The sequence below is a fragment of the Amphiura filiformis genome, chromosome 5 (genome assembly GCF_039555335.1).
Source record: "Amphiura filiformis chromosome 5, Afil_fr2py, whole genome shotgun sequence".
NCBI classification, from domain to species: domain Eukaryota; kingdom Metazoa; phylum Echinodermata; class Ophiuroidea; order Amphilepidida; family Amphiuridae; genus Amphiura; species Amphiura filiformis.
Genome location: NC_092632.1, coordinates 63,890,091 through 64,034,269, shown reverse-complemented (window position 1 = coordinate 64,034,269; position 144,179 = coordinate 63,890,091). Strand labels below are relative to the sequence as shown.

General features: G+C 37.2%; 2 protein-coding genes across 4 annotated transcripts; one reads left to right on the top strand and one right to left on the bottom strand.

Moving 5' to 3' along the window:
• Window positions 1-58,537: 58,537 nt before the first annotated feature.
• On the bottom strand, window positions 58,538-121,443 carry LOC140153521 (uncharacterized). 3 transcript variants are annotated; one of them, XM_072176295.1, is made up of 14 exons: window positions 121,388-121,443; window positions 117,886-117,966; window positions 113,792-113,929; window positions 108,322-108,339; window positions 104,351-104,599; window positions 103,195-103,365; window positions 101,863-102,006; window positions 100,589-100,735; window positions 92,374-92,547; window positions 72,018-72,098; window positions 70,003-70,236; window positions 68,660-68,877; window positions 63,583-63,641; window positions 58,538-60,631 (listed from the first exon to the last, which is right to left on the bottom strand). In XM_072176295.1, the coding sequence occupies exons 2-14, from the start codon at window positions 117,907-117,909 to the stop codon at window positions 59,670-59,672; spliced, it is 2,619 nt and encodes an 872-aa protein (XP_072032396.1). In that variant the 5' UTR covers window positions 117,910-117,966; window positions 121,388-121,443; the 3' UTR covers window positions 58,538-59,669. The 3 variants fall into 3 exon arrangements, with proteins under 3 accessions (XP_072032396.1, XP_072032397.1, XP_072032399.1); XM_072176296.1 differs by lacking the exon at window positions 108,322-108,339; XM_072176298.1 differs by lacking the exons at window positions 108,322-108,339; window positions 113,792-113,929.
• Window positions 121,444-121,650: 207 nt separating this feature from the next.
• LOC140153519 (vitamin D3 receptor-like) lies at window positions 121,651-143,712 on the top strand. The gene is made up of 6 exons (XM_072176293.1): window positions 121,651-121,758; window positions 132,209-132,333; window positions 135,428-135,722; window positions 137,690-138,039; window positions 140,140-140,851; window positions 142,786-143,712. Exons 3-6 carry the CDS (start codon window positions 135,428-135,430, stop codon window positions 143,028-143,030), a joined length of 1,602 nt encoding a protein of 533 aa, XP_072032394.1. The 5' UTR covers window positions 121,651-121,758; window positions 132,209-132,333; the 3' UTR covers window positions 143,031-143,712.
• Window positions 143,713-144,179: the final 467 nt, after the last annotated feature.

The following is a 144,179-nucleotide window of genomic DNA, read 5'->3' as shown; positions in this document are numbered from 1 at the left end:
AGATTCAACCTGAATCTTACTCTGAGGGTGGGTGAGTTTCAAATGGAGCTGCTAATGTGTTAATTCCATTTGAAATTCATACTCCCCCTGTGGAAGATATTTCCAAGATCTTCCACAGGGGTAGTGTGGATTTTAAATGGAATAACCCATTTTGCCTCATTTACTAGTAAATTGAAGTGTACATCTGCCATGTCTGTGTACCAAGAAGGTTAAGTGTACAAAGCATCTAAGTAATGGCTGTATGTATCACTAATTATGCTAAAAGCACTTGACTGATTAGGTGATAGTTCTCAACTCAAAGGAAAATTTACCATTCTTGGCATGTACAGTGTGTCGCTAAGGGACTTGCCATTACAGAGAACATGACCATGTTCACAAAATGATTACCTACATGTACTGAATATGTGATAATTCATCACGATTTTGGATTACATGTTTTACATGCTAACTTTTTTTAGGGAGTAAACAACACCAATTTTTGAGCTGATATTGAAATGAAGTGCTGAATATTCAAGACTTATTGAATCCAATACTGGGCATGTTTGTACTTCATTTCAAATATAGACATGAAATTCCGACATTTTTATCCGATCATTGAAAATATTCAACAACATGTCATGTACATTGAGAGCAACAGTTTCCAATTAAACTATGCAATTCAATCCAACAGAGGATTATATGTGTCTCCTTGCAAAAGTGGCTGTTCCAGTTGAAATATATACACCCCATATGAAAAATATGACCTTAATCTTCCACACAGGGGGTGTGGATTTAAAATAGGGTTACCCAATTGGGTGACTCCATTTGAAATTCACACTCCTTATGTGGATGATTAAGATTATTTCTTCCACAGGGGGTGTATGGATTTCAACTGGAATAACCCATTTTGGAGCAGACGACACTGAATGGGTAACTCCATTTGAAATTCACACTCCCTGTGCGGATGATTAAGATTATGTCTTCCATAGGGGGTGTATGGATTTCAACTGCAATAGCCTACTGTGCCACAAACCCGAAATCTATAAGAAAGTAAGTAAAACCTTACTAGATGCCAAGAAATAGATTGATTATGTGGAACTATAGCTGATAGGCTTGGTTAAATTACCTTTATATATAGAAGACATTGTCTGTTGACATTGAGGCCTTATGACTAATAAATGACACCCAAAAAACTTTTTTCTCTTATGTTGGTTTGAATTGGAGGTTTTCTTAATCTAGATTTGCTTTTAAAAGATGTCACTGAAACGTTTCCTCTTTACATAATTTAGTTAAGAATTCTTCTTGTCAGTTTGGAGACAGTATTAACAGCTCATTAGGTCACCAGAGACTTCACTATGGCCCACAAGAGCCTCATCTCAATAACCTCAATTACATAATCATAGTGCAAAATTTGAGCTCAAGTTGCAGGATATGAGTTTTTGTACCCAAATCTTCAAAGGTCATTCAATGAATGTACAAATGTATTGGGTTTAAGAACTGTTACCCTGATAGATGAGCATGCTGTGGATCCTAGTGCTTGCAACTGACTTTGAATTCTTGTTTTCGCCAACCTCTCGCCTCTTCTCTACCTGTCAAATAACGCAATCCATCAAAAATTGAGAGAATTAGTCCTAATACTCCGTAGTTGCATATTTGCAACATGCTGAACAGCTCAGTAGGGCACTGGTTGCTTCAAAACGTCCGACAGTATCGGATGCTACCAATAATAGCAACAGAGTGCAAATAAGATCCTACTTTTGAATTACCTCTTTCCTCTCGCTCTTTCCCTCTCCAGTTTTTTAAAAAGATTAAACTACACAATGTGTGTGGTTTTAGGAAATACGAGACGAACATGTCTCATCGAATGTGTTTGTAATAATAGACTTTCTGTCTCGTCAATCTTGAACAGGATTTTGCCACCTTCGTGTGGTGATATATATACTACTTTGCGTTATATTTGGCAACAAATCCATGACGCGCTATACTGATGTGGACATCGAATATCATGCACATGTTATGCCTTTAAGACTTTACCATTGAAAGATTCTATCATGATGAGTTTATAGCAAACAAGATCCAATTTCTAGAGTGAAATTAGTAAATGGTCTCATGTGCAATACACAACCCCTAATAATGATAGCTGATCTTGTCTATCAGAGAATTAGGAGGGTTTCCGTAAGTTGAGACCAAAGCTATGCAGTGTTTTTTTTAGCAAGGAATTATTTTTAGAGTCTTGTTGGAGGTTTAAGAAATTCCTGGACTAGGTAAGATCGGTGCTATTCAGGCTAGTAGCCAGGATATATTTCTCTAGGGATATGTGTGATAATTTATATAGGAATGCCAAAAGTGGACCTACTTTAACATGTGGACATTTAGGTATGTTATTAAGTTTTCTCAATTTGGACCTTTTAAGGTATCTATTAGCAGATATAGGCTATTGGCACACCCTGCGGGCTATGGACCCAGCTCTATTTTTGTTTTAGAAAAAAAGACAGCTTATGTGAGATTATCAGAATCAGGGGTATGTAGATCCAAGATATTGACCAGTGTTAGCACCATCGACTTGTAGTGATTCTAAGCTTTATGAGGATTTGAACCCCTGACTTTATAATAGTTGCCCTGGATCTGACTGATACTGGATCAAATATGTTTAAAGATATCTTCTTATAATTAACATGATATAGTGCCCTTTTGATTTTCAAGTAAATCAACATAAAATAGCTGTAGGTATGTGAAATACCAATTAATTTAATAGAGCGAAACTAATTAGATACTTTGTATGGATTTTTTCCATTTTTACAAATGAATGTCCATTTCACCCTGATATACATACCAATTTAGTGCTTTATTACCAGTACTTAAGATGAAGCAGAAAGAAAGAAGAACAGCATAAAATGACGCAGTAACAAAATTGAGTCAAACAGATAAGCTTTGATGCTTGTTAGAACAGCTAAGAACTGTATTTATATATCCTAATGCTGGTTGGTAGACTGCAACACAAACTCGCTCATGTAAGTGATAAAACCGATGCACGTATACCAGTAATTTTGTTTGGTTTTATCAAGAAATAAAATATGTATCCCATATATTTTATGCCGCAGATGGAGTGGTGGTAATGAATTATTCATACATTTTTAATGGAAAAGAGAAATGATTTCTCTTCAGAAATGACATTGTTTCAGGTATCAAGATACAACAAATGGGTTTTTCTGATAATAGCATACCTTATGTGTCTATGAAAGAACATTGGTGTAATGAGAAACCTATCATGGGAGAAGTCTTTGATGGATTAGGAGGAAAAGGATCTATGGTGATTGGTTTTTATACACTAATGACGGCCTAATTGAGACTAGGGTTTTTTCGCACACCTGAGTGGAAGAGGGTTCCTGGCCCCAAATCCTCTTTCACAAAATCATCCCATTGTTACAATTTTGCTATACTTGCAAGTCACATGTGTGATGTGATTAAGGGGGCTGTCATTTTCTTCGGAAGGGGGGGGCCAAATATACTGGGGGTCATAAATTTTTGGAAAGAAAAATAGGGGGTCATACAATTTTTTTTGACGACCAAAATGTATGGAGTCAGTCACAAGATGACCACAGATAGTGTGTTTATTTTATTCAAAAAGATTGATTTCAATACAATTTTAGCCTGTTTAAGGGGTAAGGTGTATCAGTGTTGGGGAAATAGCCAATGGGGGGTCGCAATTTTATTGATGCTGACTTTTTGTAAATTTGGAACCCCCCTTCCAAAGAAAATACCAGCCCCCTAAAATGATTCAGAATCTTAGTAGCATTGATTTTCAAATATGGTTAAACAAAATGTATATTTCTGTGTATTATTTTGTCAACAATGTGAAAATTGGCATATCTCAGGAACTATTAGTCAATTTTTTGATGAGATTTCCAGCATATTAAAACTGGCAACATAATTTATATACACATGGAAGACAGGACCTTAAGCTCTCACACAGGGGGTGTAGATTTTAAATGGAGTCACCCATTCTGGTAATCCCATTTGAAATTCACACTCCCTGTGTGGAAGGTTTAGGTCATATCTACCATAGATGGTATGTGAATAGCCCAAATCACTCTCCTGATATCTCATATATCAGCATATTAAAACCTGCAACATAATTTATATACACACAGAAGACAGGACCTTAAGCTCTCACACAGGGGGTGTAGATTTTAAATGGAGTCACCCATTCTGGTAATCCCATTTGAAATTCACACTCCCTGTGTGGAAGATTTAAGTCATATCTACCATAGATGGTATGTGAACCTCAACTGGAATAGCCCAAATCACTCTCCTGACATCTCTCATTTTAACTTCCTTGGGAGAGTGATGCGTATTTACCGGCAATTTTTAAAACTCAAAACTCTGGTGCATTTTGTAATATAAGACAAGGTAAACACATTTGTTCCAGCATTACAAACAAGGTAATCTAATTTACCTTTGTGCTGATTCCGCATTACATACCATTGGAGTCAAATAACATATAAGTATTTTTAGATGATGAAAACAAATATTACAAACTGTGTCTTGTGCAGAAATTTAGTTTTATTGTTATTGATTTTAAGCATAAAAATATCTATAAATAAGTGTTGACTTGAATGCAATCAATAGTCAACTTTTGCCATTACTAACACTAAAAATGTAATAAAATTTTGTTTTCATATTTTGTCATTTTAATAACAGTAAAACATTTGATTTGGTTACTATGGTATATTGCCAGGAATATGTGCGTAGGTAAAGTTTAATTTCATGCATAATTATGAAGCTGTCTTTGATCATTAGTGTATAATAAATCAAGAAATGTATAGCTTTAATTAAAGGTACCAAAAAATTAATTTCAATAAATAATCCCAAATGGTGTAGCATCATGATGCATTTTATGTTCAATTATGTGTCGTCTGCAATGTATCGTCTGCTACGAAGCAGCATTACAATAATGCGTATACCAGGTGATGCCTATAATACAATATGTCAACCGTGGTACACCTATTTTGATCATTTTAATGGCAAAACCATGAGTGTTACGCCATATATATTATGTATTACATCCCTCACACTCCATAGCTGCCAGTACATGTACATTCAATAACAAAACAAATTGTAGCCACGGTTTTTTCTTGACAAGCTGATTCTGTGCACGTTACCATGGTAACACCTTTACTAATGGCTCTTTCTTTGCTCTTGGTATAGCCTTTGGTGGCATCTGCCTGCCGTGGATGAAGAAAAAAATTGTCTACGTTTGATCAACTTGTTATGTATGCCGATTGTTACGTTATTTCACAGTCGGACTTGAAATGAACAATGATACATATTATGCATTGTCATTGTTTCAATACGTATATTTTGTATTATTAACTGATAATGAAAGTATTACAATGTTTAGTGCAATGAATTTGTTATTATATTAATATTATGATGTTATTATTACATTATTGTTATGTGCCTTTCAACAAATTTTAAATGGTATAAATAATATTCGTATATTGTAAATATGTCTTTGTATATAAAGACTCGCACAAAATACACACCCCACCCATACCTTAACAAACAGACACAATTACACACATATACATATCAAAGTGCATTTTTCTGTTTTGTTATACATTGGTCAATTCTTTTTAAAATCCACACTCCCTGTGTGGCAGATTTTGGAAATATCATACACAGGGGGAGTATGAGTTTTGAATAGAATAAACAATTGAAATACTTACTCCAGTTGTGATAGGTAAAATCATAATACAGGGGGAGTATGGGTTTCAAAATGATTAACCCTGACCAATTACAGTTGAAAAACATACTCCCCCTGTGGAACATATTTCCAAAATCTTCCACAGGGTGGTTGTGGATTTTAATAGAATGTGCCCATTGTGTATAGTGAAGGTCTTTATTTATACCTGAATAAAAACGAAGAAGCATCCGCCTTCATATCTCCCAATCTGACTTTTAATGCCAATTCAAGCATAAAGATTCATATCATACAAACCTTGGAAGTATGTTTAATTTGGCTTCTATACTCATCTAAAAACAGGAATAAAGGTGATATTAATCATATAAGCAGATGTCAAACCATGTACCAGACAAATTAAACTAGTTCTCGATAGTAATGGTTCAAATAAATATTTCACCGGATGATTGGTCCAAGACAATATGAGTTTCAAATACTACTAAGGCCAAAAAAAAGGTTTGTCTCAAAGCCCGCGCACACATTTGTAAAATCGCGCGATTTGAAAAAAAACAATGCAGAAGTTTTTTTTATTTCAAAAATAAAAATAAAAATCTTATTTTTTTCCGGAAAACATCGGCAAAAAGCAGATTTTTTTCTCAAAATACCATAAAAATACCAAGTCAGGAATAAAAAAAAAATCGCATTTCACATTTGTTTTCAAACCACTTGTGAGCTTTGAGACAAACCTTTTTTTTGCCTAATCAATGATTCTACAGAATGTTAGACAACTTTAAAATATTATCAAATATTATATTTTATTTTTGTACGTGCAAACTATGTTTTCGCCTTTCCCTTCATACTGTATAACGATATATATATATATATTATAGCAATGGGCAGCATAGCAAGAATTTAATTAAATGACACAATATAATATCACACATGTGGTGTACTGTACATTTAATATGAAGCAAAATCCAGTTTAATTTAGTTTTTGCAATTTAATTTATTCTATTTGTCTAGGTTAATAGATCACATGGATTCAATTTGTATTGTTTTAGTAAAATATGAAACTTTTTGCAAGTTATGCATATTTTATTTATTTTATGGAATGTTGTGTTACTGCATTGGCTTTTTAATCACTGGCAAGCCATGACATAAAGTCACAAACCATTTTTTCTTCAACTATAGAAGCGTTCTTCATTTGAGATGTAATATTTAAGAGCCTGTATCAAAAAGTGTATTTAGAATTTAATTACTAAACCCATCAGTATTGGAATTGGATTTCATTTTTCTTAAATCCATATTAGTCATTGATTTCACATTAATAGCAGAACGTTATTTGTATATTTATTACAGTATTTTGTCACCTTTGTTTCCGATAAATAAAATAATGATGGTCAATAATAATGGTCAATACGGTCAAGGCTTCAGGCCTTTTAGTAAGACTATATTGAGTAAGTGCTGTTGGTTGGAAAGCTGGGTACATAGGAAGAATTCAGATATAAATTGGGATACTGGGTAAAGTGGTAATTTGTGTGTGTGCAATTTTTGCGCTTTGGTTATTTTGAAGTATTTGGCTTGTTTTTAAATTTGCAGTTTTGAGTTGTCTTACATAGACCTATTTATAAAAGAACATAATTATGCACACATTTATTTTTAAGGTCTGTGTTGAGCGCTAAAAGCACACAAATTAATGTTCCACAAAAATTTCTCCACTTTTGCAGTATATGTCATGTGCTGCCTTGTATGGCATGTGCTGCCTTGTGTATTTTTGATTAGGTTTTAATAAAAAGAAATACCTTTAGGCAAATTGGAATGGCTCATAAGTTTCCACTTGGGCTCCTAAAAGTAAGGATGAAGTCGCTTTTCATTATTCATTATACATATTGCACTGGTCCAAGGTGTTGTATTGGCTTCAATATACAGGGACGTGCCACAAACATTGATAAGATTTTCAGCCTTTTGGTATAATGACCCCTTTTGTCAAAATTTGGGGGAAAATTTGTAAAAACTAAGACAATTTTGGTTAAATTTGGCCAAAAATTTTGACTTTTGGTATATCGATGGGTCCAAATTTCGTGAAAAAAATTGGTATATTGATGGGTCCACTTTCAAATTTTCAGCGGCACACCACACTGACAAACCCATGTTCATTTAAAAAGAAGTCAGCACATTAATACATGTAAGAAAAAGAATTATTAATTGTAATATTGCAGATAAAAACAATCAAAGCAAACCTCTGGATGGGCTTAGCTTTTCATCTGAACACTTCATGTAAGTATCATGAACAGTGGCAGCACTACGGGGCAAGGGGGCATTACCCCCAATATTTTTCTTGCCCCCCCCCCCTCCTTAGCCTTAAAAACCTGAAATTATAAAAATTTCAACTTTTTTCGGCAATTTTATGTACAATTTGTTGATTTTGCCCCACCCTGTAATTCACTTTCCCCCACCCATGCCCCTCCCCCCCCACCCAAAAAAAAAATCCTGGTGCCACCACTGATCATGAAGCTGGTAGCTACAGGAATGTTGACAGGTATTCATTTTGTGGTTTTTTTTCTATAAATTTAACATATTTATGGTAAAATTTTAGTTTCAAGCTATTTGGGCTTTAAGTTCAATTTCAAAATTTTTCTTTTTTTAAATGAAAGTTCATTCATATGAAGTTGTTTTATGTAGTTTTTAATTAATACATTAAACATTACTTTGGTCTAAATTATCAAAAATTATTTCAATCATTGTGTTTCTGTGCCTCTGTCATGGTTCTTTCATAATGCTTTGAGAATCACATTCTGCAACTTGTTAGAAGTATGCATATCTTTACCATTTTATTAAGTTGATGCTTGTCCAGCAAGTCCATCTATTAACAATTTCATCAAATTGCAGAAACAGGTTTGTAAGACACTTTTAAAAAGGTACACAATGTCACTGAAATGGGTATTCTAGTTGAAATCCACACACCCTATGGAAGACACGACCTTAATCTTCCACAGAATGTGAATTTCAAATGGGGTTATCTGAATGGATTACTCTATTTTGAAATCTATGAGATTAAGGTCATGCCTTCCATAAGGGGTATGGATTTCAACTGGAATAGCCCAACATACAGAAAGCACATGAAAGACATTTTGTGAAAAATATATCTTTCCAAATTACCCTTAAAATAACAAGAATTGTTCTTATATCAACCTTGACACTCTACATCTGCGTCATAGAAAAGTCAATAAGAAGTCAAATGTTTTGTAGCATTTTCAAAGAAATTGTATGGATAAGTATATCTAATATACTCATACTTCCTATGATGAAGGTAAGAGGGTGTGGCTTTTTAAAATGTCTATATGCAAGTAATGTATGAGCAGATTGTGCAGGTGGGAGCTTTATGTGTCTTATACCTAATGCTCTGCATGCTAGGGTTCAACATAAAAAGTTGAGACTTTCTCAAAATATCAAAAGCTATCTCAAGAATCACTGAACCAATACCAGGCTTGTTTGTACTCATTTTGATGCATTTTTCATGCTGATTTCAAATATGGTCATGAAAATGTACAATTTTGAAATTTTTGAATTTTTAAAAATTTTGTTGAAACTTGTCGTCTGCAGTCGACACCCGTGTGGAGAGAGTTAATAGGACATTGACAGATTGTCTTCAAGATTATTCGTCAATGATGTTTTAACTTGATATCTGGGCTATATGGAGGACATGCTTTTCTCATCAGCCTCTTTGCTTTATTCAGCTTAAAGAATGAAATAGTAGGTAGTTATAATAGATGTCTTCTCTATATCTCGCAAGGGCATACTTTGGTGAGGTTTCCAAAGGGGACAAAATGGTGGACCTGCTATAGGGCAAAGTGTGTGTGAAGCTTGCATAATATTATACACATTTTGCCTTTTATTCAATTTAAAGTTTGGTATATATGTCTAAAAGGTTTCTGCAGGATACATGGGTGTTGGAAAGACCGGTTGTCTTCCCCTCTCCCCAAAAATCACCAAAGGCCAAAATGGTCTACTTTGCAAAGTGGGAGTGGGAAAAAGACAGGTTTTTTATGCTTTTTTGGTCAAAAAAGGTCAAAATTTGCCAATTTGCAAGAGTAGCAAGCAAAAACAATTTTGTTCTTTATACTTTCTTGGTCAAAAAAGTCCAAAATATTTGGGAAAGGTCCAAAAAAAGTCCACTTTTTAAATATCAGCCCTCACCCACCTCCCTCTCCCCTCAAATTTAAATCCTGGCTATGCCCCTGACAGGATATGTGTAATTTTGTCATGATATTTAGCACTGGATGGATGGTGCAAGTGGCAGCCCAGCCCTACTGTACATCTATTCAAATTACATGCTGAATTATGTGCAATTTGGTTGGGTAATGCATGAAAGGCATTCATTTTTGCTATATGTCGTCTTAATGATATGCATTGAATAACAAAATGATTATGCTTTAATAAAGCACAGGTTCATGTATAACTAGGTTATGTTATATCAGCAACATCAATCAAATGGCATTGGGCTATTCCATTTAAAATCCACACTACCCCTGTGGAAGATTTTGGAAATATCTTCCGCAAGGGGAGTATGAATTTCTGATGGAATTAACACATAAGCAGCTCCATTTGAAACTCACCCTCCATCTCAGAGGGTGTATGAAATTCAAATGGAGCTGCCTAATGTGCTCATTCCATTTGAAATTCATACTCCCCCTGTGCGGCAGATATTTCAAAAATCTTCCACAGGGGGAGTGTGGATTTTAAATGGAATCGCCCATTTGTTACTATCTATGCTTGAGACCTATCAAATAATTTTATGCTTGGTACTCAATTTAATCACCTCGCAGGATTAAAAACAGACTTTTCCTGTAATGAAATCCAAAATGCACTAATATTTTTCTTTAATAAATAATATTCTTTAGTTATTTATGTTCTAGCCTGCAGTAATGGATTTTTTGATGATTGTAAGCCTTGGATCCAAATTCACAAAGACTAAAATATGTCATTACATGTAATTTGTTATTTTTTTTATTGAATTTGAAGACATTAATGGTGGAAAGATAGTTGTACATGCATTGTTGGTCTTTATGAACTTTGACCCGGGCTATTTAAATCCCATTATTACAATATTTTGTTTGTACCATTTTCTCCTTGAGTCACAATAAAAGTTTAAATATTTATAAGAATTATTTCTAAAGTGAATTGTGTATTTCTTACTTTAAAAGGGTGTTCCTAATTAAAAATAAACTGTTATACCAAGAAGCCAATTTCATGCACATAAGTTAAAGATCCTACTTGTTTTTATATGTACATTAGCACCAATCCGGTTTGAAATGTGGTGGTGGGACAATCGGCCCGAAATGGCTGAAAAGAACAAAAAAAAAGGATCATTTTGCCAAAAGGTGGGGGAGGGGGATACATCCCCCGGGATTGACACCCATGATACTGTACCATCTCTGGAGTCTATAATATCTTGTATGATAAATCCTTCAATGGATCAACAAATTTATTTTGTTTTGATAGGGTGTCAAAAAGCTATCAAAATCCATGCTTGTACCATTGATTATTAAAATCACAGTGAACATTATGAAAAGGGTTTCACAAATTTGGTGTTTTCAAAATTCTTCAAAAGTTTTCAGAAACCAATGTCACATTTATCATCTGTGGCAGTCAGGGTGGGGGGCAAGGGGCAACTCCCCACACCTCAATGAGAGGCCTTCTCCCTTACCCCCTGGTGAATGCCGTCCACACTGATATTTAAGATTTTGAGGCTTTTTTTTTGTACTTTTTAGTCCATTTATTTAAAGATGCTTTGCCCCTCTGATAAAGTCCTGGCTAGACTACTGATCTTTGGGACCTTTAAAGGAGCTAATTACTATGTATACCATATTATGAGCATGTATACAAAGCAAGTCAGAATGTCAAGAACTTCCAGAGAGAATTAACTTCATACATAAAATACTTCCAAGGTGTGCATTAACTAGACCTGAGATTAATAGAAAGCTGGGGCTGCAAAAGGTCACTTTAATAAGAAACATGCAAAGAGCAGTCTTGGGAAGCAATCTTTAAACCCAATGGCCCTTTAGGGAGAGATGAGACACGTCTTGCAAATATATAGGTTCTTCTGTATTTGATCTGGTCATGGAGTTCCAAGTAATGTCAATAGTGTGGTAGGTGTAAATTCAGTGTTATAAATCAGACACTGCATTTCGACTTAAACAGCAAATACATACAACCATGTTAGAAATGAGACATGTTTGGGTTGTAATTAAAAGGGGACAATGTGATAGCATTTAAATAGGAATCTATTCTCTATGCAAATCACACATTATTGTTTTATATGGCATTGATCTTGTGTGCATGTAATGTTATCTTATGAAGTTGTTCAATGATAGCGTTTTTGGCTCAGAATGTATGGTAACATGTGGTAAAACCATGCATTGGTGACAGCCCAGGCATACAAATATATACAAATCCAAAAACTTTACCATGATTACTTACATATATAATTCAATTGTTACTTTCTGTAGAAACTACATTGTGACTTACTCCCAAATCATTCTGCTGTATGCAGTAGGCCTACGCATTTATTAAGCATGTTGCATCTCCACCTTTGCTATCTACAGTAGACGGATCTGGATTACATTAACATCTGCTATCTTCAGTAGATAGTAACACTGCCTGTAAGCTACAATAGGCATACCCACAACTGGGGTGGAGGAGGTATTGAGTTGACACTGGGCAGTGGCGTTGCCAGAGGGGATTCAGGGAGCAGCTGCCCCTGTGAGAAGTCTTCCCCTCTGCCCCCCCCACCCAGCATGGCATGCTGGCCGTCCTAATATTTAAAAAATATTTAGGCCTTTTTGTACTTTTTAGCCCATTTTTGACCATTTTCATCAAAGTTTGATCCCTTTGAAATTTGCCTTGTCTCCTCCCCTTGTCCACCCTCTGAAACAGTGCTGACTATGCCACTGACACTGGGACGTAACCATGGTAACTTGGTGATATAAATATATCTACCACAAAGACTATTGCTATAAGCTTTTATTAGCTTGGCTTGTGTATTTTGCTTGAGCCTGCTCCCATCAGGACCCAAGTGTCTGTCAACCCAGAATGGGTAAACAAACCAAGTGGGTAAACAAACAAACAATAGTATGTCATAAAAATTTGCCTTCATAAGCTTTCTGATCTTCTGTCTGATTTATAAGAAGCTAGCTCAGTGGGATGGCAGCAGTTTGCCAAGTGTAAAATTTGACCTTGTATGCCCCTGTTTCTGCTGCTATTATAAACACTATTACTGATATTATATTAATAACTCAAGCACATCTTATACAAAATTGCAGCAATAAATTATACCATGCACTATTTCCCACTGCTTATTACTTGGCTTAACTTCAGAGCAAAGTCATCTTTCTAACTGGCTACATGTCTATAAACAAAATTCATTGAAATACCAGCATTTATCTTAGCCATGCAAATTGATTGCAAACCTCCAAATTAGCCATTGTTCACTAATCTATCACCCATTAATTTATTGAGGTATTCCAGTTGAAATCCATACACCCCCTACGGAAGACGTGACCTTAATCTTCCAAACAAGGATAGTGTAGATTTCAAATGGAGCCACCTATTCAGTGTCGTCTGCTCCAATGTGGGTTATTCCAGTTGAAATCCATACACCCCCCTATGGAAGACATGACCTTAATCTTCCACACAGGGAGTGTAGATTTCAAATGGAGTTATCCATTTAGGTAACCCCATTTGAAATTCACACTCCCTGTGTGGAAGATTAAGGTCATGTCTTCTATAGGGGGTGTAAGGATTTCAACTACAATAGCCTAATATAGGTTGAGTCTGTGTGTGTACATGCCGTATGCTATCAATCAATGGCATGGATGCTTAGCTTAGCCCTACTATAGGGCCTTTTAAACACACTATACCCGAGAACTGCTAAAATCCAGTGACCGCTCCACCTGGCAAAAAAGGTACCGGTAGCCCTACTATAGGGCCTTTAAACACACTGTATGGGTTTTGCAGTTCTCTAGATATAGCCAGGATCTATGATATAGCACAATTTTGGTTAGATTTTCTTGGTCTAAAGCAGGTGGTGGCCGCATTGCATTCTCTAAATTCAGCAAATTTTCATCGTCAACCGTGTAATTGAATGGGATTATTTTGAAATTTTAAAACGCTTGAAATATCACAAACAAATAGGCCTATGTTGATAAATAATATAAATACAAGCTAAAACCGTTGGGGTTCGATAATGAACCCCACAAAACTAACAGTATATTGGAAAATGCCATACTGCCGGGCGGTTTCACAAGTTGCCGGCTCGATCATGTCATCCGCCGCCTGGTCTAAAGGTGGCCATTGGCATAGCTTCATAGGGACATGTGGGGCACATGCTCCCCAAATTTTTTTTAAATCCCATAGGAAAATGAGCAAAAAATGGCTTGTGCCAATCATGCCCAGCACCTCACTAATCATAGTCAGTGCCCCCCCCCCCCATGACCCACACTACTCCACTGTAAAGGCCCTATATAGTATGGCTAGTTTAGCTTTGAAACAAAATACTGCATTGCCCCCCCGCCCGCTCGTCATGGCGCGGTTCATGTAAGTCCGTCTGTAGACGGAAGGCGTTGTTGAAAAAAAATTGGGTTAACAATAGACTAATTTTCACCCATGGTGACAGGAAAAAGGGGAGAATTCTAAAGAAAATGATGAAAAATTGTGAAAATTATGTGTTGTTATGTTAGTACCGCCTATTATCCTTTTTTTTTTTTTTTTTTTTGCTCTTCACTTTTTCAAACCATGCAAAAACAATTTGGGTCAACAAATCACAACTTCCGTCGGTAAAAAATATTTCCGTCGGTACATTTACAAGTTGTGCCCCCTCGGTTCCAAAATCCTGGCTACGCCACTGTAGAATAGAAATAACAATCTCTAGCCAATATGGATGGGGTTGACAACCAGCTCTAACCAGTGTGAACTTATTTTCAATATTTGTTACCAAACTGCACATTTTTTTTCTACTCCTGTCAAGGTTCTTACCAAAAGACTCCAAATAAAAATTAAGAATCTTGTGGAAGAAGGTGTAAGGTGTCAATTTTGTGGAAAGAAGTGTAAGGTGTCAATTTTGTGGAAAGAGGTGTTGGGTGTCAATTTTGTGGAAAGAAGTGCAAGGTGTCAGTTTTGTAGGAAGAAGTGTAAGGTGTCAATTTTGTAGAAAGAAGTGTAAGGTGTCAATTTTGTAGAAAGAAGTGTAAGGTGTCAATTTTGTAGAAAAAAGTGTAAGGTGTCAATTTTGTAGAAAGAAGTGTAAGGTGTCAATTTTGTGGAAAGAAGTGTAAGGTGTCAATTTTGTAGAAAGAAGTGTAAGGTGTCAATTTTGTAGAAAGAAGCGTAAGGTGTCAATTTTGTAGAAAGAAGTGTAAGGTGTCAATTATGTAGAAAGAAGTGTAAGGTGTCAATTTTGTAGAAAGAAGTGCAAGGTGTCAATTTTGTGGAAAGAGGTGTTGGGTGTCAATTTTGTGGAAAGAAGTGCAAGGTGGATGCCCCACACAGTGTCATTGCCCTGATATCTTCATGGCAGAAATCGCCATGGTAGGTTGAATCCACCGCCATGCATGGCCATTTTGTTCCGACCTGTTTAATAGTTTTGAGACGCATAATGGGCCGAAGGACATCTGACTAAGGCTACTGACAAATAGCCGGTGACTGACCTCGCTGTGTTTTGAGTGAGCATGGTATACGCCATAGTTCATCTGCTTTTAGACTACCTCCACGATTGGCCTACACTGCACTATAGTTCGGCACATATAAAATCAGAAGTTTTTGAGTTCAAGACGCAAGCTTCTTTCTCAAGACGCAAGCTAAGGACTATCATATCCATTCAACATATATATTCAAGTGCAAGGAACCACATCTGGTTTCTTTAGACTAAATCTATTACGGGAGATATTCATCATTTTCTACCCCGGTATCCAAAGATTTTTGTCTAAATATCAAATCGTGTATAGCACATTCATGTGTATCGATCCCGGGTATTGATTTTAGTATCTCTGCTGTACCAAGTAATTATTAGCCAGGTGATGTCGGTGTGCCCCAGTCCCTTTGAATATGCACCTGTTTAGAGAGTTCATGCAGGACTGGTCCATCTGAAGAGTTCACACACAAAACACAATATATACCATTGCTGATTTTTTTTAAAATGAATATTTTTATTATAAGTGTATTTTATGGCAAGCACTCAATACCATTCTCACATTAATTAGTGCCCCTAATTAGCAAGTACAAAGTATAACATTATTAATATGAAAATACACAAATGCAGCCTTCACATTTTGCATCTTATTCATAACATTGTTATTTGCAATTTATTTTTCATTGAAGTGTGTGGTATAAATTTCTTGCACCTTTCCCAATGGTGTATAGGAGAAATGTTTATCTTCATTGGGCGTGGCTTTTTAAAATCAAAAGGATGTTTTACCAATCTTAAAATTACTCCATGATCACAAAATTCCCTGGAGTAGTAAATATGTCAATAAGATTGTCATATGAGAAAAAATATGACAAAACTAAAATTATTCTTTAATTTCTTTTATTTACATTCTTAACATTAAACTTAATGCACAAAGAACTAACAGCAAAAACACTTATTCCATGTCTTCATGACTCAATGTGACTTTGTGGGTTTTAGAAAATCAACAAAATCAGTGATTTCAGCAAATAAACATTGTCCCTTAGTAAAATACATTTGCATGAATAGATTCAACCTAAGATAGTGTATATTTATATCAGATTTACATAAAATATTTTATATTTTAACCACTGATTGGAAAGACAAATATTAATTCTCATTCCCTTATAATTGTGTACATTGTGGAAATCACTCATCAAATATAACTGCCAAATTGATGTGTTTATTTGACCTTATGGCGTAATAACAACTGCGTTTATTTGGTGTGTCAGATGACGACATGTCAGGTGTATTCACATGCCTGTATTGTAATAGCACGTTGCAAAATTACACATCAGTTGCCATGGTAACAAAGAGGATGTATATCAATGTGTACCAGGTCTCGGTTCTCTCATGTCATCAATCAAATAACATCATGTACGGACACTGTATAGCATGTGTTATGAAATAAGCTATATTGAACTGTCCCCCAATCACATGAAATAGTAATTCTCACGTCAAAAACATGGACTCTAATTCTGACTCTTATATAGTGTGTTCTGGGGTTTTGGATTTTTGTAGTAAAATTGTGTTTTACATAAAAATAAAAAGTGTGACCACATATATAATTCTGTGATAGCATACCTTTGACAGATATGTTAAATGATATATTGACTTTTTTAGACATTCACATAAACAAGTAAACAAACAAGAACAGCAGCAGCCCGAAAAAACAACAACACAAAAACAAATCTAATATTCAAATGCACATTTGTCTCAATACAGATACTTGAGAATACATCAATCAGTGGGATGACTTAGCAATTTTACTCCTACTGCAAATGTTTCCTAGACTTGCTCCAAGTCCTCAGGACTTCTGTAGATAGTGTATTTTTCTATCAGTTGCTCCTTGTTTTATACAATATTCATATGTCCATTTCTAAGGCCTATAAATAATATAACTAGATCATTTACTATAGTTTATGCATAAAATATAGTCGAATGGAACTTAGACGCTTCCTTAAGAAATCTTGAATCAAGGCTAATATTTCCAAGTATGCTTCTGCCTGTCACTCAAGGTCCACCCCATCAGTCTGAAACCCTGTCAGTCCGAACCACTGCTAGTCCGAATTTTAAGCTTACCTATAACGCTATAACCCTAACTCTAAACCTAACCCTAACCCTAAACCTAGCTCCAACCCTAAACCTAACCCTTACCTTAACCCTAAGCCTACAAATTCGGACTAGCATAGCGGTGGTTTGTACTGACGGTGTTTCGGACTGACAGGGAGATCCGGTCACTCATAGGCTTACTTTCCACCTTATCTCAACTTGGTACATAAAATAATTCCACCAAGCAATATATAACATCTCCCAACTCAAACAACTCAAAACCTAGATTACAGTTACAGCCTCATATTGAGTGACGTGTCACCACAAGAGAGTATGCAATTTTACACTTTATTGTTTTTGGTGAAGGAAATATTGAGCATCAATTTTATTGTATCCAGCAGCCCTCATAGCAATTTGTCTGACATCTACCAGTTTGCAGAGCAGCACACTCATTATAGGCTCCCACACCTGAAAAAGTACAGATTTTTTAACTTCATATTATTTTCACATAATGTTAACTTGCGCGATGCTAAAACCTCTTTAAACAATCTTTAAAACACATTTTCAGATATACTAGCACTAATTTAAACATCTCTCGTGTGAATAAGCTTAAAAGGGAAAATAACCACATAAAATTGTCTGATAAAATTGAGAAGTAAACATTTTAAGGTCAAAAAGGTTTTTGGAAGTACGCATCCAGAGGGTAGCTGTACAGGATGTGTAGGAGGAACGAATAAAACAACAAATACTGGCCGCTGGAATTTATTCATATTAATATCTGGGAAAGATGCGGTATTGCAACCTTGTTCTTATGTATTTGATCATAATTTTATTACAATATCCCGAGGACTAAAACTGACCAATAGATTCACCCACCATGTGACACAGACAAACAAATTAGGGCGTTTCCAGCGGGGGAAGAAATTTCAATTAAATTATTGACTGCGTGAAATCAGAAGTCAATGGATGCAATGGGCCGTTCCATTTAAAATCCACACTCCCCCTGTGGAAGATTTTGGAAATATCTTCCACAGGGGGAGTATGTTTTTGAAATGTAATTAGACAGGGCTTATCATTTTGAAACCCATACTCCCTCTGTATTTTGCCTTTACCTATATCTTACACAACTGGAGTGAGTATTTCATATGGAAGTTATTCAACTGTCTATTCTATTTGAAACTCATACTCCCTCTGTGGAAGGTATTTCAAAATCTTCCACAGGGGTAGTGTGGGTTTTAAATGGAATAGCCCAATATCAATTATGCAAATGATATGATGTATTGTACTCTTTTATAACCGCCCATCAATTCTGGTGGTCTATTGATTTCATTTGCTTTATTGTTCTTTTTCGCTGAACACTGTGATTATATGAGAAGTTCATCCTTGGTATTTCTTTCTGCGAAGTGCCTGATTTAAAAATAGTCTACATACAACAAATCGGGCAAATTTTAAAAACAACCAAATTCTAAAATATCAATGTCAGAGTCTGCTATCTACAGTAGACAACATTTAATTACCCATAATTGCTATTTATGAATGGCTATATTAAGGCAGTTTGCTATCTACAGCAAACAGCATTAAATGACTGTTATTTGCTATATACCATAGACAGCATTAAATTACTGTTATTTGCTATCTGCAGTAGACAGCATTATATGACTGTTATTTGCTATCTACAGTAGACAGCATTACATGACTGTCATTTGCTATCTTCAGTAGACAGCATTAAATGACTTATATTTGCAATCATTAAATGACTGTTATTTGCTATCTACAGTAGACAGCATTAAATGACTGTTATTTGCTATATGACTAATTTGCTATCTACAGTAGACAGCATTAAATGACTATTATTTGCTATCTACAGTAGACAGCATTATATGACTATTATTTGCTATCTACAGTAGACAGCATTAAATGACTGTTATTTGCTATCTGCAGTAGACAGCATTAAATTACTGTTATTTGCTATCTGCAGTAGACAGCATTATATGACTATTATTTGCTATCTACAGTAGACAGCATTATATGACTATTATTTGCTATCTACAGTAGACAGCATTATATGACTATTATTTGCTATCTACAGTAGACAGCATTAAATAATTTTAATTAGCTATCTACAGTAGATAGCATTAAATAACTGTTATTTGCTATCTACAGTAGATAGCATTAAATGACTGTTATTTGTTATCCACCGTAGATATCATTAAATGACTTATTTGCTATCTACAGTAGACAGCATTATATGACTATTATTTGCTATCTACAGTAGACAGCATTATATGACTATTATTTGCTATCTACAGTAGACAGCATTAAATGACTGTTATTTGCTATCTACAGTAGACAGCATTAAATGACTGTTATTTGCTATCTACAGTAGACAGCATTATATGACTATTATTTGCTATCTACAGTAGACAGACTATTATTTGCATCTACAGTAGACAGCATTAAATGACTATTATTTGCTATCTACAGTAGACAGCATTAAATGACTGTTATTTGCTATATACAGTAGACAGTATTAAATGACTGTAATTTGCTATCTACAGTAGACAGCATTAAATAATTTTAATTAGCTATCTACAGTAGATAGCATTAAATGACTGTTATTTGCTATCTACAGTAGATAGCATTAAATGACTGTTATTTGTTATCCACCGTAGATATCATTAAATGACTTATTTGCTATCTACAGTAGATAGCATTAAATGACTGTTATTTGGTATCTACAGTAGACAGTATTAAATGACTGTTATTTGCTATATACAGTAGACAGCATTAAATGACTGTAATTTGCTATCTACAGTAGACAGCATTAAAATAATTTTAATTAGCTATCTACAGTAGATAGCATTAAATGACTGTTATTTGTTATCCACCGTAGATATCATTAAATGACTTATTTGCTATCTACAGTAGATAGCATTAAATGACTGTTATTTGGTATCTACAGTAGACAGTATTAAATGACTGTTATTTGCTATATACAGTAGACAGCATTAAATGACTGTTATTTGCTATCTACAGTAGACAGCATTAAATGACTGTTATTTGCTATCTACAGTAGACAGCATTAAATGACTGTTATTTGCTATCTATAGTAGACAGGATTAAATACCTCACATCTGCTATCTTCAGTAGACAACAGTAAATGACAACTTGTTTCTGCTATATTCAATAGATGGCATAGAATACCTCATTATTTGCTATTTCTAGTAGACATCATTAAATGATATGTCTGTTATTTTTAGCAGACAGCATTAAATGACACAAAAGTGCCATGTCCAGTAGACAGTATTAAATGTTTCATGTCTGCTATCGTTAGCAGACAACAGTATATGACTCATGTCTGCTATCTTCAGTAGATAAAGTACCTTATATTTGCTATCTCTAGTAGACCGCAATAAATTACTCGTTTGTGTCATCTTCAGTAGTTGTTTACAATAGACAACAGTAAATAACTCACATCTGCTATCTTCAGAAGATTGCATTAAATGAGTTAATTGTTCTTGTCCACAGGGGTAAACACATTTAAAAAAAATACTATCTACAGAAGACAGTATTAAATGAAATGCCTAATGTCTGCCATCTTGAGTAGACAGCATTGGATGTCTCAATTTTGCTATCTACAGTAGATAAAATAAATCAGTCATATCTGCTATATTCAGTAGATAGAGAGCATTAAATTACTTTAATATTCTAGCTACTGTAACAGCAGACAGCATTTTAAGAATGACCTGTCTTTTATCTTCAGTAGACAGTATTAATTGATTCTTATCTGTTCTCTACAGGATACAGCATCAAATGTAATGCCTAATGTTTGCTATAATCCATAGACAGCTTCAGTGGCAGCACCAGGAATGTTTTTTTTTTTTTTTGGGGGGCATAGTGAATTTCAGGGGGTGGGGCAAAATCAACCAATTTTGCACAGAATTGCTGAAAAACGTGGGAATCTGTGATTTTGCAGTTTTTGCCTCAAAAGTGAGGGGGGGGGGCCTAAATGACACTCTTGTCCCCCACAGCACTACCACTGGACAGTTTATGGCTCAAGTTTTCTATATACAATAAACACCACCATAAAATAAATTAGAATCAGAAGAACATTTTTGTTTTTTATTGTTAACATGTAAGATTCCATAACTTGCAAGAAAAACACCCAATATTTATGGTTCAAAGTTTGTTTTCTTATAGAGTGTTTTCCAAAGAGCACAGTAATCAGAATGCAATGGGCTATTCCATTTAAAATCCACACTACCCCTGTGGAAGATTTTCACAGAGGGAGTATGAATGTCATCTGGAATGAACACATTAGGCAGCTCCATTTGAATTTCATACACCCTCTGAGAAAGATTCAACCTGAATCTTCCATAGAGGGTGGGTGAGTTTCAAATGGAGTTGCCAAAGTGTTCATTCTATTTAAAATTCATACTCCCCCTGTGGAAGGTATTTCTAAAAGCTTCCACAGGGGTAGTGTGATTTTAAATGGAACAGCCTAATGCAATTGGAAAAGAAATCCAATACTACGGGATGTACTGCCTGAGGAATGGTGAACCTTTGCCTTTGGACAATGATAATGATGGACAAGGAAAGGTTTCACTTCTAGTTTATTGCCCTATGTGAGTGAAATCACATGAAACATTAAAGCTACACACCTGCCACTGACCAGCTCAATTAGGATTTGTAAAGTAATGTTTCATTTAAAGATGCACCTTGTGTTTGCTTGAACTAGAACAGCAAAACAGGAAAAACAAAATGTTTTACAGAAAAGGTTTGCTGCAAAACATTTCAACTAATAGTATTTTTGGTGTTGACAAAATATTTTTCAAAAATGTTTGCCAAAAATATTTATGATAACACAAAAACATTTTTGCAGTGTTTTTTTTCATGCAAAATGTTTTTAAAACGTTTTCATGACCTTTAAATATATATCCTGACATTAAAATAATTTGAAAACAGTTTCACTAACACCAAAATCCGTTTATAACACGTTTATAACATTTTAAAAACATGTTTGTGTTTATTGGAAAAAAAACCACCTAAATTCTATTTCAAAATGTACCAATTCGTAAACCAAGCATCTCTGTGGGCAGGCAAACCTAATAGCAAATCAAAGCAAGAAAACAAAACAAAAAACAAACAAACAAACAAAACAAAAAAAAAAAAAAAAAAAAAAAAAAAAAAAAAAAAAAAAACAAAGAAAAAAACTCATACAGAAAAAATATATAAACTAAAAACTTTACTGGAATAAAAAGTGACGTACTGTATTCCTTTATCCCCACTCCCTGCTAAATAAGCTAAATAAAGCTGATCAATGTTGACTTCTGGCCAAGATGAATGGAGACATGCTTGTCACTAAAGTCAGTTTGTCTTTGAGAAAAAGATGTTGGCTGTAACATGCAAAAAAACAAAACAAAAAATAACAACAACAACAAAATTATAAAATAATAACAAAAACAAAACCTCATAAAGACAAAATAAAGAAACTAAAGACATGGAATATACTGCATTCCTTTATCCCAAATAAGCTAAATAAAGCTTATCAATGTTGATGAAGGAAGACATGCTTGTCACTAAAGTCAGTTTGTCTTTGACTAAAAGATGTTTGCTGTGAGTCGCTGTAACATGCAACTTGTACAACAAACAAGCTTATAATTTATCACGATTTTACACAGAAGTGGGGTTCATCTCATATTCAACACCCTTAAGTATCCTCACACAAAATCACAAAATGAACTTTAATATCAAATTTCATGAAGTCACCCTTTTTAAGCTTTCATTATAAACATCAACAAACCTAAGCTTTCATTATAAACATCAACAAACCAAATACTCTTTAAGCATAATAAGAGGCCACTCCATTTACCTTTATTTCTCCCTGATAGATGTCTAGATCAAAAGATCTCAATTTGAGTGTCTCTGATGTTGTGTCCAGTTCATTTCCCTTCAGTAAGCTTAATTGCATTTAACATTGTAGCTTGCTCGTTGCAACTTGCTATAATTGATATGCCATGGTCATTGTCAGTACCATAGCTGCAATCAACATAGCTGTGTCACTTCTAGTATTCTACTTACAAAATATCAAAGTAACACAGATTTTAGAGTATAAGTATTTTGCAAGGAAGGATTAAACTTATTTATGTGAGAGTCAAACTCAATGCCAGTAATACACACTTAAAACTACGGGGTCAAAAATGACCCAAACGGGGTCATTTTTGACCCCAGCATAGTTATCAACTAAACACCATACCACTAACGGGGTCATTTTGACCCCATTGGTCGGGGTCATTGCAATGACTACGTATTTGGGTCAAATAGTAACCCCATTGGGGTCAAAATATTACCACATTTCGGGGTCAAATGAAATGACCCCTTCAAAAGGGTTGCCTTATTGGGTTACTTAATGACCTCATTTCCGGGTCAAATGAAATGACCCATTTGAAAGGGTTGTTTTATAGGGTTACTCAATAACCACATTTAGGGGTTGTTTGGATTTTTTAGTAGGCCTATGGTCATGCTGGTCCCACCAGGACATAAGTGTGTTTCTGCACAGAGAAAGCATTACATAAACAGCAAACTGCAAAATGCATCTGTGTATCACACTCACACACAGTCAGTCATCGCCTATGACAGTTCACGTATTATAAGCTTACATGATATGATAAGCTTATAACAACTGCAGCCAAGACACCAGCCACGACAGCATGAAATTGGAATGAATCTGCGTGCATATATAGACAAGGGTCTATGCATCCTTGCAGTCTCACTTTTCAACTAACTTTTCATATTCCATCATGCAGACAAGCACACACGACAATCCGCTGAGCTGCACAATCAGAACAAATATGGCGCTGATGTGACCACGTGAGCCGATGCACACCGTGTGTGCAAATAGTTCGAAATGCAAGTCATTATAAAGTTGACAAATTGGGTAACTTCGGTCAAAAAATTAGTTTTATTTATTAATCAACAAACATTAATTGCAGCTCATGTTTAAACTCATTTATGAATTGAGATTTTCAAAGCGGAAGATTGAAACTGATATCAATGCGCGACGGTATCGGCAAAATGACCACTAAGTCATGACCACGTTCGTCGTGGCTAAAATGACCTCGTGAATGTGGTCAAATTAAAACAGTACAACCCCCTTGAAGGGTCAAAACAACCCCAAACGTGGTCAATTCAAAATGACCACGGAAAATATAACCCGTAGTTTTTAGTGTGTACAGAAACCAAGAAGTAAAGGAGTGGGAGCTTTTAGTATTGAGGAAATGATGCAATATGTGACAGAAGAGCTATACTCTATCTTGTCTTAAGTTGAGAGTAACGCCATATTGGTTTTTGTAGTGGCAGACTTGAATCAGTGTGTTGACGCGGCTGCATCACCAGCGTACGGATAAATCGGCCTTCTACGTGTGTGTATACGCCCCGTGGGATTAAGTTAGCGCAGACAATTCTGGTTCTGCTAGTACTACCGTGAAATCCAACATGATGCTACTCTCAACTTGAGACGAGACATAGTATAGAAAAATGGATTAACTACTAGTATATGCTCCTGAGGAAGAAATACTCTTACTAGATTTTTTTATTTCCATATATGTGATGCTATCAAGCAAAATCAGTCGGAACTCGGAAATATTGATTTTGAGATATAGCCAAACAAAGGATATATTTTCATTTGTTTCCTGTTCTTTTGGAAACTTTTTAATTGCTCATATCTTTGGAACTGGTTGTTCAATTTCAATGGGATTTTCTGCAAAATCCAGCTTTGTAAATGCATTTTATTATCCTATAAGAAACTGAAAATTTAATATTTCCGAGTTCCGACTGATTTTACTTGATCACATCACATATATGACCTAATTTATGACCTAAATCAGGAGACAGATTATCCAAATACATTTTCACCAGGGAAAGATAACCAAATTATTAATACATCATATGAAATATCACATATTTTATAAGCGTTTATAATCTTCAAATATTTTCATATGTGATATAAACCAACTAATAAGCAAGGTTTCAAACACATTTTCTCTGGGGAAAGATTAAAGAACTTGTTACTTATACAGATCAAACTTAATAATCCTTAAATATTTTCTCATGTACTTATTATCTATCCCACACAGGGTTGATGACTTCATTTCATGGCTGCCATTAGGTAACCCCAGGCTGTTGTGTATATTACTTAAATTCCCAGGAGGGGTAGATTGGGAAATGATGCTCTTATGCAAAACTAATTTGTTACTAGTCATTGTGTTATGGTATCATCAATTCTGTCTGGTGACTGGGTAGGAAAGTACAGGAATAATTCTGATGTAGACTGAAAACAAATTGTGGTACAATTGCTATTGACAGTAGATAGCAGTGCATGGTGCATTCATACGCTATCTTCAGTAGATAGCATTAATGGATTAATGGAACATCTTGCTTTCTATGTAAACAGCACTAAATGAATCATGTTTGCTATCAACAGTAGACATTTTGATTCATGTCATGTATCTTCAGTAAAAGCATTACTTGTCTTATTTGCTATCTACAGTAGACAACATTTAGTGGTTCATGTCTGCTATCTACAGTAGAAAGCATTACATTACATTACATTACATGACTTGACTTATTTCCTATCTGCAGTAGACAGCATTTATGGCCCATGTCTGCTATCTACAGTAGAAAGCATTACATTTCATTACATTACATGACTTGACTTATTTCCTATCTGCAGTAGACAGCATTTATGGCCCATGTCTGCTATCTACAGTAGAAAGCATTACATTACATTACATTACATGACTTGACTTATTTCCTATCTGCAGTAGACAGCATTTATGGCCCATGTCTGCTATCTACAGTAGAAAGCATTACATTACATTACATTACATGACTTGACTTATTTCCTATCTGCAGTAGACAGCATTTATGGCCCATGTCTGCTATCTACAGTAGAAAGCATTACATTACATTACATTACATGACTTGACTTATTTCCTATCTGCAGTAGACAGCATTTATGGCCCATGTCTGCTATCTACAGTAGAAAGCATTACATTACATTACATTACATGACTTGACTTATTTCCTATCTGCAGTAGACAGCATTTATGGCCCATGTCTGCTATCTACAGTAGAAAGCATTACATTACATTACATTACATGACTTGACTTATTTCCTATCTGCAGTAGACAGCATTTATGGCCCATGTCTGCTATCTACAGTAGAAAGCATTACATTACATTACATTACATGACTTGACTTATTTCCTATCTGCAGTAGACAGCATTTATGGCCCATGTCTGCTATCTACAGTAGAAAGCATTACATTACATTACATTACATGACTTGACTTATTTCCTATCTGCAGTAGACAGCATTTATGGCCCATGTCTGCTATCTACAGTAGAAAGCATTACATTACATTACATTACATTACATGACTTGACTTATTTCCTATCTGCAGTAGACAGCATTTATGGCCCATGTCTGCTATCTACAGTAGAAAGCATTACATTACATTACATTACATGACTTGACTTATTTCCTATCTGCAGTAGACAGCATTTATGGCCCATGTCTGCTATCTACAGTAGAAAGCATTACATTACATTACATTACATGACTTGACTTATTTCCTATCTGCAGTAGACAGCATTTATGGCCCATGTCTGCTATCTACAGTAGAAAGCATTACATTACATTACATTACATGACTTGACTTATTTCCTATCTGCAGTAGACAGCATTTATGGCCCATGTCTGCTATCTACAGTAGAAAGCATTACATTACATTACATTACATTACATGACTTGACTTATTTCCTATCTGCAGTAGACAGCATTTATGGCCCATGTCTGCTATCTACAGTAGAAAGCATTACATTACATTACATTACATGACTTGACTTATTTCCTATCTGCAGTAGACAGCATTTATGGCCCATGTCTGCTATCTACAGTAGAAAGCATTACATTACATTACATTACATGACTTGACTTATTTCCTATCTGCAGTAGACAGCATTTATGGCCCATGTCTGCTATCTACAGTAGAAAGCATTACATTACATTACATTACATGACTTGACTTATTTCCTATCTGCAGTAGACAGCATTTATGGCCCATGTCTGCTATCTACAGTAGAAAGCATTACATTACATTACATTACATGACTTGACTTATTTCCTATCTGCAGTAGACAGCATTTATGGCCCATGTCTGCTATCTACAGTAGAAAGCATTACATTACATTACATTACATTACATGACTTGACTTATTTCCTATCTGCAGTAGACAGCATTTATGGCCCATGTCTGCTATCTACAGTAGAAAGCATTACATTACATTACATTACATGACTTGACTTATTTCCTATATGTAGTAGACAGCATTTATGGCCCATGTCTGCTATCTACAGTAGAAAGCATTACATTACATTACATTACATGACTTGACTTATTTCCTATCTGCAGTAGACAGCATTTATGGCCCATGTCTGCTATCTACAGTGAAAGCATTACATTACATTACATTACATTACATGACTTGACTTATTTCCTATCTGCAGTAGACAGCATTTATGGCCCATGTCTGCTATCTACAGTAGAAAGCATTACATTACATTACATTACATGACTTGACTTATTTCCTATCTGCAGTAGACCGCATTTATGGCCCATGTGTGCTATCTACAGTAGAAAGCTTTAGCATGGTCTTATTTGCTATCTACAGCAGAGAGCATTAAGTGGTTCATGTCTGCTATCTACCATAGAAAGATTTGATTTAGACTTGTCTTATATGCTACCTACAGTAGACAGCATTAAATGGATCATGTCTGCTATCTACAGTAGACAGCATAAGACTTGATATGTCTGCTATCTACAGTAGACAGCATTAGTGATCCATGTCTGCTATCTACAGTAGAAAGCTTTAGCCTTGTCTTATTTGCTATCTACAGCAGAGAGCATTAAGTGGCTCATGTCTGATATCTACCGTAGAAAGATTTAGACTTGTCTTATTTGCTATCTACAGTAGACAGCATTGGTGATCCATGTCTGCTAACTACAATTGAAAGCATTACATGACTTGTCTTATATGCCATCTACAGTACACAGCATTAAATGGTTCATGTCTAGAAAGCATTAGACTTCTCTTATTCACTATCTACAGTAGACAGCAAAGATTAGAAAGCATTAGACTTGTCTTATTTGCTATATACTATACACAGCATTAAATGGTTCATGACTGGAACCTCCAGTAGATTACATGACTTGTCTTATTTGCTATCTACAGTAGACAGCATTAGTGATCCATGTCTGCTAACTACAATTGAAAGCATTACATTACATTATATGCCATCTACAGTAGACAGCATTAAATGGTTCATGTCTAGAATATCCAGTATAAGCATTACATGAATTTTTCTTATTTGCTATCTACAGTAGACAGCATTAATGATCCATGTCTGCTATCTACAGTAGAAAGCTTTAGACTTGTCTTATTTGCTATCTACTGTAGACATCATGAAACAGATTCTACAGTAGATAGCATTAAATGGTTTATGTCCGGAACATCTACAGTAGAAAGCTTTATCCTGGTCTTATTTGCTATCTACAGTAGACAGCATTAAGTAGTTCATGTCTGGAACATCTACAGTAGAAAGCTTTAGACTTGTCTTATTTGCTATCTACTGTAGACATCATGAAACAGATTCTACAGTAGATTGCATTAAATGGTTTATGTCAGGAACATCTACAGTAGAAAGCTTTATCCTGGTCTTATTTGCTATCTACAGTAGACAGCATTAAGTATATAGTTCATGTCTGGAACATCTACAGTAGAAAGCTTTAGACTTGTCTTGCTATCTACTGTAGACATCATTAAATGGTTCATGTCTAGAATATCCAGTATAAGCATGACATGACTTTTTCTTATTTGCTATCTACAGTAGAGAGCATTAAGTAGTTCATGTCTGCTACCTACAGTAAAAAGCCCTGTCCATAACCGGTTTCATTTATGTGATAAACAAGGCATGCATGCTGGCATGTAAATTTACTTACTGATTTGAAGATTTAAAATTGCTTTTTGCAAATCCACATTTATGTTAGTAGACCACTTTACATGGGAATTCTGTAAGACATAATTTATATGCACATACCTGTTACTTAACACAACAATGCTGTGTAACACATTGCATGTAAATAGAACACAGTAGTAACATTGCAGTCAGCATCACCTTGAGAGTAAAATAACATTAGAAAAGACTTAAAACCCAACTATTTGGCCCTGATTCATATTTAATCCTCATTTAGGCCTGGAAAATAGATTGTCTGTCAAAAATGAGCAGGATCCGACTTTTTATAGCGATTTGGCTAAACTTTCAAAATGTGTTACATTTCAGAAACACCAAGCTATTCGTGAGGTGGTGTAAGCTGTATGGGCTATAGGGTGATCTAGTCGGCATTTTTCTGGAAAAAAAATGCTGGACTCCGTATATAATTTCTACAATGGATGACTTCATCTAACCTTCAACTTGCAGAAAGGGTAAGTTTTGAAGAACTGAGTCACTCTGGAGTCAAGAAAATGATGTTTTTCTGGACCCTGTTTGTACAGAAAGTCAATGGGGGCTATTTACTGGTGTTCACCCTTAAGGTTATTTTACTCTCAATGTCCTCAGATGATCAAACATTTAGACAACCACACATTCATGGAAGATCAGCCCTCGAATTAACCCACGGCACCCACAGCATTTTGCCGTGGGTGCCCATCCCCACTGCCATAATGCCCTCAAAATATGTCCTTTACCCAAGGCAGTCACTTGCCGTGCCCTCTAATGAAGTTGCCGTTGGTGCCCCGGCCCAGCCCTGCCCCTTCATAATAAAATCATCAATCTATGTTTGTGTGTGTTTTCTTCGCTTTTGAGAAATTGCCTTGGCGCCCTTCTCAAATTTTCAACAGTTGCCATGATGCCCTCTTGAAATATTACAAACTGCCGTGCTGCCTTGCCTTTTGAGTGAAAATCCAAGGCAATTAACAACTTGCCCTAAAAAAGTTGCTGTGCCCCTTCAGATCCTTAATTCGAGGCCTGTGGAAGATGGTACCATCAAAAGAGACAATGAGTATATTCCTGGTACAATGGACCCTTAAGATATCTAATAACAAAAGTTCTTTCACTATAGCTTGATTAATTAAATGAAAGATTGAAAGAAACATCCTACACACAAATATCTTTCATGACCAGTTTTTATAGTCTTGACTTAAATTATTCTGTAGTACCCGTCGTCTGTTATGCCACCATCAATCAGATGCCTGATTAAGTCTGGTAAAGTGAGCTGCACATTTAATGTTCAGGTGTTTGACTATTTTCAAATTAATATATGTGACATGGTCTGCTCCATGGAGGGCAAAGGAGGCATTTTTGAAAATTGAGTTATATTACCTTATACAAACCTTAGGCTATCATAAACATCGGAAGGTTTTGCATACTTGGTTCTAAAGTTCTGAAGTCTTGTGATGTGTATTTATGTATTTTATTGTTTTTACTCTATACTTTAATCTTTATCTCAATTTTAAATGTGCCACCTTTGACCCGCATTTATTAGATTGTGTCACATATCTTTGAAAGTTTATAAATCTTTTTTTCAATAAGCATTGTGAAAAGTAGCTTATGTATAGCATACAAGAATTGAAGAGCATTGAAGAAATTCTAGTGAATTAAATAAAATTGACTTTTCAGCTCAAAATATCTCGCACCTTTAATAGGGGCATAATTCAAGAACCACAATCCCTACTGATATACCAACAACAAAAAAGTCATCAAACATCCCACTATTTGGGAAAGTTTTGGCAAATTTCGATCATTTTTTATTTCAAAATGTCCCCATTAGGTTTGGTTCACCCCATCCAATATATATCTCATGCTGCCAATCAATGATACGTGTTAAAACTTGGTGTTGACTTTACTTTAAGTTACATGAGATGATCGTTATAAGCAACAGATCAATAAATACAAACTCAAATCCTCGCCTTCATTTACCTTGGGGCTTGGTGTCAAGGTGTAGGTAAAGATCAATGGCAAGTTAATCAGGCTATTCCAGTTGAAATCCACACTACCCCTGTTTAAGATTTAACTAAAGTCTGCCACAGAGGGAGTATGAGTTTTGAATAGGATAGACAGTTGGGTAACTTCCATTTGAAATACTCACCCCAGCTGTGGAAGATATAGGTAAAGCTATAATACAGGGGGAGTATGGGTTTCAAAATGATTAATCCTGACCAATTACATTTGAAAAACATACTCCCCCTATGGAAGATATTTCCCAAATTTCCCACAGGGGTAGTGTGGATTTCAAACTGAATAGTCCATTGCATATAACACATGTGTTCAAATTGACAAAAAAACCTTGACAAAAGACGAAAAACGATGGAGATATGATCACATCATTAAAGGTTGTTTTCCTCATTTCATTGTACTGCTGAAATATTTGTGAAAATTAACTGTTCTTATTAAATTTTATAGTTGAATCAATGTTGGGCCAACATGTGTTCACCTTATGGTGGCAAAAAATATGACAAAGACCACAGAACAATAGAGATGATCATGTAGGGATGAAGTTCATTGTCTATTATATCTATTGATGAACATGTTCTTGAAAATTAACCCGCTATCATAAAATGAAGCAGATTTTGAATCAATGTTGAGTTAATTGCATATTACATATGTGCAGCTTGATTACACCATAGTAAAAGATACTTGTCAATAAAAATTAATGGGCTATTCCAGTTAAAATCCACACTACCTCTGTGGAAGATTTTGAAATATCTTCCACAGGGGAGTATGTTTTTCAAATGTACATGATCAGAATTAATCATTTTAAAACCCATACTCCCCCTGTATTACGGCTTTACCTATATCTTCCACAGCTTTTTAAATGGAAGTATTTCAAATGGAAGTTATCCAACTGTCTATTTTATTTGAAACTCATACTCCCTCTGTGGAAGACTTTAGCTAAATCTTCCACAGGGGGAGAGTGGATTTCAACTGGAATAGTCCAATAAATGCAAGAGACATGATGACTGTGTTATTTTTCTTTCTTTTCTGAAAATTGTGGATGAAACATGTTGTTCAATGAACTTGTCTGTATATGCATGTTGATGTTGTAATTGATCAAAAACATCAATTTAAGTCAAGCTTAACAGAGACGGGCCGGAATCTTTCAAGAATTTATAACTGTCTCCTAGCAACACCTAAGTTAGATAGTTAACAATTATTAGCAGGTAAATATCTATTTGCCTTCAGTCTCTGTTTAAATTTTTAAATTTTTCTTGGTTATAAGCTGTTATAACATCAATATACTTTTACACATTTACATAGTTTAGGTTTTGATCATTTATATGTGACACAATCTGGTCCATGGGGGTCAAAGGTGGCAAATTTGAAACTGAGATCAAGGTAAAAATATGGAGTAAAAAAACAATAAAATACATAAGAAAATAGACATCAAAAAACTATAGAACCAAGTGTGCTAGACCTTTGGTGTTTTCAGTAAATGATAGCCTATTGTATGTACATGTATAATGTAATAATTACAGTAACTCAATTTTCAAAAATGCCTCCTTTGGCCCCATGGACCATATTGTGTCACATATGCATTTTTGACACCAAATTGCATAACTCATATTTAAGGCTCCATTGATTTAAAAGTTTGTCTCAAAACTACTGTGCACACTAGAAAATTTGTGTGTGGTAGTTATGTTTGAATTGTTAAAAAAATTTGATTTTTTCCTTTTCCTTTTCTTTTTTACCATTGAAAACATGAAAGAATAAAACTAAGTACAGGGTATTTGTGCTATTGGTCACACACTGGGTTAAACACAAATACTTAGTTTTTATTATTGTTTGTTTGTTTGTTTGTTTGTTTGTTTACCCAGGTTGGTCCGTGAGGGACACATGCTAATCCATGGGAAATCCATGGACCGTTCCAGGCTTATACTATAAAACAGCACAAGCCTGGATAGCCAGTGTAGACTAATAAAATGCATGCTGGCCTAGATATGGAAGAAAATGGAAGAAAATAGAAAAGAAATGGAAGAAAATAGCAAGGAAAAGAAGAAAGAGAGAAGGTCACTCCCAAACACAATTGTACAATTTTACTCTTAGCCCTTATGGTAGCATCATTTTTAGGGGAGAGAGCAAAAATACAAAAGCTTACCAAATTGGCCCAAAGTTGCTAATTTTGTGCCCCTAAAGTGAATTTTCACCAATGTTTTATTTGACTGGATGGGTGAAGAGGGGAAGGGGGGGGGGGGTATATTCCCAAGATGGGTGGGGGTATTCCCTCAACCCCCTTATCGCCACCACTGTTTTATTTTGAGTGATACCTCTCAATAATTAAAGAAGGATTTTGTGATTCATTGATGTTGTAAGGTGCTATATTAACTACAATGTCGATAAAACAAGCCAATATAAAATGGCTGATGTGGACGTTGCAAACGTGAGTTGTCAGCTCCAATCCAGAGGATGATTTAAGCACTGCCCAGCAAGTCTTGCGGTTAGCACAGCTGTGTTGAGTCAACATGACACCACTGCCCGCCCAACTGCATACACACGTGCATGGTGAAATTTGAATTTGGACAGATATATTTACAATAAAACGCCTTCAAAAGGTTGGTCGATTTCACATTTTATGGTATCTACAGAAGGTGTGAATTATCCTTCATGCATACATCACTTTAGATATGAAATCGACCAAGTAATAATGACACACGGGCAATTCTAAAACAACATCTTTTGCACAGAGTTCAATGGGATTTGAAAAGTAAAGTGGCAGTTGAAACTCTAGTGATAACACTTTTACAGTGCATGATGGGGCTTCCTTAAATCATCCTCTGGCTCCAATCAATACAGCATTGACTTACGAGTAACATTGAACTTGATAGGAGGGAACAGTTTCCGGTATGAGGGTGTTTACATTAGCATTCATTAAGGGTACATCTATTTACCATGGATGCATTTTCATAAACAATTACCGATTTAATGCCATATAGGCTTCAACATAAAAAATCCAAGTTTTGAGATATTTTCTCAACTATCAAGCGCTATATCAAGAACCACTGAACCAATACTAGGCTTGTTTGTACTCATTTTAATGTATTATTCATGCTGATTCCAAATATGGTCATGCAAATGTACAATTCTGAAATTTCTTATTTTTCAAAGAAATTTTGGAACTTGCCATCTGCAGTCGAAAAAGTGTAGAGAGTAGTAATCAATGGTTGGACATGGGTTTGGCCAATTAGGGGGAGCATCTTATAGGCTAATAAATGGGCTATTCCAGTTGAAATCAATACATTCCCTATGGAAGACATGGCCTTAATCTCCCACACATACATGGGGAGTGTGATTTTCAAAATATTTTTGGAGTTACTCATTTAGGCAACCCTTTTTAAAATTCACACTCCCTGTGTGGAGGATTAAGGTCATGTCTTCCATAGGGGGTGTATGGATTTCAACTGGAAAAGCTAGCCCACATGGTTCTTATCCAAGAAAAGAAAAAACACTTAAAGCCATATTATAACATTTCTGTAAAAATAGATTAGTATTTATTTTCCATAAAATGTTAGCTTTTACTGTCAGATATGTCCCTTTTAATTTTGAGCCGAACAAGTGAGGTAAAGCATAGAAAATTGGAATTTACTACTAGCGCCCATGCATGTTACTCCCAGCGGTTGTATGTCTGATGCGATCCTCGGGTGTGTGTGTATGTGAATCCCGCATGCCGTGTACGTACTGTGCATACGTGTTCAACAAATAATAATAAAACGCCGGATTTTGACAAAACTACAGCACCTAAAGTCTTGATTTTTGCAGAGTATCTTTATTGACTAAAGTACAATACAATTGTGTAAAAACCAGAATTAAATTTTTTTTGAGGGTGCGTTCTCCTCAGCAAATGTTATAGTGGCTTTAATTTTAGTCCTGTTTTATTTGTGTCAGAATTAATTTTATTTTGTTATTTATCATAAATGATAGAAAGAAAATTATTGTGAGCTTATAAAAATATTATGATTCATTAGATAAGAGATATAGCATAGATTATCAGGGGTCGGTACTACTTGCAGAAAAACTTGCAAAAGGTGTGACCAAGTATTTTGGGGAATTGTTTTGAATTAAATTGTTAAATTTTTCTGAATGTGCCCCTTTGATGTAACACCATTCTTATACTTACACTGATGCATGACTCTATCCATTTATCAACTGACAATTTGTTTTAATTAAAATGAAAAGAAATTTGCAATTTTTGTAATCACTAGAAACATGAGGTAGCCTAATCCTTACATTTCTATTATTTACTACGTCCTCTACACCTACAACTAAGAAAAACTGCTGATTATGATCAGCAGGGGATCTCAGACATTTTGAGAGTTTCAATTCAATTTTCAGATAATTGACTTTTGAATGAAAATAATGAAAGTTTTCGTCAAATTGAAAAGGTGATGCGGGGGACTGGAAACTAAGAATCAACTTTCATTAGCCTAATATAAACTTTACAAATCAGGTAAAACTGGATTATTTCTTATACAACATCAATCCATCAAATATTTATGGCTATAATGCACATGATATCAAAATAGTAAAGCGATGCTACTTCAATTAATGGTCATGTGTAATCGGGTATTAAATGATGCAATTTAGATTAATGACAGTAAGCAGTATAGCTGATTATCTTGCTTACAGTAATATGAGCAGTCAACTGCATGTGCTTCAGAAGCAAATTAGTCCTAACATGTTTTACAGGAATTTGAAACTACTTAGTACACTAGGTCGGTAGACATGGTGTGATGTTTCTTTGAGAAGTTAATATCAGAGAACTGTTTTGTCCTATGATTGGAAAAGATTTAATTCTTCTCATGTTTTACAGCATCTTACTACTTGGATGAAGCAGGAGGGTCATGCACCTCTCTATCAAGGAGAAAGTTGGTGTGAGTGTTCTTGAATGTAGTCTGGTTACATTTTGCCAGGGGGATGGTTCATACAATCACCCCCCCCCCCCATGTTGATACCTGTATGTGGGTTTCTGACCAAATTAACCTCATATTTGGCAATTTTAGCCCCCAAAGCCCAAATTTTTTCACACTATGCGCCAGTTTATTCCACTTTTGCACAATTTTCATCAGTTTAGCTTCAAAATGACAAAACTTATTCTGTCGCCAAATTTTTTCCAACCCCATCCCAAGAATGTCAAAAAGAAATCTACGCCACTGATTGTATTCAAACCACTTTGCAGCAAAATGCTGACTTAGGCCATCTTAATTAAATCCTGTGTCTCAAAGCTTGTGAGAAATTCAAAACCTAATGCGGAATGCGGTGTTTTTTACTGTATTTTTTTTTCATTTTAATTTTTGTTTTGTGTCAGTTCAGAATTTAAGACAAGCATTTTGTGCAAGTAATCCAGTGTTGTAAATGTTGGAATAGCAGACAAAAATGTCACTGCTACAAACTATTATTCTTCTCTTTTATTATGTTCATGTCCAAAGTTTGCGAAAAAATTGAAAACTTGAAATCAAATACGAATTTTATTATATAACGAGTTTTATTTTCGCCTTTTTGTTAAAAAAAAATAAAAAGAGATAAAAAAAATGAATTTCTTGATTTTCAAAGAGGACTATATACGCACACAATTTTACTAACGTGCATGGCAGCTTTTGAGACACAGGATTTAATTGGTGTCAACTTTTCACCAAGTCTCGAAAAGGCCAAGGGTATCAAAATTAATTTGCGGCATATTTTGAGGAAATACCCTACGAGGAATCTTTATCTTTATTGAGCTAACTGGATACATCGCACTAACTTGCGTTTTGGATAAGCTCAGATTCAGATTTGGTCTAACTAATCACAATTCTTAAAGGTGCCCTTTTGGATATTATTTTTTTTAACTTGCAATGGTGGAACTGCCAGAAACACATTCCAATCTGTGATGATCAGTGGCATAGCCAGCACATTTTCAGAGGATAGGCAAGGGGGCAAACACTTTGACAATAATGGTCAAAAATGGGCTAAATAGTATAAAAAAAGACAAAAATGCCTAAAATCTTAAATACCAGGGTGGCCAGTCCCACAGCAGGGGGGGGGGAAGGCAACTTCTCACAGCTACCCCTCCCCCCTTGGCTCCCCTGGCTACACCACCCACTGGTGATGATCGAGATGCTCTGTGGTGGACTTGGTGGAATATCTACTTACAACCTCAACACTTAGTCAAAATCCTGGAGAGTGGAAAGTGTATCAAATATGTTTATTCTTTTAAAATCTTGAAGGTCCTCACAAAAGACTGATAATATTCTAACAAAAATTCCTGTTGTGATACTCATGCAATACTAAGCAGTATAGAAATAATTCATAAAACAATTATGATCATTTTTGTGCAAAATGATTTATTACATTCACAGTCACATACATGACATGACATTGATTAAATCCATCTCCTTCAAGTTGTTCATATTTATTATTCAGAAATCAAAACAAATTTGAATTTACAACAAAATGTAACATGTATATTTAAAATATATCACATGATATGTCAATTGTGTGTACTGCATTGTTATATCAAGAATCATAATCAATATCGATGCAGCTCATAATGAAATGTTCCCCCCCCCCTTTGAGAATTTTTTTACACATGTTTTTAAAGTATATGTCTATACAGTAGGTTCCATCCAATAGGGCACTTGATTTATTGGGCTATTCCAGTTGAAATCCATACACCCCCTGTGGAAGACATGACTTTAATTCGCTGCCATAGTGCATGTTAGTAACCACTGGTTACTGGTTCAAGCCTGGGCTCATACACCTGTTCCAAATTTTGATATGCCATAGGCTTTGTGTTGTGATCATTTCGATCAGTGGTCCGTAACAAAGAAAGCGTGAGCCAGTTGACCTAGCAACGGTTACATTTTAACGTGCACTACAACAGCGAATCTCACATACAGGGAAGGGAGTATGAATTTCAAAATTAGGGTTACCTGAATGGGTGACTACATTTGAAATCTACACCCCCTGTGTGGGAGATTAAGATCATGTCTTCCATAGGGGGTGTATGGATCTCAACTGGAATAGCCCATTCTGTCAGGATTCTAAGTTATGCTGCAGCTTGAGTGTTCATCTCTCTTTCAAGATACGGTTAACTGAAGTAAATAAAGTTAAGTATCTGTTACAGATGTCATATGCTCCTAGTTCAGTTCAAGCAGGACCACTTGACTGGGAGTATCTGACCTGGGAACTGTGATGCAGGGCAGAAGCCATTTGGTGGACCATTTTGGCACTATTATTGCGTAAAATTTTAGTTTGAAAAAGCTGAAAATTCAATTTGCAAAATTTTGAATGTGGTCCACTGGTCTACTGACACATAGGATGGAGACTCACGATTAGGCCTACTAAAGCATGCATAGATTGGTGATAAAATCTGATAGGTCGGCTGCATATCAGCGGGCCCGCAATAATTTCCATAGGCCTTTGGGCCGAGAATCCACCTTCAATCAATGCCTAAAATAATCACAGGCCGCATAGGCCTATTAATTATTATACTCATGATCAACCCGACCGTGTGTAAGGCATGCGCCTACTCAATTACCACGGTTGCATGCATTTAACCCAGGGCATTTATTTAACTTATCTCTTCTCTTTTTTCTCTTTCGCGCCCCTCCTGCGTACGCACCTCTATTGCCCGGCCCCCAACTCAACACAAAAGTTGGTGACCATGAAGAGTTACCAAATAGGGCAGAAAAGGGGTAATTTTTTTACCAGTAGCGAAGAGCGCAAAATTGGCAAAATAGGGGGTATTTAATTTGCACTGTCCATGAAATTTGACAGTGAAATCAACAAAATAGGGGGTATTTAATTTGCACTGTCCGCGAAATTTGGATAAAGGTATACTTGGGAAAATCTGGTAATTTTATGTCAATATTTAGTGTCATTAAAAAGGGCCATTTGAAATTCTAGTCATTGAAAACCACAAAAAGGGATTGTTTTTGGCCAAATTTTGTCCTCAATCTTGCATGAAAAAGGGGGGTAAATTTGATGAAAAATCGTTGCAAAGAGGGTCTTTGAAAGATTTGGTAACTCTCATGGTTGCCAACTTTTGCAGAACGGTCAACTGCATATCCATCAATACACGCTTTTTCAATGGGAAATGAACTTTGCTGCTTGGATGATGTCACGATGAGGTTAGCATTTATTCCTTATTGAAAAGCGTGTACTGACGGATATGCAGTCGACCGGCCTCTTTGTGTTGAGTTGGGAAGACAGGATCTATTAGTGGGCTATTTCAGTTATTTATACACCCTAATGGAAGACATAACCTTAATCTCCCATAAAGAGGGTGTGGATTTCAAGTGGAACCACCCATTTAATATTCATACTCCCTGTATGGAAGATTAAGGTCATGTCTTCCATGAGTGGAAGAGCCCACAACAGACCCCTCTGCTGACATTCAGGCCTTTATCATGCTTTTAACAAGAGAAGGACCAGGTCATGCAATGTGACAGAAATGATTACAAGAAATAGTTCCGTCTGTTCACAGAGCTGTATATGTACAGCTCTAGCTTTATGGGTCTACTGCTTTTTCCAGAAATGTCACATTGGCATGATCGCAATTGTTTCTTTCCCTTAAGAGTTGGCTAAAGAAAGCAACTCTTTATCCTGGACCAGGATTTGAACCTGCAACTGAGGCCCCTGCGTATCTATCTAGTCATTGCTTCCCATACTGTGAATTGATACCCTAAAGTGGGTCGCGAGCACTTAGAGGACTGCAAACGGTTACTGAAAAGAAAAAAGTAATAAAATAAATAAAAAGCAGACAATTGACTTTTTTAGGTAAATTTTTGTATAAAAATTGGTAATTATTTTAAATTTGTTGAAAAAAAGATATGCCCTAATTTCACCTATGGGTACTAATTATAGATCAAATTTCAAAACTATTTGGGCCAAAGTCTGGTCCTAGTGTATAAAAATGGGTCAAATTTTGATATAAAATTGGATCGATTGAGCCCATATTTATTGGTCGAGCTATGAGTTTTTAAAAATATTGGACGAGACGTAGTCGAGTCTAATATTTTAAAACTCATAGCGAGACCAATAAATATTGGGCGTTAAGCATCCAATTTTATCATTATTACGTTTTGGATCCAATATTTATACACACTTAGACTCATCAAAACATAATAATGTAAAAATAGGGCTCCACTTGCAGATTCTCGGAAGCACGCAAATAAACAGGCAGATATATCACATCGGTGTTGTGAGTCACACCTTATTTTTCTCAAGAAATTGGGTCATGGCCAAAAAGGTGGGAAGCCCGGCATTATATTTTACCTCAACATAAAGTATGATCTGCAAATCAATGCCACATTGGGTAGAATCCACTGTATAGATTTCCATTCATTATGTGACTCCAAACTGTACTATACTCTCATGCAATGATAATGATGCTAATAGCAATATATTGATGATATAATTTGAGTTGACTTATGAAATTACACAAACTGCCCTACAGGCTGCAGTAGGCAGAATACATTGCATGATAGGTAATGGTTTAGGTTAACTTTGGACTCGTTACATTGACTGACATAATTATATGGAATATGAGCTAAGAGTAAAGAATAGCTAGCAGGTGGTATAGGATAAACAGGATTCATTCCGGTATGTGGAGTAGAAAGCAGACCTAATTTGATCCAATGAGGGTTCATATCTAAATTATTATCCTGCACTGTTTGTCCATGTCCTATAGGACTCCTGCAGGAATGAGTCTATTATCCTACACTGTTTGTCCATGTCCTATAAGACTCCTGCAGGAATGAGTCTATTATCCTACACTGTTTATCCATGTCCTAGAGGACTACTGCAGGAATGAGTCTATTATCCTACACTGTTTATCCATGTCCTAGAGGACTACTGCAGGAATGAGTCAGTCCTCACTTATGACTTAAATGCAGATAGCACTACTTTATGGCTGTTTCATTAAGCAAAGAAAAAATTGCATCCTAAGAACTTGACTTGCTTTAATCACGGACTAAACATCAAGGATCAAAGGGAGTTAAGGGGGGTTAAGTCCAACCCTGTACACAGGAAAAATAATTTGGTAGTTGAAAATCTAGTCGCCAGCAGATTTTTTTTTATAGTATAGGCCTATAAGTTATGTTCAAATGTTAATGTTTAACATGGTAAGTAAACTTACCAAGAATGTTGTTTTAAAAGTAGATGGATTGACCTCATTAATAATTAAAATTGTGACATGTACTCGTATAATACACTGTGTGATATGCATTGTAGCCATATTGTACATGTTTTGGGGTCATGGAAATACCACTACGTAGATACGCTGCTGTAGGGGATTCCCGCGATCTACGAACAGGTGATATGTACTGCAGGTGTAAATCATGTAATACTATGCTTTGGGGAATTGTTGTTTGTTTTTGTAAATTTGTAAGCTCATTTAAAATTGGTCATACAGATTTATATACATGTAATTTTTTTTTTTCATAATGATCAAGAGTAGTATTGCTTGGCGACTAGTTAGCAAATTTTTAGGCTTCATATGGCGAGTGCATTGGTAAAAATTTAGTTGCATTTGCGACCGATTTGGTCGCTATGTACAGAGCTGGTTAAGTCACAAAATCAGGAAAATGGAGTTGGTGTCAGTTTCTGCTACAAGGGGATCATCTACACCCTTTGTGCAAGTTTCATAGTGAAATAATGTGGTAGAGCATTGAAAACCACCTCCTTACATTGAAACTACAGACAAACAAAACCTTCTTTGCCATTTATCACAAAGTGCACAACATTCTTTGCTGTTTATCTCAAAATGCACTTAATGTGGCTTAACCCCTTTTTAGTACTAGCATCCTCAATATCTCTATCATTTCATCCTCAAAGCTGTGCTGTTTCTCTAATGCTTTGTAATTTATTAGCTAAATATAAGCTAACCATAACCTTCCAATTTCTCATTGAACCAAATTAGGTCACCTCACTCCACTAATTATATATAACTCATGAAATAAATTCACAAGGTTAAAAATAACTTATCGTCCAATTTTATTACATACATTTGCATGCATGCATGCATATTACATGATAAATAATTTCATACATTTTCATCAATTCATTATTGGTAATTCATAATCTATATACAACACTTGTGCATGTATAAACATCACACTGAATTTATGTTTGCGAGTGTACAAAATAAATAGTTAACAAGTCAATTCCACAAAGACCAGACAATGCATAGTAAGTGCTCAATGCAAGAAACCCAAACCTAGTTAAGGGGAATGGGACGGTAATAGCCATATTTTTCTCATTTAACTAGAAAACCGCAGTGTACTTCTCAATGGGCTATTCCATTTAAAATCCACACTGGGAGGGCGAGTTAGCGCAGCGGTAGTTCCCTCGATTTGCACCACTGAGGTCCCGGGTTCAAGCCCCGGCGCGGTCCAAGGACTCATGTGCACTTGGTTTATCCCGATTCCATGCTCGCTCTCGCAGGTTTTCTCCGGGATCTCCGGTTTCCTCCTGTATCGCAAAAATCGGTGATTAGTTGTTTGGTTATCAAAAACTTCCTTCACCCAATGGAATTTGGGGAGCTGCACAGATAATTGGTGGATGTTACAATCTAAATGCGGATAGGTGTGCGCCGTTCGGCAGCAACCTAGTTGATGCGATCCGATTGTGATGATTCACCATTGCAGCGAAATTACAGCGCTTTGAGTCCTCTAAGATCTGGAGAAAGGCGCTTTATAAATCCAAAATTTATTTTTTTATTTACCCCTGTGGAAGATTTTGGAAATATGTTCCACAGGGGGAGTATGAATTTCAAATGGAATGCACATTAGGCAGCTCTATTTGAAACTCACCCTCCCTCTGTGGAAGATTCAGGTTGAAATGTTCTCAGAGGGTGTATGAAAATCAAATGGAGCTGCCTGATGTACTAATTCGATTGAAATTCATACTCCCCCTGTGGAAGATATTTCCAAAATCTTCCACAGGGGTAGTGTGGATTTTAAATGGAATAGCCCAATATAAATAATACATTGATATAGCAAATGAGTAAAGGAAGCCAATAATCATATACATCTTACAGTTTTTGAGCTGAGGCTCACAATGTTTCAAAACCAAAGTTTTGGCCATTTTCCCCCTCCAGAGAAAAATCATGCACATGGGGCGGAAATGACACCTCAAGCTATTATTCTTGTGTGTCAGCTTTATTTGTCTCAATATTTAACACCACTAGGTTATGCCCCCCTCTGACCTGCCTTAAGGTTAAAAAAAGTTTGTTTCTTGCAAAACCAAGATGCAAGTTTCTTTTTAATGTTCAATTATTTCTAGGAATTATGGTCAATATGCCTTGAATCACAAAATTTCAAATCAGTTGCAAAGTAGATTATAGATAGAAGAATGAAAGGTTACTACAAAAATATAGATTTGAAGGCTGTGCTGGTTGCTTTCATGCATCTCGCAACAAAATGTTGAAATATATTTCTCACAAATGTTTACCAGAAAATATTGTTTTACTGGATTTTTCAAATTAAAAATAATGAAAAAACAGCAAAATCAGATAGAAGTGCTACCAAAATAAAATGGACATGGGATACATTTTTGTTCACTGCAGCCATATTTTGTGATTGATGCATGGGCACATATAATGCACTGAAACTTCTTTGTGAAAACAGACCCTACTTGGTCACCATGTAACATGGAGACATTAATGTCGCACTTTCATTTATTAAGGGCTCATATTGAAATACCCTACCACGTTTTCACACAGAAAGAAGGCAGGATTCCCCTCGCTAAGCGTGCGCCTCAGGAAAGCTTGGTCATAAAGCGGATGGATTATATGCATCAGTGATACACCCTGCCCAGGATTTTAACAAAAGAAGGCTAGCACAGGAAAGCTGCAGGATGGCGCACACCTTCCTGTGTAAGGGAATTTCAATATGAGCCCTAAGGGATGAAATTAGAACTCGACCGGCGGCTGACCCCCAGTTTTATCCGGTTTCCATTGTGTAGAACAATAGAAACAGGAAGGAACCGGACGGAACCAGCGGTCAACCGCCGGCCGAGTTTTGATTTCATCCCTAAGGTACTAGCTTATATATATCATTAATGATGTTCAACCAAACATTTCAATCATACTTCCAATGCTCAAACCCATCACAGATGTTCACAACCTACACATAGTCACAATGGATTGCATTGTTTCAATATGATGGATTTGGGCATGTCATGTCTTCCTGATATATATTGGTTATTCCAGTTGAAATCCATACACCCTCTGTGGAAGACATAAACATAATCTTCCAAACAGGGTGGGTGATTGAAATTTACACTCCCTGCGTTGGAGATTAAGGTCATGTCTTCCATCTGGGGTGTATGGATTTCAACTGGAATAGCCCATTATTACACCCATTGGGCTATTCAATTTAAAATCTACACTCCCCTGTGGAAGATTTTGGAATTGGAAATATCTTCCACAGAGGGTGTGTGAATTTCAAATGGAATTAGCACATTAGGCAGCCCATTTGAATTTTATACACCCTGAGAAAGATTCAACTTGAATCTTCCACACAGAGATGGTGAGTTTAAAATTGAGCTGCCTAATGTGCTAATTCCATTTGAAAATCATACTCCCCCTGTGGAATATATTTCTAAAATCTTCCACAGGGGTAGTGTGGATTTTAAATGGAATAGCCCATTATATGAACCTCCATTTTATTCATATTATTGACAATTACAATTCATCAATAAAATTCATGTGAGTGTTATTAAAAAATGTTACTACTTGTATAAAATTTCATTCAATTCATATTCAACAATACATATGCAAGTTATGATTCACCGATAAAACTCATTCAGGTAAAATGTCAAATTTTTTTCATTACAATAAAATCCCCTAACAATTTCATTCATCTATAATATAAAATACATGTCTTAAACGGTAGAAAATACTCATTATATAATCTGTTCTATACATTAGATATGGCTGAAAGGTCTTTTTAATATGGCCAATTTTGCAATTCAACATTTCAATTAGTGCAGAGATACTGCTGCTGATGCCTATAACATTGTAGGCCATATTAATTGAACTGTAAGGTACAGTTAATATTAGGGCTCATATTGAAATACCCTACCATGTTTTCACACAGAAAGAAGGCAGGATTCCCTCGCTAAGCGCGCGCCTCAGGAAAGCTCGGTCATAAAACAGATGGATTATATGCATCAGTGATACACCCTGCCCAGGATTTTAACAAAAGAAGGCTAGCACAGGAACGCTGCAGAATGGCGCACACCTTCCTGTGTAAGGGAATTTCAATATGAGCCCTTACAACATTAGAACTTATTTTAAGGACACTTCCGCTGAGAACTAATAGTCTTGAGCCAATTCTGTTGCATTATTTGTGACATTTCTTCTGTTACATTTCTTCCATTAATACGTTCAGCTTGGATTAACAGATAATATAGGCTCTCTAAAAAAAAATTGTTGACCATAAATAATTGCACCTACTAAACAAATTACAAAAACAAAACATGTTTAGCATTGGGTTAAAAAGAGTGAAAAACAGATATGTTAGTTTCCCTGTATGTTCCAAAAACCAATATGACGATGCATACATTTAAGTTAAGTTAAAATGTGCCATGTATCAGTAATTGTTTTGTTCATTTGTTAAGTAGCTCTTTTTGGAAATTTTTCATTGTGACACCAATTTTCTTTGCTTTCTAAAAAAAAAAAGTTGAAGGAGTCAAACATGCATTTTTTACAGAACGGAGTGCCCATCTCTCTTTCGGTAGCGATTAGGCCAGACTCCCCAGTGAAATGTTGCTGTAGGGGGATCACAACACCTCCTCCACAGCGAGTCTGTTACATTTCCAGCATTTAAGAATGCCGATACCCATTTATACACCTGGGTGGAGAGGTATAAAGTACCTTATTCAAGGGCACAACACAATGACATCACCGGGGCTTGAACCTGCAACCGTACGAGTCAGAGCCCATTCCGCTCGGCTACCGTGCTTACACTCGGCCACTGTTTGCTTTACTAATTGCAGTAAACAAAATCATTTGAGTGACATGAAAATATCAACATTTTTTTATAGATTAAAAAAAATAAAAGCATGAATTGTGCTACAATTGGTCTAAAATATTAAATGTGTGCAGCATACAGTAAACAAACTTGATATATTTTTTTTACCTATAATTGTTGCTGTGAGAAAACACCCATCCACTGTCCTTGTACAAGAAGATGAAATATTCATCAAATCTGTGAATTTTTCATGGCATCCTGTACGGGTCACTTACTGTGAAGCCGTTTCAAACATTCTATGGCTATTCCAGATGGACAATGTCCGAGTATATGTCAAAGTACAGATTCTTCACTGACCATGACAGTAGGCTATTCCAATTGAAATCCATAAACCCCCTGTGGAAGACATGACCTTAATCTCTCATACAGGGAGTGTAGATTTCAAATAAAGTCACCCCTTCAGGAAACCCCCAATTGAAGTTCACACACACCGTGTAGAATATTAAGGTCATGTCTTCCATATATTGTTTCCAGAATGCTTTGAAAAATAGGGGGTGGGCTTATAGCCGAAGGTGGGTTTATACCGGCGTGGTTATGTTACGGTAATAGCATGCCAAGGACAAGACACAATGTATTGACTTTGATACGATATTTTAACATTATTAGTTATTAAATGAAGTGGAGGTATGGTACCGGAAACTATCGCATCGCACAAATACATCATATACTGGTAATTAACAAAGCAAATCGGGTCCATTGAAGAACACATTAAACCAGCAAGTTTAAATTAGGATTTTAATAACTAGCTTATTGTCCAAAATCAGTTGGGTCATCTCTTGGCAAACTTGAAAATTGGATTTTAATAACTAGCTTAATGTCTGATATCAGTTGGGTCATCTCAGAAAAATGATGGGGGAAAAGTAGATGTGGGTCATCTATTTGTACATTGGTGGTCATCTATCTATGCATCTCATCTGTTCTATTTGATGATGCGGTTCATTTACTTGACTGTCTTAGTGGTAGATTTATAGGAAGGGCGTCATGACACTGTAGAATGAACTATATTTGTGGCCAAACAATTTTGTAGTGATGCTGTACTTACAGCAAGTTATTTCCATTGAAATTAACTTATCATTTTGCTTGTGGATGATCAAATTGTAAATTGTTATTTTTTGGGTGATTCTATGCTTGCAATTTTCATGAAATCTAAATGTATTGTGACAAAAATGTGAATAAGGGAATATGGAAAAATACAATAACCAGGTATGAGAACACAATTCCAGAAAAAAAAAGAGGAAAGGGTGCATAAAATATGGCAAAAATGCTCAAAACTGGCTCAAAAGAAATTAAAACATGGAACTTTTGAGGGGAAAAAGGAATTCCTTTAAAAAAAGGAAAATTCTCATGTTTGAATAACAGTTTCCTAAAAGATGAAGGACAAAATATGCACACCAACAACTTATTTGTTGTGTCGTATGTGACTGACTATGCATTTGGTACCATTATCTCATGGATATGTCAGAGGTGTAATAAATATACCACGCAGCTTTCAAACGCTTTTGACACTTACGGGAAATTTGATTCACTTTTTTTCGCTATAACAACCACTAACATTACTGTTTATTCAATTTTATGACTGAGTGACCATCATGCCATGTCTTTCTATATGAATGAATGTATTTATAAATCCCTTAATCAATAGGCATAGAAAGCACAGGAACAAACACAACAACACCCTCACTATGGCCCACAAGAGCCTCATCCCAATGACATAGTCCAATAACCTCAATTACATAATCATAGTGCAAAATTTGACCTCAAGTTGCAGAATATGAGTTTTTGTACCCAAATCTTCAAAGGTCATTCAATGAATGTACAAATGTATTGGGGTTTAAGAACTGTTCCCCTGATAGATGAGCATGCTGTGGATCCTAGTGCCTGCACACCCAACAGCTATGATGACAACTTGATAATGAAGCAGTGGTGGCACCACAGGGGAAGGGGGCAAAAAACCTCCTGTTCCCCCTTGTTGGCCCCTAGTAAAAACCCAAAATTACGTAAATTTCAACTTTTTGCGCAAAATTTGTTGACTTTGCACCACCACTGTAATGAAGTATTTAAAAAAAAAAAATAATATGTTGACGCACTATTCCACAACTTTAACCATGTCATAGATTTTCCCCCATCTATCAAAATGCCAAATGGACCTTTACGTAAATTTCAACTTTTTGCGCAAAATTGGTTGACTTTGCACCGCCACTGTAATGAAGTATTTTTTTAAAAATATTAATGTTGAAGCACTATTCCACATCTTTAACCATGTCATAGATTTTCCCCCATCTATCAAAATGCCAAATGGACCATCTGCACAAATCATTTGAAAGGAGCAACTGGGTTGGGTATCAGTAACTACTTAATTGGACTATTCTAGTTGAGATCAATCCGGGGGTACTCAGTACAAATGACCATACAGGGACGTGCCATAAACATGGGTAGCATTTTCAGCCTTTTGGTATATCAATGACCCCTTTTTCAAAGCCTATTTTGGTATATGAATGGGTCCTTTTTTCAAAATGTTCTCAATTTTTCGGAAAATAGCCCAATTTTTCCTTAATCTAGCCAAAATTTTCAAAATTTTCCCAAAATATTTGTAAAAAGTAAGACAATTTGGGTTAAATTTGGCCAAAATTTTGACTTTTGGTATATCAATGGGTCCAAATTTCTTGAAAAATTGGTATATTTATGGGTCCACTTTCAAATGCTCAGCGGCACGTCCCTTCCAAAACCACACTTGAGTACCCGGGAGATCAATACACCCCCTATGGAAGACATTACTTTAATGTTCCACATAGGGGGTTTAGATTTCAAATGGAGTCACCCATTCAGATAACCCCATTTGAAATTCACACTCCCTATGTGGGAGATTAAGGTCATGTCTTCCATAGGGGGTGTATGCAGACCTGCCAACCTACCGAAGTCATAATGAGGGACATTGAGACCAAAACCTTGTACATGTACACAAACCAGGTACCAACACTTTGGTTAAGCCCAAATGAAGGACAGTCCCTCAAATTGAGGGACAGTTGGCAGGTCTGTGTATGGATTTCAACTGGAATAGCCCATTATTTTGTGCTATATTTTACAGGAAGACCTGAAGTTTGGATACATGTCAGCCACACCTTGATAATTGCATGACAAAAAGGAGTATACCTTCTTTACTTTGATAATACAATGATAATACAATACCTTGTACGACCACCCCTGTTAATAGCATGCAAAAGATAACTTGTGTTACAAGGGAATCATTATTGAGCATGTTAAACTTGTTGACCTTGTCCAAAAAAGAGCAGTGGTCCATTTAGGGCCAGCTTACTGTACATAACTGTTACACTCCCTGATATTTGCAAATAACAGTGTGGCATATGTTGAGAAAGCGCTAATGTTTAAAATATATATAAAAAAGAACCAATTTATAATCATGATTGTTGCCATTAACAAGAATACTATGCTTTCTCAAGGTGACCTATTTCTGTGCAACATCATAATTATGGGGGGGATTGTATTAAATTCAGTAAAATCTAGACCTTTTCCACATACACCTGTACTGTATTGTGCTACCATTTCATACGAGTGGTATACAGGATACGGATAAGGAAGGGACTTGTGTCCCTCCACCCCTATTGTTAGTATACTACTTCACGATTGTAAAATGTAAAAATACCCAATATGCATTGTGATGCAAAATATTCCATCCACTAAAAAACAAGACCAGCAGGTAATGTTTATAATCTATGTAATATATGACAGCATGAAATTGGCCTGAACAAATGACAATCCCGTGCTATTACGGACCATAGAATGTGATATATAGTTGTGGCTTGTTAAGTTTATAACATGTGATTCAATGAGCTTAACCAGGCAGACTGTAAATGACTATCACACCTGTTAAAGATCATTCCAGCCAGTGGCCTGTATACAATTTACAACATCCTTATTTTTGTAATTGATTCCAGGAAGGGGGAGCATTCATTTACAGTGTTTTTCTTAAAATATAGTTTGGGTTAAAGTAGTACTGTGTTTGGGATGCCCAACTTGGTCAATTATATACATTGTAATCAACTTTTATGGACTGCAACATGTGACAAAATGATCCTTTGAAAATACTCATTTCAGAACGTTCATTCTGTTAATAGAAGTATCGCATTGTCCAGTTTATTGGTAGTGATATACATGGGACTACCTTTTGATCTAGCTTATGCGCGATTATGCAATCCAGATGAAGTTTGTATTACTGTGTCCTTGACACTCTCCATACATGTACATGATTAGCCTGTAATATAAACATAGAATGTGTAGTCTGTGTCAGTCACTGCAGTTCAACACCCAGTGATTTTAGGCGGTTTAGGCGCCAACACCCTAAAAGCAACACATTTTGATGTATAGTACCATTTTTTTCCGCCCTTTTTTCTTTACTAATTCTTTTTGCCGTCCCTTCTTTTTGCACCACCCCTTCGTTTTTGCCGCCCCATGCTTTTGGCCGCCCCTTCGTTTTGGCCGCCCCCTGCTTTTACCCCGGGGGGCTCGTGCCCCCAAAGCCCCCCCAAATATGCGCATGATGGATACCCCAATGTGTTCCAAAATGCTTTTTAAATTTGATATGAAAACATGTGCATTGACCTAAATCATATTGCATTTTTAATTAATTCCTGCACCAATTGATGTTGTTTATTTTTGCGCTCACTTGAATGCATCCATTTGAAGGTTGTTTGCACTTTCACATGAAATGCAAGACACATGAGAATAACATTAATGATTCATTATTCAACATTAGCATTGGAGCCACATGATCAACGACCAATATGTTGAGCACAAAAAAGATGTATGTGCACTCACTGTTGGCCGGCTATGTATTGATACATCCTATTTATATTTGAGATGCCATTTTTAGGATGTGTCTTCTGCCATGTTACTATGCATGACAAAAATCAATATTAGAGGGAACACACATATGCAATGCTTGAACATAGTACTCAAAGATGTACAACAAACATTTACAACCACCCTTGCAATAATGTGACCTACAAACTTGACCTTTGAATAGGCAATTCCAGTTGAATTCCATACACCCCTTTTGGAAGACATATCTTGATCTCCCACATAGGGGGTGTAGATTTCAAATGGACTCACTCATTTAGGTAACCTCATTTGAAATTCACACTCCCTGTGTAATAACCCAATAGTGATACAATTAATTGACACATATTATCTGGGGCCAGCCTTTCTATTACCTGATTCACCGTATTCATCACATGAGAGCAGTATAAACATACCAGCAGTAACAACCCGTCTGCTCAAATTTAAATCACATGCACCCAAAGAACTTGAGAGGGAGCAGGACTTGCATTATTTGTAGGTAAACAACTGTTCTCTCCATGAGTGTCAAGTAAACATTGCAGAGTTGGCATTCTCCATTTGAATTCCATGTCAAGACATTTAAGTATAGATTCATGACTCGGTCATCTGAGGAGAGACCTATATACTTTAAGAACCATCAACTTCTCACCTAAACATCTGACATCCAAATTGTTTATCCTCGTTCAACCGGAAACTCAATAAAATTGAAAAAACCGTACAGCCCAATATTTCTACATCATGACATTTTCAAAATTTGGAACTAATTAGGCAAAAATAAGTTTTCACAAAACCTATAATTTCCTTCAAAGCCTATCGATAATCAAAAGTAACAGAGCGCATGAAACTCTTGCAATCAATACTTCTTGCAAAATTCACAACATTTTCATGGATCAGAGATGCCATTTGGTATTGTCAATATTTCCTGAAAAACATGGAAATATCATGAAAATGCACTGTTCCCTATCCTTTTGCACAGGAAGGGAGAGCACAATTTCCTGAAATTGGTCAATTTTTCTTCAAAATTTCCTGAAAAGTGGCATCTCTGATGGATGCAAACATTTCTTGATTTGCGCTATCTTGCAGTTAAAGCCATATTATAACATTTGCTGAGGAGGACGCCCTCACTGATTTTTTAAAATTAATTTTTTTACACGATTATATTGTACTTTATTAAACCAATATACCCTGAAAAAATCAAGACTCTAGGTGCTGTAGTTTTGTCAAAATCCGAGATTTTGAATAAAACGCCTGAATCAGCGTTTTATTATTACGATGGAATTATTAGTCGAACGCATACACGATGTTAAGTAACACACACATACGTCACGGCGTCTTGCGACGGTGATCTACACAACAAAGGGCCGTACCATAACATGACCGAAGGAGTGGTACGTATTGGCATACTATATGCGCTGGTAGTAAATTCCAATTTTCTTTGCTCTGCCGTAGTTGTTCGGCTCAAAAATAAAAGGGATATATCTGACAGTAAAACTAACATTTTATGGCAAAGAAATGCTAATCTATTTTGTATGAAAATGTTGTAATATGGCTTTAAGTGTTTAATTCACTCATATGACAATCATTATTAATCATATTTATCACCACTAAGAAATAAATATTTGAAAAGGTTTTATGATTACAACATTACAAGATGGATGGAACCTAAGTAAAATGCATTGGGTTATTCCGCTTGAAATCTAAACACCCCCTATGGTAGACATTACCTTAATCTCCCACACAGGGGGTGTAGATTTCAAATGGTATCACCCATTTAGGTAACACTATTTGAAATTCACACTCTGTGTATGGAATATTAAGGTTACATCTTCCATAGGGGGTGTATAGACTTCAACTGGAACAGCCCTTCTAACATCATGGGAAGAACAAAGCACAAGTTTTGAAAAGAAATCTTCTTTTTCTGTCATTTCAGTTGAAAATTTTTTTTTTTATAAATGAAATAAAACTTACTGTAATTATGATTCATCAATTTTGTTATGATACTGATAACTAAATAAATCATTTTTTATTTTATAAAGTGATTTTTGAATGGCATATATATTGAGCGGAAAATTTCATATTTCATTAAAACTGAAAATATTATATTCATGAATAATATATGTATATCATTTCTATATTAAATTTGACATAGGTTAATGACTAAAACACAAACACAAGGTTCTCTATGAAGCATGCAGGATTTCTCAACACTACAAAATACAATCGCTATTCAGTTAGCCATAAAATGACACCTGATAAAATAGTAATAACAATATAAGGCCAAAAAAATAACAGATTTGTCTCATGTCCCATGGGAGTTTAAAATCTAATGCGGTATGCGTTTTTTTTGTTTTTTTAATAAATTGGACAACAACATTTGGGTATTCTGACTTGGAAGTATTCAGGCTATGTTTAGCTGGAATACAGGCTACATCTAGCATTACAATTTCGGAGTTGCGGTACGATCAGAAACAAAATTGAAATTGAACATTGATTTTACAGCAGATTTTTGCCAAATTTCGTTAAAATGTAAAAAAAACCAAAACATACAAAATAAAATTCAACTTCTGCAATTTTGTTTAAGCAAATGCGCAGCATAAATCAAATACGCACGGGGAACATGAGACAAATCAATTTTTTTGTTTGGCCTAACTGACAAAGGTTTATGAAGGATGAAATTTTGTTTACAACACAATGCTCATCTGAAATTGTCAGTTGTTGTACGAACATTCATCTTGGGAGGCATTCAGGTCCTTGATCAGTTTGACAACTTTTGACCAGAAATGTAAAAACTGAATTGTAGGCTGATTCTTTATTACTTCTACCATCCTCTATTTGCCTGAATACAATTGTTGACCAGCTATAGTATTCAGCAAACTCCTTCAGCGGTGCCCGTCTGCTATTTTTGATTATCGCGTAATAAGAACTAGGTCATGCAATGCTATGCAGCTTGACCTGCGAATGAGGTGCCAATGTGATGATGATGTGATTCAATTAGCCAATCAGAACCCCACTTTAAGTTTATGCCATAAACTGCGCCTAATTGGCAGACCGCTGAAGAACCTTGCTGAAAACTCTAGTTATATCAAAACTGATTCATAATAATAACTTATTTTCCACATCCTTTGTTTGCCTGGATGTAAATAGTCTCTGTGACTTCCAAGAGTTAATACCATATTCTGTTCTGACATCACCTGTCAAAGGTGCTCAATCCCATCAATGTATTGGATATTCTGCTGAATGTTGTATAGAGACCCTGCATGAAATTATCGATTGGCTCCAAACAAAGGATTTGAGCCGTGTCCTTCACCGTAGTTATGGCGGAGTGCAGTCCATTCAATCAAATGTTGTCATCAACCTATTTGATCGTGAGTGCAGGGTTTATGTGTGAGACAAACTGTCACGGTAGATTGCAATCATGCTTTTGTTGAATGCATTTGAGTAGTCCGCCATATTTGCGGGATGATACGTCACATGCAAGGCCTCTATTGTCAATAACCCGACAATTTCAAGTGAGTAACTGTACCTAAATTGTGTCTCCTCTCAAGAAGAGAGTGCCATCAGCATGTTTATGTAGCTGCGTAGTCTGTGTGCAGACTATCGTAGTCTGTGTGCAGACTATCGTAGTCTGTGTGCAGACTATCGTAGTCTGTGTGCAGACTATACGTAGTCTGTGTGCAGACTATCGTAGTCTGTGTGCATACTATACGTAGTCTGTGTGCAGACTATACGTAGTCTGTGTGCAGACTATACGTAGTCTGTGTGCAGACTATACGTAGTCTGTGTGCAGACTATACGTAGTCTGTGTGCAGACTATACGTAGTCTGTGTGCAGACTATACGTAGTCTGTGTGCAGACTATACGTAGTCTGTGTGCAGACTATACGTAGTCTGTGTGCAGACTATACGTAGTCTGTGTGCAGACTATCGTAGTCTGTGTGCAGACTATCGTAGTCTGTGTGCAGACTATACGTAGTCTGTGTGCAGACTATACGTAGTCTGTGTGCAGACTATACGTAGTCTGTGTGCAGACTATACGTAGTCTGTGTGCAGACTAACCACCCTTCTACACACCCTGCAGGATTAGGATAGTGCACGCATTTTGAAACGGCCACTGCAACATATGCGCATGGCGTTACTCTCAACTTGAGATGAGGCGTACTATATCAAACATTCAGCTATCACATGTGAATTAGGTACACTTTCATGCTAAGTTAAAAAAGATCATTGTCCAAAATACACTTTTTCCTATCTTCACAGATCACAGAATGGGCTATACCAGTTGAAATTCATATACCCCTATGGACGCCGACCTTAATCTCCCACACAGGGTGTAGATTTCAAATGGGGGTTACCTGAATGGTGACTCTATTTGAAATCTACACCCCTGTGGGGTAGATTAAGGGTATGTCTTCCATAGGGGCATGTGGATTTCTGGAATAGCCCATTATGTATGTGGAATCAGAACTAGTAGATGCTAAGAAACTCCTGTGGTTCTTGGTGTCTACTGGTTCCATTTTCTCTGTTTTTCCCATCATTATATAGTTCATAGAACATGTGAGTGGAACTACTGTACACGGAGAACATCCTCTGATTCTTGGTGTCTACTATTTCCATTTTATTTAATAGTTCATAGAACACGCATAATGAACCACAAGATATACAGGGAACCGCCTATGGTTTTTGGTATCTACTGGTTCCATTTTGTCTGTTGTTTTACCATGATCTTTACAATTCAATAGAACATGTAAAAGGAACCACAAGATACCCGGAACCTCTGATTCTTGGTGTCTGCTTGTTCCACATGCCCTATGGTCTGTATAGAATTATTAAAGTGCTGTCAACTGGACTTATAGATATATGGATAGTAAAAAGGAAGTTTGAAATCACACAAGAAAACCCATGCATTTATAAACACCAACAAAAAATAAATAGGTAACATTATGTTCATTTGTGCAAGTGCAACTGTGTATCCAACTTGAATCATGTAGCGATTCCTGAAAATTTCATAAAATTCTAAAACTCTGAACATCTTTTCAAAAATAAACTGTTATAAAACATTATCATTTAAACTGTTTTCCGAGATTAAAAACATTCTAAAAGTTTTCATTACATTACAGTCAATTTACAGCTAACGTTGAAAATATAACGTCAAATATTCTTTAAAAAAGTCTTTTTTTAATTAACAAAATACACCCTCTTTGCATCAATTCATTATTATTCAACATCATTAGAAAATAAACTTTGAACCCAATATTGCTGCAAAATGGTACTTCATGTCAATCATCCATAATATCTTAGAATGAGCAATTCCAGTTGAAATCCATACACCTCTATGGAAGACATGACCTTAATCTTCCACACAGGGAGTGTGAATTTCAAATGGAGTTACCTGTATGGGCAACTCCATTTGAAATTCACACTCCCTGTGTGGAAGATTAATATCATGTCTTCCATAGGGGTATATGGACTACAACTGGAATAGCCCAATAGTGGGAATCAAGTTCAGTTTGAGAATGAAGAGTTGTTGTTTTTCCTCATGCTTTTGTTTACTTTTCTGCCTGACTATGTATCAACTGGTCATGATATGTAGCGAAATCAACATCGTGCTGACATTATTCACGTCAAATATAGCACTACATGAATCATTCTTTCATAAAAAGGACCTACATGAACCTCCAACCAACTAAGAGAATCATTCTGTCATAAAAAAAGGACATAAGGTACCTTTTGCTTCTATGGGTTACAAAGTTATTTCTGAAAATTCAGTTTCATAGGTCACCACAGGAGCCTACAGGACTGCAGCATTTCCCATGGAGCAAATTTCACAAAGACTTACAAATGCACTGTAAGTGGTGAAAACCACCGGTACATTCACTGCAACCCAATGCTAGATTCCAATACTACAGTTTGTCCACTCTGAAGTACAAAGTAACAACGCGAGCATATACAGCGCGTAAACAGTGCGCAGTTATGCGTCTCTGCTGCATGTATGCGTGCCTTCAAAGTAGGCACAATGTGTGCGTCCGCGTCGGTACTTTGTACTTCAGAGTAGACTGACTGTACATGTATGATGGATTGAGGCACATGTGATGCCTTGCTAGCCTGTGTGAAATTGGCCCCAGGATGGAATACCAACCAACCTTTGGGGGTATATACACCATAAGCACATTTCATCCCTTTTAATTAGAGTAATTTAACATAAACAATCACCACTTTTTCACCTCATGATTTTAAAAAGTGGTACCCAGGACTTGTATGGTCTGACTCCTTTGCAAGCTTCTAAATTCATTAACTTTTCAAATTATTTCTCACATTTTCTTCATTTTGTCTTTTCCCACATTTATTTTTTCTTTGAAACAAACTTCACATTTTCAAAATGAAGGGTATGCAAACCAAATCCAATCTGAATGATGCGTCCATCATCATCACGTCAAAGTCACATAATAATCCAAGCATTTAATTCTCGATCATGAGAGCATGTACCTACTGTGCACACATGGTCAAGCACACTTTTCATAGAAAAACACGATCTCGACCTACCCTTGACCTATCCTAGCAATGACCGTATTCAAAGTCTGTGATTGGCCAGTCCTCAAGCAGTCACCCATACTTCATAGCGTATGGTCATTGTATTGTATGCTTGACGCAAATATCTGTGTGTTATGAGTGGGTTCAGATGATCGAAAATTAAATCTTGATTAGGCCAAGTAAAATAAAAAACATGTTTCACGTCCGGGTTTTTGAAAAAAAGGAGGAAGAGGGGGCTTTTTATTTTTTATCGCAAAATTGGTGTAAATACCCATAATTAGAGCTGTTTTAGCGCACACAATAATGCCTTCCAAAAGTGATCCCTGATTATTAGAAAGGCTATAGAAAGCATCTCTACTTCCTAGACATATTTTTAGAAAAGTTATGACTGAATTTCAAAAATTAAAAATATAAATGAATAAACCTCAAAAAAGGAAACGGGAGGGGACGTGAAACTTGTTTATTTTATTATTTGGCCTTATATAGGTGGTGTGCAAGAATATAACACCTGTAACAGCTGCCTTCTGCTAATTTTACATCATGTGTACTTTTGTTGGCCCTTGAACATGGATAAAGCCTTGTAAGTGTAAATTTTATAGTGAAGAGGTTGCTTCATCCATGTTCAAGAGCTAAAAGTACATGCAGGAAACACCTCATATTTACTTTTGGCCCTTGAAAATGGATAAAGCCTTGAAGGTGTAGACTTTATATTGAATGGTTTGCTTCATCCATGTTCAAGGGTAAAAAGTATGTACGAGGTTTTTCCTGCCCATTGATGACATGTTATTTGAAGAGTGGCTTTTGAGACTCTCTAAACTTGACTAGCCAACCTGTGAAACCATCTTATGAATTACTGATTTATATGATTTAACAAGTTTCTGAATTCTTTGTCAGAGCATGCACACCATAAAATCAGACAACTAAATTTTAGCCCAGGGAGGAGGCATACAAGGATGCGCTGCAAATATGGGTTGCATTGACCATTTGATATATCAATTTTTGAGGTCTATTTTGGTATATGGATGGATTATTTTTCAATATTTTCTAAAAATGTTTTGACATTTACCAAACATTTCTGAAAAATTGGAATCTTCATTACGTAACTTGAGAGAATATCCCAATAATTTAATACAACGTATTAGCCCCACTTTGAACAACGTCAGTTTCTAAATACAGGAGTGATTTGTTAAACTTGCACTTATTTTCCTTGCAGTAAATTATTGAGAAATGTGCAACATGGTATACAGATACAAAATTAATATTCTACTTAGGAGCTTTAATTTGATACTAATATCTCGAGTATTGCACGCAGCCCTAAAACTGTGACCTAAAGATGCATTCTGAACCGGGACTTTGAATAAGTGTTGCTCTCTCCATGTATATACATTGTACAGTAAATTATAGCATATGGCAGCCATTTAGGTGGTACATCTTTATTGCACTATAATACCCATACCAATACTTGTATACATCCAAATACTAATGCCCATACTTGTATTCATTGAAGATGACCTACTGCACCATACAAACCCTGGGTTTCTTTTTTCATCATTCTACACAATTCTTTTCACCCAAAATACCAAGCTTAAAATTTGCTTGTTTAAAATTTCACTCAAAAAATATATACCTCTTTGAACAAAAATTACGGCATCAATCCCAAGTTGCGGAGAGACAGGAAGAATAAGGAAATGACACGACTATTTTTTTACCATGTGGCGATGTATTATGTTCGGTTCGTCGAGTCTGCTGATGAATTTTGCTGCTCACTGGATTGCTCATGCTCTCCCTGCGCGTGTCCCCAATTCTCACTTGCACTCGCCGCAGCCTCATAATTGGGATTAAAATTGTACATATCAGCTGATGGTGACGTCGGAGGTAAACCCCAACCAGAGTTGTTATTTGCTTCGGCAGCCCAGTCTACGACATGGGTGTGGCCCGTTGGAGTTGTCCAACCACCATCCGGTGATAAGGGACTCATCGGGCCGCTAGCGGCTCCGTCGGACCCAATTTGAACTCTCAACGCACCCGGGCTTTCCTCAATCGCATCGTCGACCTCGACTTTTGGCTGTGTCACGTCCGATTGGTCGGTTGCTTGCCAAACACCGATAGGTTGAGCTAAAGCACCTTCCGGTGGACATCCTCCTTCAACCCATACATTACCTTCGGAGATCTGTGGTGGTACCACTGGAGGTAGTACCCCTGGAGGTGGTACCCCTGGAGGTGGTACCCCTGGAGGTGGTAGTCCTGGAGGTGGTACCCCTGGAGGTGGTACCCCTGGAGGTGGTACCCCTGGAGGTGGTACCCCTGGAGGTGGTACCCCTGGTGGTGGTAGTCCTGGAGGTATTACCCCTGGAGGTGGTACCCCTGGAGGTGGTACCACTGGAGGAGCTATTTCCACCAGTCCCCCACCACCACCACTACCAACAGGATTGACTCCTGTATCACTCATGTCTTTCTCAGGTCTGTGATCCCCTATTCCTCTTCCTCCTCTGCCCCCTCCTCTTCCACCCCGTGATCTTCTTATTGGTCTTCCCCGTCCTCTTACAATTTCCATTCCTTTAAACCCTCCAGGTGGCGGTCCTCCGGGTGGTGGTCCTGTAGGTGGTGGATGGCTCCCATTGTTGGATGATTGACCTTGATCAAGCCCTCCTCCCCCTTGTGTACGGATGTCTCTGTAGTTATCAGCTGCAAGGCAAACAAAGTGAGCTCATTACTAATGATATATAACAGAATGGGGCATTCCAGTTGAAATCCATACACCACCTATGATAGACACAACCTTAATCTTTCACATAGGGAGTGAGAATTTCAAATGGGGTTACCTGAATGGGTGACTTCATTTGAAATTTACACCCCTGTGTGGGAGATTAAGGTTGTGTCTTCCATAGGGAGTATATGGATTTCAACTGGAATGTCCCAATATCAAAAAATACCTTTGTTCGACGAAGATCGTTAGTCAATTAGGCCAAAAAAATGTTTGCTTGCCCTCCAGTGGGATTTTTGGGATGGGTTAGTCAGTCGGAAATTGTTTTTTTTTTTTTTTTTTAGTGACATACTACTTGTATTGGTCATGTGGAAAGATACATCAATACTTCATTTCAAACCTTCAATATACACCACAGAAATGGATTCAATTAGAACAACTGCATACTTGCAGGCATAAGACGCCAAGTTTATTGGAAACATTGATGCAGGAATGGGAAGTTATAAATGTTATAATGAGTTTACAGTAATGATTTTTTTCTTAAGAAAAATGTTGTTGGTCAAATTCAGCTTTGAAATGAAATTTAGATACAGAAAAAGTAATAAAAAAACCATTAAAATTATAAACTAAAAAAATACACAATGTTTTTAAAAGGGCCGACCCAGATTTTGGCCAATTTTGGGTCAGTCGGCGGAGGGCAAGCAAACAAATTTTTTTTTGCCTTATGCATGCGTTCACATTATGCGTTAACAAAGATCTGGTTCTGTTCACATTAAACATAACTTTATAAAGAACAAAATAAGCATACATGTGCAACACAGGTACTCCAACTAGAAACATTCAGCAATTCACTATGAAGCATGCACAGACATTTGAAATCACTTTGTCAAATTAATCTTTGCCGAACAAAGAGACTTATGTGCATATTAGAAAAAAATATAATTTTCAATCTTTGTCGAATCAAGCATGTGAACAGTCTTAGAAAATTACAAAGCAGACAACTTTTTGAAGCAAAATAAAACAACACATAAAAAAGTTTTTATAAAGTTAAAACATGAGGAGTTCAGACAAACTGGACTATTCCAGTTGAAATCCATACACCCCCTGTGGAAGACATGACCTTAATCGCCCACACAGGAGGTTTAGATTTCAAATGGAGTCACCCTTTCAGGTAACCTCATTTGAAATTCCCACACCCTGTGCGGAAGATTAAGGCCATGTCTTCCATGGGGGTAGGGAAGGGTGTATGGAGATCAACTTGGTAATTTGGAGGGAAATTTTGATGGTGGGAGATCTGGCTCAGTTGGAGGGGAATCTATCTCTCTTGCCGGGAAATAAAGATATTTTCCAGGCCTGGGTATGGTTGTGTGCGTGTTTGGCACCAGAAGGGCCCCTGCTTCAAAACCGCACCCAAGAAAATAAATTTTCTGTTCTTCTTCTTTCTTTCTTCCTCCCTTCGCTAAAATAAGCCAGGGGCATGAAGATTAAATGGGGTTACTTGAATTAGTGGCTCCATTAAAAATCTGCACCCCTGTATGGGAGATTAAGGTCATGTCTTCCATAGGGGGTGTACGGATTAGTACTAGAATCATCCAATTTACAACTACTCTATGAACTTGTCATGACCTTTACCAACATGAATTGATTCCATAGTAGACCAACTAATCAATGTAATAAATTTCTACAATATATCTGCTCATAATGCTGTAATAAAACAGTGAAATTAAGCCTGTCAGCTTTTGTCAACATATACAGGCATGATCTAAAAGACACATAATGAACCCTACACATCAGAATTGGGATATCCCAATTGAAATCCATATACCCCCTATTGAAGACATGACCTTGTTCTTCCACACAGGGAGTGTGAATTTCAAACGGACTACCTAAATGGGTGACTCCATTTGAAATCTATACCCCCTGTGTGAGAGATTAAGGTCATGTCTTCCATAGGGGGTGTATGGACTTCAACTGGAATAGCCTCTTGGATTAAAGGGACATTCAACGGTGTTCAACTTCACTCTTTTCACATATTTCAGAGAAACAATTTTTTGACATAAATTTAATTGCAATATATTAATTACCCTTTTTTTTAATGACCCATAACTATGAATTAGACGACATCTCTTTCCTCTAACATTGGGGTAAGTCACTAACAACACAAAACAGCCCAGACCTTGTCACAGATTAATATAGCTATACCATCAACTAGTGAGGAATGGCTCCAGAACAATTTTTAATATTTTCATATTTTAAATTGCCACTTTCCTTTGCATTTTATTCAAATTGAGATTGAGATGCATCAACATGTTACCCCCACAAACAATAAAACTAAATATTTGAGTCAGCAACATCATTTAAGGATACATGCAGGGTTGCATTTGGCAGGGATTTTTCACTATATCGCTTAAAGTACATTTTAAAATACATTTTTGAATTAGGTCCTCAAAGTTGAGTAAAAAATGGAAAATATGCCAATATTCCAGTCCAAATTTTAATCAATACGCAAAATTCCAAAAGATTGAGAAGGTAGTACCTAGATTTTTGACTCACTCTTGAACAATAACATGCAATTTATATCATTAAAAAGTGTAAGTATAACTATATAGTTATGGTGGACCGAAAATGTTGACGGGGAAAAATCACATTTTTGGGTATACTTTCATATTCTTGTCTTTGTTACTTTAAAAGTTAGTGAATTTTTTCCCCACCAAATCAATCCTATGTCCATCCTTAAATATCTTGCAGGCAATACATACTGAACATTTGGCAGCCGATCATCCAACACCTTATTTGCGGCAATTTGTTAACAAAAATGTTAGTTGTCGAAAATCAATTTTTGAATTTCTTACTTTTTGATCAGAAGAATTTGCAGAAAGTCTTTGGTAAAAATATCACTTGCTTGTAAAATCTGTACTACACAGTAAATTACCTCGTCTTGAAGACCACTGGCCTTGCTGTGGTTTATTCCTTAAGTCTCCCGTTCCATCCCTGTGTAAAATAAAATGATATAAAATACTGTATGTGAGTCAGTGCATGAAAAGTTATGTACAACAGCCCAGTTTTAATGGACTATTCCAGTTGAAATCCATACTCCCTCTTATGGAAGACATGACCTTAATCTCCCACACAGGGAGTGTGAATTTCAAATGGGGTTACCTGAATAGGTGACTACATTTGAAATTTACACCCCCTGTGTGGAAGATTACGGCATTTGAAAGCTACACCCCTTGTGTGGAAGATTAGGGTTGTGTCTTCAACAGGGGGTGTATGGATTTCAACTGGAATAGCCTGACATGTACACCTTGCACTGCTGCTTACAGATATGGAGTTTGAGATCAGTGGCTCTTATGATGTTTACAACTTGGTCACTGAAACAGTATCAACAGTCACTGATTCATGCAAAGCAGCCCTACAGGAAAGTGACTAACACTATGAACCAAATAGTCTCATCTGCAGTGTCACAATTCATTGACCTACATGTCTCAAAACTTGACCTCAAGTTGTGGGTTATGAGTTTTTGTACCCAACATATTCAAAGGTCATTCAATACATGTACAAACAATTTAGGGTTAAAGGACTGTGTATTAATAGATGAGCATGTTTTAGATACGATTAGCAGGTTGCTGACACATACTATCAGCATTGCAAGTAGCGACATTCGATAACTTGTTACATTGACTTATTTCTTGATACAAATTCAGTAAGGTGAAAAGGACACAAATTAAGGCGAGTCAGAGGGGAGCATTACCTAGACATGTTTACATTAAAATATTCAGACAAGTAAAGCTGACACACAAGAGGAACAGGACAAATATGGCTCCTACCATCCCACTTGCTTTAACACAGAAAATATTGTTTTACCTACAGACACATAATTATGCAAACATTTAACAGGTATGCCCAATTGCATAATCCAGTACTTAGCAAACTTCATTCCAGGCCACAATCAGGGTTTACACACAATCGCTCACACTTTCTGTACCCCTTCAAATGCAAAGTGAAAAGTCCCGACATATACAAAATCTTGAAAACATACATGTTCACATATTGCATGATTTGATAGAAAAACCGGATATTTTCAACTGGTAGTGATAGACAACATAAATATATCCTTCTTATTTTGATAACAAACCATGAGATTATGGTGGTACCTAGTGGGGGCACGAGTCGATAGTAATAAATTGTATTTAGTAGTGAAAATGTCGGGTCTGCAGCCCCCCCTTTGAGATTTTTGAACGTCCTGGCGGAAAAATATTTGGGTAAACAATTCAGACACATTGTTAAAAATAATTTAAAAAATACCCTCTGGGCAATGTTTTAAACCTCTTCAGATGAAAAATTCACAATTGAAAGGGTAGCAAAATGCTTAAAGAAAACCCTAACCACAATATAAATTTTGCTGATCGGGTTCAATGTAACAAATAAAACATTACCTTTACAGTGCATCCAATATATTATCTTGTAGTTAATTTACAAAATGTATTTATTTGTCATTTAAGTGATTTTATAACCTTATCAATTCTATCACAATTTCAATTCTTTTAGGCTTCTGCTTGTGAGTTACAAGCACCTTTAACCTTTAGGGCTCATATTGAAATACCCTACCACATTTTCACACAGAAAGAAGGCAGGATTCCCCTCGCTAAGCGCGCGCCTCAGGAAAGCTCGCTCATAAAGCGGATGGATTATATGCATCAGTGATACACCCTGCCCAGGATTTTAACAAAAGAAGGCTAGCACAGGAAAGCTGCAGGATGGCGCACACCTTCCTGTGTAAGGGCATTTCAATATGAGCCCTTACTGAACCAGATCTCACTAAATCTCACTATGAAAACCACTGCTCGTGCACACATTGCATGTGACTTGATGACGCAATCAGCCTAAGCTATATAACCAGGGAATCGTTGGCCGGGCCAACGTCACCTGTGTGGCTACATGCTGGGGATCTTCTGCGTGGCATGCGAAGGGTCCGAGGTTCGAATCCCGGGGGTGCCAAGTGACTTCTTTCTTCATCTTCTCTCCTTTTTCGTTTCTTCTTTCCCTTCCGATAGCAAAAAACCTGTGTGTTCAGTTAGGGTTAATCTGATGGCCCCTTGCACAGAACATACCAAAATTCATACTGGCATGATTCCATATACCAAACCAGCAGCCCTATCAACATAGATTAATATAAGTGACACTTTTCATAATTTTACAGTTCATCTCAATCAAGCCATTCTGGCTAACGTAACAGAGAGAAAAGCTTACCGTATTCGACATAATTAGTGCCCCTCCCCAAATAAGCGCCCCCATGGAATTTTCCAGTGACAACTGTCTAAAATGTCCCCCCTTTTCATACATACATACAACAGCTTTTATATAGCGCAATTTTAAATAAATGATCATTGCACTTTACAGAAAACTTACGCTACTACTAAAGACTACAAGAAAACAAATTATGCAAAAGCAGCAACATCAGCAATGGTTAAAAAGATGGGTTTTCAGTGCACCTGTACAACTCAATTCCTTCAAATATCATGAGAGTGAACTTTTATTATGGAAAACCTGAAACTGATAGAAAATCCTAAAAAAGTAAAGTGTATGTTACTCAGCACAAATACCATACAACAACCTAAAAATAAGTGTAAATTTTGGTAACAAAGAAAACCTGAATTCAGGTTTAAACCTGAAAATTCTCATGCCTGTAATAAATCAAATTTATTATGTAAATCTTCCAGCTAAGGGTTGTGCTGATTTTGAATTCAGACACACTACATCTTTAAAGTTTGTATATGTAAAATAAATCCCACTTTAAAATATCATTGCTTTAAGGGAAGGGGTATGAACGTTTGGACAGTATTTATTGTGGGACATTAGAGCACATCAGACATATCGAATTGCATTCTGAATACGAAGAATGTCCTTCTGATATCAAATAATTTTGATTTTTTGAAATTCGCAATGTAATACACATTTTATGGCAAATCATTAAAATTGATATTTTGATATTTAACAGTACTCAAGTAAACTTTATAAATCTGATGATTTATACTTAAAGTGTATGTAGGTGGGATGAAAAGCCGGTGATCAATTGAAAATTTTGACCTTTCAGTATTGAAGATATGGATTTTTTCCCAAAACACTAAGCAAATTTAGGTCTTTTGGGGGAAAAAATCCATATTTTCAATATAAAAGGTAAAAATTTTCAATTGATCGTCGGCTTTTCCTCCCAGCTACATACACTTTAAGAATATATCATTAGATTGATAAAATTTACTTCAAGGACTGTTATATATCAAAAATTTGAAAATATCAAATTTTAATAATTTGTCATAAAATTTGTATTATATCGTGAATTTCAAAAAATGAAAATTATCTGATATCAGAAAGACATGCTTCAGATTCAGAATGCAATTCTACACGCCTGAGGTGCTCTCATGTCCCACAAAAATACTGTTGAAACGCCATAAACGCTCATTCTAGATCCCTTAATAAGCGCCCCCTGAAAATTACCCACTTTAGCACCCAGGGCGCTAATTAGAGTGAATACGGTACTGGTACAATTAGAGCAGTAAGCTGCATTGTTATTATCTGCTCACATTTAATGAACAACATTAGGAAAATGTCAAACTGTATTAGACATAAACAATGTTTGGTAAATCGATACTGACACATGGATGCTCATTTTAAGTATTGAATTCGCAGACAATCAGTCCTAGAAAGAAAAGATAACAATTAGGAGTAATAAAATCCAACAAGATGATATTATTATGCTACTTGAGATATAAGTAGGGCAAGACTTACGGGGGCACGCATGATCACTCAAAGAGGGAAATTTTAGACATTGTTTTGTATTGTATCTTTAAAATTAATGATGATAAGTACATAAAAATTTGAGAAAACCGAATCTAGTTTTGTGTCTTTAGAACACAAATATGCAATTTTCATCAATTTGGATATTTACAAGTTGTTATGGTGGACTGAAAAAAATTGGCATGGAAAATCAAATTTGGCGCTTTTCTCAAAAACTGCTCATTTTTGCAGGAATCCGTCATTCTAGTTGGATTCCTTGCATCATTTCCTTTCTGAAAATATATACTTTTTGTACTTATTACCATACTTTTAAAGATACAATACAAAACAATGTCTAAAATTTCCCACTTTGAGTGATCATGCGTGCCACCTTACACAGCCTAACTCTACTCACTATTTCAGCAAAATACAGCACTAATTTCTTTGGATTAAAAAAATATTACTCTGTTTTGCTAAATGAAACATAAAACCTAATCTTTTAACTAGTTCTAACTGGCAATGAAAGTCAAATTTTAATATTTGGTCAATTTTTTGGAAATAAGGTCCAAAAAATTAGGCCTATTTTTCGTATGCTGTGACAATCAAGTCAAAAGACTTATACTTAGACTAATTTCAGGTTGTGCATTCTAATGTTTGGAAAACACATTTTCTGATCTTTTTTAAACGAATTATCAAAACTAACATAGAATATTAAAATTATAAGATAGCTCTTAGCCTATACTCAAGATTTTGAATGCTTAGACTTGTGCCAAGTCTTAGAATTTTGTGACTAAAGTTGTAAGGAAACGTGCAAAATTGCATGTTTTTGGGCTATTTTTATTCAAATTTGACTTTTACTGCCATTTTAGAACTAAGTAAAGGATTAGGAGTTAGCTATGTTTCATTTGATTTTTTGCACCCTAAAATTTGACACATTTTTGGGACATCTGAAATATTTTAAGGACACGCAGAATATATGCTTAGGTTGTCCTCAGGACAACCTCTATTTTCCCTTTATTTTGGACACTGCTAACAGATAAATAAATAAATGTTGACATTTATACAGTGCCTTTCATGTGTATCAAAGTGCTTGACATTTATTCACATACAATGCTCATACCTTTGCGCAGCGCTCAATGGACAATATTCAAAACAGCTCCCCATATCACTACTGGGGAGAGAGAGGGAAGTGAGGTAAAGCGCTTTGTCCAAGTGCATAATAAATAATTGCTTACCCCTGTGACTCTGCTTTCTCCTTATCCCATTCCCTACTCCAATCTCCTCCTCCTCCTGCATGTTGCTTATGTCTGGCGATTCTTTCCTGATCTATTTTCTCTCGTTCTCTTTTCCACTGCTCGTATTCTTTTCTTTCCTTGCCTGTCATTGTGACCTGCATTTCTAGTTTTGTTTGCGGACCTGGACCTCCGTGGCCTGAATAGGATCGACTTCCACCCTGAAAATAATAAAGTGATGTCCGTGGAAGTGGATTAACATCCATCCGAACCAACAAGGTGGTTCTCACAAACCACAAATGTTGCCTGCTTTTGTGATTACCTTGGGGTGCAAGCTGTATTCTTCATAAAAATGTGACAAGATTAACAAGTTGACCTTTGACCCAAGTATATGACCTTGAACACCACCAAGACCTGAAAGTTTCCATAGTGCAGCTATGACTCAAGTTTGGTTGCGACTGGTTTTGAATTGTTCATGCGAGACCATTTTGAACCAAAACCTTAATGCAAATAAGTAATCTTCCAGTTAGGTTTGACCTCATTTGACTTTGACAGGTGACCTTTAACCTGTAATGCAGTCCACACAATCTTTGCTACCCATTGCATGTAAGTTTCAGGCCAATCAGGAAAATACAATGAAAAATGAGAACAATTTTGAAAACCTTAACATACATACAGCCACACACACACCCACATACAGAAATTGAGTGCCTCCTCAGCATTCGTCAGGTGATACAATAACAGTATTTTAAGTTTGTTTTTACAGCACTTCAATTTGCACAGCAATATATGTCACACGTAACTGATTCCCAAATATACAGTTTTAAATGGGAAATTTGGTTGTTTTCCTGCAGGAATTTTTCATATTCAAACTCGCAAAATTAAAAAACACTAATACCAAATATAGTATTTTAAGGTGGTATAAAGTATTATGGCAGAATGCATAGTTGGGAGTTTACATTATTGTACAGAAATATATAAACCAATGTACCCTTTAACGTTTGTAAATCACACACTATAATACTGATGGCAGTCATGGCACCAAAGTCGTAGCCAGGGGATAATAACATAATAATAATAAATTAATTAATAATAACCCAACTTTTGAAAAAATACCAATCTGAAAAAAAGGTCAACTTTTCTGCAAAAAAATGCTGAAAATCAGCACTTTTTGAAGGAAAATTTTCAGGAAAAACATTGAAGTTTGCACTTTTTTGAAGGAAAAATTCACAAAAGGTCCACTTTATAGCTCCAGCACCCCCTCCAAAAAATAAATCCTGGTTGGAAAAAAAAAGAAACCAATTTGATACAATCCTATCTTCTAAAACGAATTAAAGCGGTCTTACCCTGCCTCTCGGAGAATGTGAAATCTTATTTACAACTTCATCAAAGTCTTGACCTCCCCATGAATGTTGACTTCTTCTGGTGTCATCTGGCCTTCTAACATGTCCCTGACGACCTCCTCTGTCTGCTCCACCAGAATGTTCCTGTGTATGACCCGGGTCCATTCTCCTTGGATCGTCAAGGAAGTTGTACACAGTCTTACTTGCACTGGGTGCTCCTGAACTACTAGCATTTTTCTGTTCATGAGATAAAGATAATAAGAGGACTACATTCACTGACTGATCAATCTTTAAGTTACTATTACCTTACTGTGAATGAACATTACACTACGAGGGGGTATCCAAATGTTTTTGACATCACAAAGAAGTGAAAGAGCTATACCAATGAAATTTTGGCAGTGTAATCGCTGGTCCTTATGTACATTATGGTCCAAAAATGGTGTCATAAGTATGTTTACTTTCTTCACAGGTGGCGCTATATGGACAGTAGGCGCATAAGCTTCAAGATGGTGAAAATTGAGGCACGCAGCGTGATTAAGTTCCTGCATTTGAAGGGCTAGGCCTACAATGCTCAGAAAATCAATGATGAAATGAAAGCAATCTACGGTGATGATTGCCCATCATATGGCACTATTGCTTTTTGAAAAAGGAATTTCCAAACTGGCCACATGTCCCTCACAGATGAGCCAAGAAGTGGACCTCCATCACTTATGGATGATGCGGCCACAGTGAAAAAACTCAAGAAAGTGGAGGATCTTATCATGAAAAGGTTATGCGCCTACTTCCCATCTAGTGCCACCTGTGAAGAAAGTAAACATACTTATGAGACCATTTTTGGACCATAATGTATATAAGAACCAGTGATTACACTGATAAAATTACATCTGTATAGCTCTTTTACCTCTGGGTGATGTCAAAAACTTTTGGATACCCCCTCGTACATATCACATAGTGGCATAGAGTGATTATTCCAAATTTGCCATTTCACATAATGGCGTATAAGTTTAGAGCTAGCTATATCCTATAATAGTTATTACTTTTTAACTAGTAAAGATGCAGTTTAAGGTTACTAATTATTTTAAACTGTTGTGATTTGGTAGTTCACAGCATCTTACGAATGGTAGTGAGCTTTGGCAAAAACTGCATTGCTTAATTCATAGCGAGCGTGTAGAAGAATTAAAATATCACAGATATACTTTTATAGGTGCTGCGGTTCTTGAGTTACGTTGTAAAGATGGCTGAAACAACAACACTTTTTTAAAACGTACATAACTCATTAACAACAATAAATTAAGCAAGTTTGCAAAGTATACGATTTGTAGAACTAACTTTTGCAAAACATCAATGTGTTAAATTTCAATAATATATTGATCTAGATAATGAAAATCGATTTTAGGTTGCTTTTCGACCAACAATACCTCGTCTACCCTTAATACCTTGAACCTTAACATTCAATTTTAAATGGAATCGGGTCACTGAGAGATGAACAGTGGAGGAATATTGACTCCTTACTATAGCATATCCTTCAAACATGTTTTTCTCTGAAACATATTTTGTCCTTCACGTTGCGACCGACATACCGTATTTCGTCAAATAAACGCCCCCGGGGGCGTTACATTTTCCCAAGGGGGGGGGGCGTTTATTCAAGGTCAATTTTAGAACGATAATTCCCATTAAAATCAGTAGGAAAACTTAAAACTCACGCTAAAATGACGAACTATGAACTAGAAACACTGACTTCTGGTTCACTTCCGGGTTTCCAATCCAGATTTTCGCCAATTATTGACGCAATTTACGACCATGTGGACAACTTGGTAAGCTTACTACACAAGATAGCATGGAAATATCGGCATTTTTGAAACATCGTGGTTGAAAAAAGTGGTGGGGGGCGTTTATTTGAGGGGGGCGACTATTTGACGAAATACGGTATATACCTGTAATATTTCCCAACGAGCAGGTGTGATAAGAAATTTACATCATCAAAGAATAGTTATCAGTCAAATCATATTATTATTTACCTCTGCTTCATATGCCTCTCTCATTGCCTGGATTTCAGCTTCTACCAAGTCAATGTTTGCTTGTTTCTTCTCTTCCCACTCCTAAAACAGATCAAGAAAAGTTACAAATATTACAAGGGATAGCACAATCTATGAAGTTTCCTAAATCCTAATATAAAACCTTGTTTGAGGTTAAAAGTCAAACATTGCAAATTCTCCTGAAGGTAATTGGAGGACTGAACTTCTCAAGCGCAATTCTTGTTAATCTTGGATTAAGATAAAACTCCAAATTTGAAATAGATCCCATTTTGGCTCTGCCTCAGACAGCAACAGATTTAATATTGACTCCTATTTGCTGACTTGGCTCAGACTCACAAATGGCAGACTTGACTCCACCGGGTCGTATGCACAAAGAGTTAGACCAGGTCTAAAGTTAGACCTGGTCTAAGTAGAATTAAACCCCAGGAGAAAGGACATTTTCCTATACATTTGGTAATTTTTGTATTATTTTTGAACTTTGCATTTAAATCTTTAGAATTTGTTAGCTACTTTTGGAAGGAAATAAGAGTAAAAGAAAATTCCTGATGGAACTAAATTCCACTTAGACCCGGCCTAACTTTAGACCCGGCCTAACTCTTTTGTGTATACGGACCACCGAGTTTAAATGAGATTCAACAATAACAATAGCAATGACAACAACATCAAAACAATAACACTAACAGAACAAAAACAACCATCAAATTCAACACTTGATTCATCTGAAACTTACGCAGTAAATTCCGCATGATTACACTCATTATTTTGTTACAAAAGGAACATACACAATATCTTTTCTGTCACATAAAGAAAATAACTCCTTTAATAAATCATAACAAAATATCTTGATAGATATTTGAAAGAGCACCATTATATTCAGAACCCATGACATGACTACAGTTAATTAAGCTAACTCAAATCGTCACACATATTCAAACTCAAATTGCTCTATTTCAACCCCAATAATACAACACTGTGATGAATTTCATGTTAAACTCAAAGCAGCTGGGTAAATGAAATCATGTGAATAAGTGATAGGAGCTGCTAATCATTAAAGAGGTACTAGCAGAGTTGCCAAATAATGCCATATTCACACAAATGGGCTGATACAACAAAATTTGCCATACTCAGGCATGAGAGCGTTTTTTTTTTTGCAAAAAGCATGACAAGCCTGAAAAAGTGTATGAATTCAGGCTTAAATGGGCTGAAAAAATGTGTAAAGTTAGACAACAAAATATCCTGAATTCAGGTTAAAGCCTGAAAATTATCATTCCTGCATACTTCAGAAATATTAACTGCTTTGCCTCTTGATTCTTGCGTAAATTTTTAAGCTTAAACAATTTATTGAACAACAATTGATTGGCCACTACTACTATGAAAATAATTTTATTACCCTCACAACCCATTATTCAAAATAGCATAGCGTTACGCTTGGTTACGTGTACAATATTTCCGCGATACGCGCCGTCACTACACATACGCGCTCCACCTTGAAGTAAACAATTTGAAATATTTGAGCAATTGATATTTTGTGGTAATAGAATAGAAATAAAGGGTGCAGCATTATCCTTTACACCCAAATAATGTGTCCTCGGCAGTAAAAACGTTTACCCAGGTATATGTTTCAGTGTACTCGACCAGCAAATTATGCACCTACTTCACTAACATTGTATATACCATTGCATGGTACTCAAAGGACAATATCCATAACAGCTCCCCATTTCACCCCTTGGTAGAGAGATGAACCGAGGCTCGAACTCACAATCCTCCAATTGATAGACAAAGCCTGTACTGCTGCGCCACCGATTGCAATGGTAAACTCAATTGATAAGATAAGAAATGGCCTCACAGTGAAATTGGAGGTTCATCCACTTATTGGGGCTATGAGATAACCATCTACCATCCCCACCTTTGGGCTCCAAAAGTGGCAACCCTGTTTACTTTGATGAGAAGATATTTATCACTCACTTTCCAATCACCCATCGGCACACCTGCAAGTCATACCACTCAATAATTTCATTTATAGCTGTTTGCTATAAATACCCATGCTTAATTTTCTACAATCTTAATTAAATGGGCTCATCTCCTCTTGTTTACCAGCCTACATATAGTCAGGGTTGCCAAACAATTTCAGCCTGAATCGCGGGTCAAATAATTGAAAAGTCGCCTAATTTTTTTTCTTTACCAATGGTTTCTATTGGGCAGGAAACTATCGGAAGTCACAGAAGCCAAAGTTGAAAAGTCACTCTATTATTTTCTTAACCATTGGTTTCTCTAGGACATGAAATTGTCATAAGTCGCGGCGAAATTAGTCAAAAGTCGGCCAATTGGACTACCAAATCACGGGTTTGACAACCCTACATATAGTTCTGTGATTATGGGTAGCATGTCTGCCTTTAAGGGGACTCGGTGCATAACATCTAATATTTGTCATGGAATGAATATATTGATTTCCACTAATTTGATAATATGAATTTTCTGTTGAATCTGAGCTCAAACTTTTACACTGATTTGATCTGATTTCATAAAAACTACAGTCAAGTTTGTTAAATGACAAAACCTACTGAAATATTAATGCAGTTTTAGTAAAAGTACAGAATATTTTTTACACTCTGAAGTTTTTAAGGATCTGGAGCTTGACTGGTTCACTTCATATTTAGCCATCAGAAAACAGGTGATAACTTAAGGGGGTACTACACCCCTGGCCAATTTTGTGTCTATTTTTACATTTTCTCAAAAATGATAGCACATTGGTGACAAGTAAGATATGTATATTATAGGGGCAAGGACTACAACTACTGTACTGAAAATTCAGCAACTCAAGCAAGTAGTTATTGATTTATTGATCAAATATTGGTTTTCCCTCATTTTTGACTGTAACTCCACAACTGTTGTCTGTGCGGAAATAAAATTTCCAGTGCAGTAGTTGTAGTCCTTGCCCCTATAATATACATATCTTACTTGTCCCCAATGCACTATAATTTTTGTGGAAAAAAATGCAAAAATAGGCACAAAATTGGGCAGGGGTGTAGTACCCACTAAGTTGGAAATTCTATATCTAATATTGCCAACATCAATTTTGGAGCGCCCACAGGGGTCAATTTTGGCCCCTCTTTTTTGTTCACTGCAAGATCAATCTTTATGCAAATAACACCGCAGTTTTTTAGGCTGCAAAAACAGCTGGTGAAATAAGCAAAAAAATCTCTGCAGCAGATCTTGACAAAATTGCAACATAGATGGGAGAGAGCAAAGTGACACTGCATGCCTCATAAACAAAGGCTATGCTTTTTGGTTCAAATCTCAAAATTTTTGCATTTTGATCCAATCCTATCATGGAATAGTCATGTTTACCATGTCACCACATCCGTTTCAAAATATATTGGTTTGTTTAAAATATTTAGGTCTTTTATGAAACTTCACATAAATCTTCAATACGAAAGAAAATTTCCATATGATGGTCGACTTACCTCCCAGCTACATACACTTTAAGTACATATCATTAGATTTATAAAGTTTACTTGTTAAATGTCAAAAATGTCAATTTTTAATAATTTGCCGTCAAATTTGTATTATATCACAAATTAAAAACAAATCTAAAATTATTTGATATCATCAGGACATTCCTCATATTTAGAAGCAATTTGGTGTGTCTGATGTGCTCTCATGTCCCACAAAAAATACTGTGCAAAGGTGGATGACCGAGCCCTTAACAGAATCAGAAAATATCTCTCAGTTGGAAAATCTAGCATAAATCACTCCTTCTCCCAAGGATTATTTTGATATTGTTTCAGGAAATCAACCAGGACCATTCTGAGAGTTCCTGTGGGTTGGAAGACTACAGTAAGCCAAATTTAAGACCTCATTTGTTGAAATTGTTCAAGAAATAAAGATACAACGATCCAAACCCCAAGGAAGATGTCAATCTAAAAGTTACAGTTTGCTCCATTGCGTGCCCTATTGATTTGCGCACACAGCGTTCATGAACAAGAGAACCATCGCGTCGTGCTTTCAATGATTAGAACACAAAAGTGCAACTTTTGATTGTGTTTCTTTATTAGGTTTTAGACCACTGTTTCTTTAATTCTCAACCAATTTCAACAAATGAGGTCTTAAATCAATGCTTGTTTTAATTTTGACACCTTTTTCTTTATTTAGGATATATAGGGGTGAACACAACTGGAACCTTAATTTTTTGGCTTACTGTATTAGAAAACAGAGAGAATATCATCTCAGGTAAAATATTTACAAACAAACAAAATTGAGCCACATATGGATAGACATAACATGAGCTAATTTTCAAAGCTGATTTGAGATGCTCAACTACCCTTGAGCACTTGGCTGGCCGACACAGATCAAATGTCAAGATGATACAAGGCAATGCCAATCACCTTATTTAACTTAATTAATACTGATAAATTACTTTGCACAGGGACCTTAAAATTCAAGCTACAAAACACAAGCAATAAAATAATGATGAGATCCCCAACACTTGACAGGTTTAACAGCATCCGGTGATTTCATCTGAAAAACATACTCCCTATGGAGAGAGGAAGATTTTGGAATTCCAACCAAGTTTAGCTTACTTTCATCAAAAAATAATAGCAAATATGCATCAAATTTTGAAATTTTGAACAAATTCCAAAAATACAATATGTTGTGTAATATATTAAACTGATTTCAACATTTTTATACATGATTTTAACATAAAATATGCAAAAAAAGGTTCACCTGGATTGATCATACAGCTGAACTGAAACTAAGCCAACAGTGTAATAATCTTCTACAGGGTTGTGTGGATTTTAAATAGAACAGCCAATTGCAAGCATGAATTAAACACAAATTTTGTAATCGCATATTAAGGTAGTCAGTGAAGCTTACTGCAAATATGCTATTAGATGGCTTTAACACCTGTGGCTATCCTGGCCTTGTCTCGTCCACATGATTAAACGGTGTACAGAAATAAAATTGCCCATCTTTAAGACTGTATGTATGCTACTTAGAAACAGGCAGGGAGAAAGGCAAACTCGCTTCAACCATCCCCCGGGGAATACTGAATATTTCGCACCAACGTTATATAATGTCAACATTTTCAAGGGGTCTTCTTGATTAGCAAATTGGCAATCATAGACGGATTAATAACTTCAGCATAATATAATGATATCCACCATGAACTGTTAAATTTAAGATATTTACAACTTACTAAGCACTGTTTAATTTCTTATTCTTATTTAGTCTTGATGGTTAAAATGAAGTTCAATGTAGTCATTTGCAAGACAACAAATATCCATGAATTCATTGACCTTAATGCCCGAACGGCTTTTTGCCGACTGGAAGGGACAGGAAGGAAGGAATAAAGAGAGAAAACAAACAAAGAAGTGTTTTCTCTGGGTAGGATTCGAACCAAAGACCCCTTGCATGCCAAGCACTAAGTCGGCGACACTTAGCCACAGGTATTTCTCTGGCCAGGCCAACAAAAGCGTGCGCAGTGCACATATTATGTAGTACTTTATAGTACTCTGGCGTGTTAGGCTAATATTTATTATTTTGGCATTTTTTGGAAGATACAAGTTCACAAGGCGCTAATGCTAAAAGTGAAAGATAATTTCTGTCAAAATCAGAATTAAAGTAAACTGGCAGCTGATTAATTGGAACACAAGTTTAATATTCTCTTGCCATCACAGACACAGATATGTTTGCATGATATATATGAGGCATACTATTGTTGCAAATAATTGGTAAAATCAAGTATACGCTACTGGAATGTAATATGCTTGCTGCCAAGTTTTATATTATTTATATTAACATACAGAGACCTCAATCAACTAGTATACTGCCTGTCGGACACCTCATTCTTTTAATTTTACGCCGGTGTGGCTGAATTGTAAGCAGAATTCTTTTTACAGCAAAGAAATTGGTCAACTGTGCCAGGCTTAATATTAATTCACCTTTTTTGGTAAATCCCATAAGCTTTTGCATTTAGACCCCTACATACGTCACGCTGATGCGCACATCATTAGCGAATATTGTTACTGTGCATTTCACCGCCATGAAGTGCGCATCGGTGTGACGACATCAGGGTCCAAATGCAAAGGCCTATGGGATTTACCGACACGGTCAATACTGTTGCCAAATATTGTTACATCATGTGAGCAGCCGACCATGTGCACAGCATAGTAATTACATACTGGACGCTTAATAAAAGTACACACATCTTTTAGCGAACTAGTGGACCTCATTATTCCTAATACCCCATTAGGTTGAATATGGTACCCTTATGGTAGCCTTCCCAAATAGTGTAGAAAAATTACTACTTCTTACAATACTGCTGTGAATTTTTAAAAGATCCTTTAACTAGGAAGCCTTAGCATCACCTTAGGGTCATTCTAAGCTATCATTTGAAATTTATACATAGAAAGTGGCTGTAACATTGAATGTCACTTTACATCCAAGGTTTCTCCAATATCTAATATTTCTCTTTCTATATATATATCTATATATATCTTAAGTAGACCATTAAAAGTCAAAGTTTCATAGTAGCGTAAACATAATAAAAAACATGTCTCGCTCTCTAAGTATCTGACACATCAACACATTGAGTATGTCACTGGGCTATTCCACTTGAAATTCTAACCCCCTGTAGAAGACATGACCTTAATCTATCCACACAGGGAGTGTGAATTTCAAATGGAGTTTACCTGAAATGGGCAACTCCATTTGAAATCTACACCCTGTGTGGGATATTAAAGTCATGTCTTCCATCTCAGGGGGTGTGTGGATTTGAAGTGGAATAACCCATTTTGCAGCAGACGACACTGAATGGGTGGCTCCATTTTAAATTCGCACTCCCTGTGTAGAAGATTAAGGTCATGTCTTCCACAGGGGGTGTATCATGGATTTCAACTGGAATAACCCATTTAGGAGCAGACGACACTGAATGGGTGGCTCCATTTTAAATTCACACTCCCTGTGTGGAAGATTAAGGTCATGTCTGCCATAGGGGGTGTATGGATTTCAACTGGAATAACCCATTTAGGAGCTGACGACACTGAATGGGTGGTTCCATTTTAAATTCATACTCCCTGTGTAGAAGATTAAGGTCATGTCTTCCATAGGGGGTGTATGGATTTCAACTGGAATAACCCATTTAGGAGCAGACGACACTGAATGGGTGGTTCCATTTTAAATTCATACTCCCTGTGTAGAAGATTAAGGTCATGTCTTCCATAAGGGGTGTAAGAATTTCAACTGTAACAGCACATAATATTGCATGAGAAGTAGGTTAGCCATAACATATTTATAAGCAAGGCAGTATATACTTTCAGCAAACATGCTACACATGATTTGCTGATATGATACGCACCTGAGGCTATGCTAACCATGCACTAAGTGCTATACACGTTGTAATTAAAGTATTGGGCTTCACACTTGTCTTCCATTTTTAAACTTTAGTCTATAAAGACTGCTCAGTGCCAGAAGTGGGTAAGTGCAGATGAGTACAATGTACTGCGTGTAAATTGCCAAATGTTCATAGGGCAGCTATTACACTTATCCACTTCTGGCACTGAGCAGTCTATATTAAAGTTACACCATGGAGCTGCAAACTGTGGTGTTGTGGGCTAAACTTCACGGGATCGAGGCAATCACATTAAAATGCTGTTTCCCACCCTTTCTTTCTCCTGCTAGATGCCATAGCACCATCTCGTCATGAGATCCTATAGATGAGGTGGCATATGATTTTAACCCTAACCCAACCCATGTTTTTTTTGCTATTGGAAGGGAAAGAAGAAACGATCAAAGTTAGAAGATGAACAAAGAAGCCACTTGGTACTCTCGGGATTCAAACCTCGGACCCCTCACATGCTAAGCAGAAGATCACAGACCGGTAGCCACTTGGCTTTCCCTGGCCCGGCCAGTGATTCCATGGGTATAAAGGACTTAGGCTGATTGCATCATGGCATCAGGCGCTATGCATATGTGCGCAGTAGTTTTTCATTGTGAGGTTTAGTGAGTTTTACTTTGTGTTAGGGTTAAACAGCTGGCTGGGCAATGTTGAGGATCTATGCTTTCGTATGAGATATACACATAGTGCAATAAGTATATTCAATAGGGAAGTGGTCGTATGCTATTACATTCAAGTGTGAAGTTTTTTGTTTTCTGAAGATTAAAGAATGCAACTTGTTTCCCTTTTTCTTAATTTAATTTCCAAAGGAGGATGTTCGAGGGAGAATGTGAGCCCATTGACCGAGCAAGGACTTTTTCAGAGGGAGGGGTCAAAGGGGGCATGACAATTTCCAAATTAGATTGATGTACAAATTTGAACATTTGTGACTTGATTTTGAGATTATGATTTATTAACACTGTTATATAATGTTTTGAATATTTTGCTTTTCATGGACAAATTTCAAGATGGACGTGAACGAGACATGAACATCACATCGAGAGTAAAATCACTCCGAATGCAGTAAAAGCATGCAGACTATTTGAATCCCTGGACTGCAAATACAATTACACTTCCATCTCAGATAAGATATCTTACCCTTCCCAGAATCCTTTCATCAAATGACACCCCTATTACTTTGTACAGGTTCCTTTTGTTTTATTCTTGAGAAAAGGCTGGCTAAACATGGGTTGATAGTCAAGAAATAAACATATTTTGCAAGATCTAGATGTTGTCTGTTCACTGAGGTACATTTCGTCACAATCGAGCCATGTTGCACTGGATAGCATATCAGTGTAAATTTAAATGGAAGAAATGCATTGTGGGAAGTGTACGCTATCTTCTCTGCTTCCATCTGGTGGAGCAGACGACTTGATGATAGTATGTACACAGGGGTTGAAGAACTCCCAAGAGCAGCGCTGAAGCACCAATGCATCAAAAGAAGAAAAAAAAACCATTGAAGTAGAGTTGTTCAGATTGATGCTTAATGTAGGGCACTTGCTATCAGGGGTCATAAGACTTCAATACTATGTACTTTCTAAATCATTGCACATTTATATTGGGTATAAATAACTCGACTTCAAATGGGCAGTTCAGGTGAAATCCATACACCCCCTAGATGGAAGACATGCCCTTAATCTCCCACACAGGGGGTGTAGATTTCAAATGGACCCAACCATTCAGGTAGACCTGTTTGAAATTCTCACTCCCTGTGTGTGAGATTAAGGTAATATCTTCCTTAGGGGGTGTATGGATTTCAACTGGCATAGCCCAATACCTTAAGGGATATCACTAAATGGTAGATGAAATTAAAATGTGGTAATTAATGGAAGGCATCCACATGTGACGTAAAAGTACAAGTGGACGTAGTTACCAAAAGTGTGTCAGATGGCTACATGAATGGGCAAGTGTTAATAATAAAATGTTTGTCCACAGGGCATCAAGTACATCTTAATTATAAAGCAGTTTAGTCCCAAACAAAAATGTTTGGTAGACTCATAACCGGTGCGATCTTACCTTTCCGATGTTGATTAAGATACTTCTTGCATCGATCCCGAGATGCGGAAAAAACCAATAGTCATTTTGTCCCACATAAATGAATAAATAACAAAACCCCCGATCCCCGAGTGGACTCACCCATTCGGTGACGTCACACACGATAATCACCCCTTATCCGACTTGGGCAGCCCCTACTCGGCCAAACTTGTAGGGGCGGCGGGGTCGGGATAATCAACATCGGAAAGGTAAGATCGCACGGTTATGAGTCTACCAAACATTTTTGTTTGGGACTAGACTCAGTACACCGGTCGATCTTACCGTTTCCGATGTTGATTAAGATACTTCTTGCATCAACATCTGAAAGATCGATCTAGCAAGTAACCGACGGATGGAGGTACAAGATTGGCCAGCATCTGATAAGGATCGGGAGAGTGGGTAGCATGGTAATCGCGAGGTCAAACTATTTCCCCCCCTCACGGCCGGAAACAGAAAGACTACGTGAACAGACAAAAACCCTGAACTGAAAGTTCAGTGGTTAAGAAATAGAAACACTGGTTCTTACCATGTTGGAATTCTGATTGTCCATAAAACACCTGATACCCAACCACCATATTATCTCCGCCGAATAGCCCTGGAGAACTTATCGCCTGGTCGTTGGTTTACGTTTTTGTAGTAAACCGTGGAAAAGGACGACGGGTTCTTCCAAGACACAGCCTGACAAATCTCTTCTATGGGGACCCCCTATGGTAGGCCCACGAAGATGAGATAGATCTGGTTGAGTGGGCCTTGAGGCGGCGTCTTTTGCCGCCCGAGTCCACCAACACCTGGACCAGCCACCGTGCCAGAGTCTGTTTAGCGGCTGGACCGTGCGGTTCTGCGTGAGTGATAAATAAGCGGTCATGAGCCCCTCTTAAGGTTTGTGTTCGGCCAAGGTAGTGCTGTAGCGCCCTCACGGGCACCACAACCTGTCTTGGTTATTGATTTGAACCCTGCCCAATACTGGGGAGGAAGAGGGCGAGTGTCGGAATGTACTTGCCGCTCATTTTTGCAAGGAAATCCGGGCGAAGAAACAGCGTCGCCCGTTGTTAGTAAACACGGAGGCTGACTTGAGACTGCGTGCAACTCTGAGCAGCGCCGTCCGAAGCCAACGCCAGAAGAAAGGCCGCCTTAAGAGTGGCGTATTTAAGGGTCGCTTTTGACAGGGGCTCAAAAGGGGACCCTTAATATACTCCAAGACTGTGTTGAGGTCCCATGGAGGGACCACCTTCCTTTCGGCGGGCTCGTTGAACATACCGTCGAGAAGAAGACTTAGGGACCCATCTGAATTGATAGTCGACCCGTCTTGAATCCTCGATGAATCGAGAGAATGGCTGACTTATAGTTGGCTATCGTTGCCTGCTGAAGTCCTGACCTGAACTTTTCTGTCAGAAAATCTGCCACTAGAGGCACAGAGGCTCTAGTGGGAGATGTATTTCTCTCATCGCACCATGCGTAGTAGGGAGCCAAAGCGCTGACTATCGCACGGAGGGTAGACTCTCGTCTACCCCGGCGATGAGAGAAGCAGCTTCTGATGAAAAGCCTCCCTCCGCCGCAAGACGTTCCCTGATAAGGGCCATGCAGCTAACTGCAGGTGCTCTAGTGGTAGACTTGGTACCTCTCCTCCGGGCATCCGGAGTAGATTTGGTAACTTTCGGGGAGTACTCGCGGCTGTGCCGCTAGTAGATCCACCATCGGTCGAAACCACAGGTGTTTCGGCCAGAACGGTGCTATCAGAATGCGTTGCAATCCTCCCTCCCGATCTTGGTCACCACCCTTGCGAGTAGCGAGATCGGGGAAAGCGTAAGCAGTCATTCCTCCCCAGTCTCACGGACAGAGCGTCCACGGCGAATGCCTGTGGGTCTGCGACCCTCGAGCAGTACACCGGCAGCTGATGATTGCGATGAGATGCGAACAAATCTATCGAGGGGTGGTACATCACCTGGAAGAGGGTCTGGGCGGCCTGCGGAGCAAGGGACCATTCTGTAGGTCCCGACACCTTTCCTCGTGACAGATCGACCGCGAGGGTGTTGGTGACTCCCGCTATGTGCAGCGCTCGCCACGTAATCTGCCTGGCCTTGCACCACCCTATCAGGCGTAGTGCGTGCAGGCACAACCGTGGTGACCTTGTGCCCCCTTGTCTGTTGAGGTAGGCCACCACGGTTGTGTTGTCCGTTTGGACAACGATATGAGATACCAAGATCACCTTCTCGAAATGCGGGTGAGTTCTCTCCACTGCCCAAAGTTCGAGAAGGTTGATATGGAACTCCGTCTCCGTGGCCGACCATAGGCCCGAGACTGAGCCCCCGTGGATGTGGCCCCCCCAGCCCAGTTTTGACGCGTCGGTCGTCACTACGTGACGCACCGCTGGTGCAGGGAACCTGACACCTTGAGTCAAATTGGGCTGATGGGTCCACCACCAGAGTTCCTCTCGCGCGATCTCCGACATCGGAACCGCGAGGATATTGGGTGACGACTGGGCCTGTAAAAGGCTAGAAGGTGTAGTTGTATAGGCCTCATGTGAAAGCGGCAGTCCGGTACGAGGTCTACCATACTGGCCATAAGGCCCGCAACCTTCATCCATGCCACAGCGGGTGCTCCCTCTGACTCGGCCAAGAGTCGGGCACACCTCGCCATGTTCGTCACCCTCTCGGGTGAGGCGCGCGATCCCCTCCTTGAGGTTGATCTGGGCCCCTAAGAATAGTGGTGTCTCGCGTCGGGACCAAATTGGATTTCTTGGCGTTGATCAGAAATCCCAGGTCCCGCACCGTACGGACTACTAACTCCACGAGACACTGTGTCTCCAGTGGGGTGCGTCCGTAAATGAACCAATCGTCCAGGTAGCAACACATGTTGACTCCCCTGCGCTTCAGGTACGCTGCCACCGCCCTGACCAGGAGTGTAAACACTCTGGGGAGGTGGACAAGCGAATGGCAGGCATCGAAACTGGTAAGTTTGACCCTGTACCTTGAAGCGTAGAAACCTCTGATCTTGAGGTGCGATCGGAACATGCAGATCTGCGTCCGAGAGATCTAGCGATGCCGCCCACATACCCTTGATGGGGCAGGCTAGCACCAAGCGAGAGTCTCCATTCTGAACCTCTTGGGCCTGATGAACTCGTTCAGCGGCTTGAGGTTCAGAATGGGCCTCAATCGCCGGTCTTCTTTGGAGCCAGAAAAAGCGTGCTCCAAAACCCTTGGTGAAAGGGGGTAGACCGGGACAATCGCTTGCCGTGAGAAGCTGAGTGACCTCTGACAGTAGTGCCCGACGCTGGGGGCCGTCTGGCGGCACTACCGTGGACCTCTGAATCGTGCAGGCGCCACGAGGGGTGGCTGGTAAATTCCAGCCTGTAACCCCCACTGACCACTGACAATACCCAGGCGCCCGGTGAGATGGCATGCCATCTCTGGGCGTATGCACAGCGGCCGCCCACAGGGGAATCCTGTGGGAAGTCAAGGCCTGCCGGCATGGACTGTCGGCCGCCGTGCCCTCAGGACCGATCTGGTTTGCCACCCTTAGAAGAACGGCTCTTCTTAGGGGCTTGCCATCTGGTCCAGCACTACTCTTGCGCTTCCCAGTTTTTTGGGAGGTGCTGGAGTAGCCTCGGGCTCGGGTGTAGTCTGTGGTGCGCGTACTGCTGAAGCCAGAGCTGGCGCTGAAGAACGCTTAGAAGACTTCTTCTTCTTGTGCTTCTTCTTCGCCTTACTGCCCTTCCCCCTGGTCAGGGCAGCCTCCGACTTCTTCAGAGTGCTCTCATTGGTGGCCTTCTTTGCCCGGTCCTCAACCGTAGCGCAAAAGGCCTGTCCAAAGAGTAGCCCCTGTCCCACCGAGTCTGACTTCTTCATTGCATCAGCAAAGTCGGAGCCGTAAGTTGACTGGAGGGACAGACAGGCATTCTCCCGGCGGCGAGATGACATCCTATGGGCTAGGCCCATAGAACTCTCGTTGAGGTTAGCTGTTAGCACCGCTAACAGATTAACCTCGCGGAAGAGTTCGACGTTGCCCGTGGTCGTTCGCTACCTTCCTACCGAGGTGCTCGGCAAGCGTGGTAGCGACGCTAGAGACTCTGATAGCGGCGTGCTCGCTTATCGATGAGCTTTAGCTCCTCCTCCCACTGGGGAGAGAACGACCGTGCGCCTTGGCCGCTAGCGGCAGGCGCTTGGCAACGCGTCTGGATCCATGTCAGGGACCCTGAGGTAGGTTTCAGTAGTCCTCCTGCGAAACACGCAGTGGAAGCGTGCAAGCACGCGGGCGTCAAGCTCCAGCGAGCCTGACAGCCCTACTGAAACCTACCCTTGAGGTCCGCCGGGAATGCAAGTGCGGGCGACCCTTGTGTGGACGCCGCTAGCTGGGCATCCTACTGAAAGATGCCCTGGTCCTCCTGAACGGACTCCTCCTGAGAGAAAGCCAGGCCCAAACCTTGGGCCACACGGCTCATCACCTCAGCGGTGTCCGCAGGCAGACCATTGCTAGCGAGTTCCTCACGGGAAGCGGGGAAGGATACCTGAAGCTAGCTGCACAGTCTCAACAGACTGTGAGTCGCTACTGGTTTCATCTTCCGACTCCTTTCCCTCGCCTTCAGACTCTGACTCACTCTCTGATGAGGAAGAGATCTGACGACGGGCATCTGAAGGTGGACAGGGAGGTGTCGCCACCGTGTGGCTAGCCAACTGAACACCAGCAGAAGAGGGAGTACTCCCGCTAGACCCCGAGATGCTAGCTATAGCACCCGGGATCCGCTGACGCTCTCGCTGCTGTCGCCCTAGCCATAGCAGTGTGCGGCCTACCCTGAGCTGTATCAGGGTTAGCCACTCGCCGCCGGGTTGGGTAACAACTGGTGGTACTGCTTGCCCAACGCTAGGCGGCACTTGCCACGGTGGAAGACCGTGGAAGAAACCACCCTGCGGCGGATACCACGGGCATACCCTGTTGGTAGCTGACCCTGAAAGGATCCGCCACCAGGGAAACCCCATGGAGCAGCAGTACCAGTACCGCCTCCCCCTGTTGCCACAGAGACTGTGGTAACCAGGACGAAAGTACTGCGGTACCTGCGTGGTTGTAGCGTAGGTGCCCGGTAGGGCTCCGGCTGCGCACCACTGTACCCATGCCTCACAGCGCCCCCGCTAGAGGATCAAGCCGTGTGTATGGGTACCCGCTATACTGGCTGTCCCTTGGCTAAAAGGAGCTTGCCTAGTATCACGGGTAGCTGGCGTGTATACCCTCGATCAGTCACCTCGCTACCTGAATAGGCAGTATCAATCAATGGAGCCATGCTCCGCTGAATAGATAGTGATCGATCATAAGAGGGTAATTGACCCATTGACTGTAATGGATCACCCACGCTCTGCTGGCTCTCGAGGACATAAGTGGGTTGTTGATCAGCCAGGCTGTTCAAACTACCTACCCTAACCTCTTGAGCCTCGCCCAAGGTCGCTGTGTGTGGCGGACCACTCACGGCAGCTATGGGGCGTGCATAGTGGCTACCACTGAAGTCAAGCCGTAGCTCGTCTCGGTAGCTGCCACTGTTTGCACTTGGGTCGCTGTCCCGTGAGAGACTGCGAGCCCAACCCCGGTATAGCCGCTAGCCAGTCCCGGAGGACAGCCGGCAGCCATTCCAAGGCCCAGGGAATCACTCGGCGGTCCCACCATGGAACGCTGCCGTGTGACAACCCCAGTTGGTTCTGCTAAGACTACACCTGAAGCGTTAGCCCGGTATCGTCTCTGCTAAACCCATGCGTTTTCATTCGACCCTTTGCGGGAGCGAAAGGCGTGCTGCGTGCCGTGGATCAACCCAGGCAAGCCCGGGTTCCACTGGCACGCTGCGTGCTACAGACCGGCCGAGGCAAGTCCGCTGCACGCTGTATGCTAGATTCAACCCAGGCAAGCCGGGTACCCTTGGCATACTGTCCGTCGCCGGCTACTTCGCGGGTGCTAGACCCGCTCGTTCGCCAGCAATAGACGGGTGTCCACCTGCAAGAAGCTCGCTAGAGATCTCACTGGTAGACTGGTACTCGCCTGTTAGGGCAAGTACCGCCCTGCTGCCTGCTACTAGCTTAGACGTAAAGTCAGTGCTTTCGCTGGCTGCTAGGCCTTCGGGCTCGCTAGCAGTCCCGGAGGGTCCGCCTGCTTGCCGGGACCGGAGCCCCAGAGGTTACCTTAGCGTGGCCCTTGCCTGACTCGCTAGTACCTACCATATCTATCTTACCTGTAGGCTTCTGTTTCTTAGTCTTCGTCTTCTGTCTGTGTCGAAGACCTAAACGAAGCGCTACTTTCTAAATCCTCGAAGTGGATGTCCGATAAGCCTATGCAAAAGGAAGCACACTTATTTGATTTAGAGCAATCCCTGTGGGAGTAGCAGAGTGGATGCGGGTCCCACTCTGGTACAAGGGAAGGGCATGATTGACAAGGCCTAGACATTGTAGTAATCGGGAGCGTACAGCACTACCCCCGAACACAAGCTCAAGCCCAATAAACAGACCCACACGCACAGTGGCTGACGCTGATGTAGTGGTATGATATAAAAATATATATACAAAGGGATGAAAAACTGAAAACCTTTTGGGGAAGATTTGTCAGGCTGGTCCCTTCGGAAGCCCACCAACTCTTAGCAGTAACTCAGCGTCATCAGGCGCGTACTGAAAGATATAACGATAGAGCACACCATAAACATAGCGATAATCACTCACCATACATGTATACACAGTACTGTACAAACATCTATTGTAACTTACTAGTCTGTTATAGTTGTTTTACGTGAGAACAAAAATAAAATGGCGTCCTAAAGCGGCCATTTTGAAAAACGTGTGTCCCGTGATATGAGCGGAAACACACATACAAGCTAAGTTTTTGGATCGTTTTGTCACTTTTCTAGCGAAAAATGTCGTCAAAACTATCTCCCTAGCGACTATATACTGGTTGGTTTTACCTCAGTGTAACAAACAAACTGTATATCTCGTCCTTTGGTTCGTAATGATACTTAGCGTTGGTAAAGAAAAATCCACACGTCTATCTCATCTAGAAACCAAGGAGGATAAGGGTGATTATCGTAGTGTGACGTCACCGAATGGGTGAGTCCACTCGGGGATCGGGGGTTTTGTTATTTATTCATTTATGTGGGACAAAATGACTATTGGTTTTTCCGCATCTCGGGATCGATGCAAGAAGTATCTTAATCAACATCGGAAACGGTAAGATCGACCGGTGTACTGAGTCTGAAGCAAATTTGGAAATAACGTTAAATGTGGTAAGCTTGTTTGTGGTTTAGACAAATTGCACTCACCCCTTGTTAATTTTAAGCATCGCCCCTAAAAGGGGGGGGGGGTCAATCGACAGGCACTTAGCTATATATTTGTAAGCACCCATCATCATATGAATGAACAGACCTTGATTTTTACCTTGATGACTTGAGGGCTTGGATAGCGATGTTTTCACCTATTTTTTGTGGGACCTGAGAGCACATCAAACATATCAAATTGCATTTTTAAAACAAGGAATGTCCTTCTGATATCAACTAATTTTGATTTTTTGAAATTTGTGATATAATAAACATCTAAATTTTTTAGGTTTTGGGAAAAGAATTTTTATCTTCAATATGAAAGGTCAAAATTTTCAAGTGATCGTCAGCTTTTCATCCCAGCTACATACACTTAAAGTACATTAGATTTATACAATTCATATCGAGGACTGTTAAATTTCAAAAATATCAATTTTTAATCATTTGCCATAAAATGTGTATTATATCGCGAATTTAAAAAAAATCACAATTATTTGATATCAGGACAGTCCTTGTTTTAAAAATGCAATTCGATATGTCTGATGTACTCTCAGGTCCCACAAAAAATATGTGAAAACGTCACTATGCGAGCCTTAAACCAATGATTTTCATTGTTCACCACTCCTACTGGGAGCTCATGAAGTTCGAATTTATTAGTGTTACTTAGCCTTTGCACATTAATTAAAAAAGATGTGGCAGAGGTGTCACAGTACTTTTTTATGATATTGATATTACTGTGACACTAAAACCTACCATTTTCTAATTTCCCAACATCTGTGTCATTTACTCATGTTCACTGCCAAATTATTTTTCTTTGCCAATCTCATACACTGTACTTTCTACAAGCACACGATGGGTCATCACCACCACATCCTTTCATAAATCTTTCATACATGGGGGGGGGGGGTCAGAACTCTTGCCCCGCTGTGTCCCCTCAGTAAAACCCAAAATTACAAAAAATTTCACTTTTTGCTGCAATTTTGCACAAAATTTGTTAATTTTGCCCCTTTGAAATTTACTTTTCCCCATGCCCCCCCAAAAGAAAAATTCCCAGTGCCACCCACCACTGAGCATGACATGTATCCAGGAAGGAGAATTCTATGTGTAATATTCACTATATTATACCAGGTAACAAATGGACTATTCCTTTTAAAATCCACACTACCCCTGTGAAAGATTTTGAAAATATCTTCCACAGAGGGAGTACAAATTTCAAATGGAATTAGCATCTTAACCAACTCCATTTGAAACTCACCCTCCCTCTGTGGAAGATTCAGGTTGAATCTTTATTGAAGGGTGCATGAAATTTAAATGGAGTTGCCTAAAAGTTGAAGCGGGGGGGAGATCTAATTTTTTTTAAATTGAATAAAAACAAACAAATTAATTTGAGCCAAAATGAGTTACCAAAGTAGCATATTTTGCAACAAATCCTAGCGGTATTTGAAGACCGCCAATTGCCACCCCTCCACCACGTCACCTCACTATATGCCTTACCAAGTCCAAGAAATTGCACTCAAGGACATTTATGCAAATTTATGTAAATAAGCTATCAAATTAGCATATTTTGCAACAAAAACCTAATAGAACCGCTAATTGCTACCACTCCACCAAATCACATCACCATACACCTTACCAATTCCAAGAAATTGCACTCGCAAGCTTGGACTGAATGACGGACGGAAGGACGGACAACCAGGAAACATAACATCTCCGGTTGGAGGCATAAAAGTGTATCGTTAGCACCCGGGCAAAAAAGGGTTCATACCATTAGGAATCAAAATACAAGATACACTTGACTTCAGCATAGCCTGTCTATATATTATGTAATAAATTTAAAATAAGTTTATAGTACTTGACATCTTCCAGTTGATCTACATAATTGCCAATGCCTTTGTCTTATGCAGAGAGCACTTGGTTCACCATTGATGCTTTGGGCATAATAAAATAAGCAACACTCTAAAAATAAATTACTTTTGCACTGCATTTTTTTTGTAATATGTAGAATTTGGCCATGGCCTGCTATCCCCGGTCATGTGTCTGGCATCTCAAGGTCTGTTGTTCAAAACTGCACCCCCAAAACACCTTTTCTCTACATCTTCTTTCTTCATTCCTTCCTTCTTTCCAACCTTCACCTTCTCTAAAAAGCACCTGGGGTATTTGGGTTAATGAATTACTATAATACAGCTCACACAGTGTCTGGTCACTGGGAGTGCTTTTAACACTCACATTAAAAACCAAGTGACACTTGTACAAGAATTTAGCATTGCTGTAAGCACTGTGACCAGACATTGAGGGCAGCATCACGTCAGCAAGACCCACAGACATGTCAAAACACCAGATCTATAAACTACTGTGTAGCAATTATAACTATAAATTTTACAACTCGACAAAAAATGGAAATAAAATAAGAACTAAAAGCAATGTTGATTATCTATTTGCAATATATACATTAATGAATACAAAACAGGTCAATCAAAGATGGGAAATGTAATTTTTTGTCCATTTACAGTTTTCTCTTAGAACTGAGGAATTTCCATCTAAAGACTGATGTCTATGTTTGCCGGTATATGCTTGCTGGTGATTGACGAGGCAGCTGGTAGACATACACACAATCAAATACACACAAAAGGAGTTACAAATATGACCAGCTCCGACAAAACCCGGAACAAGTCGAAAGACATGTTTTTGAGTAATAGGCCTTTACCGTGAGACTAAGTGGACTTTCAAATCCTTGAAAGTACTATTAAAAAGAGGTTTATTTAATCAATAAGGCAGGAAGGCAGGAAACTAATTGGCCTATTATTCAGAACAGTAATTTGGCAAAAATATCAAGGTATCATTTACAAAATTATCCATATCTTAAAAAGTATTAAAGCTATTTATATAGTTTTGGTATCATTTTAAAGCTTATTGTCTAGTGCTTACATTATTATTCAAATCATGAAATGTCAAAAATGTGACTTGTTCCTGGTTTTGTCAGAGCGAGTCACAAATGTTATTTATATTAACACATGTTTTAACCACGGTCACTTGCAGGTAAACTAAAACAGTTACATGACATGTTGGTTCACTGTTTTTGACAGCCATCTGGGTTAGGGATGAAAACCAAAGCATGACCGGTGGTCGACTGCCAGTACCGGTTGGAGCCGGTTTCTATTGTTCTAGAGTTAATGTGCTAAGTTCATTTGAAATTCATACTCCCCCTGTTGAAGATATTTCCAAAATCTTCAACAGGGGTATACTGCTTCAACCTAGGAGTACAAACCAAATCTGTGGTATCGGGGGTCAATGCTTTGCCTCACACAAGATGCATAAAGAGCGTGGTGTGCTCAGGAAGTACAAATCGCATAGCAGTTGGCGCATCTAAGAAGAATTTACACACGCATTGCACTTAAATATTTATTCTCATACCTCCAGTTTCTGAAGTCTATTTACTTTGTACTTGACGGACTATAGTGTTAATTTTATATGGAATAACGCAATATATTTATTTTGATTGATTAATTTGATGGGATCATGGGTTAACGACGGGGATAACGTTTGATGACAGGGGTACAATTGTACACACTGTTTCCAGACAACAAGAAATCCCTTACCTTATACTTTGCTTCTTCAGAGGTCATAGTCACCATTCTTCCCCCTCTACCTCCCCTGCCACCTCTACCCCGACCACCTCTTCCTCTCCCTCCTCTTCCTCTACCACTATGGATACCGGTATCAACATCACCACCATCTCCACTTGGGTCAGCATCAACTGATATCATCAGATTCTGTTGAATGAGATGTAATACATAGAGATGTTAACATATGGGCCATTGCTTGATAAGCTTGGGGCTGGTCCAAATTTCCAGGAGTCTACAAGTCTGTTATCAGGCTAAATATGGGTGTAACTTGATGTATAGTTTATGCTCTTGTGGATTAAAAGTATCATACTATCTGAAAGGCACAGTGAAGAATATGCACTTTAACACCAGTCATACTAATGATGCTGTGGGGGTCTATCTAGACATGTATGAATTTTGTGGGAGGATCTACCTAAAATATTTAATGACAACACATTGTGATTGTTAAGGGGGTACTACACCCCTGGCCAATTTTGTGCCTATTTTTGCATTTTTCTCAAAAATTATAGCGCATTGGTGACACGTAAGATACATGTATATTATAGGGGCAAGGACTAAAACTATTGCACTGAAAATTCAGCAACTCAAGGCAAGTAGTTATTGATTTATTGATCAAATATTGCTTTTCCCTCATATTTTGACTGTAACTCCACAACTGTTGTCTGTGCTGAAATAAAATTTCCAGTGCAGTAGTTGTAGTCCTTGCCCCTATAATATACATATGTTAATTGTCACCAATGCGCTATAATTTTTGAGAAAAATGCAAAAATAGGCACAAAATTGGCCAGGGGTGTAGTACCCCCTTAAATTATGTAATACAAGCCCAGGGGTATTCACATCACACATAATTAATAGAAGTTTGCATTCTTTTGGGCTATTCCAGTTGTAACCCACATACCCCCTATGGAAGACATGACCTTAATCTCCCACAATGAGGTGTAAATTTCAAATGGAGTCACCCATTCAGGTAACCCCATTTAAATTTCACACTCCCTATGTGGAAGATTGAGGTCATGTCTTCCATAGGGGGAGTGTGGAGCTTAACTGGAACATCCTATTCCTTTCAAGCATGCTTTACAAAGCTATGGGAATCTACATGTAATTCACAGCATTGGGTTAATATAATGTTTTCCTGCAACAGAATTAAATTTTTTTTTTTTCACACACATCACATTTTTTTAGTTATCCATCCATGATACTCCCATAAATACTTGCTTCTGTTGATAATGTAATTTGAACGTCCTGATGATGAAGTATATATTGTGAGATCAAGCAAGATGAGTCTGATGCACAGAGATTGTACAAAGAGTACCGACTCAAAATTGCCTCGTCTGTAAAGCTGTGGTGCATCCGCCTTTTTTTTTGGCATAAGCCCAAAATTGAATGATAATTTGTGTTATTAAGTTTGAGCATTACAAGGGTTTGCGCAATCAGCGCTTAATTTTTGGCACAAAACGGTGTACGTATAATGCAAACAACAACACCTTTGAATCAAAGTTTGGCACACACATAGCAAAATTAACTGGAGGTATACTATTTGCCTTCCATGAGCGACATGCAAACATGACAGCGTCGGTGCTCTTTGGTTTTAACTCATTGGTCTAGTGTTTTGGAGACAGCCTAACAGTTTTCACATTCTTTTGTACATTGGACTGTTCCAGTTTGAATCCATTCACCCCCTGTGGAAAACATGACATTTATCTCCAACTATAAAAGGAATGTGAATTTAAAATGGGGTTACCTGAATGGGTAATTGAAATTGAGATTAAGGTCATGTCATCCATAGGGTATATGGATTTCAACTGGAACAGCCCATTGTTTTATATACACATATACACACAGGATAACTTCAATACTCTACTCTAAACACATGTCAGTAACCAAGCAGTTGTCCAACTGACACAACAGTAAAATGCACTGACACGTAACAGCTTCCGGGACCACATTCACAGGCGAATCATTGGAACCCAACAAAAGAAATCTGTTGGGCTGTGAATTTTGATCCAGGAAGGTGTTCCATGTCAGTGTATTTTGCTGTTGTGTCAGTTGGACAACTGCTTGATTACTGACATGTGTTTAGAGTAGAGTATTGAAGTAATCCTGTGTGCACTTTTTGTTCATTTTTATGGAGAGGATTTTAAGATATGACCTTGTGAAAAATTATAAGTTTCTTTTTGAGGCCAGTTTAGATGCAAAAGTAGAAATTCACTTTTCACAGGGTTAGAGCATATTGAAGCTTGGAATACTGAATGGAAAGTGACAACTAATTTTGACAGACAAGATATTTTTTTTTTTTTGATTACACCGAAGTTTTTCTCTAATGGTCAAAGAGCTGAATTATCAGCCTGCACCTGGGGACAGCAATTTTTTTAGAAATACCAGTATTTCCCACCTGGTTAATTTTCCATACACAAAACAAATTATGGTACTCCAGGCACTCTAATGCAAAATTATTATGAAATACGATCTGCATCTGTGGCGTTGTCTTTTTTAAAGACAGCTCTTGTTCCAATTGAATACTCATTGTGCATGCCACAAACCACACGAGGTATTAGGCCTAAAAAAATTGTTTGATTGGCATAACCCGACCGACCATGACATTAGGCCCGACCTTGATTTTTTTTTTTGGCAAAAATAAATAAAAATAAATGATAACATTTTTTTTAAAGAAAAAGTTCTGAGGCCATTATCAAATGCAATTTACAGCAAAAAAAAAAAAAAAGATCCTGACCTACCTACCCTATTTTTTTTTAATGTTACGCCAATCAAACAATTTTTTTTAGGCCTTAGTACCTTTCAAAGGAATGCTTGTAGGGTCCAGGGGCAGCCTTTCTGAATTTGTAAAATTGTCATATTTATTGGTTTCCAAAGACAGCTTGTGTGCCTTGAAAAGGGGTTTGTATGGTTTGTATGTTAACTACGGCATGCATGCTGGGTGTTGCAAACTGCTGGCCTATACAATAACACTCTAACATGTTTTAAAACAGGGGCTATTCGCTGTTGAAGGGACGTAATAATCGGATTAACTACCATAGCAATGAATGAATACAATTTTTGACTACAACGTTCATGCGATACCTATGCATTGAACCATATCATTCTGATCACTTGCACTTGCAAGATCAGCAGGTGATGTGTGCAACCTGCTTGTAGTGCAGGGCGATATAGTCAAAATTGTATTCATCCATTGCTGTGGTAGTTAATCCGATTTATTACGTCACTTCAACAGTGAATATACATATATATATATATGGAATGAACACAACACAACATCAGATAAAACCTGTCAGTATACTACTCAATATTGCTTTGATTAGTGCACAAAAAAAGCTTAACTGGTGTGCATAATAATGACATTAGCTTCTCATGTATGATTTGGTAAGGGAAAATATGACTAAAATTGCCCGTACAAACTCCAGTAGTTGCTGCTGTGCATGCTGTTGTCAGGGAACAAAAAAGTGAATACGAAATGCAATTTGACTTTAAAAGGCTTTAGCGATGTCAATACATGATGCCTGCCTGGTAAGAACATTCCTATTGCTATACTATTGGCCTAATGCACAGCAGAATTATGTTCAGTTTTGTAGTGGCAATTTTAGATCTATAATATGTATCTGTCAATGAACCTCTACCATTGGTCACTAATATATTGAGGATTGAGAGCCAGAAAGCCTTAACTCACAAAGGATTCCTTTGTGAGTTAAAACTTTCTGCTTCTCAACCCTCGATTTGTATCAAGGTTACTCTGTAAATAAGTATATGAAGTTAATTAAACATTACATGAGTTGTAAGCTACACCAACTTGTAGTTACCCAGGCATGAATTAGTACATGCAAATATATATAAGCAGGGGTTTAGGCAGCCATATGTCCATCTTTTCTTGTTGGTTTGTAAAACTCTTAAAACAAAATGTCAGTTTTCATACAATCAAGTGTGTGCTCAAATGATGCAGGAAAGCAGTGGATCAATTTGGAATGTTTCACGCAGGTGCAAAATATGGATTTTATGTTAGGAAGACAAAAAAAAAACCCAGAAAAACAATGTGTTCGGTATGTAATCTATGTCACAATTATTTGTTGAGAAAACTGTTTAAATATCTGTGTATAATGGGTGAACCCCATTCCATGGCAAATCATAGTAAGGAATCTGGTTCAAATGCATTAAAGATAATGAAAGGCAGTCTTGCAAACATTATCTCAACCGGTCTACTATCCTGCCTAAACCCCTGAATAATGAAATGTTACTTGTTTCCACACCTGCTTTGTGTGTTAAGCTACAAACATGGAATTACACCACAGATTGTAAGATGTATTGAAGACTTCTTTCCCCTAACCAATCATGGAGAAAAGTTTGGGATAGCAAAGCCCCAATTCACTATGCCTTACAACTGATCTTACGCTTGATTAACCACACCTAGCCCCCTATTAAATCAAGCGTAAGATCAATCGCAAGTCTTTGTGAAATGGGCACCACGTTCTTGCTGAATATCAACAACAATAACGCATCCCACACTTTTCCTCATGAAAAGGTATTGGAGATAAGTTTTTTTCAATCTTCTGAAACTTAAATCTGCGGAATGAACAGGAATTGAAAACTGACACTCCATGTCATGCCTTATACCTCAGTTTTAAGTACTTTTCTTCCGTTCTGTGATTGGTCTTTTCCGGAGGCCATGTCATTGCGTACTGTAATTTGCAACTCCTGACAGTTTGAAGAAAAATAAGGGTTTAGGCAACAACAAAAAAACCAACCCTGTTTTACGGGTGGACAGACCTTTCAAGTAGGGTTGGATTTAAACATTTTTTATTAAGGCTGACCCTAAAATATCACTAAAAGCTTTTTCAAATCATTTTCAAAATATGTTTGCAAAAGATTTGCAAACATATTTTGAAAATGTTTTGAATTTTGTCAAAAATTCTCAGTGAAAATCATTTTTTTTAAAACAGGGCCGACTTAAAGGAAGGTGACCTGATATATTTGGGAAATCAAATTCTTTAAAACTTATGTATATAACATAAACTGTTGTCCCTTTCAAGCATTCATGCAAAAAGATCATGTAAATGTTCATTGTAAATGCGACTAATTCTTCATGGAATTACTGACATTTAATACAGCGTAAAACTGGTAGTCTACAGTATTTTTATTAATGATAATCATCATGATCATGTAAAAACTTGATATCAAATGAAAGATCCTATTTTTCTCATTAACATACTGAAATTAGGAGTTCCAAGTCCATGTATTTATGAAGATATCATCAAAAACTACTGAATTAGTCAAACATGTGGTATACCATATTTGAGACTAATTCGACAGTTTTTTGACGATTTCCTCGGAAATATACCGATTTGGAATGCCTAATTTCAATATGTTAATGAGAAAAATATGAGCTTTCACCTGATACCAAAATCTGCATTTTGATAGGGTTAAGTTGGGGATGAGGCTGTCAATCAGGTCACCCACATTTAACATGATTTAGCAACAACAACAAAAATCTCCCAAAATGTAAAATATGGGTCAGTCAGGCCCGTAACACAGGGTTTTGTTGTCGCCTTAATATTGATTTTCTAACTTAAACCACAATAGCATCTGAATGATGATATTCTGCAATATACATAATTACATACATAAACTGGGTTGTTCCTTTTTTTTTGGCTGGACTTCATAAACCAACATATTATGTATGAGACATTTGAATAAAAACAGCATATTTCTGGATCTGGATTGGTTTCTCTGTATAAGCAGGTACCTGCATCTTAACAGAGGTGCAGTATTTTGTGTAGTATTTTCTGTTCTGTACTAATCAAGAAATGGAAAATTCATACACCACAAAAAGTGCTGGTATGTTTCACTACATACCTGAGAGCTGTTAAAATGCTGCATTCGGTGATTGGTGGTAATTGTCTTAAAGCTATCCCAGTTGTCTAATGTAATTATTTGCATGTATTTTGTTAATATTGCTAAATACAATGTGCAATTCTGTTTTCTTATCCTGTAAACAATACACTTTCACAGAAATAGTGTGTCTAAAAGCTGCTGTGTGCATTCATTATACGGTGCGCATTCTTAAATGCATGTGTTTGACAAAAAAGGTTGACTACTACATTAATGGACCAACTGTATAGCAACTGGTGTATAATTTCCTATAAGACTTGACATCTGTCTACACCACCATATGCGAGGGTGAAAATTAGTGGTCGATAATTGCTATGAACAAATCAAATTCCTGTATACTTATGTGTCCTGGTTGTGAGTAACTATAGGTGGTCTAAGACTTACTTTTTCTCAAAACAAGTCTTGTTTGAACCTCCCCCCCCCCGGTACTTTCATTTTTGGTTTCTCCTATTTCACAATGTAAAATGCTGCAATGTCTTAGTGCATTCACAATCATCATTATGTTTAAAGCCATAATGTGTGATTTGCTTTACAGCGACGCCCTCAATTTTACTCGGATTTCTAATTTTTGCATAATTATAATGTCCAGTGGTGTACTAAAATACCACGTAAAAGACCAAGCCTGAAGTGCTTTAATAACAGTAAAATTAAACTTTTTATATTAAAACCGGGTCGACCCGCTTTTATTCAGAGTTCAGCGATCGAATGTTTGCTAACATGTCCGCAGATGTCAGCTTATGTGTACACATGTCGAGCGCGATGCTCCGTGCAGTATTACATGTAATACGATCGGCAAGCGTAGTACACACATTGTAGGCGCTGGAATGAAATCGCAATTGTCTTCATTATACTTCAATAGTTTGGCTCAAAATTAAAAGGGGATAATGTGATCAGTGAAAACAAACATTTAAATAGGAATCTATTCTTTATGCAAATCACACATTATTGCTTTAAGTCAGTGACATATCAAGGGTTGAGAACTAGAAAGCCGTAACTCATGCTGACCTGCTCCCACAAAATGAGCATAAAATCACCAGGACACTATAAAAGATACATTTAATTAAACATGATAAAATTCAACAGAAAACAAAAGAAATTGTGGGAGAAATATTGATTTTTGAAGACCAAAGCAAGGAACCATCCTAACATGCTTGGTATGATTTTAACCCCATGAGAACTACCTGCCGATTGGCCAAAAAGAAGTTTTCATTTTCAATTGGACCAATCAGCAACATTGTTAGAATAATTTCACCATGCATAAAAATTGGGGTGAATTATTTGAAAGCTCTATTCTGATTAGTGATTAAAGTGAAGATATAGTGTAATTGACCAATCAGAGGCAATGTTAGATCGGCAGGTAGTGCTCAGGGGGTTAAAGGGTATAAATAAGGAATTCAAATCTGGAATATCTCAGAAAGTTATTTTGTCAACTTTATGCTCATTTTGTGAGAGCAGGTTATAGAGGCCGTCAGCCTTTCGCCATCTTGTGGGTACAAATGATATGCGCGTTCATGCGTCAGACACTACGCGCAAGGCGCAGCTTGCCACGCAGCTGTTATCACGCATCGACACAGTGATTTTGCTGTTCATGCATGGAGATTGAACGACCATCGCAGCGTGTACCCACAAGATGGCGGCATATGACGTCACGCTGACGGCCTCTATTGCGAGTTAAGGCTTCCTGGTTCTCACCCATCGAAATCATTACTGGTTGACACACGCTAATACGCCCAATAAAGACATAGTCACCGGCCAGTTCCAAAAATTGCTTAAGTACTAGGCCCTATGGCCTACAGAACTTATCCACAGCAAATCATGGCTAACTCTTTGAGCTGTGTGAAGGATCAAGAATATTTTCTAAGTTCTTTGTAGGGCCCACTATCGAGTGACCACCGAGTAATGTGTCCTTCATCCATACAGTACAAGACTTTGAATTGACAACATGAAGGTTGCCAATAAGCCAAATATATTTTTCCATGCAATAGAAAACCAATACAATTGACACCATCAAGGCATACTTAAATTTGGATATTCCAATCCAATATTTAGCTAAAGTCTTACAAAGGGAGTATGAGTTTGGAATAGAATAGACAATTGGGTAACTTCCATTTAAAATACTCACTTCAGTTGTAGAAGATATAGGTTAAGCCATAATACAGAGGGAGTATGGGTTTCAAAATGATTAACCCTGACCAATTACATTTGAAAAACATACTCCCCCTATAGAAGATTTTCCCAAAATCTTCCACAGGGGTAGTGTGGATTTCAACTGGAATAGTCCATTGTCACCTACCTTTCTCTGATCTCTATCATCTTTCCAAGTATCTCTTGGATGTCCTCCTCCTCCTCTTGAGCCTCCTCGTCTGCCCCCTCTAGGTGCATCTCTTTTAAACTGCTGTGGTGGCGGCTGATGCTGCCTGGGATGTGCACTTGCTGCAGCCTGTTCAAATGAAATAAAAAAGTTTCAAATGAAGTTACAGATAAGATTTTGTGACTGTTCCTACCCAAGTTTCAAATGAAGTTACAGATAAGATTTTGTGACTGTTCCTACCCAAGTTTCAAATGAAGTTAGAGATAGGATTTTGTGACTGTTCCTACCCAAGTTTCAAATGAAGTTAGAGATAGGATTTTGTGACTGTTCCTACCCAAGTTTCAAATGAAGTTACAGATAAGATTTTGTGACTGTTCCTACCCAAGTTTCAAATAAAGTTACAAATAAGATTTTGTGACTGTTCCTACACAAGTTTCAAATGAAGTTACAGATAAGATTTTGTGACTGTTCTTATCCAAATTTCAAATGAAGTTACAGATAAGATTTTGTGACTGTTCCTACCCAAGTTTCAAATGAAGTTACAGATAAGACTTTGTGACTGTTCCTACCCAAGTTTCAAATGAAGTTACAGATACGATTTTGTGACTGTTCCTACCCAAGTTTCAAATGAAGTTACAGATAAGATTTTGTGACTGTTCCTACCCAAGTCTCTTTACTTGATGTGGTCGCTATGCTTCATGTGTTGACACCAACTGTGATTGGCAGAATGAATGTGAATGCTTATTTGCCTGAAGCGACGCACATTCCATTTTTTAAAAGGATGAAGAAATAAAGAATATTTTTCGACTTTGGGGCTTCTTTAATTTAACATACGTAACATTTTTTATTATATTCTTTACTTCTTGTGAACATTAAACCGCTGTAAATATGCTTATAGCTTAATTGATGGTATCAATATTGCAGTGAAACTGCAGATTTGTGTAATTTTCTCCCTCCTGGCCCGGAAGATATCTTACCCTTCCCAGAATCCTTTGCATCATGAAGCATCGCCTTACTACATCAAATGGCACTACTATTACTTTGTACAGGTTCCCCCAGTTTTCATATTGAGAAGGTCTATAGTCAAGAAATAAACATATTTTGCAAGATCTGGATGTGCTCTGTTCATCAAGGTCTTTTTGTCACTATTGACCCATGTTGCACTGGATAGCAAATCAGTACAGAAAATTGAAAGAATTGCGTTGGAAGAAATGCATTGTGGGAAGTGTAAGATATTTTCTCTGCTCCTAACCTACCTGTACTATTTCTCTGGTAATGACCAATCTAACTGACCCTTGACCACATTCTTTGAGTATGTCCACTACTCCATCTCTGCTCTTGTCCTGGACATCAATTTCATTTATACTTAGTAGCAAGTCACCTGTTTCAAGACGCCCGTCCTGTGAGAGATAAAAAGACAAAGCACTTCATATTCATTTTGCTGCTACTAGGATATATCACACCATATGGTTGCCAACAATAACAGGCACCGGTGCCAGTACACCTATGTTTCAGATGGACATTTTATTTGTGTAAAGACCATACCCCAGTGATATACAATACATTAAAAAAAAAATTTGTATAGCCCCCTCTCAAAAACTAAAGCATTGCATTTGTACTTGCTCAATAGGCATTTTGTGCAAATATTATAATAAACTTGAATGTGTTTCTTTTTAATGGACCTGTTCCTTTTACATGTAAAGTCTATGGAAATGAGGATTGAAAAGGCTGGAAACCAAGGTGCGTAGGCTACCCCCGAACAGTTCCCCATTGCACCCTTCGGTGGGGTGGGTAAACTGAGATAAAGTGATTTCCCAAAGGACACGACATGGTGGCCTGGTGATTAAAACCAGCAACCTTGTAATCATGAGTCGCCAAATAACCTAGCCATTAGGCCACCGTCCTCTATTAGTGCCTGCTTTTTGTGATCTGTGTATAATACATTGTGCCAATTACGCATACAAGAAGTCTTACATGTGCAAACCTCTGTATACTGCATGCTTTACGACACAGGTTATCAGACAGTTGTGAGGCTTTGCCAAAAAATGCCATAAGTATTCTATTTTGGTTACCACAAAATGGAGAGAACATGTGTCTCCTTTTGGGAGTGAAAAATCTCATGAACCATTTATCAATGATACACTTTTTTCATTATTACTATTACAGAAAACATATCATCCTCTGATGGTATGCCATTTGAACAACAACAGAGTTAAGGTGGTATACTACACCCCCTGATAAATTTTGAGACTAATTTTGCATTTTTCTCAAAAAATAACTACACAGTGGTAACAAAAGTTATCTATATTATAGGGGCAAGGAATCTAATCACTTCACTGAAATAATGAAGTGGTTCATTATATATGTTAAGAAATGAGGTACATTCTAGCGGTACCTCTTTTCTTATCATAAATAACGAACCGCTTGTCTAGAGTCACTGAAATTGCAGTGTAGTAACTGGATTCCTTGCCCCTATAATATATGTAACTTTTGTTACCAGTGCAGTGTGTTATAATTTTTTGAGAAAAATGCAAAAATAGCCACAAATTTATCAAGGGGTGTGGTACCACCTTAAGACAAATCCTTACCACTGCTGCAGCGCCTCCTTTGACGATGGTCTTGACAGCTACTCCTCTGCCTTTGAATTCCACCAATCCAAACCCTAACCCAGACCCTGTATTGACTAGTTCAATTCTGTGAACATCCGCTTGTGTACGTAGAGATGTTGGATGCTGATCTACAGTTGCTGGTGAAGGGGGCTGTGAATAAAAGTTAAAATTTGGTGTACAGAGTAATACATGTAAGTGACCTGCTATCACGAAATGAGCGTTAAGTTGCAAGTTGGTAGTTTTGAGACATCCTGGCTGCTGAGTTGATGTTCTTTGTTTGCCGTGCACCTGTACAAGCCAGGAGTATGTCCTTTGTGAATCGCCCATTGTGCCCCCATTCACAAAGGACATACAGACATACTATTGGCTTGAACAAGTATGTGAAACAAAGAACACCAATGCAGAAGCCAGGACGTCTCAAAACTACCAACTTGTGACTTTTCTCTCATTTCTCGTGATAGCAGGTCACATACAGAGAAGGAAGAAACTCAATACACTTCCACTAATATCATTGAGTTAACTAGTGCAGTCATATATCAACAATTTATGTTGAAAAAAAGTATATTCCAACTTCAACATAAAGTCCATGTGTAAGTCTGTGTGTTTCTGTGCAAAGTTAACATGATAATAATTTACTACTATTCCACATTTTATTCATTAACTTGTCACAGCAGCAAGGACTCAACTATTAAATTTAGACTAGTTTTGCCCATTATTCCTTTTAAGGTTTATAAAGCTTTATAGACAGAGTATTCCAACTCTTAGGTCCGAATGCACAAAAGTGTTAGACCGGGTCTAAAGTTAGACCTGGTCTAAGTGGAATTTATTACCAGGAGAAAGGACATTTTCCTTTACATTTTCTTAAGTCAATTTGTATTATTTTTGAACTTTGCATTTAAATCTTTAGAATTTGCTAACTACTCTAGGAAGGAAATAATAGTAAAGGACCATTCCTGATGGAACTAAATTCCACTTAGACCAGGTCTAACTTTAGACCCGGTCTAACTCTTTTGTGCATACGGACCTTACTGTCTGAATCCATCCTATCAATTCTGATGACTTATGTCAAAGTATTTATTATGTAAGAAAGAAAGCTTAGAATGATTGAAAATAAGATAAGCTTGTTTCAACTTACCCCTCTTCTTCTGCCCCCTCCGCCTCCTCTCCCAGATCTTCCCGATCCTGGTCTTGATCCACTACCACCACCATTGCCTCCAAATGCTCCTTGCCTGCTAAAATCATCCACTGGTGTGGGACTAACTGATCCTACAGGACTCGCAGGACCTGGAGGACTAGTAGTTTGAGTACTACCTGTAGGACTAGTTGGGGAGGGACTTGCTACTGGGGTGCTGCCTGCTGCTGAGGCCTTGTCCGCTTCTACTTCCTGTAGGAGATGAAAATAAGTTTATTTATTTAGACTATTTCGTTTTTGTTTTAAGATTACGAGTCTAATTTTAAAGATGAAAAACATTGGAAGTACTCAAATTTCTTATTATTCTGATTACCTCAATGGCATCTTGTGGTGTATTTGGATACTGATGAAATAATGCTTGACAAAGGTCTATGACCGAAAATTCGTGTTTAATTTTGCTACGCAAATAAATTTATACAAATGTGGTTTGACACCAAATATTTCTGCTCTTGGACTCTTTTACTTATCATTATTCAAACCTACGCAGCCACTACTTTTTTAAATAATGCTTATATGTTTGTTCGTAGACAGGTAGAGATGCGACACCCCCAAATAGTCTAAAAAGACTTTATTATGCAAGATTTTTTAGAGCAGAGGGAGTTGATTAGTTATTAGAACTTTGTTGAAATATGACCCAACATTAATGTTTTTGAGCTTTGATAATATCAAATTCTATATATCCTACTGAAATGTTGAATGTTGATAAATAATCAAACATTTTGTCATAGTGTCTGAAAATGTTTGGGGGCAAACACACAGTTTTCTAATTTTCTCATAAACCTGACCTTTCAGTAGGCTTCCTCTGTCCATTTGCATTTTTAAAATATATAAAGATTTATAACCTTTGGAAAATAAATTCTAGAAGTTAGAAAAGAGTCCCCAACCCGGGCAGTGAATAAGCCAATTGACCTTTTCAGTAAATCCCATAAGCCTTTGCGAGTACACCCGAGATATCGTCATTTGACATCATGCCGACTTGCAATGCGCAGTAAGTTTGATAAACGATGTGCGCATCGGTCACAGATCGGTGTGCTGTCAAATGAAGACATCTCAGGTGTATCCGCAAAGGCTTATGGGATTTACCGGAAAAGCTCAATAGTATATGTACAGAGTGAACAGATTTCCCACAGACAGAGATACACACATGAAGCTTGTTTCATAGTCCCCTTGCATAGAATGTGCAATTATAGGTACTTTACTCATGCAACCATCTACCAGAAACTCTTAATACCATACATAGATATTAGGTCTGGATAATCCACAGATGTTAAATCCTTTTTTTTTTTTTTTTTGACAGGGGCTGTGATATTGCTAGCAGAGAATTGAACAGTTTATGCTACAATATTTGAACAAGTTCATTACGAATGTTAATTTCAACTGTGAATTTTGAACAACTCCCACTAAAAACGAAGGTGATTAACTCAAATTTTAGTGATTTTTCACCTCTAGACGCGTGGTTTTATCAGACTGGCAACTCATCACATCAGACTGTTTTCTTTTATGGGCAACAGGAACTGCTGAAGAGGGCATGATGAGTTGGTCAAAGATGTTGTTGAGTGCATAAGCCCCATTGTCCTTGTTTAGAGTGGCATGCCCTTTTCTGCGGATCCAAATGGCTTCTTTGAGCCACCTGGTAGTATTATCAGCTTCATGGTCACTCTAAACAAGGACGAGGGCCCCTCGTCCTCGTTTAGAGTGACCACTCAACAACATCTTTGACCAACTCATCACACCCTCAATGGTGGTTTCTGTTGCCCATAAAAGAAAACAGTCTGATTAGTGGTAAAACATCACTAAAACATGAGTAAAACACCTTCATTTTAGTTGGAATTGTTCAAAATGAACAAAATCCATTGAAATCACCATTCATAATGAACTTGCTCAAATAAAGTGATTTGAGCCATTGAATATTGTGTCTACTCTCCCATGCCTTGACAAGATCCTGTGTGATATCATTGTATAAAACAAATATTAGATGTCTATATTCATGGAATGGTAAAAATATATCATTCAGGTCAATTTGACCGATTGACATATTTTCAATCGGTGAATTTGACCGAATGATACAAATGTATATTGTACTATCCCACTCATAGGCAGTCAATATTTGTATACCAGATATGAAGTATAATCAGGTATTATATATTACATAATACTGCTGACAATTACAGTGAAAAGTATTATAAGATATGTGTACCCGTACATAAAATTCATGCAATAACATTTGTACTGGTAAATTGAATATACATACAAATTCTAATATTAGCTGAATACAAAAACCACCAAAGCAATTTGCATTAATTTGCATTCATTACCCATAATTAATTCACTTGTATGTTAATTAGTTTTGCTAATTAAACATAATATCTTTCTGCAGAGAATATTTAAACAAATGTTGCATGTATATGTGTTGGTTGTAATATTACATCAGAGGTCAGTTGTTTTATGTTTGAACACTGTCAGTAGCACGGCATAAAATCAATACAAGTCTAACACTGAAGAAAACTGAATTTCGCAGGTGATTTTTTGATTTAACATTTGGAAAATGATTGATCATGCATGTTTGCACAACCTTTCCAAACATAAACATACTACAAAATGTGTAAATCAACAATTTATTTGAATAAAATTAGCTATATTTTATCTATTTCACTATCTCCAGTCAGCGCCGGCATTTGCTTTGAAATTCAGCGTGTGCTGCGTTAGCTTAGCGTTATTTCTTGCGTGTGAAATAGAGAATAGGGGTGACTTTGGGGTGTGTGTGTGGGGTGTGTGTAGTTGGTGTTGGGGTGTGTGTGGGGGGGGGGTGTCAACATGTTTGTGTATATATATGTTTTATGCATTTGGGCCATAAACATTAAGTCAAAACTAAGGTAGAATTATGATATTGTTAAGGTGCTCTCAAAACAATGAAAATAAAATAAAAACATTTTTGTTGAAAATATGATGATGCACTTTGATCACATGACACTTATGATATGAAACATCAAACATTAGTATTTAAAATTCTTGATTCCTGTTTCATTAGCAAAAGGGTTGTGGTTTAGTAGTACTGATATGCAGTGATACAATACAATATTACAATATAGTGAAACAAGTGATTTTCTGGTTATAATATTAGTGTGCTATTTTGTTTTAGTTCTATGGTAGATCAGGTGAAAGTGCAGTATTCAGTGATCAGAGGTGTAAGTGAGGTAACGATCCACTCCCTGAAAAACATGCGAGCCAAGGGCGAGCACCTCGCCAAATTTCCGGAAGTGCAATGGGGCTTGTCCGGGAATAGGCTGCAGGGTATCACCCCTCATAAAAAAACATTTTTTTTTTTTTTTATATTTCCAGAATTTTTTTTTTTTGCCACATTTCCGGAATTCTGGGAATTTCCGGAAGACTTACACCTCTGAGTGATAATGTAATGTCGGCAAGTGTTTCTTTGAACACGCAGCATAACAACACATGACATGACACAACAGAATACAATATCACACACCACAAGAACATTTAACACAATACCAGTTACACCACATCACACGTACACAACATTATGTCACAATTCAACGCAACACAGCCCACCACAACACTAAACAACATAACAACACATAGTTCAACACAAATGTAGAGTAAAAACAACAAATGCAGAGTGACCCATTCCAACTGCTTACAGGTACATGTAACTGCTGTGTTTATCTGGAATAGTTCTCGTCGTATGTGAGGCCATTTTAGTATTATCAATCAACAAACACAAAAGACAATGTACAAAACACACTTAATGAGTTATTAATTAGTATCTCCACAAACAGACATGCAATCTGTATCCTCTGACGATTACATGATGAAACAATGAAAAAGTTACATAGTTTTAATTATCAAAATAAACAGCATGCAAGACAAGTTATTTTGGTAAAGAGGTTTGCTACCTGGCTCGGAGATGCTGCCTACATATCATTAGCATTCAGGGAGAGAAGAAAACAATGAAACAAACAAACATTCAGATCAGTAAATGAGATTAAAATAATGAGAAATGCAATTAGTAGATCGAGTCAATGATATGTCAATAGATGCTATAAACTGTCAACAAGCAAATGCACTTAAAATCAAATATTCATCTTCGCATAATTTGGAATACATGTATGCAGGGGCAGGCCGCTGCAGGGATTACGATCAGCTCTTGGGAGTTTTGTGATTTCGTAAAGTTACAAGAAAAAAATTGAAAAGCTATTGGAAATGCTGCATGAGTGTAGCATGGTATTGCATTTTCTTAAAATCACTCTATCCTGAAATATGGCATATGTCCATCTATATCTAGAAAATCCTCTCTCCTTTATGAAACATAGCATATTATGTGATGCTTAATGAGCACTTTCATGAATGATATCAATTTTGTAATCTTATAATCCTGCTCAGGCTACATTATGCTGAAAGAAAACTGCATCAAAATTGGACTTACCATTCTTGAGATATTGAAATATAACCAACAGAAATTCAACGCTTCTTTTCACTGTATGTCAAATTTGATTTCAGCTTCTCCCAATTCATCATTTTTCCCCAATTTATTGAAATATCATATGCATGTCTATTTTCTGGAAAATGCATGGCAAGCCTGTCTATTTCTGTAATAATAGTGCAATTTAGGTCTTCCTGGTTTTCTTCTCTTTCTTGGAATACGTCATGCTCCCAGCATGCTTTGATTTTTATAGCAGAAACATACGTGTAAACATGCATATTGCAGCTGCTAGCCATTCACATCATTCATATACAATATTGGTACCATTCATTTCAATTACATGGAATGTTGAATATGAATAAATTGATTTTAAGTGAACTTGCATGTAGAAATGCACAATGATAATGTAACTGAATTAATCTGTAAAAAGAACCATGGTTAATATTTTATATCATGTTATAATAATTGATAGAATGCTTGTACACAGAGATGCTTATATTATTTATTGAAACATAATGTAAGGGGAAGGGATGGTTATAAGCTAAAATGAATTCCGTAGCATTGATATATATTGAGTTATTTCAAAAGTGTTACTATTGTTGTTATTAAAGAGTTACTATAATAAATTGAGTTACTTCAAAAGTGTTAGTATTTTTTGGCTATCTTAGGGCAGAAAACACAGATGCTTTTATGCAGTTTATATATGGCAGAGTTACTTTTGAAATAACATTGGTATCATTCACTTGAAAGGGGGAAATCACCACAGGGCTTGAAGAATACGGGGAAAGAGACAACCCTTTTTCCCCCAAAATAGTCCCATAAAATGAGCAATACTCAATAGATGGGGCAGTTTTCATTAAGAAAATTTATCAAATAACCCCATAAAAATATCAGTTCTTTGAGTCCTGGAAGAAACTATGAACTTTTTTTGACAGCTTTAAATTAAACTAGAAAATACTCCCAGAAAAATGAAAGTACATGTCCCCAGTGTTTCAACACAAATGAGTGCAATAAATGAGCTGCTAAACCTAAAAAAAGTAATAACTTTGGTTAACTTTTGGTTGGTAAACATTACAAATATGCCAAAAAGTCAATTTCATATTATAAGATTGTACATTATGGCTTTAAACTGTGAATGTATAATTCAATTTAGCCTATTTGAAATCAACCGCATATATTCACACAAAAAAAGGTCTATTCAGTCAAGGGCTACCTTCTCATTCAAGGTCCGTCCGCGACTTCCTTCCTCCCCACTGCTTGAATTGACAATAATGATATTATGATACTAAATAGCTGGACCATCCTTTGTGAGTCAACTTATTTCCCTTTTCACCTAAACATTTTGTATCACCTTGATTAGGTTCATGGGAAAGTATGATTAAGCCTAAAAAAATTGTTTGTTTGTCCATAGAGGCTTATGAAACAGTTGGGTCGGTAGGTCGGATTTTTTTTATTTTTTTTTTTTACAGATATTGCACTTGAAACTGACAATTTGAAGACTGGTAAATAAGTCAAAACACACAGCACTTTACTGGTTTAACTCTTGAGATGGTTCTGCATGTTATACTGTTCATTTTCTTTACATTTTCTTTCTTTAAATTTATACTAACCACTGTTTTATAAGATGTCCCATCAATGCCAAAAAAAAATCCAAAATCCAAAAAAAAAAAAAAAAAAAAAAAAAAAAAAAAAAAAAAAAAAAAAAAAAAAAAAAAAAGACACGGTCGGGACCAGGGTACACGGTCGGTTGGACGTGGACAAACAAATAATTTTTTTTTTTTTTTTTTTTATTTGCTTCTCTTCATCAACTTTTATGTCTATTTAAAACTGAATGAGATAACTGGAATTCCTGACCAAAGATTAAAGGTGTATGATGTATCCTTGTTAATATTATACCATTTTTCACCCTGATGTGGCAGTGACATCAATGCGTTGAAGCAGCTGCTTCGCTCACACATCTGTGTGGCGTCTCTAAGTGTGTGTACACCAGCCCTTGAGTGAACGCTAGTGATTTGAGGCTGCGCCCAATGAAATGTGCACAGATGTTACTGCCACATCGGGGTGACAAATGGTTTCTGTTGTTGATGGTGATGTGGAGGTAGAAGGCATTTATTAGTTTTTGTTGGAGGGGAGGGAACTCCGCATGAGCTTGCAAATTGAGGGCAAAAGAGGTGTTTTTCAAAACAGGCTTGTTCGATCAAATTGCAGTTGATAAAATCTATCGGACAAAAAACTTACAAAAGTGAAGGGAATGGGACATGTCATATGAATGTGCACCACTATTATTATATACATGTATTCCACTATTAACTGTCAATTAAAAAATTTTTTTAAATAACTTCCTCTAGTGTAACCCTAGTTTTGGTGCATAGTAGTATAACTGCATTTGGCTGCAGCAAAATGTCTTGAAAATTGGCAAGCTATTCTGTCATTTAACTTCATGAGATGACATTTTTCTTGTTTTTTAAAAAGGTATTCACAGTCAATGTTCCAGTATCACTTCCTTTAGTGAGACATTCAATTAAAGAATAAGTGACAGTTAGATTAACAAATAATTAAAAATTTCCTGGAAAATTGTCCATGCCCATTATGTTTTGTTACCTGGAGAGATTTGATCATGTCTCACCTCTTCTTTCAACCAAATCGACGGTAATAACTCTTGTAGTGACGGATCAACATTTAACCACAAATTGCCTCAGGCAAAACTCACATCCTGGGAACCAAATACCAAGGTCATTTTCATGTAACTCATTGACCATTTGTGTTATATACTGCCTATAGCTATATGACATCCTTGTGATCTGGTCAACTCATTGACAGATACCAACCTCAGGAGGGAATTCAATTGTTGATCAATTCTCTTCAGGTAGTGAAACGTAATGCCTTTGCAGCTTATTGACACTATTTGTAAATTTGCAAAACAAGAATGTTAGCATTGGAACACTTGCACTACCGTACTATACATAATTTCAGGTGCAAAATTTGGTATGTTTTACAATATCTACAAAGCAATGATATAAGTCACTGCAATGAAAGACATACTTTTTCTAGAAACTTACACTAATACAAATAAACAAAACCAACATCAAATAGTTTCAATGAATTAGTGCAACATATATACATATGATGTAAATAATTGGTTTGCATAGATGTAATAAATATGATTATTCAACAGAAACTAAACAAACGGATGATGTGCATGATGGTCATGTCAGGGAGAAATGAATGAAACAAAAAATCAGGAAAGTCTTGAGCACATGTTTTGATGACAAGAGAAGCATGTAATTCTACATTCCTAGAAAATGTGGACATGCAAATTTACTATTATATGAGCAAAGCTTACACCTAGCCTTGTATTATAAGGCTAGGAGTTGGGATTTAGGGATAGGATTCTGATTTAGTATTATCATTAGGGTTATGAGTTAGGATTATAGTTAAGATTTACGGCTCTGATTAGGGTTTAGGACCAGTCTGCACCTTGTATTTGGATGTGGAGTTTGTGTTAGGAATTAGGTTTAGGATTAAAGCTCAGAATATCATTAGGGTTGGTCAGGACTTAATTATGGAAACTTTGGGGCTTCATAACTACTAAATTGTTGGTCTAAAGTATATAAAAGTATACATATTTAGAATAACAGACTTGATGAATCCATCTGTGAGGTCAAATTTAGTGGGCAAATTGCTCAGTTTCAGATACTTTAGACCATCAATTTAGCAGTCATGAGGCCCAAATGTTTCCATAATGTCAGGGTTATAACCAACCTTAAGGGGAAGAACCAGTGTCTACATTAGATTGCAAATGATATTCGGAACTTCTTCAGAATTCAATATTTAATATCAGATCCAACCTGAATTAATTATTAGTATATACAGAAGCACATCCTGGCTGCAAATCGGTATGTACATCATGTACAAACACTTTCATTTGGCATGGGTATGAGCCAGGGGTATGAGGTACCAATGTGGCCAGTAATTAATTTATGTGCTCCTCATTTATAATAATACACAATATAACTGATGAGTATTTGGGTCATTTGTAATTAACTTTCATTCCAGATTACAAACTTGAAATCCTTAAATTGAATAAATAAATTCTTATCAAAATGGCAAAATTACACAATGTTAACCAAAGTGGGGAACGCATTGCTCATATCAAATATATGTAATGAACAATCCCTTTATCTTTTTTTAAAAACTTGAAAATTAGAGCTCTCAGCAAGGTCCATTAGCACTTGCCGACACATGCACCCTTGTTTATCGCATGCACAGAAACAAATAACACTATGTGGCATGTTCAGTGAATGAGGAGGTTGAAATTCAGAGGTTCTCATATCAATTGTCCAAACCAGGCGGCCACTTGGTATATACCCTCGCACTATACTACATTGCCACAAGAGAGCAAAAGAATCCGGGTGCTGTTCAATCTACATGTAGAACTTGCAGTTTAAATTTGTTATGTACATGCTTCTTCCAATCATTTGAACCACATGCCACTAAGGCTTTCCTGGTAGCACTTGCAGATCACTCAAATTCAATTGGCTATTGGATTACTAAAACTACATTTTCTTTTTCAAGCACAAGATGGCTTTCCACTTCCATCAACTACAGAGTTCCCAACTGAAATCATTTTATTTTGAAAAAAAATTTCAGCATTTTATTCCAAAATTCTAACGACTAAAATTGGCCTAGGATTGGAATCTGCAAGTGGGTCATCTTAAACAAGAAATGTCTTTAAAAAAGACTATGCCATGGATGAAGTTATGTGTATAACGATAACCAACAAAAACAAACAATGTCGTGTACTTGAAATCACTGATCCTGTAAGACAAGAATATCAAGTGACTCAACATTAATTAAACACATGTTTAAGACTAAATCATAGTTTGATTTAGTTGGTAACTCTGCAAATGACAATGTAGTGAACTGGATGCAATCTGCAATACCTGATGTCGTCGATAGAGTTCTGCGTTCTTGGCTTTGATGTTGTCTATCTTTTTGGTGAGGAGTTCTTCCTGTTCCTCCTTGCTCAAGATATCAAGCAAGGTGAAATTATCTACCATCTCGGTCAGCTGACGGGCCAGCTAAAGAAAAGAAAGCGGTTGAAAACAGGAACATATAACAGGGAAAGGAGACAATCAACAATTAGTCAATCTGCATAGGCACAAAATGGTTGGTCTTATACACGACATGGTGTAGAATAGCATCAAGGGTTTTACTAACACAAAAGCTCCTGGTGCACATGTATCCAATACTAAATTTTGATAAAAAATCTATTTCTTCAAATATCGCATACATTGTACAAGTGCATAAGGGCTCATATTGAAATACCCTACCCCGTTTTCACACAGAAAGAAGGCAGGATTCCCCTCGCTAAGCGCGCGCCTCAGGAAAGCTCAGTCATAAAAAGGATGGATTATATGCATCAGTGATACAACTTGCCCAGGATTTTAACAAAAGAAGGCTAGCACAGGAAAGCTGCAGGATGGCGCACATCTTCCTGTGTAAGGGAATTTCAATATGAGCCCTAAAAGCATTCAATGTTTTTGTTTTATGCCTATTTTGTCAATACAATCATTTTCTTTGAGGCAGCAGGCATAAGACTTGTTATGCTACATATCAATCAATGACTGAATCTGTACCCATTTTCTTGTAAATTTCTTCAGGCCTTTCGATGGAATTCCCTGGGGTATTTCCTTAGGTTTTGCTCACTTGTGAATGCTTGAAATAACATGCAATTAACAAAACATGCTAACTGTACCTACACAGGTGTTACTAATGTGAATAAACAAAGTTCACAATAACCCACCAACCACTATGTCAAAATTGGACTTTGATGCACAAACCAATTCCACAAAAACATTCACTTTACTACAAAAAATATTACACAATTTCATACCCTACACATGACCATACAGTGTGCATTGACTGCATACCACAACCAAATCACAAGTTCTTCACACTGCCTTTAATTAGAGGGTAACTTTTAATGAATAACTCTGCTTTAACCTTATCACATCTGCAGGCCACATACACCCCTCCCCTCTGCACACACACACAGACACCCCCCCCACACACATATGTGACCATCCAGCACAACTGAGCCCTGAAGTCGCCAATCATCATTTTTGAGATATTCAACCAAAATATTCTGCTTGAAATTAGCTTTAAAATGATGTATATCATGTCTATAGTACTTGGCATTTAAGTAGTGAAAAATCGTACTACATTTAAGTAGTGGTAGTGAACCGTCTTTCATAGAGGTAAGACGTGCTTATTTTGCTCTTAGCTTTGTTTGCTACTGAGTTCTATTTGAACTTGCTTTCAGTTTTCGACTTGAATTTTATTTTACAGTATGTAGTTTACATTGTTTGCTTTTATATTTTGTTGTCTGTCCCTGAAGAAGAGCAGTTTATCTGCTCGAAATGTCGGTTGTATTTTTGTTAACTTTGTCTACCATCCCTGTGGTTTTGGATTTTTCTAATGCAGGCGTAACAGTGCATGTACACCATTCTGGTTTACATACTGCATTAGTTTTTATCTTGTTTTTGTCTTTGTTCCCCACACCAAGTTGGTATACCTGGCTCGAATCTTTCTGTTTTTATATATTCTAGGTATCCTCTTGTATCATCCTTTGATCCTTGGTGTGTTTTGTACCTTGTCCGTTGGAGGCACCATTACCTACTTTGTAGTGAAAAATCAATAAAACAGTCAATAAATCCTTTGTTTCCTATTGTTTATTGTTAAGTTCAATGGAGCATATCTCAATAGTGGCACTGGCGACATCCGAGCTCAGTTGTGGTGGGTGGTCACATATTTTGATTTGCGGACCTCAAAATGATCAGAAAATAGGGCTTAAAATAAACAGATGCCAATTCACAGACAATTTTGACCCTGATGAACCTACCTCACACTCTTGATTTAAAAGCAAATTATACTGACAAAAAGCAAAGTTCTTTTTCTTTACACCACTTCATTATTTGCTGCATTTCATGTCATTATTTATTTTAAATGTACTTGTCCAGCTGGTGGATGCACGCAATCACTCCTTCAGCAATAATCTGTGAACTTCTCTATAAGCAAATGTGCGCAAAAAGTAGCTACAAGTGCAGCACTCAGTTTGAATCCTGTTTGAAGGCATTGTTATGTTTCAGATTTATTGATCTAATTGCCAACAGGACTGATATTCCTCAATTGTACCCTTGTCTAGCATGAGTAGCATCTGCTGAAAGGAGTTAGCAAAAAAACTTTATATAGCTTCGCACATAAAATGACAAGTTTTGTGTCAGCCCTGACACATTGTTGTTACCATCACAAGAAGGTGCAAACACAAAAGCCAAAGATGTGATGACTGCACTCACTGCATTGTCATAAGGCTGGTGAAAGTCAATTCCGAGTTTATCGCCCCCCGCCCGCGTCACTTTTTGGACACCAAAAACACCCGCGTCAAATTTTCAAAAATGCCAAAATAATTCATTATCTTCAAAGTATCAGTGTTTTCACCAGTTTCAGCAATTGGAAACATATATTTTTGTTTGTAAAACATATAAATTTATAACTTGGAACCAAAACCAGGCTCTTTTCTAACTTTTCTAGTCCCTACCCATATAAAAACATGTTTATAAATAACATGTATGAGTGTGGCTTTAAATCAACACTCACTTTAGGTCAATAATGAAATCTGATGAAATAATGAAAAATGAAAAATGAAAAAGTCACCTCACCAACCTGGGAAAAAAAGGGACGATAAACTCGGAATCGACTTTCATTGGCCTAATGTAAAAGAACTGTTCTATCAACATGTTTGCAGTGACATGCAGTTACTATGTATCAACTGCAATGTTCTCAACAGCTTTATTGCCTATATTTGTTTTGGTGCAATTTGACTACATCTGCTGCACCAAAAAGTATCCTTACACTTGCAAAACAAATCCTAATTTTAAAACTAAATTATGTTTGGGTAAATTATGTACTATTTAATCCGACACATTATGACACCCCATTGAATCCAATGTAACTTCAAGAAGCAAAGTTACAAGCATTTGATTAGACAAAGTTCCAGTTTTAAAAGTGACAAACTAGCCTATTCAAAAATCCACGGACTAGACATCTGGTTTGAGAGTAGTGAATGGCGGTTTGACAGATGTGCCTTTAATTTAAAACAAAAAGAATAAAAGAAAACTGAAACAAAAGAAATGACAAATAAAATTAAAGTTATGAAAAGTACAGAGAAGTAAAAACTGAAATAAAAAAAAAAATGCTTTAAGGGTACTACACACCTGGCCAATTTTGTGCCTATTTTAGCATTTTCTCAAAAATTATAAGCGCATTGGTGACAAGTATAAAGATATGTATATTATAGGGGCAAGGACTACAACTACTGCACTGGAAATTCAGCAACTCAAGGCAAGTAGTTATTGATTTATTGATCTAATATTGGTTTTCACTCATTTTTGACTGTAACTCCACAACTGTTGTCTGTGCTGAAATAAAATTTCCAGTGCAGTAGTTGTAGTCCTTGCCCCTATACATATCTTACTTGTCACCAATGCGCTATAATTTTTGAGAAAACTGCAAAAATAGGCACAAAATTGGGCAGGGGTGTAGTACCCCCTTAAATAAAGCTGCATTGAAGAAACTGTGTTGTCTCTTTGATGTACTTGTTGGAATCTTTTTTGCGCCTCGTATATAGCCCAGTTTGTCACTTTTAAAACCGGACCTCCATTTATTCAATTGCATGTAATTTTTACTTCTTGAGGTCAAATTTGATTCAATGTGGTGTCATAGAGCATCTATTTAAAAAAATAAATTTACCCAAATATGGTTCCGTTTTGAAATTAGGATTTTTTTTCCAAGTGTAAGGATACTTTTTTTGGCGCAGTTAGCCCTATTTAGCTAGGTATATCTGGCAGAGGATGGCAGCTTGAAGTCTTATCAATCTCAATGTTGATACTATAGAATAATGTCAAAATCTTCCATCAGAGAAGGGTATACAGGACACCATTTTAGCTTCTCCTGAAAATGAGTTATTTTAACTTACCTGATTAGAGACGATGTCAGCCATGTTGTTGTACTGTCCTCAAAGATTCTCCTTCACATGCTCATGTATACATGTATGTACCTATAATAATCAAAATGTTTAAACACAAGTACCCTTCATTACAGCAATTGACAATATGTTGGCCTTACATTGAAAGCTAGAACTTGGTGGCTGTGCAATAATTATGATTCCCCCCTCTCGGCCTGCCCACAAATCTTTGTCCCCCCTTGAACATGCCAAATTTTTTGGATCCCAATTTGTAAACCTTAAATGATCTAGATATGTTGCGAGTGCAGCGAGCTGAAAAATTTTCATATTAAAGCATTTCCGTACTGTTTTCCAAGCCTTTTTAGAGTGTTTAATTAAAAAGGCGCCCCATGAATGTGTGCCAAAAATCACTTGCCCACCCCTCTTGGCTTGCCAATAATTGCTTGTCCCCCTTTTGCTCGACAAAAATTTCTTGACCCCCTCCCCAAATTTACCCTCCCCCAGGGCTCAAAATTATTGAACAGCACCTTAATAATCTGTACAAAACAGGGCAGGCATGATAAATTGTTAAAGGGGTGTATGGCAGAAATACAAACTTGTATCAGCATTAAAAAAGGACTTACACTGGGAGAACTTGCAAACCTTAAGAAAAGTGGACAGACTATTCATCTTTCACTAAGCTGTAGCCGTGTAGCAGGTCACCTCGCCATTCCAGTGCGAAATATCCTGCTCCCGCTCAAGAGGAATTTGCGGCATACTTCAAGCCTCAGTGGCAGTTGAGATTGGATATTTAAGAGGTTTCCTTTCTCTTGACCCAAAGGCTGACAGTAAAATTGTTCACTTGATTGTTGGGAGTGGCCTTCTTTTCCTTGTTCTTTGTCTTCAAATCTGTTTCTCACTTCTCTTTCCATATAGGCCAGCATGCTTATATAGGCTTTTTAGCCTGGCTTGAGCATTTTGTTTGAGCCTGGCCCCATCAGGACCCAAGCGTGTCTCCACACGGAGCGACCGTTTAAACAAACAAACAAACAAGCAGCAAAGAGTTTCATACATGTACCTATCTCCACAAATAAAAACTGTTACAAATACTTTTTCATCTCCCAAACAATAACTGATTGGAATACTTCACCGCCAAACCTGACCAACATCCAAGAAAGCAATAAACTATCCCGTAAACTATATGCAGAACAACTAGTCTCCAGTTGCAGTGCGCACCCGGTTGACTCCCAAATTAGGGGGTGTTTGGTAGTATCAGCACAAGACAAGACAATCTGTCATGTCAAGTGATATGGTATTTTTTCTTTTTGTTTTTTCCATTTCCATTTAATATTGATTGATGTTACAAATACTTATATTTCCCCAAAACTGTAATAGACTGGAATCGCCTACCTCAATCAATCATTCAAATACAAGATCCAACCAGCTTCAAAGTAGCTGTGCAAGAACACCTAAAGCAAGACTAAAGCATCTTTCATGCGCACACCAATTCCTGCTTGTCTCGTTCCGCATCCAGGAGGCATTATATAGTATCCACACAGATATAGATGTCAGCCATTTTGTTCAAAGATTCTCCTTTCTTTATTCTGACAGCAGAGAGCTTTAGGCTCCAGAAGAAGCACTGCCTAATTCGCTGTCGTAGTGCATGTTACAATATGACCGTTGCTAGGCCAACTGGATCACGCTTTCTTTGTTACGAACCACTGATCGAAATGATCACAACACAAAGCCTATGGCATATCAAAATTCGGAACAGGTGTATGAGACCAGGCTTGGAGCAGTATCCAAAGGTTACTAACGTGCACTACGACAGCGAATACAATAGGGTGCTTGCACAAAAGGTTAAAAGGTTGATAAAAATGACCTGCATTGAGAGTCAGTCAAGTGCTGTAGAGGATAAACAAACTATTACCATCCTCTGCGAATCTTTGGTGCAACATTCAAACCCATACAGGGGCTGACAAGTACAATATACATACATGTAGGGCTCAAAATTATAGATGGGAGCTAAGGGCAATTTCCCCAAAAAATCCAAAATATGCCTCATTTTTAATAGAAAATAATATAGCCCCTGAAAGATAACTATTGTGAGGCTTAAGGCCCCTAACAGTCAATTTTGAGTTTCCCGTCACATAATTTCTGAAAATAAGTGAGGTAACTTTTGGCTAATGGAACTTGATTGTTAGTTTCCGATTGACCGCCCGCATCACTTTTTCAATTTGACCAAAACTTTCATTATTTTCATAAAAAAGTCAATTATCTGAAAATTGAAATGGAAATAATCAAAATTGAATCTCTCAAAATGTCTGACATCCCCTGCTAATCATAATCAGCACTTTTTCTTAGTTGTAGGGGTAGAGGATGTAGTAAATAATGGAAATTTAAGGATTACCTCACCATGTTTTCTACATGTAGTGATTACAAAAATTGCTAATTTCTTTTCATAAGAATGAAAACAAATTCAGATTTTGTCTCAATCTGTTGCAAAATGTCTGTAAAGATGATCTTAGCATTAATACCTGTTTTGAGATGGTCTTTCATCAACAATATATACTTTGGTACTGGTGGGGTACCTAAATTTGGAGAAAGCTGTTCATAAAATCATTGATTTTGTTGACATAATGTAAGCACCGGAGGAAAACGCGATCACAGTTTTTGCGGCCGCAGTTGCGTTTTTTGGGTGAAATTGCGTTTTTTCAATTTTTTTTTTTTTTTTTTTTGTTGATTTTTTATGGTGATAATCAAGTCGCACATGGAATTTTAGAGGATTTTGATAGCAGTTCCATTAAAAAAGCTGCCATCGCCATGAGACTAAGATCTAGAAACACCCCGAAATGCCGTTTTGGGGAATTTTGCTAGCTGAATCTTTTTGATGAAAGTCAATCTTTGACAAGATGTAACTTTGCTACGGAAAGTGCTATGAAAAAAAGGTTTTCAGTTTTGGCTTAGTTTACTCAAGGGCTTTAATTTGATATATAAAACGATGCAATTTGATGGCAAATTTGAATTCACCTAGGATACCTATATTATAATGTGATAATTAAACAAGCAAAATGATGATGGAATTCCATCCTGCTGCAGGATGAACTTTTCACCTGCTTTTATTTATTTACCGTAATTATAATTTTACACTCTCTGAGTATAAGTTACAATACATTGTACACTCTACAGCATGAATTGAAAATATTAAACAATGCACTTGCATTTCAAGAACTTGAGCTGAGGAAGTTTTATAACATACAAACACACATGACAGAGCATGAGAGAGCCGATCGACAGCTTTCAGCTCAGGGGAGGGAGGGTCAGTAAACATGATTGATAACATTACTGCTGTCCACTGAGCTGTACAGTTTCAAAATTAAACCTGGAAACTTTCTTGAACCAGATCAACAGGAACAAATTTGAAGCACTTGACTATTCAACGAGGTTGTCGTGCCTCTCGATCATCGACATTAATTTAATATATTTATAAAAACAACTATAAACAAACAATTTAAAATGAATTACGAATTCTCACCTCTCCTTGTTGTCACATTGACCTCAGCGGCGAACAATCATTTTTGTGAAGACTGATTGATCATTACATTTTTCACTAACCTAGGTAGACTTATTGGGTCGAAGGTCAAATAAATTGCTAGTCTCGTATGCATCTTTAAAATAACAGGTGGACGTTTAGAGATAAATGAATGAATCTACATCTCGCTGTTTAGTGAGTAGGAGACGGACATAGTCACGTGAAACTGGCTAGCTTTCTCAAATTTAGTCCTGTGTATACGGAAGGCAGTGTGTATGCGGATGTTCATGCAGAAAACAGCTGGGTCGTAGCTAATTCAACATGAATTCTTCATTTTTTGCCTAGTTTTGTAAGCTATGCACATTTTCAAAAAGGTATTTATAACATGTTATATCACTTAGATTAAATGTGATAATTGTCAGATGTGATGCAATTATTTTTTAGAATATTTGAAATTGAATGGTAAACACACCATGACCATGATCAAGATCATGATGTAATTTGTGTACACATCAATGATCACAATGTGTCAATTGGCAAATGGCAATCCCAATGGCCATGATGGCAATGCCATGTTAGTGGCAGTACATGTACCAGTGGCCTTGGAAGTTGCTGTGCCTTATTTTTATTCTTCAAAAATGAATTATGTTTTAAAATAAATCCAATTTTGCTTAGACTTAAAGTTGTTTTCTTTAAACTTCCGTGGTCCGGGTACGCGCTGGTGAATTGCGATCGCGTAGAAGTGACAAGGTCGCCTACTACGCGCCGAAGACCAATGGGTCAGCCGGCTTGTTGTCAAGTGCATTGATCAGCCAATCGGCATGATTGTTTATTGCTTTTGTGTTTACGCTCGTGTACGCGATATGCACAGGCACGACCACGGAAGTTTAAAGAAAACAACTTTAGAGCTTAGCCTAGGGAGCGTTCGAGCGTGTACACTCCAAATGTTCTCACTTTTGACTTTTAATGTTAATGATGTATAATATAATATTACTATTTAATAATAGTATGATAACATGTGATAATGAGCATGGTGAGGGCGATCTTTTCTTTTAGACCACCCGAGCTATATAAGGTTAAATTAAAACTATGAATTTATCAAATTAAACTTTCGCATCAAGATTTAACATGTTCTTAGCTTTACAAACATACCTTTTATTTCATCGAAAGCTTTATTTTGTTCCAAAATCCATGTTTTTATCGCAATATTTGACGTAAAAGAGCTGAATACAAAACCGGTGGTGCAAACTCCAAAACTTTTGCGTAGCATTTTCAAGCGCGTTTGACAGTATTTTACTGCATGACGCAATTTTGCATTCATTCATTGGCTAATTTCTCGAAAAACACAATGTATTTTTCTTTAAAAAAATCCATAATTTCTCAAATACTTTCCACTCATCTGATCATCTTTTTTTGTGACGGAAGTTATGCCGATTTTATGTTTCTTGCTTTTCCGATAATTTTTAAATTGTTTTTTGAGACAAAAACTTCATAGCAGAATTTTGTTTCCAAAAAGTTGTTTTAACCTTGTTTTTTACCCCATAATTTCCCTCATTTATCGAAGCCCTGCCAGGGGTAGCGTTTTAAGGGGTCTTGGGGTCCAGGACTCCTTGATTTGGCAGGTCCCCGTGATTTGGACCCCTTAATTTTGTGCGTCTGTGTAGAATTAGATGCTTGGACCCCTTTATTTGCCAATTAGGACCCCTGGCCTCGGCAGGTCACCGCTAACCCTGAGGTCTGCCCTCCTTCCAATACATTAAACCTTGACTTCAAAGTGTTTGGCAATTGTTTAACCTTGATGCAAAAGTAAACCTTGATGCAAAAGTAATAATTTAGTCCCTATATATAGCAAGGGTGGTCTAAAGGAAAAGATCACCAGTATGAGATGAAACTTTTGTCACACCTTTTGTAATCTGAAACGACGCAAGTGATATTGTATGATGCAGTTCTGATCGATGGAGTTTTTTATAATATTATTGCTCACTTCTCATCTTCTCTGGTTGGATGTAGCCGGTACCCAGGGGGGCCACTGACACTAATGGTGAAGGGGGTATCAGGCTCATCCGTAAATTCATGTAAAAAGGTATTTTTCAGAGGGCACAGTACGTGCATAACATGAATAGGGTAACAAAGTCATGTAAAATTGGTGTAAAAGGCTATGTTTTTGGAGCTCTTACTTAGGGTAGTTTTGCCCCGAGTTTGGCCAAGTTTGGGATTTTGTGCTTTCTCCTTTATTCTTGAAAAGTGAAAGAAAAGTCTGCCGCTTCTCCCTACTTCAATGCTACACCCCAAAAGCCATCCTTCAACTGTCAGCAATGACAGATCCCTACTGGCCCAGCTAGCATTACTAAATACGAGGTCCCCAAACGAGGTCACAACCTGGCCAGAACATACTTGTAACCAATCAGCATGCATTATGCTTTTTTCTTAACTGTGGAGCCAATATGAGGAAAGATAAAAGAAGCTTTCCGATTGGCTAAGAGGCTTTCCGATTGGCCAAACCTCTTTAAACTCATCAATATTCATGATAGTCTTGATGGCTTCCAGCCCAGAAAATTTGGTTAAGATCGGAACATGGTCAAAAGGAGCAACAATGCAACCACAAACTTCTAGGTTTGTAAACAAGCTGTGTGAACGAACTTTTGACATGTGTGAAAGTTTACCGGGTGTTTACAAATACATCGATTGAATAATTTGAAACTATTTGCTGGCTTTCCTTTTTAATATAAATCAATGAGTTTCAGGTTTTGGTTGGATGTACCACTAAATCCAGCATGATAATTAATGCTCTAGGATGTTTTAAATGGAGACAAAATTAGGAAATAGACCAAGCGAGACTGGCCGTGTTTGTCTTCCAACTTCATAATGTGTGGTTAAGTGTTTGCAGTCTCAATACTTGTTTAGGGTGCTTTTTGAGAGTCCATGGACGCGCCTGATACCCCTTCTTGTCACTATAGTGGCCCCCCCCCGAGCTGGTATTGCGGAGGGCAACGTGTGTCCTGAACTCGCCACCCTTAGCATTACATCACAATTATTATGAATTTTTACACCAATCGAGTTTCTAATTAGATTATTTCCACTATTAATTATCAACCCTAAACTAGCTAAAGTATACATTTTAGGAAAACTGAAGGCTTTTAAGCAATTCAAGTATATACATTTCAACTCATTATACAGCGTGACCTTCAAGTTATACAGGGTGGAAAAAATATTTCGGATAAAAAATGGGTTACTTAATGCATTGCTTATTATCAACTTGCAGTAATAAAATGGAAGTAAACAACATTCATTTGGTTAGAGGATATGGGGAGCCAACTGACTTTGGAAGAAACCAAAATCACAGCTGTTTGGTAATCTCGGAATATAGGGTGTCCCAAAGTATGTTCGAATTTTTTACAATTCAACATATTTTGAACTGAAACATTTTGCCCTTAACCCATACAGAAAAAATGAGTCCATATTTAGATTCCTCATCAAATTTCCCTTCAGAAAATCTATACTTTGACTATGATGGGATAAATAATTAAAATTTTACAGTAACTTTTAGATTTTGAAGAGATTCGCATTACTTACTGAAGTGAATATGAAAACGGGTAGTTTTGTATGGAAAAATTTGTATTTTCTAGACTAAAGCAATCATAATGATTAAAAACAATTAGTATTATTACTATTAATTGTTTAGCTGTAAGGTCATGAGTCTGGTATTTGTAATTTCTTACAACTAGTCCAAAGATTTCCACTTACGTTGTCTATTCAATACCATGTAAAAACTGTGATTTGGCATACATCGTTGAGACATGAAGGAAGTTCGGCAAACGCTTAGAGGAGCACAAAACTGAGGCAGAGAAAATTGGTGATAATATAAAAACCAGAGCCACCAGAAAAGCATCCCAATCAGTTGTTCACAAATCAGCCATTACTGATCTTGTAATAGAAAACAATCATGTCATCGATTGGGAGGAGGCTAGGATCGTCGGCAAAGAGAGTAATAGATATAAGAGATGGATTAAGGAGGCGATCACCATCAGAAAGCGGGGCAATACCATGAACAGAGACGAGGGGCAATACAACTTGAGTCACGTCTTTGATGATCTGATAAGTGAAAAATCAACTGGCAACTCGTTGCCAAGCAGCAGAAATCATCAGCTGTACACAGATCGTCATTGCAACAATAGCATCGATAAAGAAAACTGTCAGTTTTCGAAACGTCTGCAAGTAAGTGGAAATCTTTGGACTAGTTGTAAGAAATTACAAATACCAGTTTATCATGAACAGTCCTGATGAATCAAGATTATGCACTAAAAATATCAATCCCATAGAGTTTGTGTGTACCACATCCCCCACCTCCACATCCCTCACCTCCACCACCCTGTCCATTCTGAATTCTATGAAGCACAGTGTCAGTATTTAAAAGGCCAAAGAATTTCTTTTTACAGGATTGAAAGTGCATTTTACATGCTTTTGAGGGTCAAACTTTTCACAATGTTCTGATTTATCATGATGTGGTACATTGTGCAATCACATGCAGCAACTGAAAGTTACGACACAATTACAATATTTGTAAACCGAATCAGGCCAATAGCTAGGTTTAATGAACTAGGCCTGGTACTAGGGATCCCCCAAGAGCCAAATCTTGCATCATGGCTCAGCTATAGTATAATGTGTGTAAAATCATGTGTTGCACCATGCACTTGATCTAGACAATGTGCGCTGCCCTGAATTAAATAAATCCCAACCTTTCACCCAATTTGATAGTCAAAAGGTTTTTTTAATTTTTTTGCATGTCATGAAATCAATTCATACAGTGATTGTCACAGACTAGGTTTTGGAAAACCACATTCCTCTAGACTGTAAACCTTCTAGGTAACAGTTTGGTAGGAACCTGTTGTAAGTTTTATATTTCGCTGCCAAAGTGACCTAATAAATCGGATTAACTACCATAGCAATGGATGAATACAATTTTGACTATATCGCCCTACACTACAAGCAGGTTGCACTCATCACCTATGTATATCTGCAAGTATAGATTGAATACAATATCGCTCTTTTCAAAGATACTTATTTTACAGGTGCTAGTAATTAGAATGATAATGGTATAATGCATTCATGTAGATACCGCATGAACGTTGTAGTGCAGGGCGATATAGTCAAAACTTGTTGTATTCATCCATTGCTATGGTAGTTAATCCGATTATTACGTCACTTCAACAGCGAATTCTTATTAATATTTATTGTAAAGCTTATATACATGTATTATAAATTGAATCTTGTAATTGTTTTTAAAATTTAATTCATTTCATAATGAACAAAGGTGAAAAAAAGGTTTATATTCAAATCACACAGGAGTTTTAAAACGTCAAATTGATGTGAGTACATACATGTACAATCACTACAATGTATAAGGAAGGAAGTATGTATTTTTTAAGTTTACATACATGTATATTGTTGTTTACTTTTATGTAGTCCCAAGGACACAAGTTGTCCTCATCATCACATGTTTTACCTTGTTCGCTTCTATTGACTATTGTTCATAATAATTTTTTTTGGCCAGTGATGGGGGTCATAACAAAATTGACTCCAGTCGCCGACATATTCATGATGACCCCTAACCTTCTGAAGAAAATGGGAGCCCCCTAAGGTATCCCACAATGCACTTACATGTAAACTCTTGGAAGGGACATTCAGAGACTTTGAGTTGAAAATTGCTTTGCATAAATTTTATTTTATGGAGACCCTACAAACATATATAAAAGTTGAAAGTTTGAAGAAACTTGGTCTTGTATTTCAAATGAGCAATGTTGTCATTTAGATACCCTGCTGGGATCACCATTTATTTTAATTATATGTTTTAGGCCACACAAAAAAACACTGTTTTACGGTCCCTACCGACCCAGATTTTGCATTTTTTTAAATTTCTGCTAAAATTAGTCGTTTTTGAGCCAACATTTATTGATATTGACTGAAAATTTTTCAAAAAAATTCAGAACATTTTCAAAATATGTTTGCAAAAAAATTATATTTAACTTTTATAGCCTTCAGAAATAAAAAAATTAAAAAAGGGAGAATTTTGAAACTTTAACTTCTATCTGTCTAGCTTGAAACAATTTCTGGAATTTTCCCCAAAACATAGGGTGGGATTTTACTATGGTCGTACACTGTTGTGAAGTGGAATCCGATAGCGGCCGTCGCATTACAATTCTTTCAATTATGGTTTCTCTATGAGAATATACTTGTGTTTCGGCTGATGAGATCAGAGGTAATTGGTAATGATTCGGAAACAAATTCCAAGTGCATAATAAAGGGTGACTTGTTTGATTGCCATCATGATTAGCAAAACACTTTGTGTCATTGTCCTTTTTCGTTTCCTCTGTCTAAGGGTAACATAGGGTGGGGCTTAACTTGAAGGTGGGGGCTATACTTGCATCAGTACAGTATTACAGTAGTAATTACAGTAGTACAGTGTTATGGCAAATGATTAAAAATCGACACTTTTGACATAAAAGATCTTCAAAGTAAACTTTATAAATCTCATATGTGACAAGATCTGGTCCATGGGGGCCAAAGGCTGCAAATTTGGAACTGAGATAAAGGCAAAAATATGGAGTAAAAAACAATAAAATACATAAGAAATAGGCATCAAAAAACTTCATAACTTTAGAACCAAGTATGCTAGACCTTTGGTGTTTTCAGTAAATGATAGCCCATTGTATGTATAATGTAATAATTACAGTAACTCAATTTTCAAAAATGCCTCCTTTGGCCCCCATGGACCAGATTGTGTCACATATGTACTTTGTATGTAGCTGGGATGAAAAGCTGACCATCATATGAATATTTTGACCTTTCGTATTGAAGAATGAAGATGTATGAAGTTTCCCAAAAGACCTAAAATTTTTAAGTTGCTTATGAAACTTCATGCATATCTTCAAATTTTGCCCTTTCATATTGAAGTTCAATACGAATTGAATTTTCATACAGTGTATGATGGTCGGCTTTTCCTCCCAGCTACATACACTTTAAAAAAAATTCAAATTAAATTATTATTAGCTGCAGGCCTAATTTATAGCCAAACTAGTAATTACCGTACTAAAAATACTTCATTTTTGAACTGAGAGTTGACATTGATGAACAAACAAAACTATTTAAAAACAAAATCTAGTTGAACTTGAAGCAACTAACAGACACTTGTAACAATAAAAATGAACTCTGAACGATAACTGTTGCCCATCTGTGCATTCATCTCGCAATATATACACAAATATCGATCTAAAAATAGAAAGAATGATGATTACTAAAGGGCATTTACATATGAATAGACTCAACTGTTCAAACACAACGGTATCTAGGTGAAGCCGATAAGATCACGCGTGAATATCTTGCAGCGAGAAATGGTGAAGTCAGTCAAAGTTGATATGAGGTTGTTGGATGCTTAGTTTATCTTATCTTCTACATGGGCTGATAACAGCACTGAAAATAGTGATGTCCAGGCTACCGCCTGATCTAAAGTACACTGTGTCAGTGCTAACGGTATATGGCCTGAGCGATATGTCATTTTGAGCCTGTATTTTTGCAAACCGGTTGCTCTGCATAGTAAAGGATCATGGTTTAGGTCGCACATATATGGTGGATATAAGTCGCAAAGGGGAATACATTTAATTTTCTCGTCATTGTCGAATTGATCATGATATGATGTAATGTAAGTACATTGTATAATACTAGACTAGTGTATTGTTTGATTTGTTGTACGTTATATTATACAGTAACATTTCTTGAATAAATCATTCAAGTGTTTATGATGTTTAATGGATCCACTCCAACTGGAATGCACCTGTGGACTTTATTTTGCGATTATTTTGATTGGGGTTCATGATCAAACATAATCAGTAGACTAGTGATGGCAAGATATGTTTGATGCAACACTTTCTATAGGAGCAATTATTCCGGGAATTATTCCTACATGTCTTGAGAAACTTAATGCAGTGTTTTCTGGTACCAAACTGATAACTTAGTAAAAAATCTTTCAAATCACATTAGTAATGCAAGATTGAATGTACAGTTGGCTTACTCAAGTTTCTGATTTTCGTTTGTGGTTTTGGTGACATGGTTTCCCATTGCTGTGGATTTAGCTCTCACTAGAAGTTGTTATCAATACTATTTCGCACGTCTCTATAACAAACCAAAAACTTGAAGAAAGTACCGTATTGGTCCGAGTATAGTCCCACCCGTTTTGTATGTGAAAATTGTTCACAATTGGGGGGTGGGATTATACTCGGAATTTCAAAATTTTTTTTTTTTTTTAAGTTTTTTTCGGTTTTGAGTGTCCTGGACCTAGACCTAGATGCTAGGATCATTCATGGTTGACCTAAAAAAAAAAAAAAAAAAAAAAAATTTCAAGATATTTTGTATTTTTAATATGAAAATTGATACTTTGTATTCATGTCATAATCTATTAATTATTTCAAAATGCATTCAAATTCAATGCATTTTAAAATCATTAATAGAGTATGACATGAATACAAATTATCAATTTTCATATTAAAAATACAAAATATCTTGAATTTTTTTTTTTTTTTTTTTTAGGTCAACCATGAATGATCCTAGCATCTAGGTCTAGGTCCAGGGAACTTTTAAAAAAAAAAAATAAAAAAAAAAAAAAAATTTTTTTTTTTTTTACAATTTCTGAAATTTTTCGAAAAATGGGGGGTGGGATTATACTCGAGCATGGGACTATACTCGGACGAATACGGTACTTGAAAAATCGGTTGGAAGGCTGGAGATATAAAGTAGATGAAAGATGTGTCTGAAGTTTGGGATCAGCGTTGGCCATAGCCGGTATCGCGGAGCAAAATGATACTCAATTTTGATCACTTTGCTACACAATTCAATTTTGATCACTTTGCAACACAATTTTGGAAATGTGTAGCAATTTTATGCTATAGACTTACAGTGAAGTATGCAAATGTAGCAAAAATCAAGTAGTGCAAGCTGATAATACTATGCATAAAAAATGTCTTGCGTCCAACACTGTTTGGGATTTATTATTACATGTACATGAGTAGTGTGCTTTAAAAGTAGAGCATTACCAGTGATTACATGTGCTTGCGTGTGTAGATTTTTCAAACAATACTAGGGATCATTCGTCTGAATAAATGTAGAGCCGTGAAATATGTGACGTGTCATGTCAAAAGGAGACACTTTTGGGCAGGATATAAATTTTAAGATTTTTACATATATCTTAAATACAGAGATATTTTGCTCCACAACACCGTTTTCTCCAATGAAATCGGACATTCCTAGGCGAAGATATTGAGTTCGTAAGTTATGGTATTATAAAATTGGAAATTGAGATATCAGCCATTTAAAATATTATTGACAATGATGAGAATAGGAATTACCTTGAGAAATGTCTCTAAAAATACAAGATGCCAGTTAATTCCGGTTTGAAACTATCAGACAATATCTTAAACATTAATAACATCACAAATTCGCAACAAACCCAAATTGTGAAAAAATCACCCTCGTGCAGATTTTTGGCTATTTCTCCATTTACGATCCTGCCCAAAAGTGTCTCCTTTTGACATGACACGTCACATATTATTGACTGTCTATAAAAGATGTGACATTGTAACATATTGTTGTAGTGTTTGCTTTGAGTGACTGCTCTTGGTTGAGTTTAATCAGTTATTATTGTTGACACTTACGTAACTTGTACTTCTTACTTAATCTTATCAGCAGGTCCTTGCTGATGCCCTACAAAATCAGGTCACACATTGACTGATGTAATTTTACCAAAATGATTGGTACCCATCAGTTTTCATTGATAATGGATGAGTCTGATGTAATAAAATAAACTTAAAATCAGCATTAACTCCAAATAATTTGTAGATTATAATATTGTATAACAAGAGTAACATTCAAGAGTAGTATCAAGTATCCAATGTTGCATTTGGAAGAGGCAGCCTTTCCAATAAATATCAAAACTGATGAGTACCAATCATTTTGATACAGCCTGTACACCCAACAGCTTAAGCACCACAGTGTACAGTTGTCGCATGGAATTGGGTGAAAATGTTTATAAATTAATCACAGGAAAACCATCGGGACTTTTTAAACTTATAAAAAGTTTCAGTGGTGGTGACATACTTCCTATTTTTGTGAAATGAAAACTTTTTTATTGGGAAATATTGATTTTGACTTCCAAATCACTGTACAATGTGTGTATAAGGCCAAAAAAAAGGTTTGTCTCAAAGCTTGCGCACATGTTTGTAAAATAGCGTGATTTGAAAAAAAAGAAATGCAGAATTTTTCTTTATTTCAAAAAAAAATTTTTTTTATAGTTTTTTCCAGGAAAATTCGGCGAAAATCCGATTTTTTTTCCTCAAAATACCATAAAAATACCAAGTCGGGAACTAGAAAAACAACTCGTGAGCTTTGAGACAAACATTTTTTTTTTTGGCCTAAGTAACAAGCATGCCCTTGATTTAATTTTGAACTCTTTCAATTTTTGGTGCACATTGCAAAACAATAAAGGTTATCCGTGTTCTATAAGTGACTGCTATACCTTGTTTAGGACTTTCAAAAGAAGTTCCTGCATGTGCAACCATGACTGTTTCAAAATAGCCCGCCAAAGTCATGCAGGTAACTCCGAGGTCATGCATTGAATTGGTTTGAATGAGAAATACTACAGGAACCAGCGCCTTATGTTAGAAGTCACACATGAGTAAAGTGGATAACCTAGATCAAAAACAGCTGCCCTGGAGATCAATTAATTTCATTTTACTAATTTTTTGTTTGTATTTTCTCTTTTATATTTTTTTTCTCTAGGGATTCCAATACATGTATCTTTATGAAGTGAAGCTGATATATGAAGACAAAATTTCTGTTTATGATCATTGATCTAAGAATCCATATTGATGCAAAAATAATAAAGATATAGTGAAGAAAGCAAGGTAGGTTGGGGTGTGTGTGTGTGTGGGGGGGGGTAGGGGTGTGTAGGTGTTTGCCAGCAAAGGCGGACACTTTACAACCGTGGGCGTCACTGCAACCGGTACCGCCGCTGTGTAGCTGACATGTACAATTGACTGCAAACAGTCTAAAAATGCATTTGAGAGTGTGTCCTGTATTGTTGATATAACAATCAGTCCCTTGTTGATAGGTTAAAATTTAAAAAAAAATTGAGTATACATGTAATTTATTTAAAACGGATCAACATCCCAGGTTATGCACAGAAAATCTAAAAAAACATTTTCATTTTTTGGTAGACTGCATTCATTGGTCCAGTTGATAGGAGGAGTGTGTGGCCATTGCCAACAGTGGTAAATCAGCTATTCAACATGCTTGCAATTGTCTTGCTTGCTTACTTGCTTACAGACTTGTAGTTTCCGTACTCGTACCTGTACTGGAGTCCCAATTTCCATACCCATGGCTCTGTACCCGTTGTCACAGGACTGTCCCACACCTGTACACAACACATACTAGCACCCTATTTTGGGTTTGGAGCCATCCCAATACTACAAATCTGCTTGCTTTAATATGTCAAGTTGTTTCATTGTCTTAACAATTGTCTTTAAAAAACCTTTTAAGGTTTAAAAGTTTTGAAACCTAAGTTTAAAAAAAAACAAGTTAGCATTTTTTCCTCATTAAATTTCAATAAATTATACGAGAATAATTTTTGATGGGTGGTACCACATTGTACCTTAAAGGAGGATTTCGTGATCCTAGCATCCTCTTTTTATGACCTTTTTCAGTAGATATCCACGAAAAAAAGCTTATTTCCAAAATTTCAGTTGATTCCGATTTTGCGTTTGCGAGTTATGCATGATTATGTGTATTACACTGCTCCATAGACAATGTGTTGTAATTTCGTTTTGCTAAACGAATTAATCTGCACGAAATATTTGGTACATAAACACTATGTAGCCAGAGGTATCCAGTGGTGTAAAAATCTCAACTTTTTTGGGGAAAAGTGGGGGGTTGAGGCTGTGGATCACGAAATGCCCCTTTAAATAGATAATGAAGTATTTGGACAGCTTACATGGATATAAATGCCCATTAATTGTGTATCTGTCAAATAGTATTTGAGAGTAAACCTTTCTGTTTTAACTCCACGGCAAACATCTCACAGTCCGGAAACATGTTTTCTGACAAATTTTAACCCAGTTACCATGACGATAGATAGCTTTTTCAAATTGATGGTATTTGCTGAGCAATAGGTTTGAAAGCAAGGCTGACGTATGTCAAGTGCATTTGCCAAGATCATGGCGAGCTTGAATAGGAAAAGAAAAACATAGGGTTTTTTTTTAAATATTTTGTTTTTGTGTATTTGTAAATCTTTACTTTACAGAAGCCCAGGACAGAAGTAAATTGTGAAGTTGTAGTTTATGGGGATCAGTGTTTATTGGGCTATTCCATTTTACCCCCCCCCCCTCCCCCTGGAAGATTTTGGAAATATCATCCACAGGGAGAGTACGAGTTTTGAATAGAATAGACAATTAGGTAACTTCTATTTGAAATACTTACTCCAGTTGTGGAAGGTATAGGTAAAATCATAATACAGGGGGAGTATGGGTTTCAAAATTATTAACCCTGACCAATTACAGTTGAAAAGCATACTTGCCCTTTGGAAGATATTTCCAAAATCTTCCACAGGGGGAGAGTGGATTTTAAATGGAATTTTCTTGCCCATAACAGTTGATATATGTTAATACTTGATGGTGATGTTTATCATTTAAGACTGATCAAGGACGTGGTATACATATTAATAATTAACAGCTATGGTGGTTGCTTGCACAGATTTTAGCATTATTTTAAAGAGTGGATGGAGTGTATGTCACTGAAACATTTATTTATATTCAAATTAAAGAAGATGGCTTAAGCTGAATTTATACTCGATTGCTTTTGCAGAAAAGCGATTCTCACGCATGCTCAGTGTTTACTTACATTTCCAGAGCGTCAAGCCGATCAATCGATTCAAATCGCTGAGGCAAAAATGACGTCGCTTTTGCAAGTTGAAGAAATCTCAACTTCCCAGCGATATCGCTTGACACGTGAATGCGTCAAACAGTCATATACAACCAACTGGAACTATTATTTTGCTAATTAATTTACCTTTCTCGATAATTAATGTTTGTTGATGAATTAATTCAAAGCAATAATTGTTGACAGCAACTGATGCTTTAAAAATGTATTTTGTCGTCTGCAATTGCTATCTCCGTGATAAGTATAAATGCAAAAGCGACGGGCCATGCATCGCAAAATTCGGCGATTGCCCATCGCTTTCCAAAAGCGTTTAATCGCAATCGCTCGGCGATCTAGTATAAATTCAGCTTTACATTAAAAAGTTCATTTTAATTAAAGCAGGACAAAACTGTAGGACAAAATTCTTTGTGTAGGAGAAATGTTTAAATGGTACCAAACAAATTTAACAAGGCGGCCAGCAATTGGTACACGTCTTGCAGCACCATGCATAAGGGAATTAGTCAAGGTTAAAATTTATCCATGTAAATTCTGTTCTGTCTGTCATCAAAGTAACAGGTGTAAGTCGGTTCTTCTGTGGCGAACTGGCCAAGCGGGGCTCCCTGTTTGAAATAGTATTATTGCAAGAAAGAACAAATTTATCGATACCCTACCCAGCAAAATGAGCAAATACAACAATGTTCTAAAAGTGCATTTTGGTTTTAATCAAATTGGTTCTTTTTATCATTTAAATTTTGGATAGGTAATGAAACATTCTTGAAATGTTTGAATATGAAAAAGCACTACAACAACATATAAAAAAATGTTGTCGAAATGTTATTGTAAAATATTTTTGGGCAGACATCTTGGCAAAATACTTTGTTTTACATCTAGTTTTCAAAAATGTTTGGAATTTTATTAAAACGTTTTATACCCTTTATACCTCCATTTAGACATTTTCTTTCAAACCTGTTGTGTTTGCTGGGTGTAAGTACAGAGGGCTTAAAATAATTTTTTCAATACCAAATATGTATTCTACCAATAAATATACAAAAATGTAAGTATATTGATGTTGTTATTTTTTTGCAGATGGCTAGTGAAGAACCAGAGCAAGTATCGGTAAAATCACCTCCAAAAGAAGACAAAAAAGGAGCGGAATCAAAAGAAGACCGCATATGTCTTGTGTGTGGGGACCGTGCCAACGGCGTACATTACAATGTGTTATCTTGCGAAGGGTGCAAGAGTTTCTTTTTGCGAAGTGCCAAGTCAAAAGCAGTGTTTACCTGTAGTCAAGGAGGAACATGTTCAATGGATCTGTACACCCGGAGACACTGTCCAGCCTGTCGCATGCAACGGTGTAAAGAACTCGGCATGAGTTTGGATAGTAAGTCGTACATTATTTGGTGGTAGAAATTTAAGCATTAATGCACATTGTCTTGCTGTGTTTTAATGATGAATTTACTGCACAATTTACTATACTATTTGTAAATAATGTTTTACAAGTCCAATAATTTACTCACGTTTTATACGTTTCATCTTCCGATCGGAAGACTTCATCAGTAATGCATACGACCAGCTACGGCAAAGAACTATACACTCTGGAGATGATCAGAGTAGTAGTGTTGCTGGTTCATCACATTAATGATGAAGTCTTCCGATTGGAAGATGAAACGTCTAAAACGTACCAATAGTATGATACCTGACCGTCCTTAATGAACTTATTCAAGGTGCACAATTTACTGTAGACAATAGTTAAATCATTCAACAAAACAATTATAATATGACCAAAAGAAAATATATAGCAAAAGTAATCTAGAAATTATCGAATCAAAGATTTTGTGGAACTTCAGTTTAGAAATGGCTCAAACCGACTTGTGCGTTGTTGTTCCACCTAACATAATGGTATCTCCTGTGTTCCGTCCGACCATAGATACACAGTTGGGTCTCAAAACAATACTGTTTGTAAATAATGTCAACTCTTTTTTGTGGAGCCCAGTAAGTAATAATTGAATAGTCTAATATGTAAACCTATACCTAGTATTTTAAAAACTAGAGTTATTTTTTTAAATGTAGGTGATTGCCCTGTCTTAAAGGGGAAACTTAATTGTTTCTATAACTTCCCCTTTTTTAACAGAGGAAGTTATCATGTTTCATCGTTATTGTAAAGTGAACCCTTTTCCCATTATCTAGTCCTGGTTGATTTTCCTTCATCTGATGAGGATATTGATAATCCAAATGTACAGCACAGATAGGTGTTATAATCAGTGACAGATCTAGGGAGAGAACACAGGATGTTGACACCAAGGAGGTTATATTAACATGGAGATATATTATGTGACTGGACACTACGAATGAGCCGTAAAGTCATCAAATTGTATTCTGAGTTACAGTGTAAATTGTGCGTGAAGGTCGTATTCATAGGTACCTCAATTTGGTGTGACAAGTATATCAAACACTGTTTAAACCAATCAATAATCCTATTGCTGAAGAGGATAATAAGCTTCTACGGTACTACCTATTTCTATAGAATCCTTAAATAGTTCTTGTCTTTGTTTGCTTTGGCTAAATCCTGTTCAAGTGGTGGATAACAAAGCATTGTATTTTGTCTAGGTATGTGTAACCAACAATTAACAATGAGAGGACATTCCTGAACCTCGTTGACTTGGGGATGATTTGAAATGACCGCCAATTGTGACTGTTTGATATTTATTATCAGAAATGTGGAAAAAGAGACAATTTTGTTGAAGGAACAAAGTTCAACAAACCATATTCCCGCTTCTGGATATCGTTTGAAGTCATTAATACCATTTTAAAGCTTATGATATATATTTTTTAAACACAAAATAAAACAAAATTAACAGGGGCCGACTTTACGGCTGATTCGTGGTGTCCAGTCACATATATTATGTTGTTCCTTTGATGCTTATTTGATTTGCTGTCAGGCTATTCATAGAAGTGGTACCATTGTTTTTAACATTTTCCAATATGTCAGCCCTCAAATCGGACACAATAGATTAATAAAAGCTTCAGTCCATTGGTTGAAAGTTCTAAAGACCTGCAAAATCACACATAATTGGCTTATTTGGAGTACAAATGATAATTTGTTGTTGGTGCAGTAATGGGGAAGACATGTTTTAAAAACATTTTTATGACATTTTTTTCAATAAAACAAAACCATATACATCTATACTAATTGAACACATAATTGTTACAACCACTTAAAACATTGATCAATTTATTGTTAAAATCCTGCCACTGTGTTGATGTTATTCATTTTAGAACTACCCAATCCTGCAAAAAATTCCTACATTTCATGATCAATCAATATTTTTTTTCTCATACTTTTCACAGGAGTGTGGGACAACGAGAGACTGAAAACGCGCAAGCCACTCATAAGAACAAAAAGGAAGAAGAAAGTTCCACCTGCTAAGTCGCCGCCGACAAAAATACCGGCCATGGAAAGCATTCCAACAAGTAGCGGATTGCCGGTGAGTCCGGGGATGGTGACAACATTTCTGCCACTTTCCACACCGCCAGCACCAGCAGCAGCAGCAACAGCAGCAGCAACAGCACCACCGGTAGCAGCACCGCCAGCTGCTCCTGCTGTACCTGTGCCACAGTTAACACAGGAGCAACTAGACTTGTTAGAAGGATTAGAGAGAGGTTACACAGCGTCCAAAGAAGTCTTCAAGAATATATTTGTAAGTGTTGTGGTATGATGAAAGAAGGTTGTATTAACTTTTGCCTGTGAGAATTTGTAGGGTGCATTGGGCTATTCCATTTAAAATCCATAGTACCATAGTATCCATTAGCTTAAGCCTTCCACAGAGGGAGTATGAGTTTTGAATAGAATAGAATAGAATAGACAATTGGGTAACTTCCATTCAAAACACTCACTCCAGTTGTGGAAGATATAGGTTAAGCTATACTACAGGGGGAATATGGGTTTCAAAATGATTAACTTTGACCAATTACATTTGAAAAACATATTCCCTCTGTGGAAGATACTTCCTAAATCTTCCACAGTGGGAGTGTAGATTTCAACTAGAGTAGCCCATCACATAGTGACGGATCTACATAATACGGTAAAATTCATAGTGACGGATGTTGAGATTTCAAAAAAATTGTGAAATCCATAGTGATGGAAAATTTGGTAATTATGTGAGATGTACGATTTTGCAACATTTTAAGGTTTTGAAAATAACTTTCAATGGTCTACTTTTAATAGACATATGAATTGCTGAACAATAATGGCATGTTTATAATCTATGCCCAATATAATTCACCTACTCAACGTTTTCTTGATACTCATTTTTTGATAAATTTGCGATCAACATCTGTCACTATGTAATGCACCCGGGGTTGACATCCGTCATTATGTAATGCACCTGACAAATTATGTAAAGTTTGGGTATTTCAAATGTGGCTTTTGGAATCAATTATCAGGCCCCTACGCATAAGTTGCTGGTATAAGTAAAATCATGCATTTAAGTTAGCTCAAAATCATGCAGTCAAGTTAGCTCAATCGTTAAGGCGTTCGACTATGGTGCAAGAGGTTGCGGGTTCGAACCCTGGCGGTGCCTAGTATGCTCTCATGGAAAAATTGAGTTAGCTTGAAATTGCCCTCGACAAGGAACTTACTGCTAATTGTCTCATTGTAACCCGTACGAAACTCGGGGAACTGATCCTGGTTGCGATGTAGCAGCAAAGTCCCTGATTTGTTGTTAAATGGTTTATGGAATGATGTGGGGCCGTAGTGGTCAGCGACAACCTGTAAAGTGTTCTGAGGCTTGTGGATCAACGTCTAGGCATTGTGCCTGTGCGTAGCGCACTATAAATCACTGCGCTTTAAAAAAAATTTATTTATGGATGGGGACTTTCCCTTTTGATCTGTCATCAGAGCTAATGATAATATAACATATAGAAAATAGCATATTTGACATCATAATTAGAGCCATCCTTTAATTAGCACTCTTGTTTAGTGCTCATTGGAGATCTCCTGTTTAGTGCAGTTTTAGCATGAAATTGGTAAAATTTTGTTTATTTAATTACAGTAAATCATCTGGACCCTTGAGTTTCAATGGCTATGATATTTTGTTTACAGTTCTTATTTTTTTTTTTTTTTTTGCGAAATAATGTTTTGCATGAATGCCCTTTTATGACATACAGCACATTGTATATGATAAGTACCAATGAAATGACTTTGTCGAGCGTGTGAGGAACCAACATATGTAGCACAGACGGTGAACTGCGCAGTAACAATGTGCGTATCGGTGCAAGGTTTGTAGGGGCCCTTTCACAAAGGCTATATGTAGCACCGACGGTGAACTGCTCAGTAACAATGTGCGTATCGGTGCAAGGTTTGTAGGGGCCCTTTCACAAAGGCTATATGTAGCACCGACGGTGAACTGCTCAGTAACAATGTGCGTATCGGTGCAAGGTTTGTAGGGGCCCTTTCACAAAGGCTTTCCGGATTTAGGGCTCATATTGAAATACCCTACCACGTTTTCACACAGAAAGAAGGCAGGATTCCCTCGCTAAGCGCGCCTCAGGAAAGCTCGGTCATAAAACGGATGGATTATATGCATCAGTGATACACCCTGCCCAGGATTTTAACAAAAGAAGGCTAGCACAGGAAAGCTGCAGGATGGCGCACACCTTCCTGTGTAAGGGAATTTCAATATGAGCCCTTATGGAAATGGTCAATTAGGTAAAATACAGTTATACTTTCAGCTTGATCCACATCATGTTTGATAACATCATGACTTACGTCATTATTTTGAACACTAATTTTTTTGCAGCCTCGAGCCAGTCCCATTGTAGATCAGGATGGCAACCCTTCGACGGATGGTAGTACTAGTAAAGAAGAGACAACCATGCCTCTCTCAGCAGCAACAGACAGTGCTTCTTCAGCCCTGGCAGCAGCGGCGGCAGCAGCTGAAGCGGCTGGTGTTTCCATAGCAGGTGCTAGCGCTTCTTTCATAGACAATCAGTTTTTGCAACAATTACAGGCAGATGTCGGAGCAGACGGAGCAATGGGACTCATGTCCAGCGATCCGGCAATTTTTTCATCATCACTGCAACGAGTCACGTCCTTTATCACGAATGGTAACATGAGCATGATGCAGGAAACCCAAGGAAAACCCAAGTTACAGATATGCAAGGAACTTCTGCACATAGCCATGGACATGTTTGCGATCTTAGTCAAACAGACCATCCATTTTGCAAAAACCATTCCCGGTTTTGTGGACCTGACGTGCGATGATCAGGCCGTGTTGATTAAAGCGAGCATCATAGATGCCTTACTTCTGCGCTGCGCAGAAAGCTATGCCCCGGACAAGAATTGTTTGATCAATGACATGAACGGAGAGATGTTCAGTATGAAGATGATGTACCAGTTGGGTTATACAACGTTCTTGGAACCGGCATTTCAGTTTATGAGGGAGACCAAAGCCTGTGGGTTGTCAACGGCAGAATATGCATTGCTGAATGGAGTAGCCATCTTATCACCAGGTAAGGATGGAGCCTAAAAAAAACTTCAAACATTTCTGGGGTTTAAATTGTGCATGTTAGTTAAATATATGTGGTGTGATCAAGCAAAATCATTCTGAAGTGGTACATATTCAATTTTCAGTTTTCAACATGATTGATTATATAAAGCATTTGCAAAGCAGAAACCCCATTGAAATTGAACATTTAGTGCCAAAGATATGAACAGTTGAAGTGATTCCAAAATAAAAGGCAACAAAAGAAGCTATTTCATTTGTTTGGCTATATCTGAAAATCAATATTTGCGACTTCCGACTGATTTTGCTTGATCACATCACATATATATTTTCATTCAAATTTGAAGCTGGCAATTTGCCCTGCACCGCCAACATGAACAGGCAAATCCCTGCTAAAATCAGTCACACATGATTTTTTGCATGCATGACAGTGACAGCAAATCGCAACCTGTATACATCTGACACAATACCAGAGATATGAAGTCTGCACAAAAAGTAACGCAGCTGTTATAAATATGCCTATTTTACAATATTTCAACATGGAGAGAAGGATGATTTATTTACGCGCATTTTGATACCCCATTTTTCAGATGTCGTTCAATATTAACAACACAGTAGTGCTTATAAAGAAAAATACCTGAATTTAAAAGTTGCAGTTTACAGCGATCAATGGCTATTATGCCAGTACTGTAGCACGTAAAGGCCGCCATTATCTTTGCGCTTACTTCAAATCAATACAAATAGGTGCAACTTTTAACTTCAGGTATCTTTCTTTCAAAACACTGCTGTATTGTTGATATTGAACAAAATTGGACAAATTTGGTATCAAAATGCGCGTAAATAAATCATCCTTCATTTTATGTTAAAATATTGTGAAAACAATTATTAGTTCTGAAGCTATAGGCGTGTTTATAACAGCTGCGTTACTTTTTGTGCAGACTTTATATGGGATAAGACCATCTTAACAGCGCATCATACGCATCACCTCCAATATTGAAGTGCCACCACCCCAGGGTTTATGTAAGCCTAACATTCATTTGAAGTGTCAACGCTGTCCCAAAACTGCAACCTTTTTTATGAAGCACCTGATATATGATGTTGTTTACTTGTACTAAGTTCACCCCTGTAGTTATCTGTTTGTATACCTCATAATAGATTGGATTATTTACCTTAATATGAATCACAGCTCACAAGTATTTGTTCAATGAAATAATGATTTGAAATAATGAACACAAAGTTGAGGAACCAAACCACAAAGTGATGAAGGAAGCACAAATCATGCTTAAATTTATGTAATTTGTCCACAGATTCAGACTGGATTTGCCAATGTTTGTGTGTCCCTCAACAAAAAAACCTCCAAATTACTCTTATTATGCCGGATAAACTTTGAAATGCACTAATCGCCATGCAAGCTTTGTAAAGCTGAAATTATACTCCATCACTATTGCAAAAGCGATTCTCATGCATGCTCAGTGTTTATCTCCGTTTTCAGACGTCACGCCGATCAATCGATACAAATCGAGCGATGTCGCTTGACACGTGAATGCATCAACCAATCAACCAATCATTTTCTATCATAGGAATTTATTATTTTGCTAAATAATTTACCTTTCTCGATCTTCGGAGATGAATTAATTCAAAGCAATAATTATTCTAATAATATATTTTGTGGATTTTTTGTATATTTTAATTGTGGTATGCAAACGTGATCACCGTGATAAGTATAAATGCAAAAGCAACAAGCGATGTATCGCAAAATTCAGCAATTGCCCATTGCTTTCCAAAAGCAGTGCATATCAATCGCTCTGCAATCGAGTATAAATTCAACATATACATGTACCGGATGTACTCTATTTTGGTCTCTAGCATGACAATCCAATATAGCAGATTTTGCACAGATTCCAAGTCTAATCTCGTTGAATTTGCCCTTTACTATTTCAGATAGGACAGAGTTACGTAATCGAGAGCTCGTGGAGCAGATGCAGCAGAACCTGATCCTGACCTTGTACCAGTCCACTAAAGTCTACCATGGCTCAGATAAAACCCTCTTTGCAAAACTCATCATGAAACTCACCACACTCCGAGACATTGCCGTAGTGCACCTGAGCGACCTGATGGAGGTCAAAGTTCGTGAGGGGGATCTGAGTCCACTTATTGCTGAAATATTTGGTCTAGAAGGGACATAGCTACATATTTCATCGGTGTTGATTTTTATTTGGTTTATGAATCTGAAATGAAATGTATATTTGGTTAAAGCTTAAAACAAAATTGAAATTATGTATCATAAATGAGAGTATTGCACACTAAGACGTAAGCAATAATATAATGCAAAATTTGAAAGTGATCATGTTACAATTTTGGGAAATTTATAAACCAATACGTTTTCCACATATTGTATTTCTTGGCTTCAAATACTGGTTTGATATAAGATAATATAAAGAAATAAGCTAATTATAAACTCCAGTCAAGGAGATCCTTCAGCTTAAAACTATCCCTTCATTGCTAAAGCACCTACACTGGTTTTCAGGAAAGAATGGCAGTCTCTTGCCCTGATCTACGCAAAAGCCCTGTTAATGAGCAACATACGCAGAATTTTGTGTTTACTTCCTGATCACCGCTCGGCGTTCTGCACCAACCAACGCTTCGACCCTTAATTGACCAATCAGATTACCGATCTGCTGTATGATTGTGAGACGATTGATTTAGCCAATTAGAACCCCACTTCTGTGTTTACGCTGTATACGTGCTCAAAATGTAAACAAGTGCCATTCTTCTCTGCCAGCAAGTGTAAAGATGACCTTTAGTGGCAAATTTATGTCATCTTTGTGATTTTTAATGCATATTTTGTTAGTATCAAATATAATCGGGAAACCAGTTTGCAAGGGTTTTTCTTATGGAACACAATAGCCTCACCCCAATGGCATAGTTCAATAACCTCAATTAAACAATCATAATGCAAAATTTGACCTCAAGTTGCAAAGCGTGAGTTTTTGTACCCATATTTTCTACGGTCATTCAATGATTGTACAAACGTATTTGGGTTAAAGAACTGTGCCTCTGATAGATGAACATGTTGTGGATCCTAGTGTTTGGTAGTTTGGGTGCAGGTGGCACTCTATATGATGTCCATCCCCATCCGACTCCACAGGAGACACTTGTAAATGCATGCTTTGGTGTTTTTTGGACAATAGTCGAATACTCACCCCAGTGGCATAGTTCAATAACCTCAATTAAGCAATCATAGTGCAAAATTTGACCTCAAGTTGCAAAGCATGAGTTTTTGTACCCAAATTTTCAGGTCATTCAATGATTGTACAAACGTATTGGGGTTAAAG

Coding starts and splice junctions, on each gene's coding strand:
- LOC140153521 (XM_072176295.1), bottom strand. CDS start 117,909: ATGGCTGACATCGTCTCTAATCAG. Junction 102,007..103,194: donor AAGGAGGCGCTGCAGCAGTG/GTAAGGATTTGT, acceptor TATCTCTCACAG/GACGGGCGTCTTGAAACAGG. Junction 60,632..63,582: donor CCAGTGGTCTTCAAGACGAG/GTAATTTACTGT, acceptor TTTGCCTTGCAG/CTGATAACTACAGAGACATC.
- LOC140153519 (XM_072176293.1), top strand. CDS start 135,428: ATGGCTAGTGAAGAACCAGAGCAAGTATCGGTAAAATCACCTCCAAAA. Junction 138,040..140,139: donor AAGTCTTCAAGAATATATTT/GTAAGTGTTGTG, acceptor ATTTTTTTGCAG/CCTCGAGCCAGTCCCATTGT. Junction 140,852..142,785: donor AGTAGCCATCTTATCACCAG/GTAAGGATGGAG, acceptor TTACTATTTCAG/ATAGGACAGAGTTACGTAAT.